At 37.7% G+C, this 144,179-nt stretch overlaps 1 protein-coding gene, 1 non-coding gene and 1 pseudogene across 4 annotated transcripts; 2 read left to right on the top strand and 1 right to left on the bottom strand.

Moving 5' to 3' along the window:
* The first annotated feature begins 51,585 nt into the window (after nucleotides 1-51,585).
* On the top strand, nucleotides 51,586-51,814 carry LOC125165203 (transmembrane protein 258-like; annotated as a pseudogene).
* A 1,139-nt stretch (nucleotides 51,815-52,953) lies between these two features.
* Nucleotides 52,954-143,502, bottom strand: FAM83B (family with sequence similarity 83 member B). Of its 3 annotated transcripts, XM_047860837.1 has the most exons (6): nucleotides 143,389-143,432; nucleotides 140,612-140,703; nucleotides 123,640-124,161; nucleotides 67,185-67,349; nucleotides 66,280-66,404; nucleotides 52,954-59,385 (listed from the first exon to the last, which is right to left on the bottom strand). In XM_047860837.1, the coding sequence occupies exons 3-6, from the start codon at nucleotides 124,081-124,083 to the stop codon at nucleotides 57,084-57,086; spliced, it is 3,036 nt and encodes a 1,011-aa protein (XP_047716793.1). In that variant the 5' UTR covers nucleotides 124,084-124,161; nucleotides 140,612-140,703; nucleotides 143,389-143,432; the 3' UTR covers nucleotides 52,954-57,083. The 3 variants fall into 3 exon arrangements, with proteins under 3 accessions (XP_047716793.1, XP_047716795.1, XP_047716794.1); XM_047860839.1 differs by lacking the exons at nucleotides 140,612-140,703; nucleotides 143,389-143,432 and adding an exon at nucleotides 143,493-143,502; XM_047860838.1 differs by lacking the exon at nucleotides 140,612-140,703 and having other exon boundaries at nucleotides 143,389-143,464.
* On the top strand, nucleotides 70,025-70,139 carry LOC125166935 (small nucleolar RNA SNORA51). Its single transcript, XR_007152634.1, has one exon. It is a non-coding gene; the product is annotated as a small nucleolar RNA SNORA51 (small nucleolar RNA).
* Nucleotides 143,503-144,179: the final 677 nt, after the last annotated feature.

Raw genomic sequence — 144,179 nt, 5'->3', positions numbered from 1 at the left:
CTTGAAATTCCAGATAAGTGTATATTTAATATATAATTATAAAATATTGTTTAAAGACTGAAAATAGTCAAAACAATTCAAATAACAAACACAGTCCATTTTACTTAATTTACAAAACTACTCAAAACACAATTTACTATATAAATTATATTTATAAAATATATTAAAAACTATACATAAAATATATTAAAAATATAAAAATATATAAAAAATTATAAAATATATAAATATATATTAAAAAATAAAAAAAATTCAAACTATGAAACAATGATAGCTTACAGAGGAAGGAAGATAAGGCAAATCATGAGATCACTAACAATTTTTATAAATATCACAGCTAACATTTATATGGTGTTTACTATGTATAGGTTCTGTTTTAAATGTTTTTATATACGTTAATAAATTTACTCCTTACAATTATGCAATGTGTTGATACCATTTTAAACTTGATTTCACCAATAAACTCTTCAGTCACCATGAAGAGGTAAGATGGATCTTCCCCAAATTTTGGTTTAGATGTCGAGAGAGCTGACACCACACATACATAGAGATTATGAAAATGTTTGTAACACATGATAACATTTTTTAGGAAGAAGAAGGTAGACTCCCAAGTAGATACAAGAATGGCTTGAGAGAGAAGAGAAAAGAAACTGACTAGACGTTTGCGATGGTTAGACAGTAGGAGTGAGGTGCAGGTTCCTGAACATGGTTTGAGCCTCCCATGGTTTGAGTGCAAAAGGAGGAATCCTTCAGGCTTTACTATGAGATTTCCTAGCCACAGGGAAGAAGGGGAATAGGACATGGTAGGGCCTGGCAACTAACAGCAGTCAACAGAAATGGAGTCTGATTTATTACAAACAGAAAGGTTTTTAAGTGTTCAGTGTAGATAGCTTACCCTGGTCATAGAGCTTATCTATGGGAATAAACTGCAGATCTGGGACTAAAACCTAGGCCGTTCCTTCCAGCACCCATGCTCTTAACCAAGATACTAATTTTCTGATTGTAAAAGCATTGCTTGCTTACTGTATAAAATACGGAGTGTATAAATAAATTGAGAGTCAAAAATATAAATTATTCATATGACTCATGGAAAACCAGTTATATTTAGTTTATTTTTGTACTACCCTTTAACATTTATCCTATTTTAACACTCTATAAGCTGCTTTGAATCTTCCTAAGTTACATATTCAACATTTTTCAAAGAATTAAATATGCTCCCAAATGGTAGACAGAATTGTAAGATGCCCTCCATCATCTCTAGCCCTTAGTGTTGTGTCCTATACTGTCTTCCGCAATGGAGTATGGACAGAGTTTCATCAATAAAATATGCAAAGGAAATGGGATGCCACTCTCATAATTATGTTACTTTATGTAACAAGGTAGGAGTATTGTACAGATATAATTACAGTGTTTTGTGGCACCTGGGTGGCTCAGTTGGTTGAGTGTTGGACTCTTGATTTCATCTTAGGTCAGGATCTCACAGTTCCTGAGATTGAGCACGGCTCAGGCTCTGTGCTGACAGCATGAGCCGTCAGCTCTCTCTCTCTCCCTCTATCTTTGCCCTTACGGCCCACCCTTCGCGCATGCACACGCGTGTACACACACACACACACACACACACGCATACACACACACACACACACACACACACACACACATTCTCTCTCTCTCTCTTAAAATAAATGAATAAACTTAAAAATAAAATAAAGATCTTTTGAGTTCATCAAAAGGGATATTATCCTAGGTGGCCATGATGTGATCAGGTGAGTCCTTTTTTAATTTTTTTTTTTTTACATTTATTTATGTTTGAGAGAGAGAGAGAAAGAGAGCACGAGCGGGGGAGGGGCAGAGAGAAGGAGACAGAATCCAAAGCTGGCTCCAGGCTCTGAGCGAGCTGTCAGCACACAGCCCAATGCAGGGCTAGAACTCACGAACCGCAAAATCATGACTGAAGCTGAAGTCATATGCCCAACCCACCGAGCCACCCAGGCGCCCCCCAGGTGAGTCCTTTTTTTTAAAAAAGGCCTTGGCCTTTCCTGAAGAAAGACATGCTTCTGTATTGTTTGATTTCATAAGTGCAAACTCACATCCTTCCCATATATCTACCTACCCACCTACCCAAACACCCAAAGGGTCAATCCTCACTATTTGTTGATTCTATTTTTGTGAATTTCCTACCCACGAAAATGTGTATGTAACTCCAAAATCAATACTCCCCCAATTTGTGGTCATTTACACACATGTGCAGAGTGCTGAAAACTGTGAGCAGCCCAACAAACACATTCCCAGGTGAGGTCAAACATTCTGGCTCCTTATTTTAGCTCTCACACTGTAAACAAGTATTCTTTTCAAAGACTATGTGTTATGTTTTTGCATTTTTGTGCTTATTGGAGTGATTTTGGTTTAAAATCGCTTCCAGCCATTAGGCTGAAGTGCTGTCTAGAGTTCCTAAGTGCAAAAAGCCTGTGATGTGCCTTATGGAGAAAATGCCTGTGTTAGATAAGTTTTGTTCAGGCATAAGTTATAGTGCAGTTGGCCATGAGTGCATGTTAATGCAGTGAGATAGTACAATGAAAAAAAGGAAGAATGTCCTATACATGAACATTCTTTAGTCCAGAATGTGCTAAAGTAACATCTACAGTGCATGATGAAACTATGGAAACGATGGAAAAGTGGTTAAATTTGGGGTTCATGAGACGATTATGGATTAAGAAAAATAAAAGAGGCATAGTGGTCAGCATATGTGAGGCTGAAAGCCAAAGAAATTTGTCGTCACATTATCTGGAGTCAGGAAAATGTAAAACCTTCCTCAGTACTGGCTGGCTCACACATTTCCAAAGGTGGTAACTACATGGAACATGTTAAACTGGCAAGCTAGGCAATTAAAAAAGTACTTGATAAGTGTTTAATAGGAAAAAGGTTATTATGGAAGAACAGATTTCCAATAGTCATAAGACTAGCCTATTTCACAAGAACATTGATAAACTAGCCTACATAATGCAAATGGCACTTTAGCTGACAAAAAGGTGACTAAAGTCTTGCAAGAACCTTACCCAGTATTTCCCTTGGAGCAATAGCTCAGGAGTTGCTGACGCAGCATTTACATGACTTTATAGGACATTATTACGATGAATAGCCAGAATCAACTATGTATGTATAAAATGTGTGTATATATTATATATATACAAAGTATAATTATATATGTTGTTATATAACACACTCACTACAAACCAGTTTGTTTACTGCTAGCAACTAAAAATACACTATAAAGACACTGGCTCAAAGGCAGACGTTAATCACTCTTAATACAACTTGCCAAAGTTGTTCTTCAGAAAGGAAAGATATAAAGACTTTCCCAAACAAACCAAAGCTGAGGAAGTGTGACACCATTACATCTGCCTTTCAAGAAATGCTAAAGAAAGTTATTTAAATGGAAATGAAAGGAAATTAACAAGGTAAAAACACTGTAATTGTGGTGCCTAAATCATTTCAACTCTAGCATAAAAATTGAATATACATATATAATATATGTATATAATTTATATATAATGTATAAATATACATTATATATAATATATATAAATATATATATAATAACCATAATTGGTTTTTGATTCCTCATGTAAGGAGATCAGAAGTAACCACTCCATCCTGACAACAAATAAAGCAGAGTGAAAAATCAACAGTACCTCTTGGATCCTTAAGATAAGGGAGGACACAGGGCAAATCAATGCCCCCAAAATTAGAGAGACCAGGAAACACAGGGAGTCATGGCTGGCCAGAGCAGGGATTCAGGAGCAGAAAAAAGCCCTGGGAACCAGAGCTGGAGTAGGAAAACCTGAGCTATAATTGAATTGCTGGAGGCTCAGTGTGGATAATTATGAGTTAAAACCTCAAGGGGGTCCCAGGCATCAGAGAGCCCCTACAATACTGTGAGATTTACCTCTAATAGCTTAGAGAAATTCCCAGAGCACGTATCAAGAAAAGTCCCCTCAGGCTTCTAGTGTGGGAGAGAAAAGGAATCACTTTGAAATATTCCGAAGTAATCAGGATCTTCTTAACAAGACCTACTTGCAGGAGAAACTAGTTAACAAGAGCCTAAGCTTCTGGGGTATTATCAAGGCATAACTGACCTGGGTAAGAGAAACACCCAACTCCAACACACCCTAGCCAACCTCTCCCCCAACTCTGATTAATATGCTCAGAACTCTAATGGATAAAGCAGATAGCATGTAACAAAAGATGGGCAATGTAAACAGGGAGATAGAATTCCTAAGAATCAAAAAGAAGTGGTGGAAAAATCACTTAACAGAAGTGAAGAGTGCCTTAAATGGGCTTATTAGTAGACTGAACAGGGCTAAGAAATAAACCTCTGAGCTAGAAGTTATATGAATAGACTCCAAAAAAAAAAAAACTGAAACACAAAGAAAACCAAGACAGAAAATAAAATACAAGAGAATATCCCAGCACTGTGGGTCAACTACAATAGTGTAAAGTAAGAAAAATAGGAACACAAAAGGAGAAGAAAAAGAAACAAAAGAAATATTTGAAACAATAAATACTGAGAATTTGCCAAATTAATGCCAGAAACCAAACCAAAGATCTGGGCAGCAAAGAGAATACTAAGCAGGGTAGATGCCAATAAAACCACACCTAGGCATATCGTTTTTAAATTAGAGAAAATCAAAGATTACCAAGAAAAAAAAATCCTCAAAGATGCCAGAAGGGAAAAAACAGCTTATCTACAGAGAAATAAAGATAAGAATTACATCCAATATCTCCTCAGAAACCATGCAAGCAAGAAGAGAGTGGAGTCAAATATTTAAAGTGTTGAGAGATAAAAACAAAATAAAACAACACCCCAACCTAGAATTCTGTAACCTTATAGAATTATCATCCAGAATGAAAGGATAAATAAATATTTTCTCAAACAAAATGTGAGGGAATTTGTTGCCAGTAGAATTGCCATGCAGGAAAAATTAAAAGAAGTTTCTAATACAGAAGGAAAATGATAAATATGAGAAATTAGATGATTTTTTACAAAACTAAACAAAGTCCCACCATATGACCCAACAATCATGGTTCTTGGTATTTACTCAAACTTGTTGAAAACCTATGTCCATGCAAAAATCTGTAGATGAATGTTTACAGCAACTTTATTTAAAATTGCCAAAACTTGGCAGCAACCAAGATATCCTTCAGATAATCTGCAATACACCCAGGCAATAGGATATTATTCAATACTAAAAAGAAATAAGTGAATGAGCCATGAAAAGACATGAAGAAAATTTAAAGGCACATTTGTAAGTCAAAGAAGCCAATTTGATAAGGAGTCCAAGTATACAACATCCTGGCAAAGGTAAAACTATGGAAGCAGTTTTTAAAAATCAGTGGTTGCTAGTGATAGGCTGAAGAGAGAAGGATGAATAGGCAGAGCGCAGAGAGTCTTTAGGTCAAAAACAAAAGTTATGAATGACCTTTTAATGATGAATATATGTTATTATACATTTGTCTAAACCCAAAGGATATAGAACACCAAGAATGAACCCTACCATTTAAAAAATGAACCCTAAAGTAAACTATGTAATGATGATGTGTAAATGTAGGTGCATTGTTGGTGCCAAATGTACCATTCTAGTGAGTAATGTTGGTAATTGGAGAGGGTATGTATCTGTGGGTCATGGAGTATATGGGAAAAATCTGCACCATCTCCTCAATTTTGTAATAAACCTAAAGCTAATGTAAATAATTAAGTGTTTTAAAAAATAGGATAACAAAAGCAAAAATGAACTATTGGGACCTCATCAAAAGTCTTCTGCACAGTGAAGTAAACAATCAGCAAAACTAAAAGGCAACCAACGGAATGGGAGAAGGTATTTGCAAATGACATATCAGATAAAGGGTTAGTATCCAAGACCTACAAAGAATTTACCAAACTCAACACCCAAAAAACAAATAATCCAGTGAAGAAATGGGCAGAAGACATGAATAGACACTTCTTCAAAGAATACATCCAGATGGCCAACCGACACATGAAAAATGCTCAACATCATTCATCATCAGGGAAATATAAATCAAAACCTCAATGAGATACCACCTCACACCTGTCAGAATGGCCAACATTAACAACTCAGGCAGTAACACATGTTGGCAAGGAGGCAGAGAAAGACGATCTCTTTTGCACTGCTGGTGGGAATGCAAACTGATGCAGCTGATCTGGAAAACAGTATGGAGATTCCTCAAAAAAATTAAAAATAGAACTACCCTATGACCCAGCAATTGCACTACTAGGTATTTATCCAAGGGACACAGGTATGCTGTTTCAAAGGGACACATGCACCCCAATGTTTACAGCAGCACTATCCACAATAGCCAAAGTATGGAAAGAGCCCAAATGTCCATCAATGGATGAATGGATAAAGAAAATGTGGTATAGAGTTGCGGCAAGATGGCGGCTTAGGAGGACGCTGGGCTCACCGCACATCCTGCTGATCACTTAGATTCCATCTACATCTGCCTAAATAACCCAGAAAACCGCCAGAGGATTAGCAGAACGGAGTCGCCGGAGCCAAACGCAGACGAGAGGCCCACGGAAGAGGGTAGGAAGGGCGGCGAGGCGGTGCGCGCTCCACGGACTGGCGGGAGGGAGCCGGGGCGGAGGGGCGGCTCGCCGGCCAAGCAGAGCCCCCGAGTCTGGCTTGCAAAAGCGGAGGGGCCTGACGGACTGTGCTCCCACAACAAGTGCGACTTAGCGTCTGGGAGGTCATAAGTTAACAGCTCTGCTCGGAAAGTGGGAAGGCTGGAGGACAAAGGGAGGGAGAGCTGCTGAGCCCCCTGACGACAGAGCTCAGTTTGGTGGGGAACAAAGGCGCTCACCAGCGCCATCTCCCCCGCCCATCCCCCAGCCGAAATCCCAAAGGGAACTGGTTCCTGCCAGGGAACTTGCTCGCTCCGCGCAAACACCCAACTCTGCGATTCTGCGGAGCCAAACCTCCGGCAGCGGATCTGACTCCCTCCCGCTGCCACAGGGCCCCTCCTGAAGTGGATCACCTAAGGAGAAGCGATCTAAGCCTGCCCCTCCTGCCCCCGTGCACCTTGCCTACCCACCCCAGCTAATACGCCAGATCCCCAGCATCACAAGCCTGGCAGGGTGCAAGTAGCCCAGACGAGCCACACCACCCCACAGTGAATCCCGCCCCTAGGAGAGGGGAAGAGAAGGCACACACCAGTCTGACTGTGGCCCCAGCGGTGGGCTGGGGGCAGACATCAGGTCTGACTGCGGCCCCGCCCACCGACTCCAGTTATACACCACAGCACAGGGGAAGTGCCCTGCAGGTCCTCACCACGCCAGGGACTATCCAAAATGACCAAGCGGAAGAATTCCCCTCAGAAGAATCTCCAGGAAATAACAACAGCTAATGAGCTGATCAAAAAGGATTTAAATAACATAACAGAAAGTGAATTTAGAATAATAGTCATAAAATTAATCGCTGGGCTTGAAAACAGTATACAGGACAGCAGAGAATCTCTTGCTACAGAGATCAAGGGACTAAGGAACAGTCACGAGGAGCTGAAAAACGCTTTAAACGAAAGGCATAACAAAATGGAAACCACCACAGCTCGGCTTGAAGAGGCAGAGGAGAGAATAGGTGAACTAGAAGATAAAGTTATGGAAAAAGAGGAAGCTGAGAAAAAGAGAGATAAAAAAATCCAGGAGTATGAGGGGAAAATTAGAGAATTAAGTGATACACTAAAAAGAAATAATATACACATAATTGGTATCCCAGAGGAGGAAGAGAGAGGGAAAGGTGCTGAAGGGGTACTTGAAGAAATAATAGCTGAGAACTTCCCTGAACTGGGGAAGGAAAAAGGCATTGAAATCCAAGAGGCACAGAGAACTCCCTTCAGACGTAACTTGAATCGATCTTCTGCACGACATATCATAGTGAAACTGGCAAAATACAAGGATAAAGAGAAAATTCTGAAAGCAGCAAGGGGTAAACGTGCCCTCACATATAAAGGGAGACCTATAAGACTTGTGACTGATCTCTCTTTTGAAACTTGGCAGGCCAGAAAGAATTGGCACGAGATTTTCAGGGTGCTAGACAGAAAAAATATGCAGCCAAGAATCCTTTATCCAGCAAGTCTGTCATTTAGAATAGAAAGAGAGATAAAGGTCTTCCCAAACAAACAAAAACTGAAGGAATTTGTCACCACTAAACCAGCCCTACAAGAGATCCTAAGGGGGACCCTGTGAGACAAAGTCCCAGAGACATCACTATAAGCATAAAACATACAGACATCACAATGACTCTAAACCCGTATCTTTCTATAATAACACTGAATGTAAATGGATTAAATGCGCCAACCAAAAGACATAGGGTATCAGAATGGATAAAAAAACAAGATCCATCTATTTGCTGTCTACAAGAGACTCATTTTAGACCTGAGGACACCTTTAGATTGAGAGTGAGGGGATGGAGAACTATTTATCATGCGACTGGAAGCCAAAAGAAAGCTGGAGTAGCCATACTTATATCAGACAAACTAGACTTTAAATTAAAGGCTGTAACAAGAGATGAAGAAGGACATTATATAATAGTTACAGGGTCTATCCATCAGGAAGAGCTAACAATTATAAATGTCTATGCACCGAATACCGGAGCCCCCAAATATATAAAACAATTACTCATAAACATAAGCAACCTTATTGATAAGAATGTGGTCATTGCAGGGGACTTTAATACACCACTTACAGAAATGGATAGATCATCTAGACACACGGTCAATAAAGAAACTAGGGCCCTGAATGAGACATTGGATCAGATGGACTTGACAGATATATTTAGAGCTCTGCATCCCAAAGCAACAGAATATACTTTCTTCTCGAGTGCACATGGAACATTCTCCAAGATAGATCATATACTGGGTCACAAAACAGCCCTTCATAAGTTTACAAGAATTGAAATTATACCATGCTTACTTTCAGACCACAATGCTATGAAGCTTGAAATCAACCACAGAAAAAAGTCTGGAAAACCTCCAAAAGCATGGAGGTTAAAGAACACCCTACTAACGAATGAGTGGGTCAACCAGGCAATTAGAGAAGAAATTAAAAAATATATAGAAACAAATGAAAATGAAAATACAACAATCCAAACGCTTTGGGACGCAGCAAAGGCAGTCCTGAGAGGAAAATACATTGCAATCCAGGCCTATCTCAAGAAACAAGAAAAATCCCAAATACAAAATCTAACAGCACACCTAAAGGAACTAGAAGCAGAACAGCAAAGGCAGCCTAAGCCCAGCAGAAGAAGAGAAATAATAAAGATCAGGGCAGAAATAAACAATATAGAAACTAAAAAAACTGTAGAGCAGATCAACGAACCAAGAGTTGGTTTTTTGAAAAAATAAACAAAATTGACAAACCTCTAGCCAGGCTTCTCAAAAAGAAAAGGGAGATGACCCAAATAGATAAAATCATGAATGAAAATGGAATGATTACAACCAATCCCTCAGAGATACAAACAATTATCAGGGAATACTATGAAAAATTATATGCCAACAAACTGGACAACCTGGAAGAAATGGACAAATTCCTGAACAACCACACTCTTCCAAAACTCAATCAGGAGGAAATAGAAAGCTTGAACAGACCCATAACCAGTGAAGAAATTGAATCGGTTATCAAAAATCTCCCAACAAATAAGAGTCCAGGACCAGATGGCTTCCCAGGGGAGTTCTACCAGACGTTTAAAGCAGAGATAATACCTATCTTTCTCAAGCTATTCCAAGAAATAGAAAGGGAAGAAAAACTTCCAGACTCATTCTATGAAGCCAGTATTACTTTGATTCCTAAACCAGACAGAGACCCAGTAAAAAAAGAGAACTACAGGCCAATATCCCTGATGAATATGGATGCAAAAATTCTCAATAAGGTACTAGCAAATCGAATTCAACGGCATATAAAAAGAATTATTCACCATGATCAAGTGGGATTCATTCCTGGGATGCAGGGCTGGTTCAACATTCGCAAATCAATCAACGTGATACATCACATTAACAAAAAAAAAGAGAAGAACCATATGATCCTGTCAATCGATGCAGAAAAGGCCTTCGACAAAATCCAGCACCCTTTCTTAATAAAAACCCTTGAGAAAGTCGGGATAGAAGGAACATACTTAAAGATCATAAAAGCCATTTATGAAAAGCCCACAGCTAACATCATCCTCAACGGGGAAAAACTGAGAGCTTTTTCCCTGAGATCAGGAACACGACAAGGATGCCCACTCTCACCGCTGCTGTTTAACATAGTGCTGGAAGTTCTAGCATCAGCAATCAGACAACAAAAGGAAATCAAAGGCATCAAAATTGGCAAAGATGAAGTCAAGCTTTCGCTTTTTGCAGATGACATGATATTATACATGGAAAATCCGATAGACTCCACCAAAAGTCTGCTAGAACTGATACAGGACTTCAGCAAAGTTGCAGGATACAAAATCAATGTACAGAAATCAGTTGCATTCTTATACACTAACAATGAAGCAACAGAAAGACAAATAAAGAAACTGATCCCATTCACAATTGCACCAAGAAGCATAAAATACCTAGGAATAAATCTAACCAAAGATGTAAAGGATCTGTATGCTGAAAACTATAGAAAGCTTATGAAGGAAATTGAAGAAGATTTAAAGAAATGGAAAGACATTCCCTGCTCATGGATTGGAAAAATAAATATTGTCAAAATGTCAATACTACCCAAAGCTATCTACACATTCAATGCAATCCCAATCAAAATTGCACCAGCATTCTTCTCGAAACTAGAACAAGCAATCCTAAAATTCATATGGAACCACAAAAGGCCCCGAATAGCCAAAGGAATTTTGAAGAAGAAGACCAAAGCAGGAGGCATCACAATCCCAGACTTTAGCCTCTACTACAAAGCTGTCATCATCAAGACAGCATGGTATTGGCACCAAAACAGACACATAGACCAATGGAATAGAATAGAAACCCCAGAACTAGACCCACAAACGTATGGCCAACTCACCTTTGACAAAGCAGGAAAGAACATCCAATGGAAAAAAGACAGCCTCTTTAACAAATGGTGCTGGGAGAACTGGACAGCAACATGCAGAAGGTTGAAACTAGACCACTTTCTCACACCATTCACAAAAATAAACTCAAAATGGATAAAGGACCTCAATGTGAGACAGGAAACCATCAAAACCTTAGAGGAGAAAGCAGGAAAAGACCTCTCTGACCTCAGCCGTAGCAATCTCTTACTCGACACATCCCCAAAGGCAAGGGAATTAAAAGCAAAAGTGAATTACTGGGACCTTATGAAGATAAAAAGCTTCTGCACAGCAAAGGAAACAACCAACAAAACTAAAAGGCAACCAACGGAATGGGAAAAGATATTCGCAAATGACATATCGGACAAAGGGCTAGTATCCAAAATCTATAAAGAGCTCACCAAACTCCACACCCAAAAAACAAATAACCCAGTGAAGAAATGGGCAGAAAACATGAATAGACACTTCTCTGAAGAAGACATCCGGATGGCCAACAGGCACATGAAAAGATGTTCAACGTCGCTCCTTATCAGGGAAATACAAATCAAAACCACACTCAGGTATCACCTCACGCCAGTCAGAGTGGCCAAAATGAACAAATCAGGAGACTATAGATGCTGGAGAGGATGTGGAGAAACGGGAACCCTCTTGCACTGTTGGTGGGAATGCAAATTGGTGCAGCCGCTCTGGAAAGCAGTGTGGAGGTTCCTCAGAAAATTAAAAATAGACCTACCCTATGACCCAGCAATAGCACTGCTAGGAATTTATCCAAGGGATACAGGAGCACTGATGCATAGGGCCACTTGTACCCCAATGTTCATAGCAGCACTCTCAACAATAGCCAAATTATGGAAAGAGCCTAAATGTCCATCCACTGATGAATGGATAAAGAAATTGTGGTTTATATACACAATGGAATATTACGTGGCAATGAGAAAAAATGAAATATGGCCTTTTGTAGCAACGTGGATGGAACTGGAGAGTGTGATGCTAAGTGAAATAAGCCATACAGAGAAAGACAGATACCATATGGTTTCACTCTTATGTGGATCCTGAGAAACTGAACAGGAACCCATGGGGGAGGGGAAGGAAAAAAAAAAAAAAAGAGGTTAGAATGGGAGAGAGCCAAAGCATAAGAGACTTAAAAACTGAGAACAAACTGAGGGTTGATGGGGGGTGGGAGGGAGGAGAGGGTGGGTGATGGGTATTGAGGAGGGCACCTTTTGGGATGAGCACTGGGTGTTGTATGGAAACCAATTTGTCAATAAATTTCATAAAAAAAAATAATAATAAAAAAAAATAAAAATAAATAAATAAAAGTTACTTTACTCATCCACACACACACACACAAAAAGAAAATGTGGTATATATATACAATGGAGTATTACTCAGCAATCAAAAAGAAGGAAATCTTGATATTTCCAACTATGTAGATGGAACTGGAGGGTATTATGCTAAACGAAATTAGTCAGAGAAAGACAAATATCATATGACTTCATTCATATGAGGACTTTAAGATACAAAACAGATGAACATAAGGGAAGGGAAGAAAAAATAATATAAAAACAGGGAGGGACAAAACATAACAGACTCTTAAATATGGAGAACAAACAGAGGGTTGAGGGTTACTGGAGGGGTTGTGGGTGGAGGGATGGGCTAACCTGGTAAGGGGCAGTAAGGAATCCACTCCTGAAATGATTGTTGCACTATATGCTAACTAATTTGGATGTAAATTTAAAAAATAAGTAAAAATCCCTCCCCTCCCAAAAAAAGAATTTTAACCAGGGGGGAAAAACACAAATCTGCTCTACATAAAAAAATAAATACCTGAATAAAATTAAAGAAATAGAAGGGAGACATTTGAAATAAAGATGACAAAAAGAATCATACTAATCTATAAGAAAAGGGCTAAGGTATAAATAGAAAAAAAAACACACCTGAGAACTTAAATGATCAAAATAAACATGAAGAAACATAAAAACACAACTTCAATAGTAAATAAAACATGAATTTAAAAACAAACTATTTTACATTTGCTAAATTCATAGAAAAGTGAATTTAAATGAGAATGGTTAATGCTAGCAAGTATGTTGTGAAATAAACAGTATCTTTAATGTTTTTTCATTTTTATTTATTTTTTTGAAGTGTTTTTTTATTTATTTTTGAGAGAGAGAGGAGAGCGCAAGCAAGTGACAGAGCATGAACAGGGGAAGGCAGATAGAGAGGGAGATAGAGAACCAAAGCAGGCTTCAGGCTCTGAGCTGTCAGCTTAGAGCCCAAAGCAGGGCTCGAACCCACAGACTGCAAGATCATGACCTGAGGTGAAGTCTGACGCTTAACCAACTGAGCCACCCAGGTGCCCCTAATGTTTTCTTTTATTTTGAGATAGAGAGAGAGAGAGAGAGAGAGAGAGCGCGAGCGAGCATGGGCAGGGAGTGACAGAGAGAAGGAAAGAGAGAGGGTCCCAAGTAGGCTCTGCACTGCCAGCACAGAGCCCTATGAGGGCTCAAACCCATGAACTCTGAGATCATGACCTGAGCTGAAACCAAGAGTCAGACACTTAACCGGCTGAGCCCTTCAGGTGCCCCTAAAATAAACACTTTTATATCCTGTACTGATTATTGAAATTGAACTATTTGCCAATACATTTCAAACTTTTACTCATTCGACCTGAATTTGTGACTAGATCTTTAAAAATATATATATATTATATTATATATATAGAATATAATATATATTATATATAATATTTTATATTATATATTATATAATATATAACATATATTATATATATATTATATTTTATATATATAATTAATACATAAAATGTATTTAGGGGCACCTGGGTGGCTCAGTCGGTTAAGCGTCTGACTTTGGCTCAGGTCATGATCTCGCGGTCCGTGGGTTCGAGCCCCACGTCAGGCTCTGTGCTGAGAGCTCAGAGCCTGGAGCCTGTTTTGGATTCTGTGTCTCCCTCTTTATCTGACCCTACCCTGTTCATGCTCTCTGTCTCAAAAATAAATAAATGTTAAAAAAAAATTTTTAATAAAATATATTTAAATGTATTTAAATATATATTAAAATATATTTAAATGTATTTAAATATATATTAAATTTATAACGGAAGGAAAAATAAATGTCTAATACTAGGAGGATATTTAACTGCATTATAGTTCAAACATATTATAGATTATTACGTAAGCATTAAAATTGATGTTTATGATAACTTATTTTATGGGGACAAGCTTATAAGAAGTTTTAAAAACGCAGCCTAATTATGTATATAGTTTGCTTTTGACTTAAAAGAAATGATAATCTATGTGAATAAACCAGAAACTAAGGGGAAATTTATGAAAATGTCAAAAAAGCTTTCATATAGTTGATGAATTTATTTTTTGAGTATTTTCACTGTATTTTCTACAGCTTCTGTAGCACAAGATAATAGTCTAATGAATAGGAAGAGAAACTATTTTTAAAAATTAATCACCTAAAAATACCTTCTTTCTCAGCATCCTTCCTTTTAATTTCTTCCTTTTGTATGAGTGTGCTATGGTTGTTGTAACAAGGTGCCCATCACGGATGGCTTAAAATAACAGCAATGTATCGTATCACAGTTCTGGAGGCTAGACGTCCAAATCAAGGTGTCAGCAAGTTCATGCCCCCTCCCAAGCCCGCAGGGGAGAATTCTCTCCTGCTCTCTTTGTAGCAGTTGATGGGCTCTGGTCAGTCTTTGGTGTTCCTCAGCTGATGATAATACTATGCCAACCTTCTCATCCATCATCACATGCCGTTTCTGCTTGCTCTCATATCATTTTCCTCCTGTGCATGTCTGCCTCTGCGCTTAAATTTCTCCTTTTTATGAGGACACCGGTCATATTGGATTAGGGCTCACTGTAATTACTTCATTTTAACTTGATCATGTCCATAAAGACTCTGCTTCTAAACAAGGTCACATTCTGCGGTATTTCAACGTGTTTTTTGCAGGGAAGGCGAGGGAGACCATTTCAACTCATAAATTTCTGCTTGCAAAGTTATGATGCCCTACCAACTTCTATCTTCAAAGAGGTTATCTCTTAACGCTGAACATCTCTCTCAACTCTTGTCAACATGTCCTGAGTCTATGCCATGGCTTAGAGGCTTCTCAGTTGAATATTTCCTTATCGGAAAGGGTGTGGTTAAGAGCAGGGGTAATGCTCATTAATGGCTCTTGGGGTCAGGCATTAGGGACGGACTGGAAGATATTTTTCACCACCTCTCCAATCCTATCACATAAGAAGAGTGACAAAGTGCTTCACCTAATTCAGGAGAAGCAGAATGAAGCAGCTGTCAGGACCCTGGTTCGCTGGAGACAACTAAGGAGGACAAGATTGAGGATCATTGAGAAGGGGCAGAAAGGTCATGTTGGATAATATGTTGAGCTACCCTTGAACTGCTTAATAAGGTGCTATTTTGCTTAGAGATACCTCTCTTGGAAACAGGTAACAGTTTCAAAGGAGAAAATAATAGCATGAACCTAGAACCGGTTTCTTGCTTTCTCTTTAAGTCTGCACTCAAAATATAAGAAGAGGAAATACATAAGAAGTGCGGTAATTTAGGTAGTCTTGGTAATTCACAGTAAAAAACATTCAAAAAAGAATTAAGTATTCAGGAGATACTAGGCATTACTTACTCACTGAATGGGTTACAGATTTAATCCCCAGAGTAAATCTTTAATTTTGAAGACAGTAAATGGCAAACATGGGCACAATGAACAATTAATATTTTTTCATCCTCCCCCTCTGCCAACCCCTATTCCTTTGGCAGACCATATAACCAATAGCTTTCTGGGACAAATTATGAACAAACTATAAATGGGAGGGTTTTGTTTTGTTTTGTTTATTTTAAAGGTACTTTGGATTCAGGGTCAGTATATACTATTTAGATCTATATACCAAATTACATGGCAATTTATTCTAGTTCATTTATACATTTAAAATGTATTTGCTGCGTGGTGTTGCATCTACACACCGACTTATAGGAATTACTTCCAGAGGCAACTCTCTGGCAGAATCAGTCCTAAACTATTACCTCAGCAGGGCTTTGTGGCATCATACTGGGAGAAATGCCATTTCTGGTCGGGACAGTGATTTCTCTGGCCCTGGCCATGCAGGCTCACTATAGCACAATGAGTGGCTTTGACCTAGTGATGATTATTTGAGGCCGAGCCTAAATTACAGATTTGTGTCCATCCTGTATCTGTAAAAACAGGATCATCCGAATAGAACACCTGCATTTGAAATCTTCTACGTACACATTTAACTACTATTGTTATATTCAAGCCAGGATTGTATTAGAATGTCATTTTTTGTTGTTTTTATTCTGAGTCAAATGAAGATTTATAACAAAAAAATCTTAGGTCCAAGTACAATTCAGGTAAAACTGTCATTTCAAATAGATGGTCTCTGAAATTCCCAAGCAGGCAATCATTAAAGCTATAAGGCAAACATCAGGGCTGCATGATTCTCAAAAGATTTTTTTTTTTTTTACTTTCTTTTCCATATATGCTTTAGTCTTTATGATACTGAATTCAGGGAAATGCTGTAAGCTTCCAAACACAGGATTCTTATGCATGACTTCCTCATTATGCCTAAATTGTTTCTTAGCAAAGCAGCTAGGTCTATAGGCCCAACTTCCTCTCAAACTATTTTTCTGGTGTATATTCCTATCTTGAATTTGTTAAGTACTTGGCCCTTATTGGGATAAATCAGAATGCAGAATTTCAGGGCACCCGGGTGGCTCAGTTGGTTAGGTGCCTGACTCTTGACTTTGGCTCAGGTCACGATCTCACACTTTGGGAGTTCGAGCCCTTTGTTGGGCTCTGTGCTGACAGCGTGGAGCCTACTTGGGATTCTCTCAATCCCCCTCTTTTTCTCCCTCACCCCTGCTTGTTCATTCTTTTTCTCTCTCTTGCTCTCTCTCTCTCTCTCAAAATAAATAGACAAACTTAAAAAATTAGAATGCAGAATTTCATTTTATTTTTATATAAGAGAACTACTTTAAAGTCACTGGCAGTTTCTTTCTTGTACAGATACCAAATCCTAAACTTTAAAAATGTTGCCACAATGCACTCCCCAGTTATCACCTCAAAATAAAGCAAGTAAATCATAATGCATGTCTCGTCTTTGTAAACATCTTTGGCTTCGGAGTGGGTGTGGGGTGATGGTAGATTATTAATGCAGTGTCTTCCATACTGTACATCTTTGCATCCAGACATTTGCTTAGGGATAAAGGAGAAATCAGAAAGGATCAGGAGGAGAACATACACTCCTTCTCCTGGAAGTTTGGATCTCAGAAACAAGTTGGATGGACTAGAGGTAGCTCCCACGAAAGGAGACCTAAAGGAAGTTATTTTAAGATGGGGGATCTGACCCATACCATTAAGGGGGCCTAGCTCTGCACTGCATGCCGGATACTGGGGTCCCTCCTTCCAAACCAGTTACACAGCATGATCAGATGGGTCTTAGCAGAAGAGGCTACAGAAAGAAATAACAGCATTGCTGTATATGAACTGAGCCTAGGCCTGAAGCCAGAAGTGTTTCTTATTCAAATGACAAAAGCTTCAACATGAAAATGAGTATCATTTGTTTTCTACCTGGGTGCATAAATGAAGCACACTAACTGTACTAGAAACAACACTTTTTGCATATTTGTAGATGGCAACCAAATAGTAGTATAATTCTTCAAATGGGTTATTATCTCCCTGAGAATAAGCACCATATCTTCTGTATGTTTTTGTGTTTTATGATAGTATCATTAACTGTAATAACTTATGTGTACAGTAACACATGATTCTTTTTATTAACTAATACTTTTGTGTGACTTTATGGTTCATGATGTGCTTTCATACATACACACACATACAATTGTCTAACTACTGCAGAGAGAGGCAGTTGTGCCAGAATGCTTCTGGACTTGGGAAAATAACAGATCTTTTCATAAAGTTGCAACTAATAATCCCAAGAACAAAAATTTAAACTCGGGCTTATAGAATCTGGAAGCGTCACTTTTCCAACAACTGCCATCAGCAGCAATTGGTGGACCTCAAGCCAAATATGAGCCACAGACTGATTTTTTCCTTTTTTGACTCACCACCAGGAGAGACACCCTCTCCTCAGTTGTCCAGGTAGAGCAACAACTGTATCCCTCAATGACATAGATTCATCTTTCACCTCAAGACTGAAGGCCTTATACTTTACCATCAACTGTGCAACCTGGAAAGCTTCTGTACAAACTTAGGGACACTGCTTAAACCGGGAGTGTCTAAGGGTTAAAAGGAAGCAAAGTAAGCAGAAAGGGAACCTGAGGACTGATGAGAAAATCATTTGTTATGAGAGATCCTCATAAAGATCTCTATGAACTTTGCTGCTTATAGAATACAAAGGAATGCCAAACTGAATTTTGCTTTTAAGCAAATAAAAAGCCACTTAAGATCCCTTTCAGATCACAGGTAGCATATATAACCAGGAAAAGAATTATGTAAGTCTACGGTTTAAAAGAATTATGTAAGTCTACGGTTTTACTCTCACAGTATCTGTTTTTAAAAATACACTGTTTGCTTGGCCTATTATATCTTTAGAAAACAGACAGTAACTTGCTCTCCGGTGATACAAATCAAGGGAGTTATGATAAAAAAAATCACCAGGATCCACAAAATCTTCCAGGCAAAGGTAATGGAAGTAGTTAGGATGAATTCACACTTGAGAAAGAAATCCCCTGGCCCCACAGGTCACACCTGGCAACAGCTGCAAGGTCCAAATACTTCTTGGTGTTTCTGTCCCCAATTATTGTACTGCAGGAGTGCCATGAGCCTCTGGTTCAGAAATAACTGAATAGATTACAAGTCCCAAGTCAAGCTAAAGCTGAAAGCAATGCTACGATAGAATCATATTGCTTAGCACCACCTTTAATAGGAACTTAAAAGGGAAGTCTACCCCTTTTGCCCAACCTCTGATTTTCCAGACATTTCTCCTTCATTGAGCTCTTAAAACAATTAGATAAAGCTCAGGCTCAGAAAATGGAATCACCCTTAATTTTGGCAGATCTTAAAAGAGAATTAATATTCTGGTTCATACTGAGGGCCTTTTAAGCACTGAATTGACTTACATTACATCACCTTTATTAGAAGTATGTTTCTCTGTCCTTGCCCATCTTCTCTGATTCCTATGGCATTTTTGAAGACCAGAAAAGAAGGCTCCTTAAAGAGTTCTTTGGATAAAAATGTTCTTCACGTGGAAAATAGATGGAGATTTAAGATTTTTTTCCTCTTCTGATGTATTGGTGGTAGTTAAGAAGAGCTCTAAGGCTCTATCAGCCTCCCCAAGAGTTTCAGATCTATCTGTGGGAGGGCCAGGTATTAGCCATAATCACGGATAACCTTTTGGTCAGTGTGGGCCACGTGTTTAACTCAGGTGGCTCTGGTTCAGGCTTGCTAGAATCAGTACAAAGCAAAGCCCAAGAGCTTTACCAGCTCTAATATAAGGCCGGCAGCTGATTCTGGCTTAGCCAGGGCTTAAGAATACAATTGCAGTATGCATAGGGCAAGGGGGACTGCTCTCCAGGGGCCTGATTGGCAACTACAGCCTAGCAAGTCAAACCCCAATGCAGAAAATTACTTAAGTCTATGCACATGACGTCACTGGGCATCTAGTTGATCTGTTTTGTTGTTGTTGTTGTTGTTGTTATGTAGGAGACAGGCCATGGTGTTTGGGCAGCATTAAGGGTCAGTTAGGCTGAGCCTAACAGGCAAACAGGTTGTGAAGTAGAAATTGAGATTAAAAGGGAGTCACAGAAACTGGGAAAGCCTGGCAAGGTAGAGTAGGACACGTCTGCAGTTTCATGAGCTCAGCACACCAAATCCTGGTTACACTAAAGACCCCGTCCCCAAGACCAGTTCAGCACAGTTCCCCTTATCTCCCGCTAGTCCCGTGCCTCCCGCTAGCCAGGTTCAGGGTTGGGTATCCTACCTTGGGTTCCAGAGGTCAGTCTGAATGCTCTGAGTGCAGCATGTTGGCAACATGGAGAGAATATATGCTTTTCTGAGCTGACCATAGAATGCAACCCTCACAGACCTAACCTTGGCATGACTGTTTTGACAGGATCTTCACTCTTACCTATGGGAGCAGAATCGGTTCAAACAAACATTACGCTTACCTAGTTCATGTTGTTCAGTACAACATCTCCTACTCGTGCCTGTATATAACTACCCTCACCAAAATCACTTTGATTTCTTATTCGTTCCTAAGTATGGTTTCAAAGAGAGCAGTTGACAGTCAACACATCCAATATGAGAAATTGCCAAGTGTCATGGAACACATTTTATGTGAAAGAGCTTTTAGCATATTTGTTGAAATAACTTTCATGTATCTGTTTCTTAGAAGATTGTGTCTACTTTGTGATTCCTTTCCAGCACTGTTGGAACAATGCCAGTAAACTAAGTGATGGCAATGTGGATGTTACTCTACATGGGAAAAGTAGATATACTTTATTATCAAATAAAATAGGAGAGAAGGGAGTGAACCAGGAAGGTGATAGAGAAGGTTCCCGAGCTCCCCTTCTCCCATGGACACACTGAATGTATAGCTACACACAGAACAATTCCCTCTGAAAGAAATTCGGAAATTAGCCAAACAATTCCTACACATGAGACAAATGAGAAAATACCCATATTGAGATGGGTAGGAAAGGCTGAGCATTCTCCTACCATAACTGCTCCCGCCCCGCCCTCCAACACCGCACAGTTGACAGGGAACCTCCAACTCCCAGATTCTCCCTGAAGAGCAAAGGGTTTGGATTCCATGTCTAATGCCCCGACTTTCAGGACTCACACTGGAGGGGAGGGCTCCTCAAACACTTAGCTTTGAAAGCCAATGAGGCTTGTGTCCATGAGGCCCATAAGACTACATTAAGAAGCAATTTTTTTTTAATTTATTTTTGAGAGAGAGCACAAGCAGGGAAGGGGCAGAGAGAAGGAGACAGAAGATCCGAAGCAGGCTCTGTGCTGACAGTAGCAATCCTGAAACGGGGCTCGATCTCACAAGCCTTGAGATCATGACCTGAGCTGGAGTCATACGCTCAACTTACCAAGCCACCCAGGCGCCCCAAGAAGTCATTCTTAATGGGTACGCAAGCATTTGCAACAGCTACCTCTTTGGGGGTCAGAACTCAGGGAACAGGCAAATTCATCAACCTTCCAGTTCTCTCTGGAAAGAGTTTTATCTACATATTTTAAATAAACAGCTTCTGAGCCCAGGCTTCTTATTTAGCAGGCATATGGGGCTGGCTGTGATCCCCTGCTCAGAGACCTGAGAAGCCAGTAGATACCTCTCCCACTTTCTCTCCTTCCAGCAAGCTCCCAAGTCACCAACATCTCCCCGGAAGGAACTTGTACACATAAACTTGACTTCAGCTTTTTTGGCCTGAAGGACAGGTCCCCAGATCACCTGGCTGTCAGCCAGCAGGGCTTTATTCTTAAATCCCACGACTATAGCACACAAAGAAGTAGTACTTACCAGGTACACAGAAAGCTCTCCACAGCCAACCTCCTATGGCTCATCGCACAGGGAGCAAGTTAAAATGCCCACCTTCCAGTCTTACCCTGAAAGGGGTTTATCTGCAGACTTTAAAATCTGCTGCCTGAGGGCCATGTTTCTAATTTAGCAGCCATCAAGGTGCTGGCCACCAGCCTCCCCAGGAGCTAAAGAAAAGACACCTCTCCTGCCTTCTCCCTCCAGCCTGCTCTAATAATAAAACTAAGTCACCAGTATCTCCCTGGAAGAAACTTGTACACACATCTGGCACCCCATCTTTTGTGGCTGCCACCTGAAAGATGGGACTCCAGACTTCCTGCCCATACATTCACCCACTCACCCCATACACCTGGGCCCAGAACAGAGGAACAGTCAAAAACACCCAGCTCCTGCTTTGTCCGTGGAAGGGGCTTACCACATGCTTTCTTTCCCAGGTGCTGCCTGACAATCCAATTTCTAATCTGCAATCAATATATAAGTATCAGTTGTGTTTCTATACAGCAACAACAAACTGTCCAAGAAAGGAGGAAAATTCATTTACAGTGGCATCAGAAATAATTAAATACTTTGGAATAACTTTGTTTTTTATTTTTAAAAATTTCATTATTTTTTTGGAATAAATTTGACCAAGAAAGTTAAAGATCCATACACTGAAATCTATAGGACATTTATGAAAAAAATTAAAGACACAAATCAATGGAAAGATATTTTGTGTTCAAGTACTGAAGGAATTAATATTGCTAAAATGTCCATACCACCCAAGCAATCTACAGATTTATTGCAATTCCTACCAAAATTCTAACGGCATTTTTCACAAAAATAGAAAATAAACCCTAATATTGGTATAAAACAGCTAAAGACCCAAAATAGCCAAAACAATATTGAGAAAGGAAAAAAAAAAAGGCTAAAGGCATTACACTTCCTGATTTCAGACTGTACTATAAAGCTATACTAATCAATCTAGTATGGTACTGACATAAAAGCAGAAATGTAGATAAAGGAGACAGAATGAAGAGCCCACAGATAAATCCACACAACATAAGGTGAACTTGACAAGGGTGTCAAGAACACACAATGAGAGAAGAAAAGTCTCTTGAGAAATGGTGTTGGCAAGACTGGATGTCCACAGACAAAAGGGTCAAACTGGATCCCTCTATTATACCACTAACAAAAATTAACTCAAAACAGATTAAAGACTTCAAGGTGAGACCTGAAGCCTCAGGCAGCTAGAAGAAAACATAGGGATAAGCTCCTTGATACTGGTCTAAGGAATTAGTTTTGGGATTTTATACCAAAAGCAAAGGCAACAAAAACAGAAGTAAATAGGTGGGGCTACATCAAACTAAAAAGCTTCTGCACAGCAAAGAAAGCAATCGACAAAACAAAAAGTCAGAATGGAAGAAAAATATGTGCAAACCCCCACATACCAGGTGAAGTATTAATATCCAAAATATACAAAGAACTCATATCATTCAATATCAAAAACATAAATAAGTTAATAAAAAGGGGCAAAGGATCCTAAGAGATAGGCTTCCAAAGAAAGCAATCAAATGGCCAATGCATATATGAAAAGGTGCCCAAGATCACTAATCATCAGGAAAATGCAAATCAAAACCACACTGAAATATCAACTCACATCTGTTAGGATAACTATTACAAAGAAGGTAAGAGAAAATGCTAGTGAGGATATGGAGAAAAGGGAACACCTATATACTCTTGGTGGGAATGTAAAGTGGTATAGCTAATATGGAAAACAGTATGAAGGGTTCTCAAAAAATTCTAAGTAGGACTACTATATGATCTAGCAATACCACTTCAAGGTATATCAAAAGAAATTAAATAGATATCTTGAAGAGGTATCTGTATTCCCATGTTCTTAGCAGCCTTATTCATAATAGCCAAAGGTATGGAAACAATCTAATTGTCCTACAGATGAATGGATAAGGAAAATGTGCCCTATGTATATGTATATGTATATGTGTATACATATACATATACATATATATTCCTTTTTTAATGCTGAATAACAGTTCATCATACATATATATGTATGTACATATATATGTATATGTACATATATATGTATGAATGATTTATGTACATATACATACATATATGTATGAATGATGAACTGTTATTCAGCATTAAAAAAGAAAAAAAGGAGCTCTTGTCATTTGCAACAGCATGAATCAAACTGGAGAACATTATGCTAAGTGAAATAAGCCAGACAGAAAAAAGTCAAATACCACATGGTTAACTTATATGTAGAATCTGGAAAAATAAAAAAAAAAGTCAAACTCAAAGAAACAGAGAATAGAAATGAATAGAAAAGTGGCTTCCAGGGGCTGACGGGTGAGAGAGACAATAAGAAGTTAGTAAAAGGGTACAAACATTCAGGTATAAAATAAGTAATGTCTGAAGATCTAATGTATAACATGGTGACTATAGTTGATAACACCATATTGTATGGCTGAAATTTGCTAAGACAACAAAACTTAAATGTGTTCTCTCTCTCTCTCTCTCTCTCTCACACACACACACACAAGTGCACACCCACACAACGGTAAATATCTGAAGTGCTGGGTGTGTGAATTAACTCAATGGGAGGAATCCTTACAACATGTATGTGTATGAAGTCATTATGCTGTATACTTCATCTTACAATTTCATTTGCCAATTATACCTCAATAAAGTTGGAAAAAAAAGTGAGAAAAGAAGAAATCATGGTGAGCAGCTGCTCAAATCTGGCAGTTACCATAGTTCAGAACAAATGTTTGTGGGAGAATCACCTAGAGATCTCTCCCTTTTGAGTCATCCTACAGTTTGTGAATTACAGTGTTATTAAAATTACCTTAGGTGAATAGTTTCCCTGATTGATTCTTAGAGACCTAATTATGAATGTTAAATGTAAACTATGTACAGAAAAAAAAGTATAAAGATTATTTAAATGATGTATTATAATTTTAATTATTCCATATTTCAAAGAAACAATGATCTCTGTCTGCAAACTGACTTGTTTGTTTTTTTGTTTTCTTTTTTTTTTAAATGAATGTGAGAGGCTCTTGGATGGGTTCATCAGTTAAGCGTCCGGCTTCAGCTCAGGTCAAGATCTCCTGATTCCTTAGTTCTAGCCCTGCATTGGGCTGTCTGTTGTCAGCGCGGAGCCAGCTTCCAATGCTCTGCCCCTTCTCTCTCTTCCCCTCCCCCAGTCACATTCTCTCTCAAAAATAAAAAAAAAAAAAAATTAAAAAAACATTAAAAAAAGTGTGAAAATATCCAACGAGTCAAATATTTTTAGTGTTCATCAGTAATGGAATACTGAAATATTATTAAAAATATGAAAACCATTTCTCTATACATTTCTTAATTTACGGGAGAAAATATGTGGCAAAATGTTTAACTGCTAGAAGATACGTAGTTTCTAAAAGAGATGGATACATTAATTTGATCTCCTGAAGTATATTTTTAACAACGTTATCCACTGCAGAAAAAAGCATTGGAACAATGGTATGTACATCATCACTAGTACTAAGATATTTGTTTTGTATAAATACAAATGTGGGAGTTTTATTCAACAATTTGAAAAAGACTTTTTTTTCATTAACTATGACTTCAGACCTGTAATTAAGAGAGCACATAATTGAATATGACTTCCTCTGTATATAGTACAGGGCTGGCCTTCTTGTTCTTTTATATTTCAAGCTCAATTTTAACAAAGCATCGGGAAGGAAGCTAGATATAAGGCTGCCTTGAATTTATAAAATAGTTTTCTTCCCAGGAACTCAAAATTACTTGCATTATTCTTACAAGACGCTTGTCAGTTTGCCAGTATTTATTGTGTTCTAGTATGTGCTAAGATGTCTCTGGCAGAACAAATACCAACTCCTCCTACCTTCTAATCAAGGGAGTTGAGCAGAACTAAGCAAATCTATATGGGCTGTGAGTCTGATTTACTTTTAGACATGAGACCTCATACATCTGTATATGGGATTGTTTGTGGGAACCCTATCGGTAGTCACAGCAGAAGGATAAACATTACACGAATTTGCTACTGTATCAAATATATTTAGTACTCTTTGGGTAAAGGGTGGTGTTGCCTCCAGAGCCAGTTGGTGGATCACTTTTGTGCCCCACATTACTGTATGAACACATTCATTTTCACCAAACGCAGCTCCAATTTATATTATTTTCCTTACTGTTTGTATCTACCAAATTACCCCCCCCACAATGAAGATTTTGTAACCAGTGTAAATATCCAAAGAATGACGCAACTAGTCCTTGTCTTTCATAGATATGTACGATAAAAATGATGTTGATAAACATACTATTAGCCAACACTGACTGAAAATTTCCTGAGAGCCAGAAACTATTCTCGGCCCTTTATCTGCATCATTTCATTTAACGCTGAACACAACTCATATAAATGATTTTTTTTAATGAGATATTGAGAGATCACATAAGTTGGCTAAGGCCATAGCTAGTAAAACCCTCCCCATATGCAAGTTCAACATTGTCCATTTCCAAGTCATTTATGACCAAGGCAAAGAATACCAGGCAACTGACAAACACACTAGTCACAATACACAAAGTGAGAAAGAAGGATTTGTGGTGTAAAGAATTTGCAACAGAGGAGACAAGATCTCTACCCGAGACACAGTCTTGAACTGGTACCATTGCATGCCAAAAGAGAGACTTTACCCGTGGACTTGGGCTGATTCAGATTTTGCAGTGCCTGAAACATACTCAATTGTATGACCCTCTCTTTAAGAAAAGATTATAAAAGTATGAATAAAACTAAGGGATGAAGGCGTATATTTATTGGGAATAAGAAATCCCGACAAATAAAAATAAAGAAAGAAAACCGCCAAGCGCCACAAATATCACACAAGGCAGGAAAAGAACATATTGGAACTATTAACAAACTGATACACTGTCTAATACTTTACTTCCAACAATTTTCAGTGCATATTCTTTGCCTCTCCATGTGACAATAATTTTATGGTGCAATTTTCTAAAAAGAAAATAGAATGGTAATATTCCATTGCTCCTCTGGCATGACTGATGGAAAGCTGGCTGCATTTTTAAAAACCGTTGACTCAAAAGTTTCTTTATGTGTCACATTTCTTTACTGATAATGCCATGTCTGCTCAGAAAGGGCTCCCTGTGTGGAGGCACGTCATCAGAGGGCTGCAATGAAAGCTGCCGGTCCAATTCGGCTACGTCCTCCCTGTACCATCGCCTCTTCCCATGCCAGCCTTCACCAGGCCATTGATGCACAGTGTGTGATGCAGCCGTGAAGCCTGGTCATGGTAACCTCTGTGTAGGAAGCAGTGGAGCAGATTCTGAATGAAATCTTTTTTAAGTCAAAGATGGGATCCAGATAGATAATCTAGATAATCTACCAGGCACAGATCTAACTATTCAAGGTAAAAGTTGTAGTCTATTGGTTTGTCCTCAGCCCCAAGCCACCATCATGGGATAAATGTGTACCTCTTTGGGAAACCACCATCATGGGATAGAGGGTGGTACCCAAGCTGGGCACCATACCATTCCCAGCACCTCGGCACATCCCCCATAGATGCTTTATTAGCTTATTGGTAAAGCTCTATCTGATTACAATATTTTACATATTTATAGAGAAGTAGGAGGTGGCAAATAACACCCCGTGGATTATGCAACAGTGGAAGTTTCCTAACTAGGGAAAGCACTTGTTAGAAAAAGAAAATCCAGGTGAGTCCGAATATTAGCACTGTCTTTAGCCTAGAGGACTTGGGTTCTTCCATTAAGCAAGCTCTGTCCTGCTAGCCAACATTCTTTATCAAAACTTTAAGAGAGAGAGAGAGCCAACAGGAGCATTTAGGAGAAAAAGTAAACTCTCCTCAAGGCTATAAAAGATAATGGGCTTTGGATCCATATAGATTATGTCTGGTTCTACCACTTAGTATTTCTATTAAATGAAAGCAATATATACTATGGACTGTTGGGTAGAGATTAAATGAGATATTATATATACAAAGGAGAGTGTCCTGCTTGGCTGATATTTGTTTACTGTCAAATCCCAACCATCTCCCCTGAACCCATCAAGACCAATATGCTCCACCAGTGATAGAAGTTTTACTGCTGTACACTTGGCAGGCATGGAACCTTGCGGCACACTGGAAACTCCAATATGCATCAGGTCACAGTTGATGTCCATCTCTGCACTTCTTGTCTACTAGCACATTTGTGAGTTTAACATGCCATGTCCCAACCTTGCCGGAAATCTCTGCTCACTGAACGAATTCTGAATGCATTCTTAATGAGGATCCTTTGCATAAATGGCTTACTGGTTTATGGACTTTCAACACTTCTTAATATGAGTGACCCCCACTACCTTGTTCAACCCGCTAAACTGCATTGCCTTCAGCATCGTTGCTGGCCTGGTTAGAACTTGGAATTATTCAAGCCCTGTGGCACTGAGGAGCTGGCTACAAAGCTTTCATTTTATTTCATCTGGTGCATTCATGCTTCTCTTCCCTGCTGGCTTATGCCTCCAAGTACTCAGCAAGTAGGATGGTCTAATGCAGTCTTTTAAGCCACTTCCCAAAGAGGTACACAAAACCACTCCAAATAACATGGTTGAAAAATATATATTAACTCCTAGGATGACTAGTCTATAAAAACCACACTTACTTGAATAAAAATTGTGAAGGCCAAAATAATCCTAAGAACTTTGCCTTCATTATCTCTCTTACTCTTCATCAGAACTCTTTAAGGGAGCTACTAAAATTATGCCCATTTTATAGATCGGAATTTGGCAAAATATGCACGGCCTTGGGGTCTGGCCCGCTGTTTTTGTGTGACCCAATGAACTAAGGATGATTTTTAAATTTTTAAGTGGTTGAAACAGAATCAAAGGAAGAATATTTTGTGACATGTGAAAATTATTTGAACTTCAAATTCTATATCTATAAATAAAGTTCTATCAGAATACAAGACAGTCCCATCCATTTGTTTACCCTTGTCTATGGGTGCTTTTGCTCTACCAGGGAGAGCAGAATAGTTGCATCAAAAACCCTATAGCTGGCAAGGCATAACACATCTACCTGGTCCCTCGTAGACACCTTTGCTGGCCCCATTTACAGACAATGACACTAAAGATCAGAGAATTCAGTATCTTACCAAAGGCCACCCCCCAAAAAGTAAAATCTGGGTCTGATCGATCGAAAAGATCATCCCTTAACAACTGGACACTCTTCCTGTAGTTCTGGTTGTTATGAAATTCAGTGAATCTCACCCACAAAATGTCAATCACAGTGAATTACTCTGTGGTCATATTTTCTATCCTGACCATAGCAGATAAGTTTGGCACAAGGGGACCGCTACCACTTCTGTAGAATGGTGTGCTGAATTTATTAAGGACAGCATTTTGCTTTGCTGACATCTGCATGGCACAGTGCAGTTTTGGTCCTACTTCAAGTAAAATGATTGCCAACCCCCATATTATAACCCTTCCACTTCTAAGCTAACTTCAAAAGCTCAGCACATATGTTAGGCTTTTGGAATTGGATGAAAGGTATGGGACCATTCCCAAGAAATAATTACAAATGATTATTCAAAATTATACATTCAGCTAATTGCCAGTAAAGAGAAAAAATGTAATCCCTTCCTCATTTCAGGAGCCAGAAATAGCGGCAAAGGATTCAATCCATTAAATAACTGGAAAAAAATTACATCATCATAGTCATTATCTCAGAGTGACATTTTAATATCCAATATTCATTTTAAGATTAACTTTTAAATACATTTATTATATTATTTTATTTGCACCTTAACAGCTGTTAAGTTTTAGAGACAATGATTGAAAATAATTGTACGGTGTGTTTTTGTTCTTTTTCACCACAGTGGCACATAATGCTGATTTTCAAGAATTCTATTTGCACACGTTAGAGCATAAAATGAGGGCCATGAAGGATTAAGGGACAACTGTAGACTGCATCCCTGCATAGACCGGAGGACAGTGACAAGCTAATAATTAGCATCGTGGTGATACACTGACTTACAATTAACCAATTTGCAATTGGTATCACATGCTATCCTCACAGCCAATGGTATTAAGACCTGTGGACTGAAAAACAATCTACTTATTTTGTGTCATGGCTGCCCATTCTGAAAAGCTTCATCCTTCAACCATTGCTATGTTGGATCTCAGGATATTTGCCTTTGTGACTTGGTAGTAAAGGAAAATGGCACATCTCAGATGAGCCCTGCTTTTGTTACAGTAGTGAAGAAGTAAAAGAGATAAAGCTTTTGTGTTTTTTAATTAAAAACAAAAAACAAAAAACAACTTCTAGGTAAGAAGAACATACGTATCAGAACATTGTAAAGGGTAAAGTAACTTGCTAAAAATTAAAGCTGGACTTAGTATTTCCAGGTCCATTTGTAAGGTGTTTAGAAGTTGCCATTGAATCCTAACAACACGTAAAAAGGCATACAGACAGAAAATAGCAACTCTTTTGAATCCATAAGAGAGTGAAAGGCACTGGGAAAAATGGCTGCCCCCAAAGACCGAAAAGACACACAGGTCATGACTCACCAGAGCAGAGACTCACGAGCAGAAATCACCATGGAATCCAGGGCCAGAGTGTGGAAGCCTGAACAGAAAGTGAAGAATTGCTGGACTTTCAGTGTGAACATCTCTGAGAGTTGAAAATTCCAGGGGGGCACAGGAATGGGAGGGCCCCCATAGAATCAGGAGATTTACCTAGAGGAGGTCAGTCAGGTTCTTAGGGGGTGAGTGGGAAAGGATCCATTTTGAAATACTCCACAACACTCTGTTCTTAACAGGGCCTGCCCTCATGTGAAACGATTTAACTGCAGCCTAACCTGCCCTCATGTGAAACGAGTTAACTCCAGCCTAACCTGCCCTCATGTGAAACTAATTAACTGGAGCCCAAAAACCTTTGGTAAGAGAAACTACCAATTTAGCTCATTCTAGCCTTCCTGTCCAACCTGAGAGGGGAGGAAAAAACTAACACATACTTGTGTAGTTCACAGTCCAGAGATGTAGGCTCACTAAAAGACTGACACCTCATCATAGGACAACGAATGCTTTGTGCCCCCCCACTTCAGTACCACCTTGCTAAAAAGCCTATTGAGAGCGGTTCCTTTTACCCATCACATCACTCCCTCTATCAAGAAAAATTTGCAAGGTACACCAAATGGCAAAGATCACAGTTTGAAAAGATTGAGCAAACCTCATAACCAGACATGGCAAGGGTGTTGGAATTATCTGTGAGTCTTTAAAACAACTAGGATTAATATGCTAAGGGCTTTAATGGATAAAGTATGCAGCATACAAGAACAGATGGGTGATATAAACAGGAGATGGAAATCCTAAGAAAGAACCAAAAAGAAATGCTGTGGTACAAACCACTGTAACAGAAATGAAGAATACCTTTGGTGGGTGGGCTTATTAGGAGACTAGATACACCTGAGGCAGGAATCGGTGCGCTAGAAGGTATATCAATAGAATCCAAAAAAAAACCTGTAAAGAATACACACACACACACACACACACACACACAAGACAGAAAATTACCAGAACAGAATATCCAAAGACTGTGGGACAATTACAAAGGTTTAAAATATGCATAACGGGGGGCGCCTGGGTGGCGCAGTCGGTTAAGCGTCCGACTTCAGCCAGGTCACGATCTCGCGGTCTGTGAGTTCGAGCCCCGCGTCAGGCTCTGGGCTGATGGCTCAGAGCCTGGAGCCTGTTTCCGATTGTGTGTCTCCCTCTCTCTCTGCCCCTCCCCCGTTCATGCTCTGTCTCTCTCTGTCCCCCCCAAAAAAATTAAAATAAAACGTTGAAAAAAAATTTAAAAAAATAAAATATGCATAACGGGAATACCAGAAGAAGAATGAGAGAAAGAAGAGAAAAAAGATCTGAAACAATAATCAGTGGGAAGCTCAGAAAAACACCAAGCAGGATAAACATCAATAAAACTATACCACAGAATAACAGTTTCAAATTAGAGAAAATCAGATAAAAAAAAAATCCTGGGGGGCTGGGGTGGGGAAGAGCCAGGAGGAAAAAAAAAAAGTACAGTAAAGAAAAACAGACCTTATCTACAGAGGAACAGAGATAAGAATTATATCTGACTTCAACTCAGAAATCATGCAAATAGGAAGAGAATGGAGGGAAATATTTAGTGTTGAGAGAAAACCCCCCACAAACCCAGAATTCTGTACCCTATGAAATTATCCCTCAAAAATGAGGGAGAAATAAAGACTTTATCAGACAAAGAAAACTGGAGGGAAATAGTTGCTAATAGTGAAATTGTTGCCAGTAGACCTATTCTCTGTCTTTAAACAAATGTTAAAAGAAATTCTTTAGAGAGAAAGAAAATATTATAGTCAAAAACTCAAATTTATATCAATAAAGGAAGATCAGCAAAGAAGTGTAAGGATACAATAAACATTTTTATTTGTTTTCTCAATTGTTCTAACAGATAACAGTTTGTTCAAAATAATAAAAATTATGTATTTAATACATATGTATATATATTTCAATATATAAGTTAAATGAATTATAGCAATGATACAAAGAATGGGAGAGGTATTAGCATTATTTTATTAAAAGGTGTTCACACTACACATGCAGTGGTATAGTGTTATTTGAAAGTGGATTTGGACTACTTGTAAATGTATTTTACAAACTCTAGGACAATCACAAGAAGTATAACTGATAAGAAATGAGAGGAAAATGGAAGCATATAAAATCATATAAAATGCTAAATTAAAACCACAAACGTGAGAAAAGGAGTGAAAGACCAAAACAGAAACAAAGAATAAGGGGAACAAGCAGAAAATAGTAACATAGTAGACCTTAATCCAATTATATCAATAACCACTAGGAATGTTAATGGTCTAAATGAACCAATTAAAAACATTATCAGAGTGAACCAAAAAACGTGACACCATTATGTGTTACCTACAGGAAATCTCCTTTAAATAAAAAGACACATATAGATTAAACATAAATGTATGGGGAAAAAAATACCATGCTAGCATTCATCCAAAGATAGCAGGAGTAGCCAAATTAATTTCAGACAGAACAGATGTCAATTAAGGAAAGCCATCAGAGAGAAAGAAGGACAGTACAAAATGATAAAGGGATTAATTCTCCAAAAATACATTGTCTTAATGTGCCTGACAAGAGAGCATCATGTTCCGTGAGGCAAAACCTGATGGAATTTCAAGGAAAAATAGATGAATCCACTACCATAGTTTGAGACTTTACAATCCCTCTCTCAGAAATGGATAGATCCAGAAAGCAGACAATCAGTAAGGATATAAATAAACTCAACAACAACATTATCTATCAACTGGATGTAATGAACATCTATAGATCATTTAATCCAGCAACAATATGCATTTTTTTTTTCTGAAGCCCACATGGAACATTCACCAAGAGAAACCACATTCTGGTCCATAATACACACATTTACAAATTTAAGGAATAGAAATTATACAATGTCTACTCTCCCAGACCACAATGGAACTAAACTAGAAGTCATTAACAGAAAGATAACTGGAAAATTCCAATATTTCAACATCAAAAAGGACACTTCTAAGTAACACATGGGTCAGAGAGGTAATCTCAAGAGAAACTTAAAAATATTTTGAACTAAATGAAAATGAAATCACAACTTACCCAAATTCCTAAGATTCAATAAAAGCAGTGCTTAGAAGGAAGGTTAGAGCATTGAAATGTATATATTAGAAAAGAAAAAAGATCCAAAATTAATCATCTAATTTTCTACTTTAGAAAACTAGAAAAAGAAGAAAAAATAAACTCCAAGTAAGCAGAAGACAAGAAATAATGAGGATTAGCGCAGAAATTAATGAAAGTGAAAATAGGAAATCAACAGAGAAACTCAATAAAAGCAAGAGCTGTTTTTTTGAAAAGATCAGTAAATTGATAAGCATAGTAAAAGAGCAATGAAATACTACTACACTCTATTAAAATGGACAAAACCAAAAACAATGGATAAACCAAATACAGGTGAAGATGTGGGGCAACAGGACCTCTCATTCCTCATTGATCAGAATGCAAAAACGGTAGTCACTTGGAAGACAGTTTACATTTCTTACAAAACTAAACACATTATTTACATACAATCTACCCTTTGCACTTCTTGGTATTTACCAAAAGGAGCTGAAAAGTTATGTTCATACAAAAACTTGCACATGAATGTTTATAGTAGCTTTATTCTTAACTGCCAAAACTTGGAGGCAACCAAGATGTCCTTCAGGAGGTGAGTGTATAAATAAGCTGTGGTACATCTAGACAACGGAATATTATTTAGCACTAAAAACAAATGAGCTATCAAGCCATTGAAAGACATAGAGGAAACTTAAATGCATATTATTAAGTGAAAGAAGCCAGTCTGAAAAATCCTGCATACTGTACAATTCCAACTATATGGCATTTTGGAAAAGGCAAAACTATGGAGACAATAAAAAGATCAGTGGTTATAGAGGGTGAGGGTAGGAGAGTAGAGATGAATAGGCAAGGCACAGAGGATATTTAAGGTGAGGAAATACTCCATCTGCTATTATAAGGATTGATATACATCATTATACTTTTGTCTAAACTCATGGAGTGTAAGACATCGAGAGTCAATCCTAAGGTAAACTGTGGATTTGGGGTGATTGTGATGTGTCAACGTAGATTCACCACACTTCCCTGATCAATGTTGTTGCTAACAGGGGAGGATAAGTATGTGCAGGGGAGGGGGGGCAGGGAGCATATGAGAAATCTCTGTACTATTCTATACTCTGTACTCACCTCCCAACCTTGTTAAACCTACAACTGCTCTTAAAGTTTTTAAATAAGAAACGTTAAAACCTATAAAATATCCCTAAACTGTCTTCTTATTTTTAGTGTCTTTGGCTCATTTTCTGGACGAAACTTGCTTCAAAATTAATTTACTTTCATATAGTAAGTAAGCGCTAGGAATCTTTGCCTGGCTATGTTTCTTCCTTCTTCCTGGTCCTCTTAGGATTTTGTCTGAATGGCTCTTCTTGTGCTTTTGTTTCTTACTATTGCTGTTTATTTACTTGACTCATTCTCCCAGGCTCCATATATTTAGTGTTAACTCTTTGAGGGCAGGTACTTAAGCTTAAAAAAGTAATATTTATTTTCTCCTATAGGGGTTTAATGAAAAATCATTGGCTTAAATTGGATGAAACATTTAATTGTGGAAATGTACATTATGAGAAAAGATCTGTGCTTTTGTTCGACAGACACAGGGTAACTACTGTGTGCCACAGTTTCTTGTGTTAAACTAATAGACACCTGTCCATTTTTAATGTCTGATTTGCTTTGATCTTTTGCAAAGAGAAAAATTAGAAAAAATGTGAAGTAGAGAGCAGAATTTATTTTTTTAGGAGAAAGTAGAAAAGGGGAGGGGAACTTCAGAAAGAGGTTAGATTACCTGAAAAGAACTTGCCATCCCCAAGGCGAGAAATGCACAAGATGTCATATTGGAAGCATCGGAGTGACCAATCTGAACATAGTTTACAGCATGATCTTCCTTCCAGGTACAGTCACAGCATCCAAGCATGCTTCTCTTTTACCCTGTCTCTAGTACTTATTAAACATTTAGTATATGCAGAACACTGTGTATTAGGAGCCATCATATTTTGTATTCTAAGCACCTTAGTTTTGCTGAGATGGATAGATAAATGATTGTTTATTCTAATTCATGATAATGAATCTGATCTGAACAGACTTTGTGGTTAAGACTAGCGGCCATGCCATGTGTTTTGGACTATAGGCAATCCAATGAAAGATGAGCCAATTGTAAAACATAATATTTTGTTCTTTTACAGGCTTTGAAAGCTAATTGTCTTAGTTCAAATTCTGATTCTTCCATTTATTAGCTGCTTGTACTTTGAGATCATTAAGGAAGTTCTATAAGCTTCAGTTTCCTTGTTGGGTACACAGGGATACTAGCAGAACTTAGCCAATAACATTTCTGTGAGGATCAATGGAAATAATGCATTTAAAATACCCTGCATATTATTTGTACTCAATAAGCACAATTAATACTAGTGTAATTAGTGTTGATCTATTTTACAATTGTTCCTATTATGGATTCCTTGACCTCTGGGGCAGACATTTTTGAGTGGATAGTTAATGCTGATACAATTTGAATTTATTAACTGCACTTTAATAAGCTGTTATTTGTCCATTCAGAATGCTTTATATAAATAGAACTGTCCCAGGCCTGTGAGTCCTTGGTATTTTCTCTCCACACTTAACAGATCACAGAATCCCTAATCTTGATGATCTTTCAATCTTTATCTTCATTTTTAAGTCAGCTATAAATAATATGATCTGTTCAAGTATATCTTATAGTTCATTAGGTATTTGATCTGAATACAATATATAAACCAAAAGAGTGTTTTTAAAATGTAATTCTGGAATGTTAAGTCTTCTAAGTATGTCAACAGAGTTACTCACAATCTCTTCACTGTGAACATATGATACTGATTGAAGAAGTGAGGGATAGGCTAGTTTAATCAGCTAAAATGGTTAATCTTACTATTATTTCTAAAAATGAGGTTTCTGTGAGGAGCACCTTATTGGCTTCTACTCAAGCTTATTAAAATTATCATTGATGTTAGGAATAGCTAAAAAGAAGTTCAGAATTCACATTTGATGTCCAGGTTATTTAATAATGTCTTTCCTGCCACACGGGTAGCTAGATGAAAATGATTGCAACCACAAGACTCAGGAGCAAAAACGAAGGAGCTCTCTTGTCAATGAATATAGCAAAACATTTAGGAAAAAAAAAGAGAGAGAAATTCCATTCTCAGATGGCAAATTAAATTATAGTTTTATGATCTATAAATGATATAGAGTATCTAATTTCAAATATCATTTATCTAATTTTTTTAATGTTTATTAATTTTTGAGACAGAGAGAGATAGAGCGTGAGTTGGGGAAGGGCAGAGAGACAGAGAGAGAAAGAGAGAGACAAAGAATCCAAAGCAGGCTCCCGGATTCGAGCTGTCAGCACAGAGCCTGACTTGGGGCTCGAACCCACAGACCACGAGATCATGACCTGAGCCAAAGTCTGAAGCTTAACCAACTGAGCCACCCAGGCGCCCCTCAGATATCATTTATTAAAAAATAAACTACATTAGCCTAGAGGCAAATAACATTTGTCCCAATATGGCAAACTAGTATACATGCAACCCCTCTCCACTTCTGATATACACAGCTTTCACAGCTGAGTAAGCAAATCTACGAGTTTGGATTGGGTAGGTAAATTAACTACCTTTGAGTAAGTTGAAGAGGGAACCTTCTAGTGCAAAACTATTCTAAGCTTAGAGATGGAAGAAGCATGATTTCTCACTAATAAATATGTCATTTTGAAAATACTGATCCTAGGAAGTACGTGATGTGTGTGGGGGGTGGGTGAAGGTTTTGTAGGAGATAATGAAGGAGGTAAATCATTCCTAAAGAAACAAATTTTAATATTTTATTTTGGTATAATATATGATGGTTATACATTGTGATTTCAACATTAAATTTTGGTACTGTCATCTTTCCTGAAATTATTAAGGTTTAGGAATTTTCTTAGAAGTACTGAGAAATTTAGCATTCAGTGGTTCTCAAAATGTGATCCCTAAGCCAGCAGCATGCGCATTACCTGGGGACTTAGTAGAAATGCATGCTTTTAGGCCCCACCCCAGAACTACTGACTCAGAAACTGTAGGGGTAAAATCCAGAAATCTGTGTTTTCATGAGCTCTCCAAGAGATTTAGATGAACACCAAAGTTTGAGGACCTCTGGTCTCATCCAATTCCTTGGGAGAAGTATAGGACTTGCCAAAAAGTATAGGACCAAACACAAATCATTAATTTAAGTGGTGTGTATGTCATTGATGCTTTTTCTAGATCCTTTCAGGTCCTGTCTAGCTATTTTACTACTTTGCCTAATTAGAGAACAATGCCTGCTCCTTTCTCCATACCTGTTCCTTTCTCTGCGTTAACAACCTTAAGCCCAACCTCATTTTGGTCTTTAAGATGGATCTTGATCATAGTCCAGGATATTCAAGTAAACTCTAGATCAGTAATTTGAAGTTCAGTGTCATGATGCTCATTGACAATCTGACTCACCAAACGGGCTAGTTCTACTTTGTGTAGTTAGCAAATTGAGTTCCTATTTCTAGAAAAGAGTAAAACATAAATGCCCCTCTTTTCGTATTCCCACCCTTCCCACTGAGGATAGAATGTCTAGCCAAGCATGTGCCTCTGACCACTCAACTTATTAGCTACTCTGAGAGAATGGATTGATTAGTAAGATTAATCAGAAAGGAAGTGATTGAATGGCCACTTTTCACTACCATGCAAAAATACTGTGTGTATTGGTAAGAGGATGAATAATGGGGGTGGGCAGGAAAGGTAGGTGGAGAGGAACAGAGGTACTGCAGGAAGCACCCAACAGATACCTACATCTAAGCTTTAGCACTACTTTTCAGCCAAACCCTGAATATGGTGAGGAATGGCTGCCATGGTATCAGGTGCTTCCTTATCAGAGAAGGCAGAGGAATAAAGCACAGAATTCAAACACTAAATTGCACTCCCTGAAACCCTAATTTGCAGATCTAGTCCCTGTTTTGTTCTCTCAATCCAGATTTCATCCTGGATAACCAAATATGTCCAGTCTTGAAGGACTGCTTCTTCTCTGATAAACACCCAGATTAACTAGAATATTAACTAGAATATGATACAGAATCCAAACCCTGTCAGGAGCAGGTCCCTGTGGTCAACCATAACTTTCTACGCCAACCACTCTCAGATAAATTAGCAGTATTAAAGTTCTACTTACCTGCCTTTGGGATATCTTACTCCTTGTTAGTACTTCCAAATGTTGGATTATGTTTTAGCCTATCTACTGTGGTCTCTTGTTATAATTCCAATGTTCTAAGTTTTTCACTCCTCTCATCCTTCCAACTAGAGTAGTCAAACTCTCCCCATGTGTCATTAGAAGTGATTATAGTTCTAGCTCTAGGCTTTAGATCTCTCTTTACAATTGTGCTGTAGTTATTTGGTCCATGTCCGATCTTATTTTGAAATACGGTAACTTTACTTGGCAAATGACTTTGTGAGAATGCCTCATCTTTGAGTTTGTGTTTCTATCATGAAAGGCCATCTGGATAAGAATATCTCAACAGATAAAACACTTAAAGACTTTATCAAAAGTGTCTTTGGCTGTTGCATTTAGCCTAATGCAGTTTTGCAGTTACTACCATCTTGAGAAATTTTGGTAGGTATTATACACATTTTTATCAACATCATGAATGTGAAGAAGTATTGAAGTAACACAGCCAACATCCCTCAGTGGGGCGCCTGATTGGCTCAGTCAATGGAGCTCACAAGTCTTGATCTCAGGGTTGTGAGTTTGAGCCCCATGTTGGGTGTGGACATAACTTAAAAAATAAAATCTTTATTTTTAATTTTTTAAAAAGTGTTTAATGTTTATTTATTTTTGAGAGAGGGAGACAGAGTGTGAGTGGGGAAGGGGCAGAGAGAGGGAGATACAGAATCCAAAGCAGGCTCCAGGTCTGAGCTGTCAGCTCAGAGCCCAACACAGGGCTTGAACTCATAAACTGTGAGATCATGACCCGAGCCGGTGGGACACTTAACTGAATGAGCCACCCAGGTGCCCCAAAAAATAAAATATTAAAAAAAAGAAAGAAAGAAAGAAGCAAAGCAAAGCAAAGAAAAGAAAAGAAAAGAAAAGAAAAGAAAACATAGCCAGCATCTTGGATTTGAATCAGAGGTATTCAAAGAAAGATCTCAGGAAAAGTCTCATTGGCTATTTAAAATATACAATAAAAGGGTGCTTGTCCAGCTCAGTCATTTAAGCGTCCAACTTCAGCTCAGGTCATGATCTCATGGTCCATGAGTTTGAGCCTGGTGTCGGGCTCTGTGCTGACAGCTTAGAGCCTGGAGCCTGCTTTGGATTCTGTGTCTCCCTCTCTCTCTGCCTCTCCCCCACTCATGCTCTGTCCCACTATCTCTTTCAAAAAATAAATAAAAAATTAATTTAAAAAATAAAACATACAGCAAATAGCAAAATAAATATATTTTCAGCAGGAGAGAGTCATTTATTTTGTGGTCACTAGTGCAAAAAAAAATAAGGATAAAAACTGCATTTTCTCTTCTCTCTTTTTATTTCTTTTCTCTCTCTCCCTGGGCAATCGTACCCAGTGTAATTATCCAGTTCAATGGAGATTAGTTTCTTTGTTTTTTTTTTATTTTAATGTTTATTTATTTCTGAGACAGAGAGAGAGAGAGAGAGAGCGCGCGCACGCGAGCTTGAGTGGGGGAGGGGCAGAGAGAGGGAGATGCAGAACCCCAAGCAAGCTCCAGGCTCTGAGCTGTCAGCACAGAGCCCAACACAGGGCTCAAACTCACAAACTGTGAGATCACGGCCTGAGCCGAAGTCGGATGCACAACCGACTGAACCACCCAGGAACCCACAATGGGGATTACTTTCATATCTGTCTCATTGTCCCCTCCTGACCTCCACATACACACCATTAATGGCTACATACAGCTGAGCATCTCATGGGCATCTGAAACATAAAACAACTGCACATGACTCATCCTTGTCACCCCAACTGCAACATACACCAAGCCCACTACTCCTTCTTTATGCCTTATCTCAGGTAAGAAGACCATGAGGTCTTCCAAGCTAAAACCTCAGACATATCCAACACTCACCCCTTTCTTTCAATACGAATCATATATTTGGTTACCATGTTTTTTTTCTGCTTCCAAATTATTTAGCCATTTGATTCCCTCTTATTCATCCTTGAGTGCCTCTGCATTAATTCTTCCCCCACTAACAGTTCCTTGGATTTACTGCAATAGCCACCTCATTGAACCCCATGTCTCCACTCTTCCTCCCAACCAATTCTCAGCATCACTTCCTGGACTTCTTTTTTGCAAAATCATCATCATCACCAGTCAGTCACAACCATAGTAAAGGCAGGTCCCCCATACTTCGGAGACTTCAAAAATTGCTCACTGCTTCCAAGATGAAGTCTAAGCTTTAGTTTGACACACAGGATATATAATTTGGCTCTAAACTTTCTTTTCTGACATTTACTCTTCCTTTCTTGCACTCCCATAAACAGATCAAACTACACAAACCTCTTCATTGTTTTAGAAAAATGGCATGCCTTTTATGTTTCTTGGTATATGCCTTCTCTTGTGTCTAGAGTATATCCTCTACTTCATTTTACTGACATTCAGTATTTTCTGAATGTGACAATGGCTTCTCACATGCGATTCTGTTTTTTGTGACTCTTTGCTCACTAAAATGTGTTCCCGGAGGGAAGGGAATATAAGTAAACTATAGGCATCTAGCAAACAATAGACATTTAATTTCACTGACTACATAAATGAATCCAAGGCAAATGCGTAGTAATTACATCTATAAATAAGGATTTTTGTGATTTTAGAATAAAGCTGATAAATCAGTGTGTAGTAAATTGTTCAAGAAATGCATACATTTAAGAAAGGATGCAAAGTCTGGAAAGATACCATTTTTACTCCTCTTTTCCTTGCAGAATGAGGACAATCTTGATTCCACATGGAAAGCAGCCCAGAGAATGCTACTTCACATTCCTATCAAAGAAATTATGTCATAGATTTCCCACATATAACACCTACTCAATCTCCCATGAGTAATGTCAGGCACACTTCTTTTTTTTTTTTTAATTTTTTTTAATGTTTATTTATTTTTGACAAAGAGAGAGACAGAGCATGACCGGGTGAGGGGCAGAGAGAGAGGGAGACACAGAATCCGAAGCAGGCTTCAGGCTCTGAGCTGTCAGCACAGAGCCCAATGTGGGGCTCGAACACACAGATCGCGAGATCATAACCTGAGCTGAAGTTGGACGCTCAACCGATTGAGCCACCCAAGCGCCCCATACTTCTCCTAAGTGAGAGATAGACGGTGACCATGAATGCCACACAGAAACACATGTTTAGGTCTTTGATGATATTAAGGAATAACTGATAATGGTATTGTATTTACATTAGAAAAGAATCCTTAAATTTTAGGGATACAGAGTGAAAACACAGGTGTGACAACAAAGACTGCTTCCCAAATGATATGAAATGGTGAGGTAGTTAAGAGTGTGCTTATGGTAGCTTTAGCTGGTGTGGATGTGTGTTTAGGACAGATGATGGATAATGAGCATTTATTAAAGTATCTGTCCACTTTTGTATGTGTTTGAAATTCTCTCAATGTATTTAAAAATGATTTTCCATCATGATCGATGCCTACCCAATTGTGAACGATTAAAGTGACATTAAATACTTGTTATTGCTACTTGTGATGCAGTCTGGAACTTTCTATTTTTATTCTCCGTTATTCTATTAAAAAAAACAGGGGCGCCTGGGTGGCGCAGTCAGTTAAGCATAGGACTTCAGCCAGGTCACCATCTCGCGGTCCGTGAGTTTGAGCCCTGTGTCAGGCTCTGGGCTGATGGCTCAGCGCCTGGAGCCTGCTTCCGATTCTGTGTCTCCCTCTCTCTCTCCCCCTCCCCCATTCATGCTCTGTCTCTCTCTGTCCCAAAAATAAATAAACGTTGAAAAAAAATTTTTTTTTTAAAAAATAAAAAATAAAAAAAATAAAAATAAAAAAAAACATAATGATTTAAAAAAAAACATAATTTGGGGAGTCTAGGTGGCTCAGTTGGTGAAGTACCCGACTTTGGCTCAGGTCGTGATCTCGCAGTTCGTGGGTTCAAGCCCTGTGTCGGGTTCTGTGCTGATACAAAGATTCAGACTCTGTGTCTCCCTCTCTCTCTGCTCTTCCCCTGCTTGCATTCTCTCCCTCTCTCTCAAAAATAAATAAACATGAAAAATTAAAAAAATACATAATACTGACCCACTAAATTTATTTGTTTTTGCTAATGGGTAATGGAAAACACTGTTTTGTATAGTGGAATAGTTCTTCATGTGTTCATCTCCCCCCCTCCAGGGCTCACTTTAGTTTTCTCTTATTAAATATCAACCTTCTGCTAAGGCTCCAGACTTTGAAGTACCTCATCTCCCTGATGTCATTCTAATTTTGTCACATGGCAAAATATGGCATCTTAAAAAAAAAAAATGTGACATCTTAAAATTATGTCCCTGACTATATCTTTGAACAGAAACATTACTTGGACCAAAACAGTGTTGTTCCAGGCGAAGAAACTCTGTCCTTTATTCAGACTTGACCCTGCTGTAAAAGGAGAGTCCTGAATGCCCACCCTTCCCTACATTCCACCCTGTGTGCCAGCATCTGCACTCTCCTTGTTTTCTTGGTTTTTCCAGCCTTATGTTCTGATTATTCCTTAGCTCTACAACCATAAATAAATGTCCAGATTCATAGACTCTCCAGGCATCCAAGTTGTTCCCTGACTTATGTTTAGATGGCCTGTTTTTCAGATTTTTTAAAACTGAATGTCATTCTGTAGTTTTAAATACTTTTCCATTTACCAAGGTCACTTTCAATCTTATTTTCTACAGCACAAGCTAGGCCTCCTGGGATGGTGCCATCTACAAAAATATACATACTTTTTACGTGGCAGAATTCCACAGGATGATAAAGTTGAATACTATGTGGTCCCACTGAACCACCTTTTTTACTGTCTCCTCAACATAGTGACACTTTATCTCAAGCCTCAAACCTATTTCAACTGATCAAATAAATGTAATAAATAATGAGCAGCTGAGTACAACTAAGTTCTTGAGAGTAAACCATATAGATTATCTAAAAAGTGACAAATGTAACAGTTTGGGTAAGATGTAATAGGCATTCATCTACAGTACTATATTTAAGAACCATAAGCCTTGGTAAAAATTAATAAATAAGCTTACACATTACGTTATCATCTCACCTTCTATAATTGTTCTTACGTGTTCACATAATTTCCACAAATATATGTTATAATGCTTGAGGCCTGTTATCCCTAATGTGAAAGATGGTATTTGATGTATGATGATGTAATTTAATACTATGCATAATTAATTAAAATCCAACTCATCTTATTTTTTTTAGTATTCTGACATAGGAAGATATAAAGACAAATAACTTCCAGGCACAGAAAAAATAATTTGTTAAGTACTTTAAAAAATGCACCTACAAATGGTTTTTGGTGATTATATATTGACTAATATTTAGAAAAAAAAAACCTGAAAAAAGTAAGAAAACTTGAGTTAAAAGTTGCTGCAGACAAGGGGTGCCCAGTGACTCACTTGTTTAAACATCCAACTCTTGATTTCAGCTCAAGTCATGATCTCACATTTTGTGAGTTTGAGCCCCACACTGGGCTCTATGCTGACAGTGTGGAGCCTACTTGGGATTCTCTTTCTTCCTCTTTCTCTGCCCCTCCTCTGCTCTCTCTCTCTCTCTCTCTCTCTCTCTCAAAAAATAAATAAATAAATAAATAAATAAATAAAATATAAAAAAAATAATTAAAAAAAGTTACTTTTCATGAGAAGATGAAATTACAACTCTGGCTTTGGTGTGATCATTTTTCTCCAGAATTACCTCAACACTGAAGAGGCTTGACCCTTTGGGACAACAAAGCTGTTCGGCTCATCCTGCTTGGTTATCTTCAAATGACTAATACTCTCAACACCAAATCACCATCAAGAAACATTTCAAGATGCTCTTGACCCAGCAACCAAGCCTTCTTACCACCTATGTTCTTTGGAATCCAGTTTCATTGTTGCCTTCGGTCATGTTTGTATGAGGCAATCATGGTAGCATCCCCTTTAAGGGAACCAGTTTGAATCTTCTTTCCACATTTTGAACCACTGTCAGGTTACTAAAATGATTTGAAAAAGAAAGAAAGAAGAAAGAAAGGGAGAGAGAAAGAAAGGGAGAGAGAGACAGAAAGAAGAAAGAAGAAAGAAAAAGAAAGAAAGGGAGAAAGAAAGAAAGAGAGAGAGAAAGAAAGAAGAAAGAAAGGAAGACTGACTTGAATTTGGAGAAGTCAATATGGAGCCAGATGTAGAAAAGTATGCAACTAGTCTAAAATCCACAATTTAGTGTGGATAAGGATCACTCCTGGTTGCCACACTTTAAACACATGTTTTGCCACTAGCCAAACTGAGGTGTATTGCTATGGTAGTAGTCAGTCAGAATCCCAAACGTTTTTAGGATTCCATGATTTGAGATAAAGATAACTTAAAACTGGCCTCTCACATTCATTATACATTGAGAAATCTCACAGTCGCTAAAACCATTGCATTTAGGAGTCCAATAAGAGGAAATGGGATGCTGTCCTTTTTACAAATGGAAGAGCTATAACTCCCTGCAAGTGACAGAAAGCCCGAGCAGAACCTGGGCAGCGAGAGGAGCTAGAGCAGCACCTGCTGCCCACGGGCCTGCCCCGCACACCCCCCCACCCCACGCCATCATTCCATTCTAGCCAACTGGTAATCTCTGGTTTTCTTTTTTCTTTTCTTTTTCTAAATGTTTATTATTTTGAGAAAGAGAGAGACAGAGCATCAGCGGAGGAGGGGCAGAGAGAGAAGGAGACACAGAATCCGATGCAGGCTCCAGGCTCTGAGCTGTCAGCACAGAGCCCAACGTGAGGCTTGAACTCAGGAACCATGAAATCATGACCTGAGCTGAAGTTGGACACTTAACTGGCTGAGCCACCCAGGTGCCCCAAACCTCTGGTTTTTGATTTTTTGGAACCCACTCAAAAACATTTTAAGCTAGATGATATTTAAACATATATTTTACCTTCACATGTTTCAAGTTTTAATTTGCAACATCTGGAAATCAACCTCTTTCTCAAACTTTGAGTTTACTGGAGAAAACTACATAACCACACTTAAAAAATGCTGGTCCTGCTATGTTAATATTTATCTTATGCCCTTTTTTCGAGGGAACCCAAATTACAAAGTAAACATCTTTAGTATTCAAATACTTCTACAAAGTATCAAATAATTATTTTCATGTATTATAAAGGAAATCAAGTACAAAGAAGTTCAGTGTCAAAAAGTGTTTTGCCAGAAGATAGAAGTACATTCAGGTTTTCACCTTCCCTCTGCTCTTCCTTTTATGTTTATCTAATTTTATTTTAAAGCAAGGCCTTTCATCTTATCATGATTAGAATGCAAAATATTCTCTAGTTTTTCCTCTGGAAATCAAATGAGATTAGCACTTACAGTCAGTCCCTTCCCTGTGCCAAGCACTGTGAAAACACTTGATAGAACAAAGGTTGTTTAACTCTGATTCACATAAAACACATTTTAAGAAATGCTTTGCAAAGCTCAATGCACATTATGTTATACTTAAATTAGCAAAACAACGGAATTTTCTTTTGTCTTTAAAAAAGCAGTATTATATTCTGCTTGGGGGAGAACACAAAACTGGAACCAAGTGTAAACACCCCGTGGACTAAAACTGCAGTAGGTGACTGATGTCAGCCTTCTGTGAATGTCGCAAGTGATCTCAACAAGATATCAAAAACAGGAAGAACCAGAAAAACAGTTAAGTGCAGGCATGCAGGCAATATTTTTGAATAACCAGATATGACAAAAACATAATGTATGAAGAGGACCTAAAGGTCTTTCTCCTGTCTATGTGGAAATCAGAAAACCTTAAGTTTTACAACTGTAACCTGTTTTACCTGTGACACAAGTATTTGGAGAATTGCTTGCAAGCATGAATCCTCTCTCTAGGGATTTGTATATATAACCTCCTGTAGCTAACAAGCTTTGGAAGAGTTCCTCAAAGCAATCTCAAAGACTGTTTCCTGGGCTATGGTCCTCAGTAAGACAATTAAATAAAGCATTTACTAACCTATTTTGAGCTTGGCTTTCTTTCCGTTGACAATTTGGCAACCACAAAGACCCCAGAAGAGACAACCACTTTCTCAGCTGCACTCCACCAAGAAATGGAGCCTTGGTACTGGCATGGCCTCCTGTGCCCAACAGTCTCCTTAGATGGAGTATAATAAATAGACTAAGTTCTTCCTGGGATCTGGACCTCCCAACTTGGTAGATGGTCCAGAGCTTATTCACTGTTGTTTCTTTTCTTTCTTCTGCAAAGTCAAGAAAAGATGCCATTCCGTGTGTGACACGGGTTTCGGGTCTTAACGGTTCTTTCTTTCTCCTACAGTCAGGAAAGAGTGCCATTTTGTTCCTAACACAGGTTCCTGGACCCACACGTTGTCTCGTTCCTCCTGCATCATTCAGAAGGGGGCGCTGTTGTGTGTGGAGCACAGATTGCAGTTCTGTGGGAGAGACAAATCTTCATCCCAGAAATCAAAGATTCTTCATAATTTTGGCAATTTGAATACTCGATGCTACAATGACATACATGAGATTCTGAAATCCAGACTCAAGGGCCAGGAGCTCGTCTCATTGGAGAGTGCAGACATTAAGCGTATGCCCTGCAGTGGTCTGGTGGGGATTCCCGCTCACAATACAGATAATTTAGCTGCTCTGCCTAGGGATGCACGAGAGAGTGGCTTGCTCAGCATTCGGAGCACTTCCGATTTCACCAGGCTAACTGGAGAGAAAACTGGGACACAAATACCATCTCTGCTTGAGATTCTCTCTCTCCCTCTCTCTCTCTGTCCCTCTCCTGTTCTCACAGGGGTGGGCGGGTTCTCTCTCTTAAAAAAACAAAACAAAACAAAACGGGTGCCTGGGTCGCTTGGTTGGTTAAGTAGCTGATTCAGCTGTCATGATTTCCAGGTTTGTGAGTTTGATCCCAACCTCCGCCCCACCCCCACCCCTGCAAGCTTTCGGGAGCCTGCTTGGATTCTGTGTCTCCCTCTCTCTCTGCCCCTTCCCTGCTTTGTGCTGTCTCTCTCTCTCTCAAAAATAAACATTAGAAAAAAAATTAATAAATAAAAAAAATTGAAAAAACGCTAATTGAGGTTTGTTGGTTTAATTAAAATAGGATTTTTTTAGTTGTCAACATTGAATACAATACTTGTATTCTACCTAGGTTTACTAAAACTCAAATAAGCTCATCTTACCTCTGTTACAGAATTTATCAGCAAGAAAGATAATTTAAAAAATGATAGCTGATAAACCTGATAATCATCTCAATTTTTTTATTAATAACAAGTAGATAGAAAAGTTTATAAATTTTTCAGCAATATTTGTGTCTGCTTAAAGTATGTCCCCTGATTTTGTTTGTTTGTTTGTTTGTTTGTTTTGGTAATTTAAAACTTTCGAGTTTGCTAAGTTAAATTATATGAAGGATAGCCACTAAATACCTACATCATTTTCAAATAAGATAAGATACTAAAACATTAATTACTAACATAGGTTAGTTATCTACCTTTGACTTCCTAATATAGAGAAACTAAAGATACTTGGGTCTATTAAGAAACATATTTTGTACCATGCTGATAAATTTGCTACAAGAAGGCATCTTTCTAAAACGTATTAAATGTATTCATAAATTCGTTCATCTAAGAAATACTGGTATAACAAACAGTTCACAATTGCTTAGTACTTTAGTTTTCACAATGGCCATTTTTAGATAATCTTCATGCCTGTTGCTGTATGGGCCACACAGAAAGATCACCAGAGACATTCAAACTGAATCAGGAAAATCTATCAGACTGCACTGCCCGCCCTCACTCCATCTGAAGATGCTTCGAGCCAACATAGAAATCATCTCACTGATAGCACTCAGGACTCAGACACTGGATTTATAATTTGCTCCATTAACCTGTGCTTTTCTTTTCTTTCTTTTCTGTTCTTAGTAAATCTAACTGCTTGCACAGTGGGCTAACTTTGAGAACCCATCTGTAGGACCACCTCTTGAAATGAGACAACTGTTTAACTGAACTGACCTGTTCCCAAGACTAAGACTGGTTCAGGAGCTATGAAACAGACTTCTTACCAGGTCCAGAACAGTACAGTTAAACTCCAGCTAAGAGGGAACAGTGTTGATCTGTGATGTTATTCTAAGGAAAAAAAATCATCAAAAGGGGGGAGAATGTTAATTTGTAACCACACCACAAGGACTTTTGGTGAAAATTGATTCCAGATATGGGACATATTTGTGTGGCTGACTCCCCATGAGGGTAGATTAAGTCAGGGGGTTCCACCATGCCAGAATAAGCTAATCATACCAAATATCAGGTTTAAGTGACCCAACACCCAGTCTTGGGGAGATGTTAGCTAACTGGTTTAGTTCTGATATTCTTGATTTAAACTTATTTTAATGTTTCTAGCTAAGACATTAGCCTTTTTACTGTTAACATATTTACTATACAAATTAACTTCTTGTTGTGTGCACGGCTCTGCTCAGACTTGCACTGAGCTAATGATGGTCAAACGTCTGGATACTATAAATAATATATACCGTTCTGTACAAGGTTTGGCAGTTTATACCTAGACACAATGAAATACCTCAGGCTATAAAATTCCTAAACTTTAGCAAATTTAGAAGTTTGCAGATGGTTATCCTTTTTAAGACATGTTTGTCTCATTTATCCGGCTAGGCAGTAACCTTCCTAGTGCCCTGGGACAAAGAGATACTTAGTCACCATTGTCTGCCATAAGCTGCAATTTGACTAAGAGGGGAAATGTGCACGAAAACTGCCGTAGGTAACTGATGTCCACTTCTGTGAATGTGTCAAGTGACCTCAATGAGATATCAAAAACGGGAAGAACCAGAAAACTAGTTAAGTAGAGGTAAGCAGGCAGTACTTTTGGACAATCAGATACGATTAAAAAACAAAACAAAACAAAACAAAACAAACAAAAAAACAATGTATTAAGAGGACCTAAGGGTCTTGCTTTCCTGTCTGTGTGGAAATCAGAAAACCCTAATTTTTGTAAATGTAACCAGTTATATACCTTGTGACACACACATACTTGGAGAACTGCTTCCAAGCATGTACACCCCTTTCCCCTTTTTGTAAATATCATCCCCTGAAGCTAACAAGCTTGGGAGAAGTTCCTCAAAGCAATTTGAAAAAACTGTTTGCTGGGCTTTGGTTCTCAGTAAGACAACAAATAAAGCATTTACTAACCTATTTTGAGATTGGCTTTCTTTCAGTTGACATCCCATTTATAAAAACACATCCAGTTCTGAGCTTTATCGTAGACCCTTATTAACTAGAATACTTATTTTAATGTAATGAGTATCTTATTTAGTCTTAGTAGTGAACCAAAATAAAATTTTGGTAGTTTGTAAAGCTACACACACACACACACACACACACACACCAAAAGAACTTTCTTTAAAAAATATGGTCTACTAGGGGAGCCTGGCTGATTCAGTCAGTTAAGTGACAGACTCTTGATTTGGGCTCAGGTCATGATCTCACACTTCATGAGGTCAAGCCCTGCACTGGGCTCCATGTTGGGTGTGCAGCCTGCTTAGGATTCTCTTTCTCCCTCTCTCTCTCTCTCTCTCTGCCTCTCTCCCCAGCTGGAGTACATGCTCATGCTCTCTCTCAAAAAATAAATAAATAAAAGTAAAAAAAAAAAAAAAATGGTCTACTAAATCTAGTTGAGTGTCCCTGGTAATCGAGACACATAAAGATTGTTAAAAATTTTTATTCCTACAGCTAGAAAAAAAGTGTAAATGTAAAATGTGTTGATATCAGGATGTACCCTGAAAGTTGTTCTCTAAATTAAGTCCCTGATAAAGGTTCTTGTTTTTATTTTGTTTGGGGGGGTGGGATTGGCTTCCCCCCCTCCCATTTACCTCTTTCTACTTAAAACAGTGGAGACCATTCTATCAAATTCATCTTGTGAATTTTGTCATAAATACTTTGTTGTGGATAGGTGACAGACATGACTTGTATTGCCCAAGCCATTCTAGTTCAGTAATAAGGGAACAGTAAGTTCCCATCTAACTCTGTTCTGGTGGAATTTCCACCCCTCCTAATTCCCCACTGTATATGTTCTAGGAGTCCCTAGGAGGTTTTACTATCTTGGCTTCCTCATGGTACCTATTCCTTTCTGCTCTGGCCCCTTTTGGTATCGTGGTCAATCGCTGCTCACACCAAAACTGGTAGATGTACCTCATTGTTGTTCAGCGTAGAGTCTGCAGTTGTAGCTATAACTTAACGTTAGCAGAGACGCTGCTGTTGAAAATGGGAGGCTGTGTGCTGAGGGTCATGGTGAAGGCACCCATGGCAGCGACCCTGACACTGGACTCTCCATGTACCATCCGTGGAGATTCTAGGGAAGTCACTCTTCTGTTGCAGTCCCACATAGATGACTGACATTGCTGGACAATCTGAATGACTTTACATATGGTCACCACTTCCTTCCCTTGTGCACCAAGTTTCTCTGAGCTGAATTTGAGCAGCTCTACTCCATTTTCCTTCAGAATGAATTCTTCATCAGGGGTTTCCTTTTCTTCCAATATATGTATCCTCAGAAAACGGATCTGTTGGACCTGTAAAGATGTCCAGATTGTAGGGTAAATGTGGCTGAAATTTAAGCTAGGACTCCTGCTGCATTTATCCATCCATATTTTTTAGTACAAATGGCTATTTAGATACCTATAATATGTACATTTTAATGTATGGATTTATCTAACTACAGTTAAGGAAATGATAGAATGCATACACAGACTATTTATCAGGCAACTCTTCTGTGCACTTTGCTAGACACTAGGAGTACATCAAGGCACAAATTAGGACAGACTTCAGGTAAGATACACATTTTTGCTGTTAGTTTGGGCTATTCTTAAAACACTCATGAAAACTTGCAGCAGCATCTGATTATCCAGACATTCTCTTCTTTTCCCTTACATCAATGTTCTACTACAACCTGCATACTTGGAACAAAGTAGGTTCCCAGTATGCGTGTTAAAATGAGCCTGATTGGATTCCAGTGGCAGAGGAGTGGATTACCCTGTGCCTAGCAAAATGGATCTGGAGGCTGTGAGTAGATAAACCAGCCCAGTGAAGCTGGCTGTCTTCCCCCATCTGACTGTGGTGCTGTTGGCCATTTGCATTTCTTCATGCTTAGTTCTTTGTTTATGAGGTACCAAGTACAGTCGGGGTATCAGCAAAGATCTCATCTCCTAGGTTGCCTCGCTCTTCATGGGCTTTGGAGTCCTGCTTCTTGCGGCTCTGGGTTGTCATCTACATATGAGCTCCCAAGGGTTCCAACCAGAAGACTTCACCAAATTCTCACTTTTGTAAATTATTATTATTTTGTTTACTACTGCTGGAAGTGTCCTATTTGCTGTTCAGAATAAAGGCATATATGTGACCATCAAAAAACAAACAAACAAAAAAGGCAGATTGTTGAAATAGATTATTATGGGAGAAATGTCCCATTTGGCATGTTGCATTTTGTTAACTCAGAGGAGTTTTCATCTCTGTATCTCTTGCTTCAGTCTCTCAGTGCTTTCAGCTCAGGTAATTTCACCTCCTGTAATTCTTTCCCACAGGCAGGGCACACGCTTACTCCTTTCAGTCCCCTTTCAACTTTAGTCCAATTACCTCAACCTAAGGTTGGTCTTAGTATGGTCACAAAAGTAAAACCTTATCTATTTTCCTTATCATTCCATTGAAGTAGGTTTTTGTTAAACATCTGTATTTATGGTAAATGGAGAAAAATTCAAGATTTTTCCTTAAAATTATACTTTCCTACTTAAATTATACTTATTTACATTTGCCTTTAAAACAACACTACTTAATTTCCAATACACAGTATTTGACTGCATCTTAATCTGTGATATAAAGGGCATTTTTTTCTAGAAAAAAATGCATTTTGAGTTTTAAATAACTTTCAGACTCTAGATTATTTAATGTCACTAATTGATCTAGTACAAATGCACCTTAAGAATATTTTACACAAGCTAAATGCTGTAACATTATACAAAGGTCAGCTATGAATTTTTTAACAAAATTTCCTCTATTTTTCAAAGTGCCAAGTTATTTAAAATAACTATATATATTCCAGTAGAAATAGAAATAGAGAATGAATGTATATGATATTGTGCTTAAGGGAGAGTATTGTCACTGGATATCAAATATGGATAAATTATTGTAAGAAATATAATTGCTAATCAAAAATAAAACTTAAAGTGTTTAAGATATTATTTCAAAATTCATAAATAAACATTAAAATGTGCACAAATTTAAATTCATGATATAAAGCTAAGTGAAAACATGTTGTTAAATGGAGAAATACATATATATCTGAAGATAAAAAACAAACAACATACAGTATATTGATGTTTGTACAAAATTAGTTAATATTTATTTATTAGATCTAAAACCAGGCTAATTTGGAAGAATACTTCTTTGATAACATTTATGTATACAAAAATTGACTCTTTGGTTTATAATTTCATCCTTTTAAGTATTCTAGATCCAAACTATTAAGACAAACTTTTTTTCAAACAGTATCACATGTAGTTAATGTGAAACAAAGACTCTTCTTTACACCCCTTGGCCATAGTCACATTGACTCAACAGATATTCACGAAAGACAAGTATCTGTGGAATAAGAGTTGAATAACTGGATAATCTGGAGTAAAGTTAAAGTTGAATGTAGCCAGAGTTCAACTTCTTCCTTGCTTATCTGGATCACACTAGATGTCGTCTTGGTTAAACAAGGTCATTTGCTTCCATAAAAAGTAGACTGCCAACATATACCCATCACTCAACACACCACATTAGAAATGTGGCTAATCCCAATTATAATAGTAGAGAGATACCAGCATGTTCAGGATGTAGGTACTTCAACTATTCTGAAGACATCTGCCCAAAACTACCTTGAAATTGTACCTATCTTTTTGAGTTTCTGCGTACAAATTAATGTACGATGTAGAGTAAAAACTGCCTTACCAAACCGTAATATGAAAATACATCTAAGTGCCATTATCTTTCCACCAATATTGATATGGGGAGAAAAAGTGTTTTGCTCAAAATGATTATATCCATAAAGTTGGATAGTGTCTGTTTAAAACTTAAACTCTTGAGTAAATTATCTGAAATATTACGTGCTTACTCAGTCTTAACCCTGAGGAATTTCTCAGCCACAGAAACTTTGGAAAGTATAGATTCTGAAATACAGATGTTTCTGGAGGAAAAAATAAATAAATAAAAGGGGAAAAAAAAGGTAGAAGAATATAAATCTGTGCAAAAGCCCAAGCTACTTGTCACAGGTAGATGAAATAAAGCACCCTGCACTTCTCAATTCCACTAGGGAGAGGAGGGATTCAGGGACTATTTAAAAGCTATCTATGCTTCCAGAAATGATGGCAGTGGCTGTACAAAAAAGCAACAAGCTTTTGCTTGTAATTAAACATGATTAAAACTAGTCTATGTAATTTCAGCTTCAAAGTTATCTTGCTCTACATTTTAGGGCCTCCAATTTCAGAGCTGCCTAAAGACAATTAGCCCATTATCCCCTTGCCCCATCTAAGAGACAAAGAATGGGTAATATTAAAGTCAATTTGGTTTGGTTAGCTATGGGTTCTGCCTTTGGTGAGTGGGTAAAGGACCACGGTTCATAATTACAAAAGTGACTTTTTCTAAGAGCAAAATGAAAAATCTCTTTCATTCACTGGTCTCCAAACGATTTTTAATAATTTTATACTAATATATGAAGATTATACAATTGCCAGAGGATTCTGAAAACTAACCCACTAGCAATTAGGTTTTTTTCATTGCAACTGAATTTATCTGATTATAAGGAAATGCACATTCCAAAGGTCATTTAAAAAATGCAAAATTTTTGTAAACACAACTGGCTACTTTTCCTGTTATTATTTTTCAAGAAAGAAAAATAACTTTCCTTCTCAATTTTATTTTTATGATATTAATTTATTAGGAACTGTGCCAAATTTCCAATCTATTACACAGCTTTCCAAAACAATGGGACTCTTATAACAATAAGATTATGAGTCTTAAAATCCACTTTTATGAATAATGTTAAACTGAGTTTATATTCTGGATTTGTGTTTCTAAAATGCTATTGCTGTACAGTTACTGGTATATTTCTACAATTTGTAAAGATAGAGCAAAGGAGAGAGACAACTTTCAGGAAAGGTTCCTCAATCATGGTGGAGTAGAAGCCCACAAGGTATGGTAAGGTATAGTACCAAACCTACAGGGGGCACCTAGGTGGCTCAGCTGGTTGAGCGTCCGACTTCGGCTCAGTTCATGATCTCACGGTTCACGAGTTCGAGCCCCACATCGGGCTTGCTGCTGTCAGCATAGACCCAGCTTCGGTCCTCTGGCCAACCCCCCCTTGTACCCCACCCCTGGTCACACTCTCTCTCTCTCAAAAAGAAAAAAAAAAAAAGGTATTAAAACTACAGGCTTTTGTGTTTAAACCCAGTTATACCAATTCAGAGCCATGCAACTCTTGGAAGATTTTTTTGTAACTTCTCTGAGGACTAGTTTTCTCATTTGCAAAAAAGGATGTACGTACTTCACAGGGCCATTGTCAAGAGTTAAGGGGATCATATATTTGACATTGAGTTCATTCCCTGCCCAGCTTCCTAACCCAATGGACTGCTTTCCCTAGCACAAACACAGGTTAAATTCACTTATAGTTCCTTTTCCTTCTTTTTGTTGTCACAGGTTAACCAGCACAAGATCAAAATGGTGGCCTAGCAATTAAACCTGGCCTGCTAAGTTACAATCGGAAATTAATGTCAATTTCATTCCCTATCTCACCTACTATGATTATTTTAAGCCCCTGCGTGTCCTTGTTGTCCAGTGGAATTCAACTAAACCTTTCTTAGCAGATTACTGTTGAATCAAAAAATATAAACATTCTCTCATTTAATTCTCAATAGTTCAGGTGAGGCCCATATTGAACACATTTGGGAGGGATATGACTGCATGTTAGACACTTTAGCACCATTACCTTTTAACTGCGTGAGTTAGGGGCCTTACCTCTCATTTATCACCTCAATCATCACCTACAAATAATGAGGACAAAGGTACCGCAAAATAATTGTTGTGGGAAATATAGGTTCTATAAAAGTGCTCAATAAATGTTAGGTTTTATTTTCCCTACTGTCATGTTTTCTCTTGTCATGTTCTTATCATGGTATTTTAATACTATGGACAATTATTTTAATGACTGACATTTTAAGGCTGTTCTTTTAATTTAATGACATAGACATTATTTAACTTAGTCTTGAATTTTTAAACAACATACTGGCCACACTGCAGCTCAGAAGCTGTTAAATAATATATTTAAAGTCTTATAGAAACACTTCACACTTCTCAAATGATGCATTGTTTCTTGAATTCTGTACTTTGTGGATGAAGTAAAGTCAAGTTAAATCTCTTTAATGGATGTGGGCCTTTAATCTCATTACTCTAAGAAAGGCAAAGGGTATTTTCTGATGTAAATATCATCATCAGATTAAGCTATCAAAGGATTTAAAACTTTCAACCAGGCTCGACTGTCATGGAAGAAATGGGCCAGATACCAATTCTCAGTTTCATCACAGAACTTTTATGAAAACAGTACACAGTCATATTGTATTTGGCACAGTGTAAAAAAGATCAAGGATTTGTGTAAGCAAAACACTAAGCATTGCCATACTAATCCAAAATAAAAATTTAGGCAGAAGTTTACAATTCAAGTTTCCCAAATATCTATTGCTTGCTCTAAGTTTCAAAGAAGGAATGGTTATAAAAGTTCAGCAGCTGACTGGTGAGTGGAATATAGGCTCCCTTGGTCCAGAGTGGAAAGAAACACAACCTGGATGGTTTTCAAAAAATTAGGAAAAGAAATTCCTACCATGTACTATATGAGGCCGAGAGTCTGCAAACACCTCAATTAAAATGAAAGATGTGCTGAGCTATATAACTTAATTTGTACTGTTGCTGCCCAACCAGTTGCATATGTTCCACAGGAAAATTAATAAAACACTAATAAAATATAATGAGTTACCCTGTAGAATTTAAAGATAATTAAAACCCAAAAAGGCTTTGTCCTATTTTCTCATAATGTGAAGATATGAGAACCCATAAAGACATATTATAAAGGGCCATTGAGAGTATAATGATCCTTTTTTCAAGGGAAAGGCTTTAGAATGAATGCTTAAAATCCATACACCATCTCTCCACTAAAGTTTCTATTTTGAGACTTAAGAAGATCTTCAGTCCGAAGAAAACAATTACATTTTTTTTTTTACCACTACCATTTAAAAGTCATGTGTATAGAGACATTCCATCTACACTGCAATTAAGTACAACTAACTTTATCACACAGAACTTTACTGTATACATTAGTACACTGGTAAACATTTACATCACACCCCCAAACTCTGTCCCTATAGAAATCTATTGACATGTTACAAAAACCATCCACAGGGTTCTTTGGACAAATATTTATAGTTACAGTCATTTGTATTTTTAAAACTATTTGAAGTTACAGTATTTCATTTATTTTTGTGTATGAAGTTTCCAAACTTCTGCATAAATCCTCGGAACTTGTTTTCATTTGGCTGGTATGAGTGATATACACCAGTATTGTAATTAAGCAGTGGGCTGGACCTGCCATAACTATTGCCCACAGTTGTGGATTTTATTTCTGGGCGATGCACACCAGTATTTGGCAGGTTGCTTGCAGGCTGAATAGAGCTTTCAATCTTATAAAATGGCTCAAAACGACTGTAAACGCGCCTGTCAGTTGAGTGAGATCTTAGAAGCTCATTGGGCTTTGGTCTTGGAGAAGAAGCTGGTTTTCTTTCAGGAGCAAGAACTGTATTAATCTCCTTTGAATCTCGGTATTGGATCTGTTCGGTGTTAAATCTAGGGGCAGAAGCATCACCTGCCCTTTCCAAGAACTTGTTCTCAACTGGACCTGAAGAAGGTATTGTTTTACTACCTTCCTCGGATGGAGAACTGATCCCCTGGGATGGGCTAACTGTTACATCTTCCTTACTCTTGTGAATACTGCCTTGAGAGTTTGATGAGGAAGAACGCTTTCTTCTGGGAGATGAATCAATTTTTGGCTCTGACTTCTTTGGTTTTTGATTCTCTTCAGCCTCAGAAACTAACGTGTCAGAACTGCTACACATTCTATAAAAGGCAGGTGCTTTATTTTTGGATAGATTTTCTTTCTTTTCTGGGGTAAGGCTAAGTAATGATCTTAACTTCTGAGACCCCTTTTTCAAAAAACTTGGTGAACCTTTAACTTCCTTTTTTGAAGTCAGTTCTTTGCTAGGTTCATCTTTATTCATTTCAAGCAAAGCAGCAATGGAAATTGACTTGGTGGTAGTGCCACTCGGAGGGTCTCTCTTGATGACCTCCCTGTCCTCTTCCACGCTCTGAGTCACATTGTGCATGCTCTTAGAACTTTTCAGCAAATCCTCTTTGGGTTTTTCTGGTTGTCTAACTCGACTCCTGGTGAGTGTACTATATACATAATGCTTACTGTGTCCGTGATCTAAATTGGCTTTTGAGTGGTCAAAGAATGGAAAACTTCGCCTTTTGAGCAGATTCTCATTTTGTTGATTCTTTGGATTTTCTGTCTGCTTATTTACACACAAGGATGTATATAAATAGTTGTTTGACTCTGGATGGCCATTTGTAGTTTGATGTAAGACAGCTGAGTGGTTTTCGGGAACCTGCAAGGTGTGCATTTTGGGTGCCTCCGACTGCAATGGGAGCTTTGGGGTTGATTCCGGCAAGGGCTTGTCTGTCACATGCTGTACACTAGTAGGGGTGTCCAGGACCTCCTTAGGTGTGTCACTTCCCTGGGAACCGACGACAGTTGAATTTGAGGAGCCGGTTGTACAACTGTTAACTTCCTGCTGCTCAGGTAAAGTGGGTTTAAACACAAAAGAGGAACGAAGCCGAGAATGAGTATAAAGGGCGTTGGCTTTCAAATTTTCAGAACTTTCGTAGCCCTCAAACCGGTCACCTAGAGCCGATCCATTTGAATCAGGTGCAGCTTCTGAATGATCATTTAAGTAGGATTCGATTCTCCAGTTACGCAAGAACGACTTTGTGGTATGTTCAAGGGTTGGCATTCGTTGTTGCAAAAAGCGAATATGATTATCTGTCCCGTTAAAAGACCGCCGCACATTTGAGTTCCTTTCTGCGAGATTTGTTGTTTTTCTTTGGGCAAGCCGATCAGCAAAACTCTGGGCAGGTGTATTACGGTGACCTGCATAGCCACCTCGTGATGAGGATGCCACACTCAGACTATCCGAAGGCTTTTTCCAATTACCTGGAGGATTGATGTTTCGATTCAGAGCCCTGTTAAGCAGCAGGTATGGTGTTGTTTCTGGCTGTTCCCCAGCATAACTATGCCTCTTCCAATTTTCATTTATTTGACTGGATTGATACTGACGGGCTGTATTTGGACCATTAAAATTTGGAATAAAATGAGGCTTGTAGCCATGATTTCTTATGCTATATTTGTCATGTTCATTTAGAGTGTATATCCCTCTGTTTTTGAAGTAACTAGAGTCTAGTTTGTGAATTTTGTCCTGTCTGCCAAAAAGGTTTCTTTGGCTGGAAACAGAAGCTAGTGAAGAAACTGAACGCTGGTAGGTGCCATTCTCCCAGAGTGATTTGCCATGCTTCACCCTTGCTGATTCTTCCTGGGCGAATGGACTGGGGACACAGGATCTGGCATAGAGAGTTCTAAATTCTTCATCAAAGGACTCAACAAGTTGCCCTGTGATTATCTGAACCATGCTAAGGTGAGCTTTCTCAAACGACCACATGTAGCTGAAAAAGAATCAAAATGGGAAAATTTTAATTTTGCTGTTAAAAGATTAAGGACAATATATAAATCCACTAAGAAAAATTTGTCATTTAATGTCAACAAGAGTATTTTTTGCTTGTTTTCCTCAGCTACGACAATTTACAACATCTTCAATCGTTACTTGCTTGCAGTCCCTGGAACTCCCTACTCCCCCAATTCATAATTAACATTTTTTAAAAATGTTCTTAATGTTTATTTATATCTGAAGGAGAGAGATACAGAGCATGAGTGGGGAGGGGCAGAGAGAGAAGACACAGAAGCCAAAGCAGGCTCTGTCAGCACAGAGCCCAACGCAGGGCCTGAACTCACAAACCATGAGATCATGACCTGAGCCAAAGTTAGACGCCCAACCAACTGAGCCACCCAGGTGCCCCTAAAATTTTTTTAATGTATATTTTTGAGAGAGTGAGACAGAGTGTGAGCAGGGGAAGGGCAAAGAGAGAGGGAGACACAGATTCCGAAGCAGGCTCCAGGCTCTGAGCTGTCAACACAGAGCCTGATGTGGGGCTCAAACTCATAAACCGCAAGATCATGACCTGAGCCAAAGTCAGGTGCGAAATGAGCCACCCAGGTGCCAGCCCCCATTCATATTTTAAATAACAAAGCAATTCAAGTCCTGGCTTTGAAACTACCCATAATTTTTGACATTACTTTCTAGAAGTCCAAAGAAAAGCTTGCTGTACATTTTGCACCATTGCCTACTAAGATGTTATGGAATAAAAAACATTGTATTTTATATATAGCATCCTGGCAGAATGCAGGCAAGCCAGTATTAGCAGGAAAGTTGAGAGACCTGGCTTCTGCTGAGCTATCCACCCACATGAGCTTGGGCCTCAGTTTCCTCATGTCCAAATTGCTAGCATAATCCTACCATTCCTTAGAGTTCTAGCATGTTAAAATGCAAGACAGGCCTTTGCTAATACATGCATTTTATCTCTGTGGCCTACTTAGTAAGTATACTTTGGGAAGCCAGGGCTTTGGGATGCCAAGTGAGATCTTTTCATATAAAATACAATTTCTAGGAAGTTAATGTTTGTAACTCCTTTATAGTACTTTGTGGAATTTCTACAATTTAAAAATGACAGTTGGAATTTCATATAAAAATATAAATCTGACATGTAAAAATTTAGATAATGTAACACAGAGTCACTGAGCTAAAAAAGGAATCTCTAATATGCTATATATCAAATACTGTACATGATATAATAGGGGTTAATAAAGGAAAAAGGAGACAGACATTCTCTACAATGAACGAGCTTACTGTTTATAGAGGGGACGCAATAGCAAAGGCAGATGAAAATACTAAGAGAATGTGTAGAGTAAGAATTTAACATATACAAAATATCATAAAGAGTGTACAACTTAAGGATCTTACTATTCTGATATACTCAGTTTTGTCTAGTATGCTTATTGAAAGCATGGTATGAGAAGAATCATTTACCGGGAGCTCTTTTTGTGCAGATGTATGGGCCACCAGGCTGACTTAAAATAAGTGACACAATGTGAATGATTAAAGGAATTTTCAACCCCACTGCAGATATGAATACAAAATTTGTGTGAAAGAGCAAGTAAAGGAATGAATAGTCAGCTATCACCTATGAGAAAAGCCCCAGAGACAAGCAGGGTTTTGGCTGCATTCTGAAAGAAGCCAGATAACCCCGAAGTTCAAGCACGAAAGGCATGGAACAGTTTGTGTGGAAGAAGAAAGATACAGGAAAAGAAAGGAAGCAAGAATGGCCCTATTTTGGTTGAACAGAGAAAAACAAATTCTGTTTAGCTGAAGTAAAGAAGTTATATTACAGACTGATGAACAAAGGGGGAAAATCTGGAAAGCAAAGCAGAGAGTTTGTGCAGGATTTATTTCCAAATTCAGATCAATTAAAATAAAAAGTTGTTTGAGGACTGATTTTTTTTCCCGGTAGCTCTTTGTAACACAGATGTGAAGGATGAGGGACTGCATTTACTGTGATGAGTAAAAGAATTGACATAAGGTGATAAGAGCCTAAGCCAGTACAGAAATTGGAATAAAGAGTAAAAATGTTGAGCCAGTAACAAGAAGAGAGAACCAGAATATCTGCATGTCCTAAAGGATGTGTATAGTTTGTGAAATAAAAATAACCTCCATGTGTTGAGCTTAGGAAACTGACAAGGTAATGGTACTGGGGAATATGTTACAACTGGAAAAGTTTTCCAGGTTTGGTAAATCAGAAAACAATATTGTGATATGTAAAAGGAAGACACTCAAGGGAATATATTCAATTTGAAGATTATTCTCTGGAAACACTGAATAGCCCCAAATAAAAGAACTGTTTTACTGACCTTCAGGGAACTTCCTATAAATTGTGAGAACCCCAGCCAATCACCCTCCTGTAAACCCAACAGTCGATAAGGATTTCCCATGCGATTTCCAATAAGCATTTGAGTCCCTTATCTATACATAGCAAAAGATCAGCAGACATTTAATGAAAGTTTAGAAGATTCCTTATAAAGCTTAAAAACTTAGATGCAAAACAGAGACCAAAACAAACAGGAGAAAGACAAATGGAGAAAACAGAAAATGCACAAATAAGAATATGTATAAAAACACAGACACATAAAAACTATAATCAGTGTCTTCAAAGCAATAGAGAAGATCATGCATCTATAAAAAAAAACAAAAACACAAAGGATACTTTGAAAATGGTGCAATTTGCAGATATTCAAAATATTTGATAGCAATTTTTTTTTAATGTTTATTTATTTTTGAGAGAGAGAGAGAGAGAGAGAGAGAGAGCACAAGCAGGGGAGGAGCTGAGAGAGGAGACACAGAATCCAAACCAGGCTCCAGGCTCTGAGCTGTCAGCATGGAGCCTGATTCAGGGCTGGAACCCATAAACCATGAGATCATGACCTGAGCCGAAATTGGACACTTAACCGACTGAGCCACCCAAGTGCCCCTATAGCAAAAAAAAAAAAAAAAAAAAAAAAAAAAAAAAAAAATTAAGTTATAATAGATGTGTTAGAATGAACAATTGAGAAAATCCCCCAGACGTTACAATTCTATCCACTCCCAGATAGAAAATCATAGGGGAAAAAAATAAAAAAACAATGGGAGCAGATATCCAGTTAATAAGAATTCCAGAGAGAGAGAGACAATAGAGACAACTGAGGAGAAGAAATGAGCAAAGAATATATGAGAAATTGTTTCAGAATTGAAAGATATGAGTACTTGGATTGCTTAGAACAATAAATAAAAAAGACCTAGATCTAGAAACATAACAAATTTGAGAATAGCAGGGAATAGAAGAGAAACCTTAGACGTTTCTAGAAAGGAGAAAAAAAAAAGTTACATAAAAAGAATAATAACTGTTTGAGACTTCTCAACAGCATGTTTGATTGCCAGTCAATGTCTTTAAAATTTGAAGGAAAAATGATTCAGCTTAGAGTTCCATCTCTAGTTAAGTCATTAACCACCTAAAATTATAAATTTCTGGACTTAAAAAAAAATTCCATGCTGACCGAAAGTATTCTTGAGCAAATGAGAGAAAAAACTATGACTTAGAAACAAAAAAGAAGGAAAAATAGGATTAAGATGGGATACAAGAAATTGTGGCTCAAACTGCCCAGGAATACGGGAAATTGCAGAACCCCAGCAGTGTTTCAGGTTAAAGATCTGCCAGTCCAGATTGGACATGACAAACTGTTGGCAGTAACTGAGCATTTGGAAAAGTTGTTCATGTGCTAAGAAATCTTCAGAATCAACTGGAAAAAACATTGCAATAGATAAACAGAAAGCAAAGACAACGAATAAAACCAAAACCAAATGGTCATTATTAACTTTGTTATAAAAAAGGAAGCATATCACAAATGACTCTATGGCTCATCAGCGATCAATTCTGACACAACTTTAGTAATGTAAATTGAGACTTCTTACTTAGCAAACAATTTTGATAAAACTGTATGGGGTGAATGGAAAGCAGGAGGGAAAGTGGATATGGGTGAATAGAAATATAACCCTTCAATCATCATACTATAGAGTCAAGACATAATACCTAAAAGTGATAGATTGAGCATTCACAGTATAATCACATTATGTAAGAGAATGGAGTAAGTATGGGAAGAACCAGCTCAAAGAATTAAACAATTGCACCTGGAGATCAGGATCCAGCAATGGAGAGACATGGAGAACAAAAACTTTTGTATTACATATCTTTTAGTAATATTTGATTTTTAAAAAAGTGTGCACATATTTACCTAGATAAAAAATAAAATGAACTTACTACTCCCATTCCCCCCAGACCCACTGTCACACTCCTGCAGTTGGGAATGTGATTATGAATTTACTTATTAAAAAGAGGCTCAAAAACTCTGAGTTCCTGGCTGGGGATCACACAGGGAAGTCTACGGAGTGAAAGCAGTGACATGCTGCTGGCTGTAGCACGGATCTCTCAACGTGACAATCTTCAAGTCTGACCAGAGATGGCACCTGGAAGCCAACAACTTCGGTGAAACTTGTCTTGTGAAAGTAGCTTTTATAGAGACAGCAAGATTTAAAAAAATGCTTATAAAATTCTCTCCCAGTCAAATTTGTAGACATTACTTTACTAAATATGTTCCAGATTTCATACGACAATTTCAAGCAAGGGCATCCAATTCACAATTCAATTTGCACACATTGATAAAAAGTATATGTGTTTTATCTCATCAATGTTAGTATCATGAGAGACCAAAACACTTGCCCTGTTTTTGCGATAAAACTGTCATCACAATGATTGAACCGTCACACAATGTGTGACTGTGGTTAGTGCTGACATCAGGCCTCTCTGGAAATAAATGCTTGCAGTTTAGAATAGGAAGACGTTTTATGGCAAAGAATTTTGAACTAAAGACAGTGGCATTTTGATTTGGGCTATAAGGAAAATGATGGTGATATTGGAATATGAGACAAAGACTGGTTTTCACCAAAAATAAATTTTTAACCAGTTTCTATGAAGACTGGTTCATAATTATTCCACCAGATCCTGTTAGAATACTGTTAACAGGAAAGGTCCAAGATAATTAGTAGAAAGAAGAAAAGAAAAAAAAAAAAAAAAAAAAAGGGCTGACAACCATATTTTTTTCAAGAAGTGTATTTAAAATTAACATGGACTAATAAGGAAAGTAGAGTTGTTAGATAAGAGTTTGGGTGAATTTTTATCATCTGCAGTACTAGGCATTCGATCCTCACTTCCATAAATAGTAACTTAAATTCTGCCTCTGGCTTATGATGTACATAGAAAGATAAAGGGTTTTTGTTCCTGTGGTTTGTTTGCTTTTCCCAATATCAATTCGAAAGTAGTTTAGCCATTGTCATCTCAATATACAGCACCTATTAATGCCTAGTGGTAGCAAAACAAAGTTAAGGTGAATTTATTGTTCAAGGTAATCTTAAAAGTCAAGTTAAATAATAAAGACAGAAAGCATTCATTATGGTGAGATTAATAAATACCATTCTAGAAGTCAAGCGAACTCCTAATTTTAATTAAAATTTCAATTAAAAACCCTGTAAAACCAAGTGGGTCTGAACAAATACATACACATATAATGAGTATTTAAAGGGACTCATTAATTTCAAGCACTGGTTGTAATTTCTGCTCTTAACAAGTTTTCCTTTAGAACTACAAACAGCACTTTCAAAAAAAGGTCTCTGAGCTTAAAGGGAACGTTACCAGGTAGTAGTGGCTAAAATATACCTAAAATAATAGCTGACTTTAGGGGTTAGGGATGCATTAACTCATTTAATTCTCACGACAAGAAGGTGAGATAGGCTCGAGGATTATCCTTTACAGCGGAGCAAACCTAAGTGGAACCAAGTTAAACAACTTGCCCATGGCAAATCACATCAACATACTGGCTCCTTCTTGTGGACTTTTTACATTATTAAGGGAAGAAGCAAAAGTTTCCCCTCGCACTGCCCTGTTTACCCCCATAGTTCTCCTGGCTCCTTGGGAGTCTGTGCTGCCCTGGTGACCTAGAAGTTCACATGTGCTTGTTGGTATTTTAATCTGCCTGTTGATACAATCTGATTGTACATCCCATTCAGGACTGATGCCCAGAATGTGTGAGAGTATTAGGGCAGCACTTTTACTCTGGAACAAGCAGAGCCTGGACTGGACTGCCAGCCCTGGACTGCTGTTGGCCTCTAGCTGTGGGGTTTTGACAAGTCACTTAACCTTCTGGAACTTCAGTTTCATCACTGATAAATGTAGATGCAAACAACTGCTTTGTAGATAAGTGGTAAGGACTGGGGATGACATATGTAGAAGACACAAGCCGGAACAGAGGAATGGAGGAGGTATTCTCCCAATGGGGACCTTGAATGATGCCGATAATAGTAACCTGTGTAACCTTGTCTAGTGTCTATTATGGCATTTTTAACAGCCAGACTCTGAAATGCGTTTTGGGTAGTATTATACATAGTGACTACATGACTGACTATCAGATTCTTAATAATACTAAAATAAAAATAATCTGTCTGACAGGTTCTTCAAAGCAATAAAGAGCTTCTATTTTTATGAACAAATGTTATTATTAAGCTCATACTGCAACGATTTTCATAAGGAACAAAAACTTTTGGCATTAGAGAACTATAGGGAACCTGAAATGTTTGTTACCCATCTCAATTTGGGGATGAAGAACTTGGAGCACGAGGAAGTTGTATGACTTCCTCAATGTCTTAATGTTTAGAGGTACAGCCAGAACTGAAACCCAAGTCTCCAAGCTTCCATGCAAAGGTTCTTTTTTATTTCTAAGAAATATCTAAATAGTTACATTAATATTTGAAACTAATAAATTCTATAAATGATTAATGATGCTGGAGGTAAACACAATGATCTTACCTGTAAGAACCATACATAACTTTCTGGCAGTCAATTAACAAAAACTTCTGTTCTAATTTTCCATGAAATTTTGCTCCTGTTTTTGAAAGATAATCTTGGCCTTTTACTGTCCGCACTCGAATATTCTAGAATTACATGTAAATATAAAGTTATAACTACAAAAGAGATATTTTGAATGTGAAATGTATGTCAATATAAAATCTTAGTACCAAAAAAGTATACTTGAAATAATCTTTTTTGTAAAAAACACATAACAACAAAAAATAGTAAAAGCAAATTTTAAAACATCACCCCCCCAAAAAAACACCTAAGAAAAAGTCACTAAAAAATATAGATGTATCTTAGCATAACATAAACAGGAGGCATTATGTTACATTTATACAGAACGGTGTTATAAACCACCTAGGATCCTATTGTAAGACAGCCTTTCAGGTTATAGTGGCATGATTCCACAATAACTACAATGAAAATCCACACTTTTTTTTAAGAAGCCAAATGTAACTGAAAACACTATGCCTAATGATTGTGATAAGTAACATCTGAATGAAAGAATCACTTGAGTCAGTGGTTTCAAGGTTATATGCATGGAGAAACTGAAGCACTCATTATGACTGAGCAAAGTTAACTCAGACACTTAAGTGCTCCATCATCAAGAAAAGCATCTTATAGACCATCATGAGAATGTGTGGTTTCAGTCACATTTCAAAAAGCACAAGCATACCCTTCTGCGATTAATCATTATGCTATCTTAAATATATTTCTGTGTGTGTTACATATATGTAGACATAGATACATATTATATACAGATATATTTGGAATAATATCGCTTAAACTTGCCTTAAATTCAACTGAGATAAAAATGGTACACAAAATAACTGAAGAAAAAACAAACATGGAATTCTTACCCTGAGTCGTTGAACTTGACAGCCCTGTTTTTCAGTCATATTTAGGAAATGACTAAAGTTGGACTCATCAAGCAGAATATATACAGATATCCCTCGAGTTGATGCCTCCACTATTTCTTTGAAAATGTCCACATCTGTGAATATATCCATCACTAAAGCAATGACCTATTAAAGATAAAAAGGTAAAACAATTTTAGATACCCAATAGGGAAAGGTTTATAAATTGCTTGCTTCCAGCAATAAGATAAAACAGAAAATAATGAAACACATATTACTTATAAATGTATACACAAGTGTGTATGCAGCTCCCTAAAATAGAAGATACAAAAATATATTGAAAATAAACAAGTGACTACATACAGATTTGTAGCACAAAATAATTTCATACTGGCTTTAAATCAAAGGAAATCCGCAGTTTAGTAAGATGCTGAGCAAAGGGTGAATCCAAATTACAGATTGCAAGGGTGCAAGTAGGGTAGCGGGATGGGACAGGTAGATGGAAGGTGGAAACAAGTGTTACATGTTTTTGTGGGAAACATTTCTAGGGAAAAGCAAGCTCTCTGAAACTAGCTGTCAATAATAAATGTCTTGGCAGTACTGGGACAGAGAAAGAAAATCTTACAGGGGCTCCTGGGTGGTTCAGTCAGTTAGTTGAGCATCCTACTCTTGATTTTGGCTCAGGTCATGATTTCATGGTTCATGTGATTAAACCCTGCACTGGGCTTTGCACTGACAGCACGGAGCTTACTTAGGATTCTCTTTCTCCCTCTCTCTCTGCCCTTCATCTGCTTGCTCTCTCTCTCAAAATAAATAAATAAACATAAAAAAAAAAAAAAAAACTTACAGAAATGGAAACTAGGTAGGAAGGGGCCAAAGCTGAGAAAAGGTATAGGATTTGAAGACTAGAAAATTAAATACATTTGCCTAAAATAAGCTTAACAGACAGAATAAGTGAAAAAAAAAAAAAAGGTCACAAAGGCAGTATGATTAAGAAGATGAACAAAGAGAGAAATTTCTTTAAAAACAGGCCCCTAAAATGGAGACAGTCCAAGTTAACTATTGGCAAGAGAACCATTATTGACTCTGAGAAGCAGTGGGAGTGAAACAATGCCAAAAAAAAGGGGAATCATTCGACTGACCACCTTCTACGCACTAGAGAAGAACACAAAATCCCTGCCCTTGGTGAAGATTACATTTTAGGTGGGGGAAGAAATCAGGAGCAATAAATATAATAAATAGATAAATTCCGTAATATGCTATCATATGATAAGTTTATTGGGGGAAAAAACAGAATAAGGGAGATCATGAGCCCCTGGAAATTGAGAAGGTTGGGTTTGTGCCTTTCTGGGTAAGTCTCTTTGAGAAAGTGTCCTTTGAGCAGAGACATAAAAAGGAATTGAGTTAGTTATCAACGTGGATATCTTGAGAAACAGTGTTCCAGACAGAGGGTACCAGCAGTGCAAAGGCCCAACACCAGGAGCTTGCCTGGCATATTCAAGAAACAGCAAGTAGAGAGCAGAAATGGAATGAAAAATGGAGAGTAATCACAATTCCTTGAAGGTATTATAAAGCCTTCAGCATGCTGTCCTGAATAAGACTGTAAGCTATTAGAAGCTTTTAAATTGAGGTAGTAATATATCTGATTTATGTTTGAAAGGATTCTTCTGGCTACTGTGTTGATCCTAAGGGTAGGAACTAGCGTGGAAACAGGCAGACCAGCTAGAACTAAAGGAGCAATTTAAGTGAGGGGTGATGTTAGCTAGGAGAAGGATGGTCCTTGTCCTAGTCACCGTCAGTGACATCACCATCAAATGGCCTAATGCTGGCCTTTGAGCCACAGGATTTCTGAATGGATTGAGCATAGGATGGGAGAGGAAAGGGGGGAAAGGAGGAGACTCTAAAATGTTTAGCCTCATCCACCTAAAGGACCAAGTTGTCATCAACTGAGAGAAGGAAGAATCCAGCTACACTAAATTTTAGCTAAGTTTGACGGGCCAAGTGGAATGGTAATTGGAGAAGTCTAGGCCAGACATGTCAATGGGGTGTCAGTTGTGTAGAGATGACAATTAAATCCAAGTCACTAAGGGAGACTGGATAAATAGAAAGGGAGACCAAGGACTGAGTCCTAAGACAAGGGAAGGAACCAGCAACGGTCACTTCAGTTTTTGTGGAGTGGTAAGAGCAAAAGTCTCACTGTAAGGGGTTTAAGAGGGAATGGGAAGACAGATACTGGAAATAGCAGGTATGGGCAACTCTTTTTGAGTAATTTGGCTGTAATAAGAAGCATAGAAATGAAGAGGTAGCCATGGGTAAAGCTGGATCAAGAGGAGTTGTAATTTTTTGTTTTGTTTTAGGGTGAGAGAAATAATAGCATGTCTGTATGCTAATGAAATGCTCCAGTGAAGAGTGAAAATTCATGATGCAAGAGATGGTGGGAGGTGGGTGGGGAAGGGAAGAATTGCTGGAACAATGTCTTTGAGTAGGTAATAAAAGAATCTAATGTAAACATAAAGTAATCAGAGCACAGAGAATAAAGACCAGTAAAAGATCATCCATAACATCAAGACAGAAAACCAACTATGAGGGTGCAGATGCTGGTGGGAAGGCAGGTGTGGTAATGGTGCTATGAAAGATCTCTTGTGAATGCTTCAATTTTTCCCGTGAACTGGGAAGCAAGATCTGCAACTAAGAACACCCTAGATTATGGAAGACATGTTAAAAGATCAAGAAAGGGGTATTAAATAGGATGGTAGGAAAGAGAGTAGACCACAGAAATACAGTTTAATTACAGGGCAGTAATAAGGACTCACCATAAATTTAAAACGAGAAGTCAGCCTCATGGTGCTTACCCCAGGCTGTATTCTTATACTGACTGCACAGAAAGGAGTAAATCCACCCATCTACACCACAGCCCAGGCCCTTTGCCTGGTCTGTACTACAAATGGGAGGGCATGGAAGAATAAGTAAATAAAATGAGAATAGTCAATGTAGTTGTCAGTTACTCTCCAACTTTAGTCAGCTGCAGGGATACAAACATGGAGCAGGCTAAAAGTTTGATGTAACCTTGGATGTAGTTGTGGCCATGAGAGTATAAGGAGATTAGATTATAATGGGACTCTCCCTCTCCCTCTCTCTCTGCCCCTGCTTGTTCTCTCTCAAAATAAAAATAAAAAAATAAATAAACTAGACAGAGGAAAAAGGATGTCATGGATGTGACAGGCAGTAAAATGGTGGTGGGATCAATGAATATGAAGTCTGGCTGGGGTTAAAAACTATTGGGGCGCCTGGGTGGCTCAGTCAGTTGGATGTCCGACTTCAGCTCAGGTCATGATCTTGCAGTTGGTGGGTTCGAGACCTGTGTCGGGCTCTGTGCTGACAGCTCAGAGCCTGAAGCTTCCTTCAAATTCTGTGTCTCGTCCTCTCTCTGCCCCTCCCATGCTCATGCTGTGTCTTACTCTGTCTCTGAATAATAAATAAATGTAAAAAAAATTTTTTTAATTAAAAAAAGACCAGTTAACTATTAAAAAATTGTTTTTTTCATGTTGATAGTAATATAATAAAAGAGATAAACATGTATTATCTAAAATATAGTTATGAATATAAACATGAAATGTTACCTTTATTTACTTCACATTACAGTAGATGAGACAAAATTGGCAATGAATTGATAATTGTTGAAAGTGGCTGATAGTACATGAGAGTTCTATATACAGCTTTCTATTTTTGGAAGCTTCCACAGCATACAGTTTAGAAAAAGAAATAAATAAGGGAATATTAGATACTAGTGGGTACCAGAGGGAATAAGGCAGAAATATATGTAGAAGTGATAGTCAGATGGGGATACCTGAATTAGGTTATAAAGGAGCTTCAATTAAGGCTATGCTATTATCAAGGATATGGCTGGGAGTCAATGGCTGACGTATAGGTAGGACAAGATCATGGGAGGCAAGGAACTGGTCTTTAGAAGGATCTCTTAATATACAGTTGAGACAGGAATAGTATTGAAAAGAGTGATGGAGACCAAGGAACAAAACATGTCAAGAAATGAGAAGGAATGGAAGACACACATGGATGGCAACAAGAGTCAGAATAATGTCATGGACCATTGTGAATATGTTAGAAGATGAAGAAAGCCACGGATGATATGTAAACTTGCTTTTATTTACTCTAATACAGTGTTATAACAAAATGCTGGACTGCACCCAAATAACACAAGTTGGTGATATTCTTCAAACTACCTGTGAAACATACTTCAATCAGATATTTTTCTAGGAAGAACAATTTCAATCATCTAAGTAGCCTCACATGACCCCCTTTCTTATTTATGAATGGTAGGAGGTGCCAGAAGAAGGAAACAGATAGTGATAACAACCTCATTCATGTCTTGTGCATATTCTTTATAAAATTAAATATGTGAAAAACCTTTAAATCACATCAAATTAATTAATGCATTTACTATGGAATAACAAGTGGTATGATGATGTAGAACAGTGACATAAGGAAAATAAAATGTCCATATTATAAACTTATTTTACATAATAAATTCTAAAAATGTATGTATAGAACAGTCTTTTTTTAAAGAGAGGAATTTTTCTTAAATAAGGAAATACTATTATGCAACATGGTATTGTTTAAGAAATTAATCAGCACATCTAAAGAATTTATCTTTTATTTGATAGAGTCTCATGTAACAAATTAATTAAGACTTTGGAAATGAACAAAACACATTACCACGATAAATAAACGTTTCTGTTTGCAAAAAGTAATTGAAGTCAGTCAGCCAATGGATGATTCTAGCATACTAAATGTAGAACAAATTATAGTCTCTCTTGTGTGACAGATATTACACTGGATCAGGATCCAAGAAACTAGATTACACATCTTTGACAAGCTTATCTGATGTCAACTGAGTCAGGTAGCTTATCAGGACTTCTGGTTTCCTGCACCCTCACTAGATGGAAAATTATAAACAGTCTACAGAAAATTTCAGCTGTGCCATGAAAGGCAAAATAAAATGTAGCTCATTTTTTTTTTTTTTTATGGTGGGTATATTCCTGGAAAGGGATAATAATTACAAAGGAAGTATGCCAAACCTGATCTGAAAGTATTAAATTCCCAGTTAGTTACCTAAATCACATCATGCTGTAGAAATGACTATATACAATGAAAGAAATATTATATACCTGATTAGTATAAGGCTTTTCAAAAGGTACATCAATTGACTTTTTAAGTCAATAAAGAAACCAGTCAGTCACATTAATGGTATTTGTTAAACCACTGTGATATTATATACTATTTAAATTCTCCTTTTGCTTCTTCACTATTTCCTGTTTTATTCTTACTGAAAAAGTAAACAAATAAATGCACTCATCAGCCACATGAGACTTAGAACATTTTTAGAAAGAAATCCTGGGTCATTGTTAAGATTTGAGTGAAGGGGCACCTGGGTGGCTCAGCTGGTTAAGCGTCTGACTTCATTTAGCTCAGGTCATGATCTCACATTGCAGTTCATGGGTTAGAGCCATGCATTCGGGTCTGTACTGACAGTTTGGAGCCTGGAGCCTGCTTCAGATTCTGTGTCTCCCTCTTTCTCTGCCCCTCCCCCGCATGCACTCTGTCTCTGTCTCTCAAAAATGAATAAAAGTTAAAAAAAAAAATATGAGTGAAACTTCACATCTTTTAGTAGCTTGAGAACCTGACTCAAGAATGTTGGTTTGCACTTAACCTTTCTCACAGTAGCAGATTCTCTCAAAGTGACCCAGACACTGGAGGTCACACTGAATGAACTTAACATAAACACTGACACTAAATTTCTCATAAGTTCATAATCACGACACAATTTAAGGCCACTCAGGAGATTATATAATCAATTAAGTAATACACTGTAAGAGTAATTCAGAGGAAGAAAAACAAATGCTCCACATGTACATGGTTGTTAGGGGTGGGTACAGGGCAGAAGGAAACAGACTAACAGAGCTTCATGGATAAGCCTTACATATGAGTAAAGGGGCGCCTAGGTGGCTTAGTCGGTTGAGCGTTTGACCCGATTTCAGCTCAGGTAGTAATCCCACAGTTCCACCGTGAGATCAAGGCCTGCCTTGGGGTCTTTGCTGAGTGTGGAGCCTGCTTAAGATTCTCTCTCCCAGTCCCTCTACCCCTCCCCAAGTCTCAATCAATCAATTAAAAAAAGGTAAAGATTATTTTTAGCCATCCAACCTGGAAGACCAGCATTGCAAAGACAAAGAGGCAAAGATTAGAATGAAAATGATAGTAATATTTTTTTAAATGTTTATTGAATTAGCCTAAAGTTAAACACAAAGGTCATTATTTATGGATATGGAATAAATTTAGTTAGGATTTATACAGGTTATGAAAGGTCTAGTAAATCTGACACTGTTTAGATTTGATATGGAGTGCAATTTAAATCCTGAAAAATTAAATATCTGGCCAAAATAACGTCTTGAGAAAATGAGTCTGATAGCAATATTCATATTGAAAATATCTAAATTCCACTGAGTGATATTGACTGGAGATTATGAAGTCATTATTCTTAGTGTAATGCTCATATCTATAAATGCACTAAAATGCCAAAAAATAAAGGTAAGGCAGAACATAGCAATAGGATGAAAAGAACTGAAAATTCTAGACAGATTTGATAGAGAATGTTTATCACAATGTTAATGTTCAATACTTGCACTTCCCTAGAAACGTGTTTCACAATCTTTAAATGTTAATTTTGAGCTCCATCTTATTTTTTTCATTGTAAACCATTAGGAAAGAAAGCTATTAGCAATATGTTCTAATATGACCTAGATACTTCATGAAATGTAAGTATACCTTGAGTTAATGTTCTGTAGTCACAGAATTGTCATTATCATCTTCAAAATTGAAAAATTGAATATCATGCCTTTTATGCTTCAAAATACTAAGCACCATTTGAAAGGGTTCGGACTTCCTTGGTAATTGCCTGCATAGATACAGGAGGATTTATTTTTTCTAGAAGAAAAGCTAATAAGGAGTTCAAATTTAAAAAAAAAATAATAAATTAATGGAGTTCTATAATAGCTATATTTTTAATAAAATTCAACACAATTAGAAAACTTTGAATTGAGTAATAGAAATCAAGAGTAATGATCAGTTAGGGAATATATATTTTTTGAGTCTGTAATATCAAAAGCAATGAGCTAAGTGGATTTCAGAGGAAAGAGAGGCTGATATTAAGAATAAGTGCTTTTGGCCCTTATCCTCTGCAGCCTAAGTAAAAATGTTCATTTTGTGTAAAATTTCATATATGGTGCACAGTATACTATTGTTTAGTAAGTTACAGCTTTACATTATGAATGCCTACATTATGAATGCAGGTATTTAAGTATCTATACTAATAACTGTTATTAATATATCATTTGCTTGGTCTATCTTAAATTACCTTAGGGAAGTCACTGGAATGATTCTGAATCTCACTGATGTCTATCATACATTAAATACACCAGAGAAGATCTTGCATTTTACTAAGTTCTAAAATTCTATATTTCAACAACTGTTGATTTACTCCCAATTACTCAACACCTGGGGGAATGTTTGGGTCATATTATGGCTGCAACATAAATTTATAGAACTAGTATACATGTGTGACAACTCCAAACAGACATTGCAAAAATTATTTCCTACATTTTTTACGTTGTATTATACGATTGAAAATACTTCTACACTGTTAAAGAACGTGTCTGTGTTCTCCCAAAATTCGTTTGTTGAAATCCTAATTCCCTGTGTGATGGCATTTGGAGATAGAGACATTGGGAGGTAACTGGGTCACAAGGGCAGAGCCCTTGTGAATGGGTAGGGTGACTTTATCACAAAGACCCCAGAGAGCTCCTTGTACCTACAACCATGTCAGGACAGTGGGAAGACAGTTGCTATAAACCAAGAAGGGAGACCCCAGCAGACACTGAATTGGCCAGCATTTCGATCTTGGACTCCAGAACTGTGAGAAATACACATCTGCTACTTAACCTACGCGGTCTGGGGTATTTTTATGTAGTCAGGATCCATTGAGACAGCTACAGAAATGAATAATTTTAGCAAAGCCTTCTATCAGCTCTGTGCAAGTAGGCATCTTTGCTTTTTTTTTTTAATGTTTATTTATTTTTGAGAGAGAGAGAGACAGAGCATGAGTGGGGGAGGGGCAGAGAGAGGGGACACAGAATCCAGAGTAGGCTCCAGGCTCTGAGCTGTCAGCACAGTGCCCCATGTGGGGCTCGAACCCACAAACCGTGAGATCATGACCTGAGCCAAAGTCGGATGTTTAACTGACTGAGCCACCCAGGCGCCCCATAGGCATCTTTGCTTTTTAAAATAGCTTTTACCCTAATACCTCAAGAAATCAGAAAGGAAAAAAAGAATTAGAAGCAGGCCTAACCAGCCTGAAAGCAAGTACGAAGAAGAGCCATACTCCTTTCTCTGATTTCAGTTAAGTCCTCTTACATGTTCTCATTTCCCTAGTACTTTCCCTAAAGTGATTCTTCCTGAAATCTGGCCTGGCAAGGGTCTCCTCGCATGAGCTCCCAGAGCTGAGGTGTTGGAGAGTTGGTGATGGTGGGGAAAAAAGAGCCCAGGGCTTCCAAGCCTATATGACCACAATAACAGTCCGCTTGACAAAGCCTAAGCAGAAGCTCCCCCCAGTAATGACACTGGGAGCTGAGACAAGGGGGAGACAGCCCCAAAGCTGGTTCCATTCAACCAGCAAGTTATAATCCCCCCGACTTGGTGCAAAACCCAACTCCATCTGTCAAAAGGATTTTTTTTTTTTTAATGTTTATTTTTGAGAGAGAGAAAGAAAGAGAGAATGAGTCAGGTATGGGCAGAGAGAGAGACAGACAGACAGACAGACAGACAGAGGGAGACAGAGAGAGAGGAAGACAGAATCCCAAGCAGGTTCCACCCTGTCAGCGCAGAGCCCAATGCAGGGCTCGAACCCACGAAGCCATGAGATCATGACCTGAGCTGAAACCAAGAGTCAAACGCCGAACCGACTGAGCCACCCAGGTGCCCCAGGAGTGGAAAATTCTTAAAAAATTAACTTATAGTCTTATAAAAACTGTAATTTTAAGTAAAACCTCTATTTAGACTAAAATATATTTAATTATTCTAAGTATTCTATAATTATTGGGTTAGTTAGGCCTTTCTGTAATTAACTCCAAAAACTTGAGTGTATTTACTTTGTTAACTAGCTCCCAAGGTAGGTATAACTGAAACAGATCAGGTGTTTAATTAATTTTTGTGGGGATGAAGTAGCTACATGGTGTCTGCTCTCAAGAAGGGCACCATTTTATAAGAGATTCATTTGTAGAACTATCAATGTGTTATCTGCCGTAATAAAATTATGACCAAACTACTATAAGGGAAAAATTCCTTCTAACTAAGAATTGTATGTCATCAGTACCTGGAGCCTAGTGAGGGAGGTGCCTCCTTATATCTTGTTAAATAAGGGAATGAGACTACCTTCTAAGAATTAAATGTCCTTAAAGAGTGGATCAAAGCACCACTCCAGCATCTGTTAGCAGAGAGACTGAGGTCTGAACAATATGACTACAGCCAAATGAATCTAGATAAATGACAGTAACATAAACAAGAGTAGATGCTTCAACAGAAGAAAATGGCAGTTGGTTGGTAAATTGTGGAATCAGAGTCACAGAGATAAATACTGCCCACGTTCATTTAAGTATTGTCCAGAAGGACAGGGGAATGACCGAAGGCATGAACTTGACCTTTCTGTACTATTGGCCAAGTAGAGTTAGTTTAATAATGGCATCTGAGCCAGATGCATTTTAAATGTCATGTGACAAGTTCCTCTTATTCCAATTTTGTGACCTTCAAGTATATGAGGGCTTACTATGCAAAATGCCACAGGAGGAGAATGAGACAATTAGATAACTAAAATGTGTTAGGACAGTGAGCCCTTAGAACTGGTATTGTTAAAATGGCAATCTGATGACAGACATCATTATTCAAAACTTAGGTTAAAATAAATTTATTTACTTCATTTTATTATAGGGAGAGAGTGCATGAGCAGGGGAGAGGGCAGAAGGACAGAGAATCTTAAGCAGGCTCCATGCTCAGTGTGGAGCCTGGTGTGGGACTTGATTCCATGAACCCAAGATCATGACCTGAGCAGAACTCAAGAGTCAGATGCCCAACCAATTGAGCCACCCAGCCACCCCCCCCCCCCAAAGAATGTTACTTTAAAGAAATGGATGAGGCTCTTAAGTCTAAGGTCCAGAATTTAGGTCTTGTTAAGTTGACTAAAGTTAATTTTTTTCCTGAGACTCCTGGGAGGTCTTTTTTATTCTGAAACAGAATCATCCATGTGCTTGAAATGGTGTGTATGTGAATTTCTGCAATATAAAGGGGTTTCTGTTATGAAGAAAGGAGTGAAGGGCACTGCAGTCAGAAAGAGAAAGAGGGAAGAAACAGTAAAAGTCAAGGTGTGTTAGGAACTTTAAAGAACTGTGCCTCAAGAGGAGGAAGGGTTTCGGTAATGGGAGCTGAATCATAAGGGAGGCTCAGAGGCAAGGCAGCACTAGAGTGGGAACAGCTAGTGATCCAATTCTGCTGAGACATGGAAATCTGCTGAGGAGTTAGCCATAAGGCTAGCAAGACTAGAATGGCCAATTTGGCCCAGAATGCAGGGGAAGTCCTTGAAAGCCCATCCAATCACAGATTCCATAAGGCACAAAGGGTTAACAGTTAAAGCTTTATAGCCAAAGAATGATGTGATCAAAACAATACTTGAGAATATTAATATGTTGGTATATATGGGACGAGTTAGAAACTGGAACACCCACCTGCAGGTAGAGGAGTTAGGGGGGGTTTCAATCCTAATGCAGCATAAACGTATAGGATCTCAATGTGGATGGTGAAGCAGGAATAAAAATTAGGGGTGGAGGTAAATTTGCAAAGGATGTTTTGACAAGACTCAGTGGCTGAGGGCTTCAGGAACACAACACAGAGCAGCTAGCCAGGGATCACTAGGGATAAGAGACCTAAATTAAATGCATAATTATTGCACCATTATAAGAAAACTTAAAATTCAAAAGTAGTGTTTCATTTTTGTATGTAAGGAAAGTCCATACGATGTGACAATGTGCCAAAAAGTTGTATTCTTTGACTTTTCTACCTACCTATTGATCCATTCACCAATCTGTCCGTCTACCCATCCATCCACCCACCCACTCATCCATGCTTTGTTCTTTTTTTATTTTTTTTTTTTTTAACCATTGAAACTTCAGCATTAGGCAAACTTGAAAAGCGGGGTGGACACCAAAAGAATACAATAGGAAAGAGGTGACTTGGCTGATGGTGTAAGATCTCAGTGGTGTTAGAATGGCATGAGGTCAGCACAGGAGGAAAAGTCTGCCTTTGAATTAGGTTATACGAAAGTGCTAAGACCACAGGGAACAGAAAATGGGTGGTAACTGAAATAAACAACAAATACTTCTCGGTTGCATGTAAAGTGTTCCTTTAGGTGTGGCCAGGAAGAGCTTAGACCATGGGCTTGCACAGGAATGAAAAAGAGCTGGTGTCAGGAATCCCATAAGAAGTTAAAGGGACATGAAAAGAGTCCGCAGTGTAAAGTGAGAGACCAACTGTGATAAAAAAAATTAAAATAAAAAAAAAATACACTTCTCATTGACATTTTACCAAGTTTTAGAGAAATTTCCCAGCAATTTTCAACAACTATCAAAGACATTTATGTAATGAACAGGGAAATTTTAATATTGACTGGATATTTAAAAAAAACTTTTTAATGTCTATTTACTTTTTGAGAGAGAGAGAGGGAGAGAAAGTGGGGGAGGGGCAGAGACAGAGAGGGAGACACAGAATCCGAAGCAGGCTCCAGGCTCTGCACAATCAGCATAGAGCCTGATGTGGGGCTCAAACCCACAGACCGTGAGATCATGACATGAGCTGAAGTCGGATGCTTAACCAACTGAGCCACCCAGGCGTCCCAATACGCAATGGAAATTTAATAAAATTAATGATTTTTTTAGGTTTGATAATGTAGTTTTTTAAAAAGCCCTTATGTTTTAGAGAATGAAGCTGAAACAATTATAGACATTGTATGTGAATTTATTTTTAACTTAATTCAGCAGCAGTGGCAAATATGGAAGAGGCAAAATTGACAGCAAGTTGATAATTACTGAAAGAGAGTGGTGGGCACAAGAAGTTACATTATATTGTTTTCTCTTTCATGTATGTTTGAAAACTTCCCTAACAAGAGAAGCAATCATGAAACTATCTAGACTTTGACTGGATCCATCTTATCACCTCTCTCTCTTCTTTTTTTTAATGTTTATCTTCTTAGCTCATGTCATCCATGCTAAATTTTCCATTTACTTTTGTACTCATTCTTCCTAAGTCACTTTTAGAGTTTTCCTTTTCTTCTACAAATGTCTGTACCTACATATCTATTTGAGTCTGGGATCAGCCACTTTCTAGCGGGGTAAACTCCAGAGAGAAAAGTTAATGTAAGCCTCAAATTTCTCATCTATCAAATCAAATAAATAAATCCTATCCTGTAGGGATTGTTGGGGAAATTAAGATGATGTATATCAAGTTGTGGGTCAGTGGCCCATGATAAAGGATGGTAAGCATCATACGCACATGGCAAAGGATCATTAAATAGTTCTATTATTAAGAAAAAATGTTGGTGATAACACAGCTTGAAGAATAGACATTTTTATTGTATTTGAGCAGAACTTCATAGTTCCTAATTTAACAAGAAGATGAGTAGAGTGTTTCACATTTTTCAATTCATTGTTCTCTTAATTAATAATATTGGCCTTAACCGAATTATTCCTGAATAAAACAACTACCACAAAACTTTCTATTCCTGCTTTAAAAGGCTACATTCTTTATTTGGGCAATAACTATTTCCCTTTAATGTCAACTACAAACAACTAATTAACAGGACACAAAAAATCAAACCTACTTCATGGCAAAAATACCACAAATCCTATATATTCTAGTAATTTCTATTTGAATAAGAACTTAAATATCAAGGAGTTCCATTAAAGGCATGAAATAATTGTGATGGCTTTTGTATTTAATACAATTCATCATTCCAGTGTCTCTACCCTACAGTCAAATTATATTTCATCCCCTGATAATTTAATTCGACTACTCCTCTTTTCTCTATTGGGTAATTTTTACAATACTGACTTCTGTGAGTTGTGTAATATTTTTCACTGAGCTTGAAAGTTACAAGATAGCATACCTATGGTATAGGTAACAGGGTTTCTGAAAGCTAGCAGATATGGACAATAATTTTCAGGAGACCATCAAGCTAATTTGAAAAACTTCAGCCACATTACTTGGACCATTTCTTGTGTAATCCCTCTCCCACAAACTTCACGTTTCTTAAGCATTTTGAACACCTAATGGCAGTCATTCTACACAAACAAATGATACAGAGACACAAAACAGCCAATGTTTTTTAGTTGGGCTCTAGTAAGAAGACACAGATTTTGTATTTTATTAGCAGTTATTTTATTAAGTTTTCAACAATATTATTAAAACCCCATTGTGAATATCTTCACTTTCTCTGCTAAGAAAATTATAAATTATAATCTGTTTGTTTTCCTAAAGTAGTTCATTAGAAGAGACTGGTCAGATATCTACATAAAATCCATTTCTGTTTTATTATTTTGCATTTGAAAGTTGAGGTTTTATCAAAATGAGATTGCCATCAGAAGCAGAAATAATCACACTTATTCCAACCATTTTCATTACATTAAGCCCAAATGTTTTTCATCTGTAAAATTAAGGAAGTTCCATGCCTTTATATAACACCTTTGATTGATATTCTATATAAATGTCATTTAAAAAATAAAATGTGTTCCATATAATACATCCTCAAGCAGTCAGTCAAGCTGTAAATAGAGGAAAAAGGAAAGTCAATGATTGAAGAGGAACAAAATGAGATAAGGACAAAAACAGAGAAACTATACAAAATATCTCTTGGAATAATACATCAAATTTGTACTTCCATTCTAGCAAAAATCAGACTGGAGTTTCAATTTGGGCAAATAATTTTTTTTTTTAATTTAAATATGCCTGTAATTTAGGTTTCTTGAGAGGCTTCACTGTTGGAAATAGATCAAACGGCAAAAGAAACTTACACAAGATAGGCATTAAAACATTCAGATAATCAGAGCAGAAGAAAAAAATTATCCAAATCATTAAAATGTAGAGCAATTCAATAAGAAATCCAACCTGAAGCTTTTATTGTTAAGCTAATGAAATGCAGCAGTAAGACTGCCAACTGATAAGGGACCCAAAGTACTTTGTCCTCTGAGAAGAGTGTAGAAAAGTGTTATGCAAAATACTCTTGGGGATTTAAATATCCGAAAGAATGCATTATTTAATTAATTCATTAATTCATTCATTTATTCATTTATTTAATTTCAAATCTTTATTTAAATTCTATTTAGTAAATATATAGTGTAATATTGTTTCCAGAAGTAGAATTTAGTGAATTATCACATACACCCAGTGCTCATCACAATTGCCCTCCTTAATACCCATCACCCATTTAGCCTATCTCCCCGCCCACCTTCCTGCAACCCTCAGTTTGTTCTCGATCATTAAAAGTATCTTATGGTTTGCTTCCCAATCTCGAGATCTCTCCCTTTGGTTTTCCCTTCATTTTAAGTAACATATTTAGTTTTGATTTTAAAGTACAATTCATGAGGATCTAGAAAAGACTCCCAACTTTACTTCATATATCCAGTTAAAAGATCACCTCACAGTTTTTTTAGACTTAATGTTAGATTTGCCCTTTTTTAATTGAACTCAAGCCTTCTAAGTAAAATTTAGGGGCATATCTTTCAATTCTAGCACCTGGATCAGAAAGTAAACATACCACCAGCAGTTAGCGACATTTTTATAATATAAAAAAAGTTATACAATATTTGTCTATTATACAAATACAGTTTGTCTAATTCTATCCACAGAGTAAAAATTACAAAACAAAACAAAATGAACCAAAAACAGAATAAATAAAGAAAAATAGCAATATTTTCGCAATTATTCCAGGGACAATGGCATTTCCCTTTCATACTGGAGTATGCACATTTTTTACAAAATTGAGATCGTGTTATTCACACAATGCCATATGCTGTATATTGGTCATTATAGAATATTCTCCTATTATACAAACTGTCATAACATCACATGTTCAGAAAAGATAGTTCTCCAAAGCAGTGTGAAGAATGTAGTCTGGACACAGAAGGACCAGTTAGAATTTCACTGCAAAAGTCCAGAAAAGTAATTGGCAAAGAGGATTGTATCTTCAGAGTTCTGGCAGAAAAATAGATTTCCTTCAGAGTTTTAATGTTGAAAAATTTATAAAAAGACTATTTACAGAAATGTGGGCATAATTAAGGGTACCAAGAAGGGAGACGGAAGCCTGGCACTTAAGCAGGGAGTGTGCCAGGCAAAAAACAAAACAAAACAAAACAAAACAGAAAATGAACTTTTCTCTGTCCTGTGTTTACTCTCCTGCTGGCATCTCCCAGTGGGCACCCAACCCCCAAGAGGAAGGCAGGCAGCAAGGACCCAGGTGATGTGGCCTACTCTAACAGCCTTTGAAAACCAAAGGGCAGAGAAAGGTGGAAAAGAGATCTGACAAGCATGGAGCAAGAGGCGAACAGGCTCACAGATGTAGAACAGAAGCCAGATTTCAGAGATATTAAGGAAGTAGGTGACAAAAACAACATATGACAGTCAACTGGATGGCAGGGTACATGAGGAGACAATACTTGTGGAAAACTTCCAGATTTCTGGATTGGGTGACTGAGTAGTTGTTATTGTCAATGACAGACACAGGCAGATGGGAGGTTGGAAAAGAACGAGCTTGGTTTCAGGTCCGTCGAGTTTCAGCAATCTATGACACAGTAGGTGCAAACCCTTATAGGCTACTGGTTTTTGGGGTCTGGGATTCAGGAGAAAGCTTCCAATTTCATAGATTCCATTCTGCATTTCAGACTATTTGAAAATAACGTACAGAATCAGATGTGAATTCTTTACAATGGCATTCACCATCTAACTTTTCTTCTTAGTTTCATACGTCACTGTGTATTCCACGCATCCCCCTCTGATGACCATGTTCTTTTTTTTTTTTAATGTTTATTCATTTTTGAGAGACAGAGAGAGACAGAGCACAAGTGGGGGGGTGGGTGAAGAGAGAGGGAGACACAGAAACTGACGCAGGTTCCAAGCTCTGAGCTGTCAGCACAGAGCCCAACGTGGGGCTTGAACTTACAAACTAGGAGATCAGGACCTGAGCCGAAGTCAGATGCTTAACCAACTGAGCCACCCAGGTGCCCCTCTGTGACCATTTTCTCACCCCATCTTTCATATTACACTTGTACAGTTTCTCTTGTCTAAAATCCCCATCTCCTCTTTTCTCTATGAAAATCCTATCTTTCAAACTTTAGTCTACTTACAGGCCCCTTTCACAAAGCCTTGGCCAATTCCCTGAGCCTAAATTAACCACATCCTAATTCCAAATATTCCATCTACAAGCTATTTATACTTTTAGCATAGCATTTATTTCATTCAGCCCTGTCAATTACTTATTACTTTCAAGGAAGTAATAAGCTACCAGGGGGTGGGAGGTAAACTTCAATAATTTTTGTGTCCCCATCAATTTACCAATAGAACTCTATAAAATTTATTAAATTTCAACCATTTCTCCAAAGCATCTAGTTATTTTGAAATAGTAAACAAGCAAATATTTTAAATGAATATTTACGTTTCTTCTTTTGAACTCCTCAAAATTCTTGTGATTTTCTAAATAAAGCACTGTCTCAGAAACAACTCATGGTGCTTTTCATTTAAAACTGAGGGAGTTCTGGGAAGGATATGGGTGGAGCCTGTTGACTGCTGTTGTTACTATGTTTACTGCTCTTTGGTTTGTAGGCAATATTTTATGTATGTGCACCTGTATGAAAAAGCTAGAAGCTTTCTAAAGGTTATCTGCCTGCTTTGCAAATACAGTATGTCCTGAAGTATATTGTAATTGCCACAGGTAAGCATGTAAAAAAATGTGGGTCTTAGTAAATTGGGAATAATAACATTTGCACTGTGGAAGGTGTTAATAAGAATCATATTTCTCAAAACAACCCTATGAGTTGGGCTGGACAAGTAGTATCACACACCAATGACACCCATGACATAAAGGTAAAGACCAAAGAAACTAAGATATTTACTTAATATCACACAGTGATGAAGTTATGACAAGAACTAATTTTCTTCTAGTTCAGCACTCTAATATTATGCCGTATGACCCCAGTCCTGACTGAATCAGGGGCAAGTGTGCATCCTTGAGGGGGCTCCAGGACATCATGGCCATCTCTTTTGGTAGAATCCAACCTGATCCCAATTGTGTGATTAAATGCTTCATTGATAATAAGAGGGAAAGTATAATTTGATGCAGAGTTGCATTCTTGAAATAAAACTGTACTGTATGTTCTGAATTTTGTTTAAAAACTTCTGACAATCTCCATGTTATTATCACAGAATTAACTATTATTTAATTCTACTTTATCTCTACAATTTATGTAGAGCCATATCTAAAGCCACCATGGGGCAGAAGCCTAGTCTGAGAGGCTCCATTCCAGATGTATATAAACCCATTATGAATGATTTCCCATATATGCCTAAGTTACATGAAATATGAAAATTATAGCTAGATTTTTTTTTTCTTAAAAAGTATAGCTTGAAAAGTGGTTCTTTGAAAAATCTATCTCATTAATTTAAAAATTAAAAGTCAAGGAATCAGGGGGTGCCTGGGTGGCTCAGTCAGTTGAGCGTCTGACTTCGGCTCAGGTCATGATCTCACGGTTCGTGGGTTCGAGCGCCGCATCAGGCTCTGTGCTGACCGCTTGCTCAGAGCCTGGAGCCTGCTTCAGATTCTGTGTCTCCTTCTCTCTTTGCCCGTCCCCCGCTCATGCTTTGTCTCACTCTGTTTCTCAAAAATAAATAAATGTAAAAAAAAAAAAATTAAGAAAAAAAAAAGTCAAGGAATCAGAACAAATGATATGCTGGTCCATGCTAAAATTCACAGGATATTTTAATAAGACAGGTTTCGGAATGCTTAAAGGACCTCTTCTCTTTGTGGTAGGACCATATGTTATAAATATTTCTAAAAATGGAAGAACCTCACCTATTTAAAGAGTCAGTACTGCAAAAGTATAAATAGAATGGCACATGAAAGAAACTGCTTCATTTCTAGTAAAGAAATGGAGGGGGAAAAATGGAACGAGGGAATAAGGAATATGAAAGTGAATGAAATCACTGACTACAACTTCTATTAGTAGAATATCTTTTCCCAACATCTTTGCCAGCATTTGCTAGGCATTTTTTTTTTTTTTCCATGAAATCCCAAGAAGGCAAAGATCTCTATTTGGTCAACAAACGAGGTAGCAAGTATCAAGTCCACTTATTTTTTTCTTCCTCCAAATTTTGGTGAAGGAGAACCTTAAATAAGTAATGGTAATTTTTTTAACCCCTGTAGTGGATTTTCTTTCATAATAGGTTCAGTATCACATCTGTTTAATGCCATTCTTTTGACAAACAAACAAACACGTGACTCTGGGGAGCCTGAGCGGCTCAGTCAGTTAAGTGCCCAATTCTTGACATTGGCTCAGGTTGAGATCTTGTGGTTTCATGAGTTTGGGCCCTCAAGGTGGGCTCTGCACCAGTAGTGTGGAACCTGCTTGGGATTCTGTGTGTGTGTGTGTGTGTGTGTGTGTGTGTGTGTGTGTGTGTCACTCTCTCTGTCCCTCCCCCACTCGTGCTATCTCTGTCTCTCTCAAAGTAAATAAATAAACCTAAAAAATCATATGGTGACTCAAATAAAATATATTATCATAACATTTATGACATTTGGTCTCTTTCCAAGTCATTATACAGAAATGTTAGCTTTAGAAATTGAGATGCCTTTAAAATTTTTATTTCAAGTGTTTATTTATATTCTAGCTAGTTAATATATATAGTAAAACTTGGTTTCGGGTGAGAGTCCTTCAAATTTTAATACATTCTCTGAAATTTGGTCACCCTACAATGTTTAACTGGAGCCCTCCATAGAATAAGAAGAAATTCATTCATTGATCAAAGGCTTAAATTAGGTCAATTCTGACCTCTGAAATTCTTTCAAACTCTGAGACTCCATGCTTCTATTAAAACACACACACACACACACACACACACACACACACACACACACACAAACCCAAACAAAACAAAACAAAAAACAACTTTATAAAACACATTCCCCATGAAAGTATTACCAAGACTTCTATTTCCTTGGTCTCATGCTATCAGTAGGCTCCTTATGTTACAAGCTAATGAGATGTTAGGTACAGAAGCTGAACATAAAGATCAAATGAGAGCAAAGAGAGTAAGGAACTGAAGAGATACAGCTTTTCCTTTATGAGAATGGCTAACATTACTCAAAAATGTTAGCCACAGTGAATGAAACTTTTTACTTCTATATTTTAGCAACATTTTAACAATGCTTTGGAGTTTGATTGTTCTCCATGGTAACATTTCCAAACAATTGAGATCAGTAAATACAATTACACTAAGAAAAATAACACATTCGTAAATATTATTTCACTGAATAAAACAATGATAGGAATAATCTTCTTTAGTCTAATTAAAAGTATAATGACTTCTTCAGATAATGACTATACAGCACTAAAGAAACAAAAACAAAAGAGGCCAGGGGCGCCTGGGTGGCACAGTCGGTTAAGCGTCCAACTTCAGCCAGGTCACGATCTCACGGTCCGTGAGTTCAAGCCCCGCGTCGGGCTCTGGGCTGATGGCTCAGAGCCTGGAGCCTGTTTCCGATTCTGTGTCTCCCTCTCTCTCTGCCCCTCGCCCGTTCATGCTCTGTCTCTCTCTGTCCCAAAAATAAATAAACGTTGAAAAAAAAAAAAAAAAAAAGAGGCCGGAATATGTTTCCAACATTTGTGTTTTTTATGTTTAACCAGCATTCAAGAAAAGGCACAGGCTAAAAATGGATGCAAGGTGCATATTAAAAAGTAGGCTTTTTCCATATAACTGTAATGAGGCTAATATTTGATGGTATTGTTTACTCTAAATACACAGCAATAATAAAATAAAATGGAAATGGGTACTTCATAAAACAGAATGAATTTTAATATAACCAGAAAAGGACGTCTAACCAAAAGCATTCATGAATATATATGGGATGAAAGAGATTGCGTAATCACTGCTGTACCTGTGGATGGATATTTTACCACGTTGTTATTTAGTCATAATAGTTTACCAAAAGTTAAAGATAATTCTTAACAACGTCATATCAAATTTCCATTAAAAAAAAATCTATAGCAACTGTGGGAATAGTTAATAACTGGTTTCGACCATACAGTCTATAGTACAGAGTTAGATTGAGTTCTAAGTGTAGGAAACACTGATTTTTTAACTTTAAATTTAGATGATATAATCAGATAAACAGATAAAGTGACAGCTCAGTTAGGCCCATGTATTACCTATATAGGATCACTGTCACAGGCTCTGGTGCTTTTATCTGTTAATAGTATAAATGACCTAGTTTATTTCTAAACTTAACTAGACATTCTGTAAGTTGTGGTCCTTTTAAAGTTCCACTTAAGTGGAATTTAGAGTCTCTGTAGTGATGGAAGAGGATGGTTAGTTGAAGCAAGATTCAGATTCTTCCTTGAGTTCTGTCAGCACAATCACACCTACATGGATGGCTTCATATTGGAACACGGGGGGACCTGTTTCCCGAGGAGTAGATTGATCCCTGGCACGTGGTCATGATGAGAGCAGCTCTGAGAGGCATAGCTGAAGCCCACAGTGACCTCAAACTGCTCCAAAGGCTTCGATCTTCTCTGCTTACCCTGAGTCCTTTCCTACCCTCTCCCTCTTACCCTTAGGGGAAACAGAAGAGACTTCACAATGAGGAAGCAGCAAGACGTGGGCAGGTGCAGCTCCTCCCGATTTCCACCTACTCTATCCCTGCCTTCCACATGGGCTCCTACCTCTGGGGACCGTCCCCAGGCCTTGCCAGAACATCCTTCCTTTTCCTTACAGGTGTCAGTCTTCCCTCCTGTCCCCTCCCTTCTCCTCTTGTCTCTTCCTCCTCTCTCATTTTGTTTCTCTTTTCCCCTTTTTCTCTGTCCCTCAGGATATATTTTTTTCTTTGCTTCTCTTGACCCCATTGGCTTCTCCACAAAGTTAGTTTTTGCCTCCCACTGCCACTTGGCAACTCTGGCTTGTGTCAGGTTCATGTAGCCCAAGCTAGACTTGGAGTCTTAGTATTCATGGCTTCACAGCTCTAGTGCAAATGTCGTCTATAGGTTCAGTCTCTGAATCTCTTAATGTCTTAGCAGTCAGAATCTCTTAAGTCCATCCATGAAACAAACACTAATACAACTGAAATGGGCAGAGGTGGGGTTACGTCCATCTGTTTATTTTTTATTTAAAAAAACTTGTGGGGGTGTCTGGGTAGCCAGTAAGTTGAGCATCTGGGTCTTGATTTTGGCTGGGGTCATGATCCCAGGGTCCTACAATCTAGCCCCATGTCGGGCTCTGTACTAGGTATGGAGTCTGGTTGGGATTCTCTCTCTCTCTCTCTCTCTCTCTCTTTCTCTCTCTCTCTCTCTCTCTCTCTCTCGACCTCCTTCCCTTTTTTTCTCTCCCTCTCCCTCCCTCTGCCCCCTCTCCCATTCACACACACACTCTCTGTCTTTCTCTCTTGCTCTCTAAAATTAAAAAGAAAAAACTGTGTACTGAGCTTTCATTCTCTGTCAGACACTGTGAGAGGTATTATTGGTGCAGGAAGGTGGGCAGGGTTCTGTGGATGACTGTTTATCTTAAATTACTTCAGAGTGGGGAGGCAATAATCTAGATAACAACAATACTTAATTTTGGGGCAATACTACTTCTAGATGGAAAGGTAATATCTGTAAATTCACTTGACAGGGTGCCTTAGGACTTTTGAAAGATAATGTACTCACCGCTTTTGAACAAATTTTGTTTGTTCCAGTGAAGTTGTTGTTATGTGCCTTCCTATCAACATATTTACTGATCATTACTCCTTAACATGATTAAATATCTGAGAAGAACAACTACTTTTTAGAGCCTTTTATAAGAAAAAGAGTCTTTCAATTATAATTTTTAAAAACATTGACTCATTTGGGGCACCTGGGTGGCTCAGTCAGTTAAGCATCTGACTCTTGAATTGCACTAGGGTCATGATCTCACTGTGTGTGAGACAGAGTGTTATGTCAGGTTCTGCACTGACAGAGCAGAGCCTGCTTGAGAGTGTCTCTCCCTCTCTCCCTCCCCCTCCCCTGCTTGTGCTCAGTCCCTCTCTCTCAAAATAATTGAACTTAAAAAAAAATTGACTCATTACTTAATAACTGAACATTGAACAAACAATATGTAAACAAAGACTTTAAGCTATTTGTGATTAGTCACAGGAGCCTTAAAATAAAAAGCAAATATCTTGGCTAAATGGGGTGGGACAGTAACAATCTAGGGTGCATGAGGTAATTTTCAGTATAACAAAGAAGTCTTCCCCTAGTCATAGTGAATAAGAGTTGACACTAATTCCTTAGGGAGGAAGAAGTGGGTAGTGCTGTTAGAACCTACTCTATATGTATACGATCTATAAATATGTGGATCACGATTCTAATATTTGCCTGGAAAATAAGATTTGAATATATAGAAAAATTCACAGAAATCTGAGTAACTGTGATATATAATATTTCACTAAAATTAAACAGTATGATACTAACAATATAAAAATAGTAGAAAGGAATGGAGAAAAAATACAGGAAAGAAGAATGAGTAAAAAACCCATTCGAGGTGCTTTTTGATAAAGACGATTATAGAACAGTTGAAAAAGAATGATGTATTACATTAATAGAGCTAGGAAACAAGAAAACAAAGACTACTACTTCTAATAATTAAAGCCAATATACATGGCCAATAAACATAGGAGAAGATGTACAAGACCTCAATAACAGACAGGAGTGCAAATTAAACTAGTTGTCGTGTTTTACCTATCACCATGTCAAAAAACTGAAATGATTGACAACACTCAATGTTGGCAGGTAATGAGAAAAAAAATTTGGTACTCACATGGAAATCTCAGCAGGAGTACAAACTGGAACAATTTTCCTAGATGACAATCTGACAATATTCTTTTTTTTTTTTTTTCCTGACAATATTCTTTACAGTTCGTAGGTGAACAAACTATACCCTTTTACCACACCTGACCAACTCTCTGGGCTTAGCCTAAGGGGACACATAACTCAGATGGAGAGATTTATGTACTTGAATGTTTGAAAAAACACTCTTGAAAATTGTTTTTTTTTTAAATTTTTTTAAGTTTATCTTTATTTATTTTGAGAGAGAGGGGCACACATGCATGAGCAGGGGAGGGGCAGAGAGAGAGAGGGGGGGGGGGGGAGAGAGAGAGAAAGAGTGCAAGCAAAAATCCCAAGCAGGCACAGAGCCTGAGGCAGGGTTCAACCAGATCCCATGGACTGTGAGATCCTGACCTGAGCGAAATTAAGAGTCAGATGCTCAACTGACTCAGGCACCCAGGGGCCCTAGAAAAAATCTGTCTTAATGAGACTTATTTCTGCCTGAGTGAACCATGGGTGACATGTATAAAAGATTTTGGACATCACTAGTGGAGTAGTAGAAATAAAATGAAGAGAACAATCTTACTCTTACACAAAGTAAGGGAGTTCTGCCTGGAATTCTGCAGTCCTTTTATCTTAGGACAAACCTGAAAGTATTAAAAATTGTCAAAAACAAGAGAACTGTAATTAAGAAGGGCACGTATAGTCTCTCCAATAACCAAGACAAACTGGTTAGAATTCTCAGAAAGATATTATCACAACATGGTTAAAGAATCTCATGAGAGACCTGGACAATTACTACTGATGTGTCCTTAGATAATATGAAATTCCATATGGGGATTAGACTTATAAAATTTCTACTTCTGGAAGTCAGTACAGTCAAAAACAATGGAAATATGGTCCAAAATTACTGAAAGTGAATTCAGGATTTTTAGATTCGCATATGCCTCTGAAATAGATATCTAGGGGCATTTGGGGACACTGTCTTCCAATTTTGGAGTCAACATCATGAAACACAATTACTCTGCTATCTCACAACATGCAGTTTGATTTCAGTGTCAGAAACAAAACAGAGAGATACGGGAAACAATGTTTGACCCAAAAAGGCAATCCCTTTGCCATGAAATTAGATGAAATAAACAACTATCCTGAAAGTGGTTCAAGCAAATGGTGGCAACATTCACATATTCTGAATGCAAATAAAGTCAGTCTTATCCTCCCTAAGTAAGAAAGACCCAAGGATGGGAAGACAGCTGACCTCTACAGATTTGGAAAGGAAGCAGGAGAGGGACTCCTGAAAGAAAATGCAGTCTGTCATATTAGCGACTTGCCATACAAATGGCACACCTGTCACTAAACAACATCGACCTGTCAAAGTGCTTAATTACCTCAAATTATTTCTTTATAAAACTGGTTAATAAAAATGATGTGAATGTAAAATACTGACTTCTCTTCAAAGTCATTCCAAGGTAGAACTTGGTACTACCTCAACAGCATGACTTCAGCCAGCAAATGTTGCCTTTTCTCGGTTTCAATCTGAAGGAACCGATAAAGGAAGCAATGCTATATTTTTAATAAGAACCTACAGGTTATTTTATTAACTACCTTTATCATGGCAATGCTGTGTCACCAAAATATTTTTAAAAGCTTCTTTCAGTGGGTATGTGATGTGTTACATATTCCTTCATAGGACAGGAGATTCTTTAACATAATGGTTTCAGGAAATAAGACCATCACCTCTTTGCCTTATCATAACAGGCTTTTACCACATTTGCTTCAAGAGAAGAATACAAAATTTCTCATAAAGGTGAGCAACCCTGTAAACTTGATACATTTTGCTATTGACATACTATATTCAGCTAGGTGTTTACCAAATCCCCTAGTCCTGGTTGGTGTTTCCAATCTAGGAAAATGGGGTAAATGTACTAAGAGGAGGGCAACAGATTTTAAGGATAATAGCCTCAAAATAAAAGCAGGAGCAATATAGATCATATTCTGAGACATTTATCATCTTTAACCTTCAGGCTTTTTGTTTTCAGACCATTCAAGAATCCTGGTTTGGCTAGATATATAGACAGATTCCCAGTTTTGTCTACACATGTGTCAATGATAGCTTTTGTTGCCAGCAACTCAGCAAAATTGACTAGTGTCACAGAACAATCATCTTCTATTGAAAAAATTTAAATTCTGACCTATGACTGCCCTTTAATATCTGCATACACAATTAATGTTGTTTTGAATGTTGAGTATACCAGTACGTGACATTACTTAGCAGTTACACATGTAGACAGAGTTCTTATGGTCTTGCACCCACATTTCCCAGCCATTCCTACTCAGTAGAATGGGTAGTCTATCATGCCCTTCAGTTTTGGTATCTCTCACTTCTTTACTAATATTTATTTTTATTTATTATGTATTTATTTAATTATTTACTTTTTGAGAAAGAGAGAGCATGTGTGAGTGAGGGAGGGGCAGAGGGGAGGGGGACAGAGTATCTGAAGTGGGCTCTGTGCTGACAGCAGCCAGCCCGATGTGAGGCTTGAACTCATGAACTATGAGATCATGACCTGAGCCTAAGTTGGAAGCTTAACTGACTGAGCCACCCCGGTGCCCCTTCACTTCCTTATTAAAGGAACATATTTGAGGCATGCCACCATTTAGCTACAAGCACAGAGAAAGCCTTAATTTGTCAAGTAATTTGTTTGCTATGTATATGTTAGAGTGATATGTTACATATCACTGATATATGTCCCTTTTGCTCCCCTCAGTCACCAACATTTACTTGAGGAAGAGAAAAGAATCTGTGGCACTGAAATTATTTTATGAATACTACACTTCTGTCAAGTAAAAGCTGTCATCACACATGGCGATTCCTACTGGGTACAGGAAGAATGAGCAGTTTGAAGAGGCCCCCACAGATTCTGATATGCTGTCACAGTGGGATGAGGCTGGAAATGCCTCATTGTCTTCCAATCCCTCCACCCCACTGAAAGGCATTGATCTAAAGACAGAGAAATTCGGGGCACCTGGGTGGTTCAGTAGGTTGACCTTCCAGCTCTTGGTTTTGGCTCAGGTCGTGATCTCACAGTTATGTGAGTTTGAGCCTCTCATGGGCTCTGTGCTGACAATGCAGAGTCTGCCTGGGATTGAGATTTTCTCTCTCCCTCTCTACACCCCTCTGTGCCCCCCACCCCCACTTGTGCTTTCTCAGTCTCTCTCAAATAAACTTAAAAAAAAGATAAATTATATGCTCTTGCTTTCAAGTCATGCCTTGTAATAATTTGCATGAGGATACTAAAAGCTGCAAAGCCCATTAAGCTGAAGTATGCTGTAATAATTATTGCATTAATAACTTTATGTACATAATTACATTTTGCACATAAATGTAACTGTTCACAAAATTTTAGCCAATTTTAAATGTGAAACTGCATTGTATAATCATCTGTAAACTATTTATCATGGAATAAATGACATCACGGTATAAAATAAAAAAACCTGTTTCATATACAGGTTTTATTTTTGCTTATTTTTTACCTGAATGATTTCATTTTATTAGGATTAAAAAGTGTGCTCTGGGTCACTTGGTCCCTGGAGCTCAACTTATCTTCAGTCACCAATATCCGAGAATGAACACTTGAAAAGCATTCAGTTGAACAATTTCCCTTAGCTGTGAAACTAAGTGGACACTGACAGAACTAAGTAGAGTGCTGAAGTATTAGGTATGACAAAAGACAAAATGTGTATTTTGATTCAGGCACAGAGTTGCTGCATTTACTACTATATCCTAAAATCACAGTGTGAAATAATCTTTGCTTGTGATTTTTTTTTTAATGTTTACTTTTGAGAGAGACAGAGCATGAGTAGGGGAGGGGCAGAGAGAGAGGGGGATGCAGAATCTGAAGTAGGCTGCAGGCTCTGAGCTGTCAGGACAGAGCCTGACACAGGGTTTGAACCCACAAATCGTGAGATCATGACCTGAGCTGAAGTCGGACACTCATCCTACTGTGCCACCCAGGTGCCCCTCTTTGCTTGTGATTTTTAAAATACCTAAAAGAGAGATGTCAGGGAAAACCTGCCACTTCTTCTTCCACTAACATAAATGCTGTACATAATAATGTCTGTTTAAAATCTAATAATAAGGCCTTCCTAGCGCTGCTTTCTCAACTTATACCACTAATTTTGGATTTCATAACAAATCACAACTTTTTCTATCAATTTTATTTAAGAAACATGCTAGGTATTTACCATGTGCTAGGAATTTTAAAGTATACAAGACAAAGGTCCTTTCTCAAGGACTTCAAAGTCTAGTTGGAGAAACAGAGGCATAAACAAAGATGTGAATCACAGCATGAGTAAGAACTACAAAGATGTGCATGGGAGCATGGAAGATAATACTGGACTAAGGTGGGAAGTTCAGGAAATGCTTAGTACAGAAGACATATTAATTAAAATTTGAAGGTTAAGGAGAAATCAGCAGGAAGGAACACTGCAGGAGAACAGATAAGAGGTTCCCAAAACGATGTAGGCAAGAGACCACGCAAGCCCAAAGTAGAGCAGACGGCACTGGGGACAGAGCAGATAAAACCAATTTGGCATGTGTTGGTGAGAGAATCCACAGGTCTTGATAAAGATTTTAAACGGGAGGAAAGGAAGGTATATGGGAGATGGAGTTAAAAACTGATTGCAAGTTTACTATTTTGAATGCACAGTAAGATCACGATACCATTACCCTACTCAGAACATATAAATACAGTATCTGATTTGAAAGAAGAGTAAAGATAAAGAGTTGAAGAAGTAATAAGTCTGGGGTACATGAGGCACTCAGGAGGAGATGTCCAGAAGACAGTGATTGTGAACTAGTGATCGGCAGCAATTTGTTCTTTCTGCTTTGGTCCCAATTCTCAACAAGTAACAAATGACCTACAAGGCCAGCCATCTCCATGTCTGAGTTTCCACAAAGTGTAATGAGAACCCAAACCTGCTTCACACCTGAACACAGCTAGTGATGAGTCTCCAGAGGATTCCTATTATTCCCACACAGTCTTGGGAGTTGGCAGAGAATTCTTTTCTGAGCTAGAGGCGTCGTGGGAGGAGAAGAGCAACTGAGGGCACCAAGAGGCCAGTTTGAATGTTCCAGAAGCTTCTTGATCATCTCAGGCATTAACTCCCAGGGGATATACAGAGAAAGTTATGTTGGTTCCTTGGAAATGCTACTCAAGAAAAAAACAAACGTAGCTGAACATCCAAAGGGGTAGGAAGATGGGAACTTTAGCCACTCTAAGAAAGGCCAACCTGAGTAGAATAAGGAAAAGTATGTAGGTGATATCCTGATTTTGGCAATGTCTCTTAATACTCGGTAAAAATATATAGTAATTCAGATATTTTTTTATTATTCAGGTCTTCTCTTTGGTACAAATAATTGATTGTTTAACTTGACTGTGCTGTAACACTGAAATCCCTGAAACTTTAAGGTTGGCTGATTTGGAAAATAATACAGGCATTATTTCTATTTTATACATGCCTAACCCCTATCTGCTGGCCAAAAGCATTGCTGACTGTGAAGGGAGCTGTTCAATTCTTCTGTTAGATAGCTTCATGTTACTTCCATGCCTTTATTCTCACATTATCCTTCTAGTCCAGAAAAAAAGAGTTGCTAAGAAGTTCCAGAATATAAATCTACCACACAGAAGCTTAAACACTCTGACCTGAATTTGACACCTAACTTAGCAGTTAGGTTTTGTGTTCTTTTGCATTTTTCCAGACATCTGCAGAACATTTCAGATGGAAATTATTAGGATTTCTGCCAAAAGTTCTAAGAAAATTTCCTTAACCCTCTGCCCCTATATTCTATTCAGGGAGAATACAATATTATGTAAATAAATGTCAAAAATTTTAACTTTATTTAAGCAGCTTTCTATTTATAATATCTAAACTACTGAGAATACACAGTGATGTAATCAAGACTTTCACTATTAGCAAGATTATTAGTTTAGATTAACCATGGTACCCAGAGCTGTATCCCATCTGTGGTTTCCCTACTTTCCAGATGTCATTGTTGTTTTCCGCTGGGCCTCATGGTGGGTCATTGCCACACCAGTGCAGCAGGAGAATTAGCAGGTAAGGCTGTTCCAGGTCTGTTAGAAGGAAGTAAGTAGTCTAAAGGGTCTCAGGGAGAGGACATGGGAAGGAATGGATGCAGTGTTAAGTAGAAAAATATATGAAGTATTAACAACAACACAGAAGACTCACGTGAAAAAATCCACAGACAACTTTTACTTAAATACTAGGACGGTGTCAAATGTATTTTTATATTATTTTGCATTCCTATTTTTTCCATCTGACCTCTAAGAATCTAGGCTTGACCATAATATTCCATTATGTTTAATTTTTAACAAATATGATTGATTTTTATCAAAGAAGTTCCTTCTAAGGATTTTGGCTAACATATATACACTCAAACCAGGTACGTTTTCCTGATAGTTGTAGAAATGTGACTCTAAGCACCAAAAGAATTTTGTTGTTTTTAAGTGAAAAACATTCTTATATATAGAATAATCTTCCCTGACTTGTCAAGCGTAGTAGACTGAAATTAGTTCAAATCTGGAATTATTTAAAGGTACCCTAAGACAATGACAATTTAAAAACTTGTTGATGGTGCCAATCACTGTATTCTAGAGCCTTAACTGCTATGCCCATGGTCATCTTTTGTATGCTTTGAACAGTTTTTCTCTTGCTATCAAGGTGTCAAACTAACCTTTCCTTTTCTTATTAGTATGGCTCCTTGTATTCTAATTTAATAGTTGTAATCTGATCTAGGCTGGGAAAGATTAGGGAGTTTGTGTGGAAAATAAAGGTAAATAGGTCTGGAGGAGGACCCAGAGGCATGCTGCACCAAAACGTTGTTTTTTGTCCTATATTGGCTGTTTCAGGACTGACACTGATTTCTTGCTTCCTTGCATCGTTCTAGCATAAACAGGCAGTCTGTTTCCAAGTCTGGAAAGGTAGCAATTAGGTGTATACTTTCAGTTTAGGCAATCAATAAAGTGTTTTAACCAATGATTTTTTAAAAATCTGTGCTATATTATTGGTTGTATGGGTTTTAAAACCCATTTTTCCTGGGGCATCTGGGTGCCTCAGTCAGGTATCGAACTCTTGATTTCAGCTCAGGTCAGGATCTCACAGTTCATGAGACTCCGCCCTTGTGTTAGGCTCTGTGCTGACAACATGGAGTCTGCTTGGGATTCTCTCTCTCCCTCTCTCTCTGCCCTCCCCTGCTCATGCAGGGGGTCTCTCTCTCTCTCAAAATAAAGAAACATTAAAAAAAAACAAAACACGTTTTCCTAATTTAGTTAAAGTGTCTCTCAATAGAAACAACCATTATACACAATCCATACAACCCACACAAAGTAAAAACTGTGAACATGAACCTTACATGCTTACTTTCAGAATATGTGTTGCCTTGGTATGTGTGTATTAAAACTCTCAGGTGAAACAACTATGTTCGAACACATACTGCTTGTGAAAGTAAAAGCCAGAACCGCAAACTGGCAGATGTATCTGAGGATAGAAAAGATACACAAATATAAAAAGAAACATGCAAGTCTAAAAGAAGTACAAAGATGTATAATAGAATTTTATGTAAGGCCAAAATGAGAAGGACTGAAGGGGCCTTGACATCTCTTTACCATCCCAATAATACACTTGTTCCAGTCAAACCAAAACTTGTTCTCTCCAGCTCAAGAGTGGTCCTTTCTTCAATCGCTCCTTGTAATGCTCATTCTCATTGCTCCAGTACTTGGATATTATTGTCGTTACTGTTTTTCCCACACCCCTTCTGAGTTACAAAGTCTACAACCATACAGTATTTGTAAACCCTCTGGCAATACGTCAGAGACAGGTTCCAGTCTTCGCTCTCCTAGGTGTATCAGCTATTAATCCTGGTCAAATGACTTAACTTCCTGAAATCTCAGTTTCTTTTTCTGAAAAATGGGAACACAAAACACCCCTACAGTGTTTTCAAGGATTAAATGAAATACTCTTTTAGGCACGTAGCACCATACCTAGCACATAGTACAAGTTAAGTTGGTAAATTCAAAGTCAGGCAGCCTGGATCCAGAGCCCATGCTCAAAACCATTGCCTTGAGCTGCCACATATACTTGTTTATTTGGAAGCTTTTCTCTGAAAGGTATAATACCAGATTTGTCCCTGCTGATTTCTAAGCCTTTTCTGGCCAAAGCCACTCTCCACTAGAATCCTAAATTCCAAGGGCTGTATCCTTGCCAATATGTCATCTACTAAAACTTCAGGAAGAAGCTTTGTGTTATATGCCAGTCAAAAACAAAAATGTTAATTCTAATAACAGATGGTTGAGGACAAACCCCTGTAGAGTTCTGTGTGTTAGGTTCCCTAAGATGACACATATTCTTAATTAAAATCACTTCAAGTATGTTCTCTCAAATATAAGACACCTGCATAAACCAGATTATATCTGTCCATTTCCTTGAGATATGTGTTTTTTATTGGCAGACATCACACACATATGTTAAGTTGCACAAAGTAGCTTGTTTTTCCCCAATTTACCTAGGAGACTGTCATCCTAAACAAAATCAAGAGAATCATCAGAAACCAACAGACTATGTGTACCATCTGACCACTATTCTATGAGGAAAAAAAAAAAATGGTGCTAGGACTTGGGAGTTTGCAAGCTGTTGGTAGATCCATTGCTTCCTGAGTTTAGATATGGAATGTTCGGGACAGCCATTTAAAGCAATGGACACCACAGTCATGGAAAGACACTGGCTGCATGTACTACAGAATTAATGTGATTAGGGAGCAAAAGACACACTGTTAAATATGAGCCTAGAAAGAACTCTTCTCCCTCACCCTTAAACTAACCCTCTACAAATATAAATGTCCAAATTGAAAAGAAGAGTTTTCTTCATGAAATAATTAAAGAGTACTGTTCTCTGACCACCATAAAACATACTGATTCAGGTTAAAATAAGATGACAAAAAACCAATTATACTTTAGCACTTGTAACACTTCAAGTGATTAGATTGTCAAATCACTTCTAAAATGGAGAAGTAGGAAGACTATAGTCATAAAATATTGAGGCGTCACACATAAAAATGTCCATTATAAAGTACTCTTTGAGATTCCTTTTTATATTTCTCTGCTTATAAATGTTATCAAAGGAGAATTTTTGGTGCTAAACTTTTGAAGGTTTTTTATAAAAAAGAATCACTTCCCATCTATATCACTTTGTTCAAGTATTCAATCTTAGATTTAATTTAGAAATTGGCTCTTTATGTAACTTGTAACTTGATTTACTAGAATCACAACATTTTAATTGGTTCATGGGTGTTGACATACAACATAACTGGAAATATAAAACTTAAGATGCTGAGACCATCTTTTAAGAACTTCCAGGTGATGATAAACATTCACATCTAGAATCTCCCAGGACGTAAAGTGTTAAGTTACTGAAGTGATAAAGAAATTTGGCTCCTATATTCACATAGTTATTAGACAGCTCACACTTGTAAAGCAATTTGCCCTAACACACCAAAGTATAAAGTTTATTGACAAATAATTACAATACAAATAGACAGTGGCAAGGAACATGTCAGTGGTATAAATGAAGAGAGTTCTAAGGAGGAATCTCATCTCACCAGTAGAGATCAGGCTTCCTGTATTAGTTACCTATCCCTGCATAGCAAATTGCCCCCCAAATTCAGTGGCTTAAAATAACATTTATTATCACACAGTTTTATGTGAGAGAAAAATTTGAGAGAAGCGTAACTGGATAGTTCTGACTCAGAGTCAAGGTTGTGGTCATCTGGAATTGACCAGGAAGTAGTATCTTGCTCCCAAGAGGCTTTCTTTACAAACAGGCCTGTTGGTATGAGGTCTTATTTCCTCACCCATGGGCTTCCCCATGGTGTCCTCAAGTCACAGAAGCTGGCTTCCCCAGAGAAAGTAATTAAAAGAGAGTAAGGAATAAGCTTTATGTCTCTTATAATCTGGTCAAACCATCACTTCTGCTATGCTCTTTTCATCACAAGGGAGTCACTAAGTCCAGTCTACACAGAACTGGAGGTGAAAGATGAGAGAGAGATGAATGAAATGTGATGCCAAAGTATTTGGGCCTCCGTGTCAGAACGCGATGGCACCTTTCCCAGAGAGAAGATAGCAGGGAGAGTACAGTGACGCTCAGAAGCTTCTAGCTGCTATTTTGGACACACTGAGTGTGAAAGTTCCGTGGGCCAAGGAGGTAAAGATGCTGAACTGTCAGCTAGAATGAAAGGCCAGCGTTCAGAAGACAGGCCACATCAGACTTGTAAATAGCACTGGTGGCTGAAGGTGTGGAAGTGGAAAGCAGCACTAAGGAATAAAATGCAGAGAGAGGACAGACATGAGCACAAAAACTTCTTCAACATTCACTTCCAGGAAACATTAAGAAAGAATGGTTAGAAGTACCGGAAAAGAATGAAGAGAGAATTATCTCAGAAACTGGTGGCAAGAGAATTAAAAGTGGACATTACTGACAGTAAAACAGAAGAAACTGAGGGTTATTAAAAGGTTGCCAGTGTGTCTCAACCAGGGGACAACAGTGACATATAAGGCACCAGGTTTGGAGAAGAATGAAACAGAAATCCAGACTGCAGAAATGGGAGGAAAGAAAAATAAGGAAATACACTTGATGGAAACTATTTCTTAAGGAAGTATAATGGTTAAAAAGTAAGAGATAAAAAATGGTAGAAGATAGCAGGATGGAGGCAAGTTTTGTTTTGTTTTTGTTTTTGTTTTTTTTTCCAAAAAAAAAAAAAAAAACCAAAAAATGGGCGCCTAGGTGGCTCAGTCGGTTGAGCATCCGACTTCAGCTCAAGTGATGATCTTACGGCTTGAGAGATCAAGCCCCGCGTTAGGCTCTGTGCTGACAGCTCAGAGCCTGGAGCCTGCTTAGGAATCTGTGTCTCCTTCTCTCTCTACCCCTCTCCCACTCATGCTCTGTCTCTCTCTTCTCAAAAGTAAATAAAAATATTTTAAAAAATTTAAAAAAACAAAACAAAAAAACAGACAGCCAAGTGACACATGAAAAGATGTTCAATATCACTCATCATCAAGGAAATGCAAACCAAAACCACAATGAGATATCACCTCACATCTGTTAGAATGGCTAGAATCAAAAAGACAAGAAATAACAAGTGTTGGCAAGGATGTGCAGAAAAAGGAACCTTCGTGTACTCTTGGTGGAAATGTAAATTGGTATTATCACTGTGGAAAACAGTATGGAGGTTCCTCAAAAAAATAAAAATAGAAATACCATATGATCCAATCATTTCAATACTGGGTGTTTATCCAAAGAAAATGCCAACACTAATTTGAAATGATATATGCACCCCTATATTTTTGGCAGCATTATTTACAATAGCCACGTATAAGGTGAATGGATAAAGAAAATGTGAGATATAATATACATATATATAATATATGTTATATAATTATTATATATGTATAATTATTATATATTATATGTATAATAATTATATACATAAAATATATATTATATATTCTATGTTATTCTATATATATTAGATATATATTCTATATATATTATTATATAGAATATATAAATTATATGTTATATAATAATTGTATATACTATCTATAATTAAAGATATTATATATATAATATCTATATCTATCTATACATATATATATATATAGAGAGAGAGAGAGAGAGAGAGAGAAGGGGGGTAATTACTGACCCATAGAAAAAATTGAGATGTTGCCATTTGTGACAACATGGATGCATCTAGAGGATATTATGTCCAGTGAAATAAATTAAAGAAAGACAAATACCATATGAAGTTACCTTTATGTGGAATCTAAGCAACAAAACAAATAGACACAAAGCAGAATCAGACTTATATCAGACCTACAGAGAACAAACTGATGGTTGGGGGTGGGGGAATTGGGAAAATGGGTATAAGGGGTGTGAGATACAGTTTCCGGTTATGGAATGAATAAGTCACGGGAATAAAAGGCACAGCATAGGGAATGTAGTCAATGATACCACAACAGTGTTGTATGGTGTCAGATGGGAACTCACGTGGGGCGAGCATAGCAAAACATATAAAGTCATTGAATCACCAGATTGTACACCTGAAACTAATCTAACATCAACTAGAGTAACAAACAAACAAACAAAAAATCAAAGTAATAGAATTGCAGGGGTGGGGGGTCAAGATCACAGATTTTTCTTTCTCCTCTGAAGAAAACAGATCAGAAGAGAGGGTAGCATTTGAGGCGAAGAAGCTGAAAACGCAAAGGAATTCACCTGGAAAACGCCCAATTGGGAAGGAAGCTGTGGGGATTTTATCAAAGCAGCCCTTTTGGCATTCCAGGAGAACAAAGTTGTTCAAGCCAGTTTTAAATGTTAAGCCCCAGGATAAACGTGTAGCTTTTAAAAGTTGTTCTATCACAGTTTCTTCTCAGTAATAGGACTACATGAGTTGAATATATTGTTACATAGATTACAACAACCTGTAGCAGTTTCTTCAGTAGTAACCAGGAGAAAAATGGACCTTTTTTTTTACTTCTGATGTTGGGAGAATTTCACGTGAGTAACACATGAATGCATTCTTTGGGGCACATTTCCTGAAATATTATTTTTAAATAATTGTTTGGCCTCTCAATTTCTTTGATCTTACCTTTAAAAATAAAACAGTGTGGATGTACACATTTATGTGAAACTAAGTTCTGGGAAATCTGTGATTTTGAGCTCTAGGGATTTTGCTACTGTGAAACTATGTAAATAAATCCTAAAAGCCACACTGATTCAATCAGAATGGGTCTACTTGTACAAAAACATGAAATGGCAGCTGACAGGGCAATCTTTTATTTTAGTAATGAGCCGCATGGTTTTTTAAATTGGATTGTTAACTGAAATAAACTATTTGGAATATAACTTCCAAAGAGAAAAGGTTAGTATACTTGGCTCAATGGATACATTTACTGTCTGAATGTGGCAAATGTTTTAGAAAAAAAAGAGGAAATAAACATACACTTGAAAAAAAATTAATATTGCACTTTCCCAAACTCATGTTTCCTAGAATACAACTGGGAAGAACATAATATATATATTATATTTTATATATATATATACACACACACACACATATAAAATAAAGAAGTTACACATATATATATATATAAAACACGTATATGTGTGTGTGTGTATATATATACATATATATACACACACTTATATAAGCTTATATGATATATATATAAAGTTATATATAAACTTATATATAGTTATACATATATAAACTTTATTACTAAATTATATATGTATATGACATTTATGATACATGGAGTTATTTTTTTTAAGACTTTAAACCTAGCAGGGGCGCCTGGGTGGCGCAGTCAGTTAAGCGTCCGACTTCAGCCAGGTCACGATCTCGCGGTCCGGGAGTTCGAGCCCCGCGTCAGGCTCAGGGCTGATGGCTCAGAGCCTGAAGCCTGTTTCGGATTCTGTGTCTCCCTCTCTCTCTGCCCCTCCCCCGTTCATGCTCTGTCTCTCTCTGTCCCAAAAATAAATAAACGTTGAAAAAAAAAATTTAATAAATAAATAAATAAATAAACAAATGACTTTAAACCTAGGAGAACTTAAACCCTATGAAACTTCCCCAACAGTTAAACATTTGTAAGTGTGTTTCAAGGACTTGCAGGTCTCTAATATTTGAAACATGGGAAACTGGAAGTCTGTACATATACCTTCATAAGTACACATGAATGTCTATTCTTACATAGATAGCATATATGTGCACACATTCTCACATGTATATTATTTTTCAATAGTATTTTATTTTATTTTACTTTTTATTTTTTCTAATGTTTATTCATTTTTTGAGAGACAGAGTGAGTGTGGGAGTGGGGCAGGGGCAGAGAGAGAGGGAGACAGAATCCAAAGCAGGCTCCAGGCTCTGAACTGTCAGCACAGAGCCGGACGTGGAGCTCAAACTCACAAACCACAAGATCATGACCTGAGCCGAAGTCGAACACTTAACTGACTGAGCCACTCAGGCACCCTGTTTTTGAGTAATATTTTAAACAAAATAATTTATCATTTGTAGGTTATACAGACAGAATTTCATTGGGAAAATGCTTAAAATAATGAGTTTCATGACTTCTGCACAGAAAAATGTTGAAAAAGTAAGGCATGAGAAGGAAAAATAAGATACAGGATGGTTTCCTTTTATAAAAATGTTGGAAATGCTCAAAATAAGAGTAAAATAAAACTAGCTTTTAACTGAATGAGTAATACCTGTAGTTTAGTACTAGATATAAATTTTAAATATTTTTTTCTAAACATTCAAATAATGATAGCTTATCATTTGTTTTTATTTTAAGCTCCTTTAATATCTTTTGTGTGTATTTTTTTCTTATATTCACATACAGATTTTGTGATACTTAATCATACAAATGCATTCAAAATATAATAAAAGCGACTTCTCTAATACAAGACAATGGTAGTTTTATGGGACCAACTCTCCCACTGGATATAATAAGCTCTGGGAAAAAATAATAAGGGAGCCAGGATTTGTGGGGCCAAGATCATAGATGGAAGAGAAATAACAAGGTAAGACAAATTTCTTCTTCCAGTTTTTCATCTAACACTTTTTCACATTTGCCAATTCAGAGCAAGCCACTGATGCCAAACAGTAATTTATGGTGAAGACCTTTCAGCAATCTCATGGGGACAGAGAAAACACACAAACAAACAAAACCAGAGTCCAGTACCACAAAGGTAAAAAGGACTTGACAAACCTCTAATCACAGAGCAAAGGGAATCACAATAAACTGAACTCAAAATTCCTTACGGTACTGCCCTTAAGACATTTGCCACATCTTAAATTTTTCACTGAATAAAAGGATGAGAAACCAAAGGGAAACTGATAAGAGGGGGAGAAGTCTTAAAAAACTTTATGAACATCACATTGGAGTTTGGAGTCTTCTAGGAAAGAGGCTCCCAGAAGTATTATCCTAGCGGTAAGTGAAAACTGAAGATAGATCACTATTCTACAAGACTAGATCTCAGCCTCATCATATTTCAAGCCCTAGCTGGAAGAAGGGAATCTAACCTTGCTCTAGCTATCAATCCAAAGAAAACTAAATCCTCTGTAAAGGAGATGATCTCTACAATTTTTTATACTAAATATCCAGCATTCAATCAAAAACTCCCAAGCATGTGAGAGGACAGAACCAAATGACCAAACACCAAGAGAAAAATAAATGTAGAAGTAGACCTGCAGGTGATCCAGATATTAGTATTATCATAAACATACTTTAAAATAACTTATTTAGGCATTCAAGAATCATATGACTGAAAAACACCAATTCCAAAATTAAGAACTCAACAGACAAGTTTAAGAGTACATTATACTTAAATGTAGGATTAGTGACTTAAAGTTAGCTATACAGAAATTATCCAGAATGAAGCAGAGAAAATTATAGAAATTACAAAAATGAATATGAAATTTATATGGGATGTTTTAAATAAAGAAACAAAGATGTATATTATACTTCTAATTAGAATTCCTAAGAGAAGAGGAGAAATAGAGTAAGACAGAAGCAATATTTGAAGAGATGCTAGCTGAGATATTTCCAAAAGAGCAGGAATATTTTAAGGTAAAGACTTAAGAAGCTTTAATATGTCCAGGGGCACCTGGGTGGCTCAGTCAGTAGAGTGTCTGACTTTGGCTCAGGTCCTGATTTCATGGTTTGTGAGTTCAAGCCCTGCATCGGGCTCTCTGCTGTAAGGTCTCTGCATAGACCCTGCTTCAGATCCTCTGTCCCTTCTCTCTCTGTGCCTCCCCTGCTTGTACTCTCTCTCTCTCTCAAAAATAAATAAAAGCATTAAAAAAAAAAGAAGCTTTACTATGTCCAAGAGGGAAAAAAATTGAAAAATAAGTACTCATATAGTTACATCATATGAAAGCTACTGAAAATGAGAGGAAAAGAATATCTTAAAATCAGACACAGAAAAAAATACATCATCTTTAAATAAATAACATTAAAGGTCAGTTGACTTTATAATTGAAATGAGTCTGTTAAGGGGCACCTAGGGTGCCTCAGTTGGTTAATCATCCAGACTCTTGATTTCAGCTCAGGTCATGATCTCATGGTTCATGAGCTCGAGCCCCTCAATGGGCTCTGCACTGACAGTACAGAGCATGCTTGAGATTCTCTCTCTCCCTCTCTCTTTCTTTCTGCCCCTCCTCTCTCTCTCTCTCTCTCTCTCTCCCTCCCTCAAATAAAATTAAAAAAAAAATCCACAGTAAGTACTATTCATATTTCATGTTATATTTAACATTGTAATGGAAGACATAGCAATAAAATAAGGTAATCAAAAACTATGAAAATTATATGAGAAAATAAAACTAACACTATTTACAGATATGATGGCATATCTACAAAATTTCCAATCTACTAGATGACTATGTGAATTTATCAAATAAATGGACTCAAGTCAAAATACAAAAAAAAAATGTTATTACTATATATTAGCAAAGAAGATAAAAAATTAAAACAAAAGCAATTATTTTTAGAGAGAAACAGAGCATGAGTGCATGAATGGGAGAAAGGTGCAGAGGGAGGGAGAGAGAAAGAGAGAGAATCCATGTTGAGTGTGGAGCCTGATGCGGGGCTCGATCCCACAACCCTGGGATCATGACCTAAGCTAAAAACAAGAGTCAGACACTCAACCAACAGAATCACCCACGTGCCCCAGAACAAAAAAATTTAAGGTATCATTTCCAATAGGATGAAAAATACTAAATAACCCACAAAAAAAACCAAACAAATGATGCATGGGAGTTATATACAGAAAACTACAGAATCTCACTGAGAGAAACTAATAACTAAAAAAATGGAAGAATATACCTTGTTCATGGATAGGAAGATTCAATATTGTAAAGCCCAAATCTGTTCAAACTGTTCTATGTAATGTCAATGCAAATCTTAGATTTTTTTAAATTGACAAGATGGTTTTTAAATTCCTACAGAAGAACAGAGGATTTAGAATAGCAAGGGCAATAATAAAGAAAAACAAAACCAGAGGACTTACACTACTACACAGAGGTGTTTGCTATAAAGGTATGGTAATAACTAAAATACTGTGGTCTTGGCACAAGGAGAGAAAATAGATCAACAGAGCAGAGCCCAGAAATATACCAGTGTATAAGTGGTTACTTGATTTATAGCAATAATGACATTGCAGTAAAACATGGAAGGGATGATTTGTCAATTAAAGTTGCAGGGTCAACTAGATCTTCATACAAACATTAACTTGGACTCCAACCTCATATCATACACATAAATCAACGCTAGAAGGATCTGTACACTCAAATATAAAAGATAAAACTTCTAACAGCCAACAAATCTTAGGGTAGGCAAATATTTCCCCCAAGAAACACCAAAATAGCTAATCTTAAAAGATTAACAAATTAGGCTACATTAAAATTAAGAACTTTCATTTATCAAAAAAATACCATTACCAGGGTAAAAAAGTAAACCACAGGAGATATTTGCAATACATGTATCTAACAAGAATTCATATCCAAAAAAGAAAAAAAAATTATTACCAATCAATTAAAAAAAAGTAATGCTGTATTGTGACAGATGGTGACTACACTTATGCTATTGTGCAACATAGAACTACTGAATCAATATGCTATACTCTTGAAACTAATAACACTGTATGCTAATTAAATTTCAATTAAAAAATGAATCTAATCTTAAAAAGAAAACTAGTTTAAAAAAAGGAGAAAGAAAAGAATGAGAATCCCAAGCCCTATGACAGAATGGAGACTATATCTCATCTAAAATCAAAGGACAATTACAAAGGTGACAATATCACAGGAGGGGACTAATCAAAGTCTGGCAAGAGAAATGATCAGGGCTCAAATAAGTAAAATTTAACATGGATTTTTAAAAATTGAATAGGAGGCAAAAAGAAAAAAGAAAAAAACACTACAGAAAAGGGGGCTCCAAATAGGGGAGTAATCATTACAAAATTAAGAAGGAATAAGCTACCATGGAAAGACCAGAAAATGGCAATTCAATAACACCAGAGTTTGTGGCACCTGGGTGGTTCAGTCAGTTAAGTGCCCAACTCTTGATTTCAGCCCAGGTCATGATCTCACAGTTCATGAGTTCGAGCCCCTCATTGGGCTTGATGGTGCAGAGACTGCTTGGGATAATGTCTCCCTCTTTCTCTGCCCCTTCCCTGCTCGCTCTCTCTCTCTCTCTCTCTCTCTCTCTCTCAAAACAAATAAACATTAAAAAAAATTTTTTTAGGGGCGACCAGGTGGCTCAGTCGGTTGAGCATCCGACTTCGGCTCAGGTCATGATCTCGCGGTTTGTGAGTTCGAGCCCCGCATCGGGCTCTGTGCTGACAGCTTGGAGCCTGGAGCCTGCTTCAGATTCTGTGTCTCCATTGTCTCTCTCTGCCCTTCCCCCACTAGTGCTCTGTCTCTCTATCAAAAGTAAATAAAATGTAAAAACATAAAAAAAATAAATATTTTTTTTAATAACACCAGAGTTTAACGTGACTAATGGAAGGAGGAAGGAGATAAAGCACAAAGGATTCATGAAGAGCCTCTTTCATATATAAAGAGTTTCATATATGCCATGCTTATTGAGTTGACTCTATCTGGTAGATCATCAGGGATCAACTGTAACAGTACCTGCACAAGTGTGGTTGCATATTCAGTTGGTTTGCATGATAGCAACATGAAATAGTCTTCTAGAGGTAATACTGATGAGTCTATTAGAGGTAATTTGAGCCCTGCCTGGGCCCCCTGCCTGGGCTCAAATATCAGCATTGCCATTTCCTACTTCTAAATCCTAGTGTAAATGATTTAACCTCTTTGTTCCTCACCCCTGAAAGGAGCTGTTGGAAATATGTTAATACATACAAAGAGCCTAGAACACTGCCTGGTATATACCACTCAATAAACATTAGATGTCATTAATGTGGTGAAGAAATTTAGTTCTCCTCCCCAGCAGAGAAGCAACAAAATAAAATTCTGGTAATGGAAATCTAGAAGCTGAATACCATCTACCCAAATAGTTACCAATCGGTTGGGTGACTGTGGACTTTAAGACTTTCTTAATTTCCAACTGCCCATTTGTCAAAAAGAGTACATAGCCACAAACCCCAGTTCTCTTTTTATTTTTTTTTTCAACAACTGTTCCAGAATTTCAGCAGGCTTCAATATGACTACTACGACACAGACAATGCTTTTTTTTTCCCCATGATTATAGATTTTCTGGTAGCCCCTACTGGATTGATATTTAACCAAATGGCTAAATATCACATTTGCTTTTCACATTTATTCACTTGTTTAAAATATTTGTTTGAATTCTTAAGGGGTAAATTGAAAGGTGATTATTAGTAAGAAATTAATACAGACCAAAGGAAAGTTCTGGTTTGTGAAAGAAAATGTATACTTACTGATGTTTTCTGCTTTTAAAGCTTCACGAATCAACTAATTACTGAGTGCCTAATGATTAGACAGAAACAGTTATGAAGCTTTGTTCTTTCCTAAAGGAATATTACCATGAGACTCTCATCATGTCAGGACTGGTGTATCACGGAATGGTAGAAGGGGTGAGGGTGGGTGGGGGTAGCAGGGATCTGGTCTCCCTGCAGCAAGGTCTGCTCTGATGAGGAGCAGTATGGTACCACTGGCATTGTTTACAATTGCCAGCATGTAATAAAAAGCAGACTGTCTTTCAGTGAATCCTGTTTTTAAATTCCCTGGAGATAATGAACTTCCTTATTACCTGCATCCAGGGCAGGCAACTCCCACTGTTGCTGTTTTCTTAAGCCATTGCTTATCAGTACAGGAAATCAATTATTTTATTATGGGAAAAATCCTAAGTGAAAAAAAATAGGAGGCAAATTTTTATACATAATTTCAAGCATGATTTCAAGTATGTTACCTATAAACATTCTATCTCAGAGATCTATATAAGCATTAAAATGCACACACGCGCACATGCGTGCGCACACACACACACACACACACACACACACACACCCCTGTGTGCCCATGGGTTTCTCTATCCATCTATTTACCTTACAGAGAAGAACATTTCTAAATTTTATTTCCTTAACTATTTCCTGTATTCTTCTATGTTTTCTATAAGGAATACCTGTACTCTGATAATAAGAAAAAATATACCATTTTTAAATACATTTGTTGATCTAGTAAGCTGTGTTTGCCAATAAATATTTTGAAGGTATTTTATTTATATCAAAATTTTCCTGCTTTGAAACTTTAGGAAATGCCTCCATAATCTGCTAATACCTAAAAGTAAAAAGGTGGGGGGAAAAATCCAGATCCTTTATAATACCTAGGTCACTCACATAATGTTCATACACCTACAGCATTTTATCAATATATCTCTATGAATCTGTTAGCACAGCTTCCAAATATTAATACTATAAACCACTTGAAGTGTTTCGTTTTCCATTTATATGACATAACAGTGTCTTACATATAGCAGGGATTCAATAGGTACGTACAGATTTAAATTATGCATATACAGTAAACTTTTTGAATTAAAAAAAAATTTAACGTTTTATTTATTTTTGAGAGAGACAGAGTGTGAGTGGGGGAGGGGCAGAGAGGGAGGGAGACACACAGAATCCAAAACAGGCTCCAGGCTTCAAGCTGGCAGCATAGAACTTGGGGCTCAAACCACAAACCACAAGATCATGACCTGAGCTGAAGTCTGACACTTAACTGTCTGAGCCCCCAGGCACCCCCAGGTAAAGTTTTTGTCAAAAAAACATTTTGACTTAAAATCTGTAATTAAGACATTTAAATAGTAGCTTTAAGACACTTTGGGGCACCTGGGTGGCTCAGTCGGCTAAGCGTCCGACTTCGGCTCAGGTCATGATCTCGCGATTCATGAGTTCGAGCCCCGCATCAGGCTCTGTGCTGACAGCTCAGAGCCTGAAGCCTGCTTCGGATTTTGTGCCTCCCTCTTTCTCTGCCCCTCCCCTGTTCATGCTCTGTCTCTCTCGGTCTCAAAAATAAATAAAACATTAAAAAAAATTTTTTTAAAAAGACACTTCAAAATCACCTTCCTATAGATACAGAATTAAGTAGTTCTATTTTTCTATTCTAGAAGAGAACAGTACATATATTTTCACTTCAGAAAGACATCTTGTTTTATGTTGAATTTTAGTCTGCCTCAAGTTATTGTTAGCCTGTTGGTGAGCATTATCCCAGCATATATTACAAGCTGTTTTATATTTTCCCCTTTGTTTTAACTAACCAACTAAATGTTATGATGTCCGAGGCCAGGTTTCCTGGCATCACTGACTTACTCAAAAACATTTCATGACTTCCTACCAGCAAATCCACTGAACTGGTTTGAAAGATCTCCACAATTTGAGGTCAACGGACCTCTCCCACCAACCCCTGACTTCCTTTTTTCAAACCTACTCTACTGGCCCCACACTCCCTACTGTCTGAAAATGCCAAATTTATTCACCTAAACAACCAATGAAAAAAGTGACTTCCCAAGGGACATCTTCCCAGCAACTCTCCCTTTCGCTCACCTGACCCAGTATATGAGAGTGGCTAAACCATTGCCTTTGGGAGGTTCCACTTCTCAGCAGGTTATTTAAGCTCCTGCTTTCCCAGGTCAGGGTCAGGAGCCAGCCAGTCTTATCTCTTACTCCTTATTTATCTACTTCTTTGTATCCTAATCTCATCTAAGTTACTTTCCATCCCTCAACTGTGCCCTCTGGATCAGGACTGATCTCCAAGTCCAGTCTCTCTGTGTTTAGATTCAAATGTGAACCTGAATCTCCACTCAGAGATGTCTGTAGGTCTTGGTGGTGAGGTTACTTGTTAACCATCCTGGGAAAGTGGTGAAAACAGTAACTTTGAGGCCTCTGTAACTTGGTCTCTTTGCTTCCTGATTCCAACTCTCTGATGAGTTACACTGACTTCAAATGACAATGCCATCATTCTAATTGCTCAGGCCAAAAACTTTGGAGTAATTTTGTATTCTTTAACTTATTTCACACCCCTGTCTTTAAAATATATCCAAAAATCTAACCATCACGGCTGCCATCTGACCAACTAAGATATCATCTCACAGTTGAATTATTTTAAAAGCCTCTGATATACTTATTCTTAAGCCCTATAGTCAACTTTCACTAATGCAGCCAGATGTATTCTTTAAAATAGAGCATTTTTGAAAACGACTGTGTCTCTTTTGCTCAAAATTCTCCAGTGGTTCCCCATTTTACATAAAGCATAAACCAAGATCCTCATAATGTCTCATGAGTACCTCCATGTTACTTCTCTAAACTCACCTACTCACCTACTCATCTCCCCTTTGTTTTCTTGGGTCCAGCAGTTGGCACCTTTACTGGCATCCTCTAACAAATAGGAAGCCATGTTCCTGGCCTATAGCTTACCCTGCATCTAGCCTGCTCTACCCTAAATAGATGGATGGCTCATTTCCTCTTTCCTCAAAAGTCACTTTTTGATGAGGCCTACTCTGAACACCCTATTTAAAATGCAGAATAACAGCCACCACCACTCTAAATCCTTCTTACCCAACCATATTTGTGTTTTGTTTTCTTTTTCTTCATAGCACTCCTCATTTCTTATGCTTATTATCTACCTCATTTGTATGTAAGCTCCATTCAAAGGCAGGATTTCTTATGTACTTTACACTCGTATGTATGTACCCATAGAATTTAGAACAGTACCTGACATGCAGTAGGCATTAAATGTTTGCTTGAATGAATGAACATCCTGCCATATTTTTTACCTATAAGGTTGGCCAAAGACTGACCCCTTATAGTTGAAGCCTGAAGGGGCCAAAGGACAACTTCATTATCACACTGCCCTTCTCTCACTTCTTTAGATTTCCCCTGCATTTGGACACAAGAGAACCCATTTCTTTTTCGTGCCTCCTGATGGAGTCTGCATTCTAGGTGCTACATCTCATCAAGCTATCATAACCTTCTGTCAATGGCAGGTACGTTATTTTGACTTCTAATAGCAATCCCAGAAAGGCTTTTGTATGTGGTTCATTTAGAAACCAGTGCTTCCACACCTCCACCAATTGGTCTTAATCCTAGACCCTCTCAATCATATCTTCTGATACCTCCATTTAGAAATGGCCTGTCACCACTACTTTCCAGTTATGATCACTTTGGATCATTACCACTCTCTAGAGTGATACCTCTCACAAAAAAGCAGATTATCCATCAGTAAAATATAGATGATAAAAAGTACATAATTCACAGGGTGGTTGTGAAGATCAATTTAAGGTAATGCATGTAAAGTGCTTAACACAGTGCCTGACACGTAAGTGCTCAATAAATAATAGCTATTACTGTTACTAGATTACATAACATAAATCCATTACTCAAAATCAGATCCTTGTTTCAGTCCTGATGATACAAGCCAACAATTTCTTTTGAGATAATTTGAAGAGTAACTAATTTTAAAAAAGAATAATTAATATAAAGGTATACACTATATGATGAATCTGTGGCAACTATAAAAAAGCAGGCAGAATCCTTTACGTACAAAATGTTAATCTGGTGTTACAGCCCTCATCATCTCAAAGGCTCCTGCAGGAAACCCCCATTACATTTTACATTTCATTAGAAGAACAGATAAGTAAAGGACAGTTATATCCTTTTATTCTTATGAAAGTTAACTTTTGATAAGATGCCTCAATGTGCACTTCAGGTCCCAGGTTTATCTCATTTAGCCATGAGCAACACATCACTCATCACATTTCTAGCTTGGTTCTAAAGGGATCTGAGTTTGTAAGATTCTACAATTCTATCCTTTTGGAATTTAGGTGTTATTTAAACATTAGGAAAACTGGTATCTTAGGGACATAATGTGTTATGGTGACCATTAGTTTAGCCACTCCAACAAACTACTAAAAGTGTGTTGTCAGGAAAATATTACACGTTTCAGTAACTACATAAGTATTTGGTTTTTATTTTAATCCTGTGATAGGAAGGAAAATGACTAAACGGAAATGATCATAAAAAATAAGCATCTACTTCAGAGATCCCAGAATACACAGAACCAAATGTTAATAATTGTACTTCAAAGTTCAATACAGATTGTACATACCACATGCAATCCGTACAGGAGCTTTCTCATGGATTACTTTGAAGGGGAAAACAACCAGCAAACAAACAAACAAAAAAAAACCCAAACAAACAAACAAACAAAAACAGAGCACCAAAGGGCAATAATTGAGTAGAGAAAACAGTCTTAAAAATATTTCCCCATGGGGCACCTGGGTGGCTCAGTTAGTTAAGCATCGGACTCTTGGTTTCAGCTCAGGTCACTATCTCAGGGTTCCTGAGTTCAAGCCCTTCATTGGGCTCTATGGTGACAGTGCAGAGCCTGCTTGGGATTCTCTATCTCCCTCTCTCTCTCTGCTCCCCCCCTGCTCATGCTCACCCTCACTCTCACTCTCTCTTTAAAATATAAACTTATTTTTTCTCCTAATCAGAGAAGTCAAATGCACTTTGAAATAAGTCAAATTTGATATTGTTCCCTTCCAAGTATTAATGGAGATAATACGTTTATATATCAAGACAGAGTTTCTGATAAATTTATTACCCCCTGTTAAGTTTTTCTAATTTTTCTTATTAAAAGCTAAGTTATTTCTTAAGTTGCCAATTTTCAAATGAAAATCTGTTAAAAAATCATGGTGATCTTTAGATTTCACCTGATAACACAGTGTCTGATAAAACATCTAAAAAGACTAATTATGGTAAGCCTTAAATAATATTCCTTATCAATTTTGAATTATATCAGAAATATTCAGCAAGTGATACTATCTCATGAACTCAGTTACTTAAACCAACTTTGACATCAAATGACAGTTCTATAATAAATATAAACTTTAAAAGTTACAAAATCTTGTTCTTGTTCATAAATATGAAACCCCTGTATAATGTCTTTCTTTAAAAATCTAATAAAATTGAGGTACCTGAATGGCTCAGTCAGCTAAGCATCTGACTCAATTTCAGCCAGGTCATAATCTAATGGTCGTGAGATTGAGCCTTGCGTGCAGCCCTGCACCCAGCTAGGTGTTGGGAGTAGAGCCTACTGAAGACTCTCTCTCTTCCCCTCCCCCCTTGCTCCCACTCTCTCTCTTAAAAAAAAAAAAAAATCTAATAAAATTATCACTTTAAAATTCTAGATAAAAATGGAATGATTTTTTTCCCCTTGATCTATAGTAATATGTCCCCCTCTCACCCCCTCTCCTTAGGTTTTCACCAGAGCACTATCTCTTTTCAAGGTTTCAGATTTTAGGTGAAAAAGGATAATTTAGAATTTTTTCTTCCACAACTTTCTATAAAAAAAGGATACCTTCTTTGCACATTCTGAAGCTGGCTTTGTATATGTCTTATTTTCAAATATATTTACATTGAGTCAATATTACCTCTTAATCAATATTAAGCAAACATTGGGAAAATGTTGTATTGCTCTACAGCTGATGTGGTATGCATAATCATTATAATCATTATAATCATTTTAATACCTCAGAGATGGGTTTAAGTCTTTTTAGGAATAACCTTTTCATGAAGAGTTAATAATCCTAGCTGGCATTCCTAGTAACACACTATCTCATTGGATATCAAACTTGGTCAAATGTTGCTCTCACTTTTAAAGAACAAATGCCAAATCACAATGATACAAAAATACAGACTGGTTATATATATGTATTATATATATATATATATATATATATATATATATATATATAAAATATACTATATACGTATAATATATGTAAAATATATATGTATAATATATAAACATATAAAATATATTATATATGTATATTATTTAAAAATTATAAAAATATTATACATATATTATATGCATAATATATAATATATAAATAAAATAAATAAATAGAAATAAAATATATGTAAATATATTATATAATATATAAAATATATTTACATGTATAAAATATATTATATTATATATAAAATATATATTACATATATATTACACATATAAAATATATTATAATATATAATATATAGTATATAAAATATACATATTATATATATTATATATTATACATTATACATTATATATTATATATATGTGTATAAAATATATATTTTTTTAAATAAAGGCCTGGAATAATGTAGTAAGAGGAGGAGGAGGTGATGGAAAAACGCGGAGGAATCAACAGCACACATACTGTATTACATGCGTGGTATGTGTCATGTTAGACATGTCAACTACTTCATTCCATCCTCACAAGGATCCTAGGGAGTATAAGCATCTCCCTTTCACAGATGGGAAAAATAAAATTTAGAGAGGTTATAGTATAATACCTAATACAAACAGCTGTTTGAATTGAGATTCAAACCAGCCCTAACTGACTCCAAGATTCAGAGTCTTCATACCATTCCATGAACCTCTTAAAGAAGAGCATTATTTAAAGGAAACAATCAATAAAACTAAAGGGCAACTGATGGAATGGGAGAAGATATTTGCAAATGACATCAGATAAAGGGTTAGTACCCAAAATCTATAAAGAACTGACCAAACCCAACACCCAAAATCAAATAATCCAGTGAAGAAATGGGCAGAAGACATGAATAGACACTTTTCCAAAGAAGACATCAAGATGGCCAACTGACATAAGAAAAATTGCTCAACATCACTCATCATCAGGGAAATACAAATCAAAACCATACTGAGACACCACCTCACCCCCATCAGAAGGGCTAAAATTAACAACTCAGGAAACAACAGATGCTGGCGAGGATGTGGAGAAACGGGGACCCTCTTGCACTGTTGGTGGGAATGCAAACTAGTGCAGCCGCTCTGGAAAACAGTGTGGAGACTTCTCAAAAAATTAAAAATAGAAATACCCTATGACCCAGAAATAGCACTACTATGAATTTATCCAAAGGATACAGGAGTGCTGATATATAGGGGCACATGTACCCCCACTGTTTACAGCAGCACTTTCAACAACAGCCAAATTATGGAAAGAGTCTAAATGTCCATCTGATGAGTGGATAAAGAAGATGTGGTTTATATATACAATGGAATACTACTTGGCAATGTGAAAGAATGAAATCCTGCCATTTTTAGCAACATGGATGGAACTGGAGAGTATTATGCTAAGTGAAATAAGTCAATCAGAGAAAGACATCATATGTTTTCACTCATATGTGGAACTTGAGAAACTTAACAGAAGACCATGGGGGAAAGGAAGGGGAAAAAAAAAAATTATAGAGAGGGAAGGAGGCAAACCATAAGAGACTCTTAAATACACAGAACAAACTGAGGGTTGATGGGGTGGGGTGGGGGGAAAATGGGTGATGGGCATTGAGGAGGGCACCTGTTGGGATGAGCACTGCATGTTGTATGTAAGCAATGAGACATGGGAATCTACCCTCAAAACCAAGAGCACACTGTATACACTGTATGTTAGCCAACTTGACAACAAATTTTATTAAAATCAACTTAGTTTAATTTAATTAAAAAAAAATAATTATTTGAATTTGGGTAATTTAAAGAGAGTAAGAGGGGGAATGAAACAGAGAAAGAGAGAGAGAGAGAGAGAGAGAGAATGAGAGAGAGAAGCTGCAGCTTTATGTCTATAAAAGTTTTCAAGTCAATTGAGGAAGCCCGAAACTTGATCTTACAATAAGGTCAGAGTCCCTATATAGTGTCTTCTTTCCTCTCTCCTCTCCCTTAAGTAACTGTGTTAAGGAGTGCCTGGGTCACTCAGTAGATTAAGCGTCTGACTTGGGCCCAGGCCATGACCTCATGGCTCATGAGTTCCAGCCCTGCAACAGGCTCTGTGCTAACAGTGTGGAGCCTGGAGCCTGCTTCAGAATCTGTGTCTCCCTCTCTCTGCCCCTCCCCTGCTTGTGCTCTGTCTCTCTCTCTCAAAAAAAACAAAACAAAACAAAAAAAAAAAACCTTAAAAAAAAAATAAGTAACCGTCTTAAAAATTGTATACTTAATATCATCAGAGCTATTACTAATAGTAAGAGAAGGGAGTGAGTGAATGAAATGAGAAGAATGGGGAGTTTGTTTTCTTCCTGTATAGCTCCAGGAGCTTAAAGAGTATTCCCATTCAGAGATAGCAATGGTTAGTATAGCAAGGTCTGTGCAATTTTAACAAGATATCTCTCTCTCCCACACATACATACACATATACATACACACACAATGTTATATTGTTATATTATATTATATATTATATATCATTCATATATAAACATGTAATGCATTTTATTTAGAGAAGAGGTATTCAAATTAATGTCACAAGATCGAAACATGTCATTAAATCTAAGCAAAACACATTTCCTGGAAATAATTTTGACTCAAATTCAAAGCATGAAAGTATTCACAGTAAGAGTTGTAATAAGAAAGGCAAAGAGGAAAGTCTTAAAAAAAAATTGGGAACATTAGGAGAGTGATGATCCTAGCCTAATAAAGGCATTGATAAATAGATCCATATCACTCAGCTGGGCAGGATATGATCACAAAGTCATACAGATGGAAGTGACACACTATGACACAATTAAAATTATTCATATAATGAACTAATTCAGCAAGGAGTATAACATACTGAAATACTCTTGAATTGGTAAGCGCTATCAGAGATGTGGACAAGAATATTAGAATGAAATCTTGCCATTTGCAAAATTGTGGATGGAACTAGCGTTTTATGCTAAGTGAAATAAGTCAGAAAAAGACAAATATGTGATTTCACTCATATGCAGAATTTAAGAAACAAAACATATGAACATAGGGGAAGTTGAAGAAAAGTAAAATAAGATAAAAACAGAGGGGTGGCAAACCATAAGAGACTGTTGAATACAGAGAACAGAGGGAGGGTTGCAGGAGGGGAGGTATGGGGATGGGCTAAATGGGTGATGGACATTAACAAGGGCACTTGTTGGGATGAGCACTGGATGTTATATGTAAGTGATGAATCACGCAATTCGATTCCTGAAACCAGTACTACACTGTATGCTAACTAACTTGAATTTAAATAAACAACGACAAAACACTAACAGGCTTTGCTTCATGTCTTTCACTAAATAAATGAAGTTACCTAAGGAGGTGCAATGACTTGTTCAATCTCTAACTAGTTAGTGGTAGACCCCTGATAAAAGAGCCTCTAGTCTAGTACTGCTTTTATAATGCCAGGCAAATCCCAGGAAAAGCCCCATCCTCTGTTCACCTTTCCATTTGTGGCCATGGGCCAATTGGTGGTTAAAGTTTCTAGGCATTACTAATAGCTCCCCAGGCCATAACAGCCACACCCAACAACAGTGAGTCAGGAAGGAACCAAGACTTAAGACAGGCAGTACAGAACACCTCAGGTACTACTCTGCCCTAATTCTCACTAGACTCTTGCTTACGTGTTTTCCTGAGTCCCTATTTCACAAGAGTAAGATTCACACGTCACAGAAGAAGCTAGCCTAGAATAAGAAAACAGATGCAAACAGCATTCTGGTTAAGCATTCACATATCAGGAATTATAACTTTATGAATATCCACCACTGGGTTGGCTAGAAGAAAAATGACTTTAATGAAAGATAGCTGTTTAAAGTAATTAGAGAGGATGCTTTCATAAGAGGTGTTCACAGTAATTAGGAATACATACATATATCATCTTGGGAACACCTCTTGAGAGACAAGTAATTACCTGGGAAAAGTCTTGCTAGACGCTATCAGACTTTATAAAGTCGACCCAAATGTAATTATGGCAAGCGCACAGGGAAAACTAAGAAGGAGTTAGAGAAAAGAGCCAGTAAATGAAAATATGGCCCCCTTAGGGCACAAGTAAGAAGTTACCTATAACTAGATTTTCCCAGAGGAAGATTCTCTAATAAGAAAATAAGCAGACACACAAAGAAAAAAAACAAACAAAAGGAAAAAAAAAACAAGAAAACAAAACAAAAAAACCTCTTTACAACTTAAGTGACAACTGGCAAAAATAAAATGAATAAAAACAAATCTATGGATTTTTAAAATAGTATAAAGAGTATATTCTGCTCATCAAAGCAGAATGATTCAGAGTCTGTGTTACTTTAGATAGAAACAAGAACACATAAATTAGTGAAGTTTAAAAACAAGATACTTCCAGTAAAGATGGATATGATATGGTATCATTTTTATGTCCATTCTCAAGGGACTAGAAAGTTAATTTGGTGGTCAGACTTCTAATGCTTGGACCTCTAAGAAAAATGCTTTTGGATTCTTTCCATTATTTTAAGATTGTCCCATAATATGACCTTTATTTTCATAATACCTTATGTCAACTGCAAACAGAACAATGAAAATGGACTGAAATTCTTCTCTGAGATCACTTCGTCGGTTCTGCTTTGCTGGTTCCTAACCCTACTTGTTTGGCCTCATATCTCAACAGTTGTATAATGTTGATTACCTAAAGAATTTGCCTGAGAAATGTGAAGGCAAGAAAATTTGTTCTATTCATCAAAATATACATTACTCAAACATTCAATGGAAAAAAAAATCCTCTTCATAATGCCATGACAATTCATTGAGAGTTATCGAATAAAGAGAATATATCTTCTGAAAACAGTTTGAAAAGACGAAGTTGATCCTGAAATCTAAAGAGCTCCCATTCATTCTGAAATTATAAGAAACTAACTTATATCTGCTGAGTAAATGATAGCCATAAAAGCCATAAAAACCACAATTAATCTACAAAGCAATGTGTTCAGGTAAGCTTTCACTTTAAAATAATATTTGTTCTTATTTAACAATTTTTTCACAAGACCTTGTCTGGTATGGGCTAAACAGTGTAACATTTTGTAAAAATGGGGTCAATAATTCTTTTCTGGAGTACTTCAAAAATCCTTAAATAGACATTGTGGCACATGAAGATATTTCCAAAAGACTGGAGAAATATACATTACATACATACATAGACCACTTGACCTCGATATTTAATGCATCTGAGTTGAAATTAAAATGTTCTCCAATGCTTTTGGAAAACAAAATAACACAAAACAAAACTCTAAGTTATCTGGTATGATTTATATTCAATTGCTATATACTCAATTTACAAGGTTTAAATAATTCTCTTTGAATTTAGCTTGGATATGTATACACAAAATCAAATACAGGCACAATTCTTTCTTATATCATGACGTTTTGACTTTGTGGAAGAGAAGCAGAACATTAGATCACTGTTTTATAGTATGGACTTCAAGATCCTCATCGTGCCATTGCAAGTGGGAATTCCCAGCAGACAATGAGCAAGCAGAGGATATTACTTTTAGAGGCTCACTAAATAAATAGCTGTCACATTAGAAAGAAAAATACAACAGTCATGACTACGTTCAGTTTCCAATGAATGCTAAGCAAAAAACTCATGGTATCTCCTGACTCATTTTGCATCACAGAAATGCAATGCTCCAAAGGAAACCAGCTGTGGTGTAGGCTGATGAATTCATAACTACTAAGTTTACCGTAATAATATTAATCTTCACTGATGTATCAATTTTCAATTATTATTATAGTTCAAAAATACACTGTCTCCCTAAACAGAAATTAGCAAATGCTATAGTACAAGATATTTGTTATTTTACCTTTATAAGGATTCATCTATATTCTTGACTTTCCTTCTGCTGTTTTACAAAACACAATTGTATAATGCGTCCACAGAGCATAGCATAGTACAGTTTTAAAAATACCCATAGTAAATTGAACTCACAGTCCAATTCATTCAATAAATTTGGACCCCTACCACATACCTGATTTTGTAGCTAATTTTTAGCAAATGGGATAGATTAGTACTTTCTTTAATGTAATACTGCTAAGTTCATGGCTAAAAGTCAGATTGTTTGAATTCAAAAGGTTTGGGGGTGAAAAAAATCTCCTTACTTTGCAAAGCCTACATTTGACATTAGCCTCAGAACATCATGTCTCCCTGACATGATTGCGAGGCTTTTAGTTGCCTGTCTTGCAAACTACAATGTCATTGTGGATTTCAAGGGTCTTCTATTTCTGTACTTCATAAAAGCAAGCTTTTGAAGCATTTCTGGGTCTTGTTGACATGAAATAAAGCCATGCCATGTATGTGTGGATCCTCGGGTTCCTTTTAGGTCACATTTCTATGTTACATGGTATCAGTAAATAAGAAATAGACACTTTATAGCAAAAAATATTAATTCTTTATCCATTCATTTCAAAACTCTAGGCTGAGTTAAATGAACAGCTTAGGAAATTTTGTTATAATCTCAAAATTTTCTCTGATTGTACTAAGTACCTAGAAAATACTCAATAACTTTTATTTGATTGATTAAAAGAGACTGTCTACAGTTTAATTCAAGCTCTGAAATAGAATTTCTGAGATTTATAAGCCAATATAAATATTTAATAAAGAGCACAGAGGCCCTAAAATGCTAAGCACCTCAGGATCTAACTTCAGAATTTTACATTATCATGCCTGACTTCATACTGTTTCCACAAAAGTGAGGTAATAAATAAGTACATCTATGGTTTATTTAAGAGTATAAACTATATCTACAGCAAGAATTGGGCTCAGTCCCTTTGAGTACAAAATAAATTTCAACTGATTTACGAAAAACACATTAAGGAAAATCGAAGTGCCTTGAACTCAATGTGTCCCATCCCATTCCCAGTCCACGCGGGCAGAAGGTGGATGTACAGTACGAAGAGAAGGAAATCTGCACCTAGAACAGGATCCTAACACCACTCTGTTAAATATACACAAGATATGGGAAGTACAATCCTCCCATGTATTTGTATTCACAGGTATATTTCCTGAGAATAACAGGCATGGTCCAGACGTATAGAGATTCCTTTAACATACATATTTGTTATACTACTTTGATGCTTTTCCACGTTTCATATTTTTCATTTAGAGTGGAATGAGTAAGTCACAGGGATGAAAGGTACAACATAGGAAAGCAGTCAATGGTATTTTAATAGTGTTGTATGGTGACAGATGGTAACTGCACTAGGGGTGATCACCACATAAGGTATAGACTTGGTGAATCACTATGTTGCACACCTGAAACAATGTAACATTGTAAGTCAACTATACTTCAATTTAAAAAAGTTTCACTGAAAAACAATTTCATTTAGAAACAGAAAATATTACCTTTCTTGCTTCTTTTATCATCTTCCGAATAGTTTCCTTAATTGTAAGTAAGTGTGCTCTTGGTGGATGAAAGAGGAGGTCTATATGGGTACCGCCTAAGAGTCCGGGCATCACATACGGCCAGCCTAAGTCAAGATTTGGAGCTTCCACGTCAGACTCAATGGGCCAGTAAGTCCCTGAAGATGAGGTATCATCATAGGAGTTATCAGTACCATATGCTGTACTTTGTGCAACTTTCTGGACATTTTTCAAAATGTAATTAATTTCTTCTTCAGCTAGAAAGTCTGATACTCGTTCCTTGGCAAGAAATTCTTGGTATGCTTCTAACCCATGTTCGATCAGTGCATCAATGGCTACTCGATACCATTCCTTGTAGTGAGGCTCAATGTAATTGTCTGATTTACACTCATCATTCAGTGAGGACAACATTGATGAGGTTTCCATGCTCGCGAACGTTTGACAACCAGCACTTTCAAACACTTTCAAATGTCCATTTGGGCAGTGACGAGAGGTATGTGGGTGCTTAAAAAGAAAGAAATGAAGATCAGTTAGAATTCTGTAACGAAATGTTTTATGACCCACATCAATCATTATTTTTACATTTACTCATTTCCACTACCAGTAGCTCAATAGGACATACATGTCACGACCAAAGTGGCATTAATTGCACCATAATTCACAGATGTATTACAAATGAGCTAAACAGATTTCCATTTATTTATTTACTTATTTATTTACATTTATTCATTTTTGAGAGTGAGAGAGACAGAGTGTGAGTGGGGGAGAAGAAGAGAAGAGTGGAAGACACAGAATCAGAAGCAGGCTCCAGGCTCTGAGCTGTCAGCATAGAGCCCAACGCAGGGCTCGAACCCATGAACTGCAAGATCATGACCTGATCTGAAGCTGGACCTTAACCAACTGGGCCACCCAGGCGTCCCCAGATTTCCTTTTATAGGCCACTAGTTGATTACTCTTTTCCAAGGTACCTTTACTTTCAATTTCTCGCCTAAGGAAATATACCTTCTTTTCAATGACATCCAGAAAGATCACCCTTCTTAACTTTAATCTGGGACTACATATGGTCGTTTGTTTCTATAAGTTTTCTTGATTTTGGTTTTACCATTTTTTTTAATAGAATACAATCAGTACCTGTCCATCCATTAACAGAAGCTTTTACTAAGTACTTGTTATGCATATAATCCCATACTAAAAATATAAAAAGCATGAAACACTTGCCTTCCAGAAATGTATGAATTAGCTGAAGAGGCAAAATGAAACATACACACAAATCTATTATCACTTTGAACAAAGCCATATATTGCTAAGGACCAAAATGAGTACTGCTTGTAGTCAATGCTTTCACATAAAAGCAAGTGGATATCAATGTGGAATAAACAAGCTATGGATAGCCCTGTGCAGGACGCAGGCTTCAGGTGAACCTGGGGTGATGAGTAAGAATATGAGCAGGCGGCAAGAAGGAGCATTTTAATCCCACACAAGAGTGAAAAACATAACAAAAGCACAGAACAGGCATGAGCTTGATATATTCATGAGCTAGCTAAAAAAAAAAAAAAAAAAAAAGTTGGTCTGCTGGAAAGTATGCTTTCACTAGAAGTAGGAGATAAATTTGAACAGACACGATGCAGCCAGGTGGAGGGACACAGATTCCTGTGATTCAATAAAACCAGTGTTTAAAACAATTAGCCTGGCAGTATTAGGGACTTGAGAGACAACTAGCTAGGTCTTTCAGTGTTCAAACACCCAGTGAAGAAGTGACAATATTTCTGAGCTGATTCAAAGTAAGAACTCCTGAGATTAGATGCTTTGACAGCATTTAGGTGATAAAGAAATTTAAGATATCAAAGATAATTCAGGGATTTCTCTTAGGAATCCAAATCTGCCTAACCAAGCTCATACCCCAGCCCTCTCAATGCTCACAAACTGTCATTCATTCACTGCATAAGATACCTAACTAGACTTTCTCTCAAATAAGGGCCTTTCTAATCTTTTGAAGCCATGCTCTCCATTGTGCAGATTCAAACAAAATAAAGTTCTATGATGTGCTACAAGCACTAAAGGGCTAATTTGACCAAAAACATCTTTGTTAAGGGCCCTGTCTTAATTTAAAATTCTCCACTTAACCCAGCCTTTTCAGACTCAGGACTACCGAAACTCAAATCTGATTTGGGAGGATAACCCATAAAGCCATAACCATTTATTAACTCCTTAGCTCAAAAGATATAACAAGTCACTAATCAGAGAGACAGTTGTGAAGGAATGGAAAATAGTGCCACAAGTTTTGCTTAAAGGGTGGAGGGATCAGAAAATAATCAACACAAAGGCAGAACTAAAGAAGAAAGAAGATTATAGGGTCCACTTGGCTCTTTTAGTGGAGACAATCCTGTCCCCTAGGCTCAAAATTTTTACCAACAGAGCCTAAAAGGATAGAAAACCTAAAGGTTAAATCTGATACAAGAAAAAAAAAAAAAAAAAAAAGAACATGTTTATGCTACTGGCATGTGGTACATAGAGGCCAGGGATAATGTTAAACATACTTCTTGGATACACAGGACGGCCACCTGCATTAAAAGATTATGTGGCCCAAAATGTCAATGGTGACAAGGTTGAGAAATCTTCATCAAGCTGCTCGCTTAATGTGCCTGGTATCACACTACGAATTTATGACCTTTCTGATGTTCATTAAGGTTCTTTTCTGTACATGATACTAGACTCATTTTTAACAAAAAAAAATGGGCTTTTATTTTCTTCATAGAATCAATCCACTTGATTAAAGTGTATTTCCCTAAGGTTTAGTGAGTTGTGGTTTTCATTTGACAATTCCAGTCCATGAAGGGACAGGCATCGAGTGATCACATGAAAATTACATCTATTATCTGTAATTGTTTAAGATAGTAGTTAACTACTGGTTTGTAACAATTTTAAATTTCCTTAGCACTTATTTCCTAAAGTTTTTAACTTTTGAATTCCTGTAATGTGATGGTAAACACTATAATTATCTACTTGGAAGTTAAAATGAATAACAATGCTTGAAAACACTGTATTGATTTCTGAGCTTTACCTACGTAAATATATACTCTGCAACTATAAAAAATTCATTCTTCAGCTATGGGTAAACTGAGAAATCATAGAGATCAAAAGGACCATGAAAGCAAAATAAAACCATAAAGACACAGATGAAAAGTTAATTATGAGGGGAAAAAAAAACAAATGAAGATTAAAAAAAAAAAAAAAGGAAAACATTGTGGGGTTAATTAAATAGGAATGCCAGATACAATGCAGAAAAAGACATCATAGAAAAAATGCAACAGCTAAGAGCACTGAAATTGAGTTATTATGTAAAAGAATTAAGATAAAAAAAATAAATATGCTTGGGGCACCGGGGTGGCTCAGTCAGTTAAGCGTCTGACTCTTAAATTTCAGCTCAGGTCATAACCTCACAGTTTGTGAGATTGAGCCTCATGTCTGGCTCTGTGCTGACAACGTGGAGCCTGCTTAGGATTCTCTCTCCCTCTCTCTTTCTGCCCCTTTCCCGCTTGCACATGGGCACACTTTCTCTTTCTCTCTCAAAATAAATAAATATGAAAATGTTTTTTAAATAAAATAAAAATATGCTTGATGTTGTCCTGCTAGAGAAGCTATGCTTTCTAACCACTGTCTAGAGATACACAATTATCACAAAAGCTGTATACAAGGGATAATTGTGAGGAACCATTTATAAACAAATTTTAAGGGAAGATAGTAAGGTAATGGCACTTGCATAAATGGGTACTGCAATAAAATAGCACTTGTATTTAGTTATAGACTTAATACAGCACTCTCAGGAGTTTAATCACTGAACACTTTAAGGGTTTAATTTGAGGACAAAATTAATTGGGTATGTCTTTAAACATGCAAAGGTGTATTATTTTATTAATAACCATTAAAACTCCTAGAAACTATATAAACATATGTAATAGAGTTAATGAGTAGAGAAAAATAAAATTTCACCATGATATAAAAGCTAAACGGATCAGTAGGCTCATGTGCTAGTTAAGTGACTCATTCCACAAAAAACAAGCTTATAAAAAATGGGATTCAAAACCATGCCTCAAAAGCATTACAAATTCATTTGATACTGAACCTTTGGCATCATTCATGGAAAGTATAAATTCCAAATGTTAAATCTGTAAATACAAAGGACATAAAACAAGACAGTGAACACTAGACTTCAATTCATGGGCTACTCTGGAAAACATTTCAGTAGTTTCACTATAAAGTTAAATATGTAAATGGCATACTTGTTTATGGTTTCTGACCTGAGAAGATTCATTGGGAAAGACTTGTGAAATAACAGGTCAATGGAAAAATGCTCCAAGGAGAAATTATAACTTCCTTAGATCACAAATAGTCCAAGGTTATGATTAGCAATGTGCAAGCAGGTGACCCAAAGTCAAGACTTTGAAACCCATACAAAAAGGGGAGTGCCTGAGGAGCTCAGTTGGTTAAGTGTCCCAACTCTTGATTTCGGCTCAGGTTTTGATCTCATGGTTTGTGGATGCATGCCTCCTGTTGGGCTACGCACTGAGAGTGCATAGCCTGCTTGAGATTCTCTCCCTTTCTCTCCCTCTCCCTCTTCCTCTCCCTCTCTCTCTGCCCCTCTCTTGCTCCTGTGCTCTCTCTCCCTCTCTCAAAATAAACAAACTTAAAAAACTACAAAAAGGATCACAGCTGCTGTCGTCTCTGAGGTCCATTTTCCAACTTCCGTCTCAGGCTGTTTCTATTCAACTACTGAATGCTTTTATGGGTTAAATATGTCCCCCAACAAAGTATGTTGAAGTCGAAGGCCTTGGTCTCAGTGGAATGTGATCTAATTTGGAAATAGGGTCTTCTTTGCAAATGTAATCAAGTTAAGATGAGATCATATTTAATTAGGGTGGGGCCTAACCCAATATGACTGGTGCCCTTATAAGGAGAGTGACACAAATAATCAGGGAGAATTCCAAGTGACTACAGAAGCAGAGACTGAAACGTTGAGGATTACTGGCAACACTACAGCTGAGAGTAAGGCATGGAACAGATTCTTCCCTAGAACCTTAAGAGAGAACACTGTCCTAGTAACACCTTGATTTGGAACTGTTAGCCTCCAGAACGATGAGAAAATAAATTCCATTGTTTTAAGCCAAAATTTGTGATATTTTGTTATAGTGGCACCAAGAAGCTAATACAAATGCATATAAAAATCATCTTTATTTTTAAACCTTAAAAATTTTAAATAGAGATACTTAAGAAATTTTTAAAAAATAATTTACAATCCAGAAATGATTTCAAGCACTTTTTTTTCTAGCTTATGTGATGATATAAAACTAGGTCTCTGACACACTTTAAGGTTGAACAAATTTATTAAAGAACATTTGATAGTCTTTCAAATATTGACAAAAAAGCTCGATCAACCTTTTTTGGGGGAGGGGATAACTGACTTTATATGTCAAAATACCTACCTAGAGAATATGAGAAAATGCTTCATTAAAGAGTATTTCAGAACACCTCTGCTTTATAAAATCATAATCCATGGTCCACAAGTTAAAAATTATAGATCTCTTTTTCCTTTGAATTTTTACCTGTCAAGATTGTCTTTGATTTTGAATTTGATTACCAGAAATTTAAGATGACAATTAAAACATTAAAGAAGGTCCTATTAAATTAAAAATGTACTATAGTATTCAAGCTGCCAAGTGCAATTTGATATCAAATTGTGGCATCCTAACTTATTAAAAATTTCTCAGCTGGCTTTATAATCATACAACAAAATGGTCCATTAGCACAGATTACAGTCTTCCACAGGGTATGCTTTTCAGGAGGCCAAGGACTACACAAACATATAGAACACTCAGTCACAGGGGTCTGGATGCAAATATCTCCAGGTGTAGATCACAAACAGAATCGCCTATGTTATCAGACTTATGAAAAGGAAACTAAATATCTCTAATCCATTTTATAAATCCCAAATAAAAATTCAATTTGCTCAATATCTAAACATTTATTCATTTCTTTTCATTGGGTGATGGTCTGACAATATTGCTTTATCAGATTAACTCAAAAAACACCCATTATTCAAGGGGTGCCTGAGTGGCTCAGTCGGTTAAGCGTCCAATTTCAGCTCAGGTCATGATCTTGAAGTTCATGAGTTGGAGCCCCGTGTGGGGTTCTGTGCTGACAGCTTGGAGCCTGGAGCCTGCTTTCGATTCTGTCTTTCCCTCTCTCTCTGTCCCTCCCTCACTTGTGCTCTGTCTCTCTGTCTCTGTCTCTGAAAAATAAATAAAGACTAAAAAAAAAAAAAATACCCATTATTCAATATATTTTCAATATATTTTCAATCCCCAGTTTAAACTCTAGTCCAGATATAAGAATATAAAGGCCCCCAAATATGTTAATGACATTAAAACATCATCATTCACTGATACTTAGAATCACTGAGTGATTCCTGCAGAGAAATCCACAGGAGAAAACAAACAAACAAACAAACCTTTTCTCAGAGATCATATACTAGATAGTCAAACTGCAGAGGAATACTCTAAGCATGGCTTAAAATGCAAGTGGGATTAAAGCAAATTACTGTTTTACCAACACCTAAACTACTCCTAAATTGCATTATATTATGATACTAGTACTCCAGAAGGTCCAATGAACAGGATAAGGTAATCCTAATAGGGTGGCATCTTGTGCTGTAAAGTGTTCCATCTTCTCCTGATCCTGATCAATGTATGTGTCAATCATTCAGATGAATAAATGGAAAAGCATTGCTACACTTTGCAGAAATAAATAGCATAAACATCAGATGCCACAATTAATATTCAAAATGACCTTAAAGTGGTAAAATAATAAGTCAACATGAACAAGATAAAATCCAATACAACAAATGTAAAAGTAATAGTTTACATTAAAAATGAATCATACAGGGGGCACCGGGGTGGCTCAGTTGGTCAAGCATCTACCTCTTGATTTCGGCTCAGGCCATAATCTCATGGTTCATGGGTTCAAGGCCCCAGTCCTGCATCAGGTCCTGCACTGGCAGTGCAGAACCTACTTGGAATTTTCCATCTCTCTGTCTTTCCCTCACTTGCTCTCTCTCACTCTCTCTCAAAATAAACATTAAAAAATTTTTAAAAATTGAACAAAATAAAAATTAATCAGATGGGGCACCTGGGTAGCTCAGTTAAGTGTCCAACTCTTGATTTCAACTCAGGTCATGATCTCATGGTCTAGAGATCGAGCCCCACATCAGGTTCAACACCGGGCATGGAGCCTGCTTAGGGTTCTCTCTTTAAAAACAAGAAAAATGTACCATACAACTACAGGATTGAGCAGACTTTAAGACAGATTGCATCTTGAAGAACAGCTGAAAAATTAGTGTTTAATCTACAGAGAACACTGAAAGAGACACATAAGAGTAGTCTTTAATTGTGTCAAGTGGGAAAGTGGGACTGAGTGACAAATCACTGGTTGGCTCAGTGACTCAGAGTGGGTGAGATGGCCCAAGTTTTGTCTCTGGCTCTGCCACAAATAGGTTTAAGATTCTGGTCATGTGACTTCAGGGCTCTAAGCCTCATGTCTCTTATCAGAAAAATGGTTAAAATAACAGTACTGTCGGCAAAGGGTTCCTGTCGGGTTTAATGAGATAGAGGCCCTCAATTCTGTATCAGCCTTAAAATCCGCTAAAATAAATTGTTACATAGTAAGGAAACACAACTTCAAATACTTCCATTTTGACCTCAGTGTGCATTTTCTAATTGACTAAATTCTTCTTTCCAGCTTATCTGTTAACTCAGGCAAAAGACCCCGCAGGCAAAGCATCCTGTGATGGGGAAATGAAACTATGCTCTCAAACAGTAAGGCCTACTCCGAGCCAGCAAGACCCGCGTGACTGACCCCAAGACAAGGAGGGGCCTGAACTTTCATGCCTCCCAGCAAGTATCCACTAACCTTTGTCCCACATTTGCTTTATATAAACCAGGAAGTAATTTTAGCTCTTTGGAGATAGTCTTCAAGATTCCAGTCCACTGTCTTCGGGCTAATCCTCTATCTTCCCAGTGTTGGCCTCTGCTCTGGACATTGTCAGTGGCGAGTGGCCGAATTTGGTCTGTTTGCGAACCCTGAGACAGGTGTTCTTGCACCCCCACACCCTGGTCACAGCAATATAGGAGAGAATTGTACTTAATAATAAGGATCTATATTTCTCTTACTTTCTTAGTGAGTATCCTCTTTCTGTATGTAATCAAGCAGAGGATATTTTTTTTTTTAAAGAGTCCTATCATGTTTAACAAGTTGTGCTCCAGGCACCTTTGGCTTCAAAATTCTAAGATGATAACTTATTTTGCCTGCTGAAAAGATCTGATATACCCACAAACTTGCTAATGTTGTTTGGAAGAAGGAGGTGGTTAAGAAAGTGTTTCTTGAGGTGCCTGGGTGGCTCAGTTTGTTGGGCATCGGCTGATTATTGAGTTGGAGTCCTGCATCTGTCTCTATGCTGATAGCACAGACCTGCTTGGGAGTCTCTCTCTCCCTGCCCCTCCCCACTCATGCTCTCCCTCTCTCTCTCCACTCTCTCTCTAATAGAAGAAAGAAAGAAAGAAAGAAAGAAAGAAAGAAAGAAAGAAAGAAAGAAAGAGGGAGAGAGAGAGAGAGAAAGAAAGAAAGAAAGAAAGAAAGAGTGAGAGAGAGAGAGGGGGAGAGAGAGAGAGAGAGAAAGAGAGAGAGAGAAAGAAAGAAAGAAAGAAAGAAAAAAAGAAAGAAAGAAAGTTTCTTACTCTAGTGTGACAAGGAACTGCCTGCTGTCCTCAGTTTCTCCTAAGTCAGCTTTCACAGTTCAGCTTCATTTTTTCGAAGTTAAATGAAGAATATTCTACATATCCATTTTCAAATGTCAAACAAACAAAAAGCCAAGAAAGTCAAAAGCTGCCATAGCAGTTTTGATAGCAAGCAAAAATGCTTATATTATGATGCTATATGGATGATAAGCAGGCTATCAAACCATATAAGAACAGAATTATAATTAAAGAAAATTCATCCAAAAGCAAAAATAAAAACACATACATACAAATGATAATGGCTGCCTTGGTGGTTTTATGGGTGATTTTTTAAAACTTCTTTATACTTTTCTGTTCCTATCAAATGTTTATCTATCTATCGATCTATAGTTTTGCTACAGGAAAAAAAAGGAATTTTTTAAGGGAATTACTCCAATAGTTATTTTTTACTTTAGAATACCCTCCTCTGTTTCCATTCACTTTCTAAGTTGACTGTCATATGTAATTCAAAACCCTGCATATAAAACAGTTTAGTAAGTCTTACAGCACAACACATGAACAAGCACAGAATATGAGAAACTAAAGCCATATGGGTTCAGGGATCAAAAAGGAAAAAACTTAAATAAAAATAACTCATACACTTAATGAGATCTGAGTAAGTAGCTCACTGATGTGCCCTGTCGTCCCCAGCTCCCGGCAGCTAGGAACAGAGCTACGGCAAGGAGCTCTCATAGTAATTTCTGCACATATTATCACTTTCCATGCATTATTTAAATGCATTATTCTGTCTTCTTCACTAGACTGTAAGCTCTGTGATGGTTGAGATTATGTGTGGTGAGCACAATTATCAATGCTCACTACATAAGTGTCACATAGCAAGCTAATGATATACTGCTTTAATAACTCAGCATTACAGAAGGAGTTGATTAAACAGGATACGTCAAAAAAATCCTGAAGTATAAATTCTTTTCAATGATCATACCCACATCCTCGCCAACATCTGTTGTTTCCTGAGTTGTTAATTTTAGCCATTCTGACAGGTGTGAGGTGGTATCTCACTATAGTTATGATTTGTATTTCCCTGATAATGAGCGATGTTGAGCATCTTTTCCTGTGTCTGTTTGCCATGTGGATGTCTTCTTTGGAAAAGTGTCTATTCATGTCTTCTGCCCACCTCTTCCTTGGATTATTTGTTTTATGAGAAAGGGGAACCTTATTGCACTGTTGGTAGGAATGCAAACTGGCTCGGCCACTGTGAGAAAACAGTGTGGAGGTTCCTCAAAAAATTAAAAGTAGAACTACCCTATGACCCAGCAATTGCACTACTAGGAATTTATCCAAGGGATACAAAAATGCTAATTTGAATGGGACACAGGCACCCCAATGTTTACAGCAGCACTATCAACAATAGCCGAAGTATGGAAAAAGCCTAAATGTCCATCAGCTGATGAATGGATAAAGATGATGTGGTGTGTGTGTATGTATGTATACACATGTATGTATGTATATGTACATACACACAATGGAATACTACTCGGTGATGAAGAAGAATGAAATCTTGCCATCTGCAACAATATGGACAGAAATGGAGAGTATTATGCTAAGTGAAATAAGTCAGTCAGAGAAAGACAGATATGAGTTCACTCACATGTGGAATCTGAGAAACTAACAAACATAGGGGAAGGGAAGAAAAAATGAGATAAAAACACAGAGGGAGGCAAACCATAAAAGACTCTTAAATACAGACAGCAAACTGAAGGTTGATGGCAGTAAGTGGCAGGGAGTGGGTTAAATGGGTGACAGACATTAAGGAGGGCACTGGTTGGGTTGAACACTGGGCATCATATGTAAGAAATGTATCACTGGATTCTACTGAAGCCAAAACTACATTTATATGTTAACTAACTTGAGAGTAAAAAAGAAAAAAAAAATGATAATATCCATGCAGAACTTTTTAACACTGAAGCACATATTTGTTTCAATTAAATGGAGGTTAATTTTTTGATAATACAAAATATTACCTGTTGAAATGGGCTTTTAAAAGAATAATTACAAACCTAATGAGCACTGTAAAAGTAAATAGATAAATCCATAGATCTCTATTAAAAATAAACATAAATATTAATTTCAAAAGAGCACTTTGTCAGAAGGATAGAAATGGTATCAAGTATCAATTGGGAATTCTCCCTAAGAACTGTATTTTGAGATGTTTAATTATGTTAAAGTCATTATGAAAATAGTTTCTATGTATTTAAATTAATCTTCATGAAATAAAGTTCTAAGTCTTGTTTTTCAACATGATACAAATTAGCTATGAAGTGGGACTCATTTCTCCTCTGTTTTTGATATCAGTTCTTTTATTATATGAACTTATTTCAGCAGAAAGAAAGGATTCACTGGGTGTTTAATTTTTTTTTTTAACGTTTATTTATTTTTGAGACAGAGAGAGACAGAGCATGAACGGTGGAGGGTCAGAGAGAGAGGGAGACACAGAATCTGAAACAGGCTCCAGGCTCTGAGCTGTCAGCACAGAGCCCGACACGGGGCTTGAACTCACGGACCGTGAGATCATGACCTGAGCCGAAGTCGGCCGCTCAACTGACTGAGCCACCCAGGCGCCCCTCACTGGGTGTTTAAACAGGTTATGATTATAGATGTTTGGTATATCATTAAGATGCAATTAAACTATACATTCCAGAGCAGTGCTGAGAAGTTTAAAAGACCATATTTTCCAACATGGTAAAACAGAACACTGTGATGCTTAAGTTTATCCAACACATCATCCCGATGAAAACCCAGATTCTCGTTTCAAGAAGCCTATCCATCTCTCTACTCTAAAGGTAGGCAAAACTTGCAACAGGTAAGTGTCGTTTTTGTTTTCTTTTGTTTTGTTTGTTTCTCCCTTGAAAATGCTATAGTACCAGGGGAAATGGTTTTTAATACTGACTACTGTCACTGCCAAAGGTATCAGAAAATCATTGCTGAGATAGCCTCAATGTTGGGTTCTAGGACAGGAGGCGAAGAGTATCTTTCAAATGTCAGCAAGAATATCTTTCAAATGTGTTCCTACTATCTGGGCTTAGACTTCAGAACTTTACTTGTCTGTACCTTCACTGTTCTCTGTCAATATTCTCCCCAGGATAATGTCATCCAGTCTTAGAGCAGGAAATATTCTATATCAATTTTCGATGACTCTCGAAAATCTCCAGATGGGACTGCTCTCCTAGGCTCCAGATTCATATATTCCACTGGTTTCTGGACACCTTCCCTGCTATTTAATAGGCTCACTTTTTTACATTAAACATGCCAAGTTAATTCCCATTTCAGGATCTTTGCACTAGTCATTCCAACAGCCTAGAATTCTCTTTCTTTTCATTCCTGTCTTACTCATGTGGTACCTCCTTAGAGTGTCATTCCAGACTACCCATTTTAAAAAGGACCTACCCGGGGTGGGCAAGGGAGGGGTGCTAGGTGGCTCAGTCAGTTAAGTGTCTGACTTCAGCTCAGGTCATGATCTCACAGTTCCTGAGAGCCCAGCGATGGGCTCTGTGCTGACAGCTCGAACCTAGAGCCTGCTTCAGGTTTTGTGTCTCCCTCCCTCTCTGCCCCTACCCCTCTCATGCTCCATCCCTCTCCCTCTCCCTCAAAAATGAACATTAAAAAATTTAATTAAAAAAAAAAAAGTATCTAACCAAGACTCCTGGGTGGCTCAGTTGGTTGAGCATTCAACTCTTGATTCCAGCTCTTGTGAGGATCTCATACTTCCTGAGTTCAAGCCCCACGCTGGGCTCCACACTGATGGTGTACATGGAGCCTGCTTGGAATTCTCTCTCTCTCTCTCTCTCTCTCTCTCTCTCTCTCTCTCTCTGTCTCTCTGCCCTGTGCATGTATGAGTACCTGTGTGCTCTCTCTCAAAATAAATAAACTTAAAAAAATTTTTTTCAAGACCTACCTTTCAGCTATGCTTAATTCTATTACCTGGTTTTATTTAACTTTTAGCACTTACCATCATGTAAAATAATCAAGGTGTTTGTTTACTTGCCATTGCCCATATCCCCCTCACCAAACTGGAAGTTCCTGGAAGGCCACCAAGCTGTTTATTCTAATTTATCTGTGCCTGAGTCATATTGGGTATTCCTCATTTGGAGTATCACTGCTGTCATAGATAAGGCCTACTGTCTTACATTCTAAGTATGCTGGGATCTATGATCCATTCTTCCCTCACTTGTAATCAATCACAAAGGTGAAATTACCAGGGATCTATCTATTCCCTCCATCCTCTGCCTCAACAACCCTCCCCACTTTACACCTATCCACAAATCCTATTACCATAGGAAATGGGTTCGGATCTTTTGACCTCAGTTCTGAACCTCTATAGAATATGTAACAAAGACTTGATACATTTAGGTGAGCATGCACACAATGCAGGTTACAAGGGCCCCAAGGAGTGAAATACTCAATGTGTGCCATACGCACTCTTGTCCCACCTTTTGAGTCTACTTGAGACAACAAGAAAGCCAATCTTGGTGCACGCTGACATTACAGAGGGGCAGGTGCTGTAGGAAATCATCAGAAACATGTGCTCCAATGAAAGTGCTCCTATGAAAGTGGCTTTCCAACTACGTGTAACAAAAACAGTGTGCTTCATCTATGCTAAAGTGAAAGTTCACAAACAAAATGTCTTAAGAAAATGTATTTTCCTTACATATGTTGGCAATGGCTATCAAAAGTCAGGGTTCTAAGTATTTAGCAGCAACAACAAAAATCTTGGACTGTTAAAAAGTAGAGGTTTAAAAACAGAAATAATATTGTGGAAACTGCTCAAGTAGACACAAGTTTATTTAGTTAAAATGTCCCCCTCCCCCCATAAATGTCATAATATATCTAGCTTGGAAAGATTTTAGTTTAATTTGTATAAAGAGCCCTATAGATATGTAAAACATGCAAAGCAATCCCAACGTCTAACAATCCTTTATTAGTCTTTTCCTTCAGGATTCCCTTTTAATTAAGCCTGCTTAGATAGCTATATCACAGTTGAAATCAAGTACTTCTTTTTTATTTTCCCTCAGAAATTCCCCCAAAAAATCAGACTGGAAAACTAGCCCACTCTAGTTCAGACCTTTTACTGTCTTCTTCATTGGCTTCTCTCACTCACACATATGGAAGTTAAGCAAAAAAAATATAAATAAATATATTTTTTTTTAAGTGTGTGAAATGCTGCTCGATTTGTATAGATGAATTTCTAGGTCCTGTGGATTACTTGTGAACAGCATTCCCTGCAATCTCTCCTCACAACTGTGCTTGATTCCTCTGACAGTGTTTCTACCCTGGATGACTATAACGACTGAGTGAAGGTGGGTGTTTATAAAGCTCTAGACCTGGACCAGAAACTGCACCTGGGAGCTCTTCTGTTTTATTCCCACTTGTCCTTCAGGCCCAGGTCAGTGCAACTGTGAGGGAGAAGGGAGAAGAGACTCCAAATAATGGTACCACTATGTTAAGATCTTAAAACCAAAAATAATAGTTTCTTTCACTCCAATAATTAATGTTTTTATCAATCATTTCTATTTGTGATACATGCACACATCTACTTAGGATGTTCATGGGCTCCTGTCCAAACTTTGGTGGACTCATATTTTAGATCCAAACCTTAGAGGGATTTTATGGTCTTTTCTTTTAATATTTCATGTTTTAACTCCTCTGCATGTAAGATTTAACCTGATAAATGGAAGTAAATCTAGTCTACAAACAGAACACAGAATTTAACATATTGGGAAGACCCTATCTTAATAACAGGGTATTGAATCAAGGCTTTGAGTATACACAAGACATGAATGACTTGTCAGAGAATACCTTCAGGTATGAGTATACAAGAATTGGCTTAGTATTGCACAAATAAACTTTTGCATTAAAGCACATTTTATGTTACTTTCATTGTATATGGACTGATGTTTTTTGCCTGACGTTAGTAAACACAAATTGTAGACATATGCTGTAATTTTAATTTTCATTAGTATTATTTTCCTACTGAGATTTTTTTTTAAGTTCATTTATATGTATTGTAGCCCTCTACTTAGTACTTTTGACCTTTGAACCATTCTACACTAGACAATAACTCTCAAAGTAACTTTCCTGTGATAAATCCACTTTTCAATCCATCAATTAACAAATATTTCAATTTACTGCACAATGAGGGTATGGGCATATCAATATCCAGTTTCAATAACATCATTATCCTTCTTTTTTAATGTCTTATTTGTACTCTTACTTGAATACTTTATTGCAACTTTAGTTGTTTTTTTTTTTAGTTTTTGGAAAACAGAAAAATGAAAGTCTCGATTTTCGTAAAATGCTTATCTAATAAATTGAGTATAACAAAGGCAAAGATGGAAATTATTGAACATAGCAAATAAGGCCAATATTTAGTTTTAATCAGATGATCATTGTACACATGTTCCATTGTGAAGGAAAATAATATTTTTTAATGTATAAAATGCCAGAAATGACTGTTGAAAAGGGTATCAAACATTTAAAATAGAACTGGCAATTTTATTTAGAATGTACTTTAACTATTAGAGAACAGAATTACCTCCATAATATGTTATTTGACTTAAATACTATTTGAATTTTACAGACTTTTAGAAATAAACAATGTACCAAAATTGGGGTGCATGGGTGGTTCAGTCAGCTGAGTATGTGACTTCAGCTCAGGTCATGATCTCGTGGTTTGTCAGTTCCAGCCCTGCGTTGGACTCTGTGCTTACAGCTCGGAGGCTGGAGCCTGCTTCGGATTCTGTGTCTCCCTCTCTCTCTGCCCCTCCCCTGCTCATGCTCTGTTTTCTGTCTCTCAAAAATAAACATTGAAAGAAAGAAAGAAAGAAAGAAAGAAAGAAAGAAAGAAAGAACCTAAATAAAAAACTGTGCTGCTATTGAAAGGTGACAGCAAGAAATAAAGACAAATAAATGGATGAACAGATGGAGAATTAGACAAATAAACAGAAGTAAGAAATGGGGGAGATGGAAAAAGAAAAGATGAAATGTGGCACAGAGAAAGAAGAGGAGCCAAAGGATGAGAAGGGACGAGGAGAGAAGGGAAGAGAAGACAGAGGAAAAGAAAGTAAAGGAAGAGAAGCACAAAGAAGGAAGAAAGAGGCCAGAAACCATAAGAGCAGACAGAAGATTGGAGGGACAGCAAGAGATGAGAAAGGAACGGAAGAAATGCACCTGAAGCCAGGAATCGGTGGGGAACACGGTCAACAGCTCCTTAATCTAAGAACAGCTTAGCTTTATTTCACCCTTCTCTAACAATTCAGAAGTTACATTTATCGAAAAAGATGATCCTTTTAAAACATCTGTAAAGAGCTGCTAAACGAGCCAAAGGAGGCTAAGTAGTCAGAGCCAAGTCCTGTGAAGAACGGAAGCCTTCGCTTGTTTGTGCAGGAAATAAAGGACAGCGGAACATGCCGCTGAGGGACTCTACTACCGCCATTGAGGTGGAAGAGGCCACTTTTTAGGGCTTTGAAAACTGCCTCTTCTTCCCCAAATGAGTAATGCTTATATAATCAGAGAAGCAACTTGATGATAGAGAACTAAAACCCTCTGAAATGATAATCTGACAAAAGAAGTGAAAACAATGAGCTTCCCAGTGATACAATGGGGAGATGTTAGGTAACATTATTTTATGGTACCCTCAATAAGAAGCACAGAGAATTTCAGAGCAGGATGGGACAGGCTAGTGGAAAACCTGAGACACCAAGAGAATTTAGGCACTTTGTCCAAAATCATAACGAAGTGGTCTGCTAGTGTTCAGTTTCACAGAGGATTAATGAACATACACAGTGCCTGCTGGAACTTTCAGAGAATAGGAATGAAACACTAAGTGAATGGACTATAATTGTTATTAAGTCCCTTAAATGTCAGCTTCCTGAGATCCAGGAACAGTATCCTGTTACCTTCCTACCCAGAGTGGAACTCACTGCTAGGCACAAAATAGTCAATACATGCATGTTTAATGAACGGATAGAGTATAAGAGCACAGAGTCGTAACCTTTAGGTATCAGGACTGCATAACTTTTGTGTAAACTCTTTAGAATAGGCCACTGTCAGTAACATGGAGATTACACCTGACCCTATGCCAGTTCTCAACAGGCTGACTGTCCCTAACTTACCTTTCCCAGAGATGGGTGCTGTCTACAAATTACTTCATACACAGCTCAAAAGATAAAAGTCATGTGCCTTTAGGGGACATCTAGCCTCACTCCTAAGGACAGTATGAAAAGAAAACGAAATTACAAACTGGGTAGTAATTAGACGTCCCCAGAGGAAAAGGTTCCTCATATCAGACATGATCACACGATTCAAACACTTCCCAACATAGATGTGCCCAATGGGTAAATAACCCTTACATTTGGATCATCTCTCCAATCCAGTCTCATCTTCCTCATAGCATCATAGCTGCTGAAAACTTCTTTTGCCTCCCTGATCACCCTACCCCTACCTCCTATATAGGTTAGCCTCCTGGCTCCTTGATAAACCCTTCTTCCCAAACCTGGAGCCAACTTTCTCCCACTCCACCTCCACCCATGCCCCTTGTGAGCTGAGACAGACACCACAAAACAATGCTAATGCCCACTGGCCTACCTCAGTAATAAGGAAGCTCCATCTGAAGGCTCCAGCATGTTTTCTCAGAGAAATGTCAGTGGATTTAATTTGTGATGGAGCTTAGGTGCTACTTGCATAAAATTTAACCCACAATATCTTGAAATCCATAGTTAGAACGCTATTTGGGGGGTGGTGGGGAGAATGTATTCTGACTCTCAAATGATAAACTCACCAACAAAATTCTAAAATACATGCCACTTCCAGATTAGAAATAATTAAACAAAAGTGCATTGCAAAATTAGCAGTAACATTGTGTGGAAAAGACTCTGAATTGTGAAACATCCTTGTAGCACTCATATTTTACAAGTTACAGAGGGACAGATATGCAAACTTACCTAACTAGCTAAACAAGGACAACTTGTAATTTGACAAATAATTAGTTAAATTAAGATTAAGTGGGGCCTTTTCGAAAGCTCTCCTCCAACCTGATTATGGAGAAGAGGACTCCTTTGCTGGGATCATACTTTCGCCACCAGATTCTCAAGACTTAAGCTACAATGTTACATCTTGGAAACTTACTATTTTATAATGGAATGAAAGAAACAAAGTAGGTGCAGGGGGGAAGTCACGGTCAAGAAAACACTCAATGTATAAACAGGGGATATGGTAGCAGGAGGAGATACAACAGAAGGAATAATAAAATTAATTAACCCATCCCAAAAGAGTTTAGTCAGTTATAGTTACAGTAATAATCTCTGAAGAGTAATCACAAAACACATCACTGAGTCAGCACCAGAGGTGTGGTTTGTCTCCTATGCAATCCCTTTCAGCAACTATTCAATAGGTACAGCTTCCCACAATAAATTCTGAGCATCTGTGGTCTAGAATGTGCCAGCTTTAAAGGCAGGATCCACCCAGCCCCTCAGGCAAGCTGTGCAGGGCAAAGCCAGCAGCCTTAATAGGCGTGTCCACCACGTGTGCCCTAAACCCAAAAGCCAGGGGGTGGAATTTGAAACTGGAAGGTGTGGGGACTGTCACCATTCTGGGAATTGCAGGAAGACAGGGAAAAAAACAAACATAACAAAGACCGACCCCCAACCCTGACTCCATCCTGTTTCACAGCATTCTTATTTAATTATTTTGAAAAATGAAATAAAATTTTTTTTTTTTTTTTTTTTTAAGTAACTTTCTCTTCTAAGGCCCTCCCTTTCATCGCTGGAGCCTTGTCCTATCTCTTGTCGGGACTGATTCAGCCTCAGTCATGGATTTCCCTGGGGCTCTTGCATTGGTTGGGGATGAGAAAGGGAAAGAGGGGAGGTGTCTGCCAGTGACCTGGCAAAATGTGTGGGAATCTGGAAATGAGTTGCTGGCCATCTTGCTCTACAGCCTTGACTTCCTGTCGCCAGCATGGCTTTTTCTCAGTGTTCTGGCCTCCTGAGCTCTCATCTCCACTTCTGGGTCGAGACCCTAGAACCAAGAACCTCATCACTCCATGCATGATCAGCATGGTATCCTGTGTCCCCACACCCTCCTCCCTACAAAGCACCACTGTCTCTTTACACACGAACGCAGAAGCTTGAACACACAGGCACTTTGCCTCCTCACACACCTTATTATATAGGTGATAATTCCCCCAACGTGTCACAGAGAAGAGTACCTTTCCAAGTACCTTTCCAGAAACAAACTCCTCTCCCTCTAGAGCAGTGGTTCTCAAAATCCTGTATGTACCAGAATCACCTAGCCAGCGAACCAAGAACCCAGACCCACACTCAGGCCGGCCGACTCGAGGTTGGGAAGCACAGGTCTGGACTAACTCGGGGGAAGAGGCGAATTGGATATAAACAAGAAACGAGATTCGGTCAAGAGTAACCTTCCCTTCCAGTTGCAAACCCCAGGGGAGATCGAAAGAACACTCTGGCCCTTCTCCAGCCTACGCCCCCCACCGCACCCCTGCCCCCGGCCCGACCACGTTCCCCCCTGTACTTCCTCCCACGAGGCGCTTCCTAGACCCTCGCCACCGCTTCCCCCCCGGGGTCCGCCGCCAGCACGGACAGCAGCGGGGTAAACAGACCCCGCGTCCACGGTGGGCGGCGCCTGTCCCCGGGGAAACCCGAGCCCACACCCCGCCGGAGACAACTTTTCAAACTTCCCGACGCACTCTCACCTACACGCGAATGAGAGAAAGTACACCCAACAGAGGAGACCGAAATGCCGATCCGCGCGGGCTCCCCAGGGGAGCTCCCCTCCCCTCCCCCTGCCGGCCGGGCCCGCGGTGGGTGCAGCCCCGGGACCCCGCCGCCCCCGCCCGCCCGGGCCGCGGAGGGCAGCCCGGAGCCCCACTTACGGCCAGGAGCGCCCCCGAGCCGCGCGCAGCAGTGCCCGCCGCCGAACGTTTGCCTCCCAGGAAGCGGCGAGGCGGAGGGAGGGAGGGGAGGGGAGGAGAGTTACCTGCAGCGCGTCAGGTCGGCGGAGGGAAGAGGGATCCGGCCCCGACCGCGCCTCCCCGGCCTGGGTGCACAGCTAAGTGAGCGCGGGCGGACCAGTTGCAACAAGTCCCGAGTCGTGTCACGCCAAACCCCGCGCTGCCAGAAAGCGCCTCGGAACCTGTCTGAACCCAGAAACCCAACCCTCCACCCGCCAAGTACAAAGTCTTCCTTCCCCTCCGCCCTCCGGGCTCTCGGGAGATGGCGAGTCCCGACACCTGGAGACCCCCAGAGGACCCCCCCGCGCTTATCTGGGAAGGGTGGGCCTCGGGAGAGCGGGTTGAGCTCTCACCGCCCCCCCCCCCCCGCGTCCTAGGCTCTGGAATGCGGTGGGTGGGGGGGAAGGTTGAGGGGGCCGCAGGGTTGGGGGGGGAGGGGTGGGTTGCACCGCCCTCGGGAGAGCGGGGCGGACGGGACCTGCAGTAGATAATTCCAATCAGCCCAGCAATGCGGGCCCCTACCCAACCGCCTGAGTGTTTCCAGGCTTGGAAAAGACCAGGAGGCGGAAAGGCGGTAGAAACCGTACTTGTGCAGATACCTTTTTGTGTGAAAGAGCAGTTTTAAACATCATCAAAGATTGGGCATCCACTCTGGACTGTTGTGGTTGCTGACTTGAGATGAAAAGATATTCTTTAAAATAGGAATACCTGCG

The sequence above is a fragment of the Prionailurus viverrinus genome, chromosome B2 (assembly GCF_022837055.1).
Source record: "Prionailurus viverrinus isolate Anna chromosome B2, UM_Priviv_1.0, whole genome shotgun sequence".
Classification (NCBI taxonomy): Eukaryota; Metazoa; Chordata; class Mammalia; order Carnivora; family Felidae; genus Prionailurus; species Prionailurus viverrinus.
The sequence above is the reverse complement of the archived record's forward strand: the minus strand, read 5'-3'. Positions and strand labels throughout refer to the sequence as shown.

What these genes read in the sequence shown, in the direction of transcription:
- FAM83B (XM_047860839.1), bottom strand. Translation starts at nt 124,083, where the DNA reads ATGGAAACCTCATCAATGTTGTCCTCACTGAATGATGAGTGTAAATCA. An exon ending in TGATAAAAGAAGCAAGAAAG is followed by an intron (nt 67,350 to 123,639) that starts GTAATATTTTCT and finishes TATCTTTAATAG; the next exon opens with GTCATTGCTTTAGTGATGGA. An exon ending in GTTATGTATGGTTCTTACAG is followed by an intron (nt 59,386 to 66,279) that starts GTAAGATCATTG and finishes ATTCTTTTTCAG; the next exon opens with CTACATGTGGTCGTTTGAGA.